General features: G+C 43.8%; 1 protein-coding gene across 1 annotated transcript; it reads right to left on the minus strand.

The window, feature by feature from the left end:
* Window positions 1-9,555: 9,555 nt before the first annotated feature.
* On the minus strand, window positions 9,556-111,910 carry HCN4 (hyperpolarization activated cyclic nucleotide gated potassium channel 4). Its single transcript, XM_086757268.1, has 8 exons — window positions 111,207-111,910; window positions 82,274-82,697; window positions 50,133-50,294; window positions 41,272-41,490; window positions 28,698-28,844; window positions 26,498-26,738; window positions 24,420-24,584; window positions 9,556-11,291 (listed from the first exon to the last, which is right to left on the minus strand). The coding sequence occupies exons 1-8, from the start codon at window positions 111,908-111,910 to the stop codon at window positions 9,718-9,720; spliced, it is 3,636 nt and encodes a 1,211-aa protein (XP_086613394.1). The 3' UTR covers window positions 9,556-9,717.
* Window positions 111,911-144,179: the final 32,269 nt, after the last annotated feature.

Below are 144,179 nucleotides of genomic sequence, written 5' to 3' on the forward strand. Positions count from 1 at the left end.
TGAGCTGCAAGAGGGGCCTGAGGCACAGGGAAAAGGTTAGTAATCCACCAGGGATGCTGTTCCTGCCTGGCAGTGCAGTCATAAGCTACAGATGTGGTTCAGGCCAGCAATGTCCGTTCCCCCAACAGACTGGCCAGGGGTCCCATGTTCCTGGCAATACATTCAGGCTGTTCCTGGGGAGGGAAGCAGGAACACTGAACAAAGGAGCAGCACTGAAGCCCTCTCCTCTGTCTTTCCTACCCCACTAAAAGCAAGAAGTCACTCCCAAGTCTGCTAGGCCCTTCTGACTCTGGTGCATGGCTCCAGCAGTGCCAGGATGTGCTGTACTCCCTAAAGCCCCATGCTGGGTAGTAGGGGTGAGCTCCCTTCTCCCAGGTGGCTGTTTCCAGGATGGTGAGGCAGCTGGGCCAACTGGAGCATCAACAATAGCAAAGAGCAGCTCCCGTATCCAGGTCCCTTGCTCTCTGGCGAGCCACTCCAGGGGCTGTGCTGGCCCACACAGTGCGGCTGAGCAGCATGTCAGCGCCAAGCCTCTGCAGAGGGGAGCTGACAGTGATGGGCATGCACAAGGCCAGAGCTGACAGCATCCTTTGGCCGCAGCAGGAGGCCAGCGCGGGTGGACGGGACACCTGAGAGCCAGCACTGGGTCTAGGGAGGGCAGCTGGCCATGCCCTCCCATGAGCCACCCACACTGGCCCTGCGTGCTGTCTCCAACAGAGCTGGAAGGAGACAGAGCTGGAGGGGGAGAGCACATGTGCTCCTCCAGAGAGGCTGCTGTGAGCTGTGTGTGGGCGAGCCCCAGCCGTTCCCATCACAGCTGAAGAAAGCAGGTGTATAAAAAATAAAATACAAGGGAAGAGGGGAAAAAATGACCCTGAAGAGCTGTCTAATTTGCAGCGCAGTCAGGGAGAGCAGCTTCCCAGAGAGGGGAAGGCGTTTAGGCAGGTGGCACTGGGAGATGCTGTTAACACCTTCCTGCCAAGCACTGTAGGACAGCTTCAGGCAGCTCCCACTCCCTGGCAGGCAGTGCAGGGCACACACAACATGGCTGCTGTGGTGGGGACATTTCTGGAGGAGGTGGCTGGCCCAACACACAGGGAGGAAAGCTGCGTCATGCACTGCCCATGCCAACAAGAGGTCACTCAGTAGAAAGACCCCCTACAAAGGGTCTGGCATTTGCTGGGCTAAAGCTCCCTTTTTAACCTATCAAGCTGTTGTTTCTCCTCTGTTAAAATAAAAGAGCATCTACTTCTTCTGAGAGACTTCAGTCAATGTCTTTTCTAATCAGGTGCCTGCTAAAAGGTGGACTTGAGCAGAGCAGTCACTGCTGGTGATAAGGGTGAACTAGTAGCTGGAGGCTGAAAGGCAGCTGTTTTTAAAAAGAAAAATCAATCTACTTTCCTGTAACTGTAAGTGGCAGAACAAAGTTAGGATTTTCTTCCCTTAATTTGCCAATAGTAGATGGCACTATATTCAGCTCCACTGAAATCTGAGCCTAAAGTCAAAGTGAAGCTTAGGCACAGGCTTAGTGTGCTGGAATTAGTGAGACAAAATGTCTGAGGTCTCTGCAAATGACTTAAGTGACAAAAACCAAAGTGCATATACTCATGTGTGAAAATTCACCCCCTTTTTATGAACAGGTAGAAAGCAGGCAGTGAAGGGACTTGTTTGAAGATGCCTTGCCAATCCAGATAGCAGTCCCCTGGAATTGCTGGGAGCAGAGATAGGCAGGGACAGGGACAGTGCCTGGCAGGGACAGGGCAGGGGACATTGGAAAGGCCCCAGCACTGCACTGGCTCTGATGACAGCACAGTCAGACCCCCAGCTCCCCCATAGCTTCACTGAGGTGCTGCTCACAGGGTCATCAGGGAGAGTGGCACTGATAGCAGACAGCGCACACACAGGGTCATTGTGCATGTCCAGTGAGGCCTCCCAGCCCAACAGGGAAAACACTTCGGACCAGCATGGATGGTCCGTGATGAAAGTAGGCAGTGGTCAGCTGTGAGTTGGGGACAGGACCTTGGGCTGTCCCAGCTTCTTAACTTTGTTCCCTCCTGCCAGAAAAACAGTGTTCAGCTAATCCTCTGCAAGGTTGGGGGGGGGGTGTGTGGGGGGGTAGCATTGCTCACAATCTGCCTAAATGGTTTGATTTAACTTCTGCAGATTTCTGAGTGTAGGCTTGAGCTTAGAAACCAAACTCACTGCGGGTCACACCCTCACTCAGGGGCCACATGCACACACAAAACCTGGCTGCACAAACTGAGCCTTTCCCTGTCTGGGGAAAGCGAGAAAGAAATGTGACCAAGGAACTGTATGGCTGATGAAAAGCAGCTGCAAAACCACCTCTGACTCCTGAGAGTAAACCCAGACTGCATCTTTCCCTGCTCTAATTCTCTTCCCATTGAGCCCAGCTTTAATTCAGCAGTGGGAAAGGGCCACCCACATCCCTACTCACAGGCCACCCCAGACAGGGATGGAGGGGGTGGGATACTGTCTGCAAGGGTGTAATGGTGGTTGGGGAGCACGCTAAAGTGTTACCAGCAAAAATTGACTCATTGTTTATGCTAGTACATCCCAGTTTCTGGGATCCTGCAGCCATCACCCTGGTCAGGCTCTTTTGCACCAGAGTCACCACTGGAGCAGAGTTCTCAGGGCCCTGGCACGGGCTGGCCTCTTTCCTCCCTTCTCCTGGGACTCATGTGGTACTGATGCCACAGCTGAACCTCTCAGGGGCTTGGAGAGGTGGCTGCCACCCACCAGTTCTGGGCAGGGAGCATTACCTTCAAGGGGTGACCTCATCAGGTGCTGAGCCTATGCTGGTGCCAGCAGCTGCTGACTCTGGTTCTCTAGCGGTGAAGCTGCAACGCTGCCCTTGCCTATGGGAAGCAGAAACTCTCGGTCAATCTTTCAGTCCAAGCATGATCCACAGCACCTCAGTGCCAGGGCTGTCGAGAAGCCAACCCTGGCCCCCATCCCTTCCCTCCCTGGGCTCCAGCTCCCTCAGCTACAGGACTTTGCTCATACCCTGGTGCCTCCTCTGGGGTCAGTATTCCTGTTCTGTACCCTTGTCCCAGCGAGGTATATGGCCTGCTGGCAAAGATGGGCTGGGCTGGAAAGGTTTCTGTCCACCCCATCACCTGAGGATGTGAACATCTTGTCTGTGCCCTCACTTTCCTCCCCCCTCACTATGTCTCCAGTCCCACAGGGCAGGTTTGGGGCTTCTTCAGTCACTCATGTTCTCTGCAGTGACCTATGGTGTGATGAGCAGTCTGGCCTGAGGTGGCTGCAGAGCAGCTCACATGGGTGACCTGCTCCAGCTCTGGCAGCAGAATATCTGCAAGGGGTTGGAAAAATCCTCTGCCATCCTACTGGGGTGTAAGCAGTGAGATATCACCTCTTTGCTGGGCCATTGTTTCCTCCTGAAGGTGGAGGAGCAGCAGTGGGTGACCCTGCACAAGCAGTGCCAGGCCTTGAGCAACTCTCTCATTCGCTTTTTACGTGTTGTGGTTTGCACAAAAACAGGAGCATTGCCTTGTGCACATCTTCCCTTCCGCATTGCAAAGTGCTCCTCTTCCACAAAATAACAGGGACATGGAATCTGGCTCACGTGGTTTGCAGCTCATGTCCCACTGCCACATCAGTCCCTCAGGCTGGCAGGTACAAGCTTGGCCCCTGAGGCTGAGTGGAGTGAATGAGTGAAAGCTGTCATCAGTGTCTGGTTTTCTTTATTTTAATAAAATATACACTACGACGTCTTCATTTCTTTAAAGTCATGGTTCCTACCTTACTAACGTCTCCCCTAGCAAGGAGGAGAAAGGCCTAAATCCCTTTTCCTTCTGGGCATTCACTGGACTAGTCTGTAGGGTATCTGTTGCCTCCTCTGAGCTCACTAGTCCTGTGTCCAGTGCTATGAGATCTCTGAATTTGCAGAGGAGATAAAAAAGGGACTCAGCCAGGGCACGCACAACCCCATCCCCAGTGCCAGGCTTCCTGGAGACACATCAGAGATGTTGCAGGGTCGTTCTTATAGTGGTGTGGGTACAATTGGAGAACAATGATGAGCGAAGAGATCAGCTGAGAGTCCTGCCAGGCCGGTGTCCACACCGTGCTCCACCATTTTGTGCTCATGACCTTGCTGGTCCAAACAGCTGAATGAATTTGCAAAGAGGAACAAAAACCTCATTTACAAGAGCAAAGCCTCACTGCAGCTCTGGCATCACTTTCCTTCCTGTCTAAGGCTGGCTAGTACAGGGGTTCAGACAATCCCAGTGCCTACAGGAAAGCATTGCCAGGAATAGATCTGTTGTTGTCTCCAACACCCCAAAATCACTCACAGGGTCCAACAGATATGAGTTTTGGTGTCCCTGCCTGTCTCCCATAACCAGAGACTGTTCGCTCTTCTCCAGAGGGGAGGGTGAGTGGGGTGGGCAGCCACTCTGGGACAGTTTCCTAAGACAAGGCTGGAATTCTCATGGACAGCCCTGGGCAAACTGCGACTGGGGAAAGGGAGAAATCACAAGAATTGGTGATCCTGCTTTTTTCCCACTCTGAGCCCTGACACCAGTGGCCTAGGTCTTCACAAGGCACTGCAAGGCGGGTCGTCATCAGGAGATGGAGAAACCACCCTCTTGATAGGAAGGTGACTTGGCTCTGGTATCTGACCAGTTTGTTCCTGACAGCCAATGTGCAAGCATCATGAAATCCCAGTGTGGTCTTAAGTCCTTTCAGTAAGATAAGGAGGCATCAACACATATACTAAACCAGTCAAGCCATTCTAAGTGTGCTTTTCCTCAACTGATGGGGCTTCTTCTGGCTTCACCAGACAGGGGATCCAGGGCTTTTTTTTCACCAGGGAAAAGCTGTCTGTGCCATCCTGATCCACAATGGCCTAGAGAAGAAATATGGCTAGTAGCTGTGTTGAAATGCTTTGGGTGAGATAAAGACCAGACTCCATCAGCTAAGTCTTGTCTCCTCTGGTATCATACTTGTCATGAGGGCCTCACGACACATTGTGTTACTGTGATCTGCTCTGCCCTCAGGAAGGGCCTGAGATCCTCCTGATGTAGTCCTGCCCATCCTTCTGCAACTTGGGGCAGTGAGATTGTTTTGAATATCTGCTAGATGTTGGTGGAGAATAGAAGGCAGGTTTCACAGGGAAGTTTAAAAGACTTGGATTTTGTTCTATTCCAGCATGAAAATCTTGAAAGTTTACCAATCTTCTGTGAAACATAATCTTAAAATAAATTTTTTATTAGGCAGGACTGACTCACAATCCCAGTTTCCTCTGTAATAGTAATGGCATGTAAAATAAAAAAGCCTGGCATAGACATTTATTTTGAAAGGCAAACCAAACATTTTACTGCCTGAACTTCCCTCACTAAAACTCCAGGACAACTGACCTACCAAGGCAGAGCCATGTCCTTTCAAGGGAATGGCATTTTCTGATGAAAATGTTCACTTTACCCTTTCCTCACCAGCTCTACTTATTTACATCTGGGCAAGGTCAGAGGATTGATGGAGGGAGACCCATTTTCCTGTACCATCAGAAGCAGGAGGAAAGAGAAAAGGATTGTCCTGCTTAGACTGTGCCTGTGCTGTGTCAGTGGGAGTGTGTCTGTGTCTGTGCATCCTTCTCTGCAAAATATTGATTTCTTTCACGGCCCTTAGGCTCCTTTTTTTTCTCCATCCATGCCATCTCTGGCATTGGGAGTTCTGGTAAAGAAGGTCCTGGACTTTGTTCTCAGCAGGAAAGACACACTGTTGAGGTGTCAGAAAATCCAAGGCTTTCACAGGCTGGCCAAGATGTCAGAGCGCTAAATGTAACCATTGGATGAGAAGATACCAAGAAAATGAGACTTCACAGAAGGAAAAATGAATGTGAGACTGTCAGCAAGGCAGAGGTGAGGCACTGTGCAGAGGGGAGGCTCTTGCTATCAACTGGTTGGAGGAGGAGGAAAGGGAGCAGCGAGGATGCTATCTAGCTACATCTTGCTGCCACAGGCCATAGCACATACTCCAACAGCTGGGCTGCTTTGCTCTACATTTTCTTTACTATGAAGAAAGGGCACAAGGCCATAGAGCTCCTGTGTGAGCTACTGACCCAAATCCTCAATTTTGTGCATACTTCCTAGAGTGGGTTTTGACAAAGACTCAAAGGGGATCTCATAGGAGTGAAATGAAAGATCAGAGTTGAGGGTACTTTTACCTTCCTAACATACATCAGGTCCTGACCTTGGCATCATCATCCAGCTTAGTCTGACACCTCGAAATGGCTGCTTCCTTGCTTCTGTTTTTTGTCCACTTTCTGTGATAGTCCCTATTCCGAGTTGTTAAGGTCTGTGTCCTGTGGTAGGGCTCCTTAGGTTCTCCTCTGAGGATCACAAAGTCAGCCAGAGTTTCCATATCTGCCATTAATGTGAAGGATTTTCATACACTCATTTGCAAAACAACTAGCAAATTTATCCTTTGTACTGTTAAAAATTCAAGTGTAGGCAAAAGTTTTAAACTTCTACTGTCAATGGCTTAATACACACTTCCTACAAAGAACGTGTGAGGTGGAGATATGGCACACACTATGAAAGCTCCAAAGACATCAGGAAAGTACAAACAGAAAGTGAGACAAAACCCTGTATCTTCTCTGTTCAACAGGAAAGAGAGGACTGAAATGCCACCCAAATTTATTTTCTTCTTGAAACCTCATCTCATGTTGCCTGAAGTTCAACGCTTAAAGCAGACAGCAAGTCAGAGGGACAGGTTTTTCAGGTTTTTATTTACTAAGGTTTTTATTGTGTGTTTTATATTGCAAACCCCACCCCTAGAACTCTTCCCTCCCTTCCCCCCCAAATAAAACAAAAAATAACAATAATAATTAATATAGTTCCACCTACTGAGACAAGCCTAGTGTTGACTGGGGTCCAGTCGGAATAACTCAATATTGGCTAGTGCACTGCTAAGAACTGGAAAATCAAACAATATCCCCGTGAAAAAAACAAAACAAAGGAACCCAACCGAAGAAGGATGTTCACCAGACTGCTGGACGGAACGCACGTCTACCAGAGACAGCCCTCAGGGTGTTTCTGTGTACCTCCATTTGTCTGAGTGTCCACAGGGGTTGTTGAGATTCAAGTACCAATGCAGCAGTCACAGGACAGTCATCCATGAGGGCTTGGCATTGCCGGGCTGAAGACCTTTCCCATCTGCTTATACAGATACCCCAGACCCAAATAGCTTAGCGCCCAACCTCTTGAGATGCTCATTCTAAAGGAAAAGATGCTCACTCTAGCAAACGGGGAAAAAAGATTGCTAAAACAAATGTAAAACTTAAAAGGATACTGTGAGTCTTCCTTCTAGGAACTGCCTCATACCTTTGAAAATATGAGAGGGTCTGTGAGTCTGTTTCAATTCCGCGAACTGATTCTGTTTCAAGATGAACCTGTACATATTTGGAAAAGCAGGATCTATATATTATAATTATCACCTGCCAATCAGTCCTACAGGAGGGTCAGAATTGACATGTATTTTAAAACTAGGAGAGAGATATATATAAATATATGTGTGTGTGTGTGCGCGTGCTTACACGTGTGCATAAATAGACTACATATGTGTATAACTGTATACTATATATATAAAAGCATGTGTGTATATATAGAGATATATGTATAAAATCTATACACACACACACACACACATCACATGCACCCCTCCCACCACACACACTCACACATATATAGTTGTATGTAGCTAGTAGAAAAAAACATTTCCAGAGTTCTCCTGACCCTTTAAGGAAGACCAAAGCTGATTACATCTGAATTCTGAGCCACCAAAGCACGTTGAAGCAGGAGTGCCCAGTAATGCTTGCAGCAACATTCAAGATACAGGCACATGTCAAGGTTTGCAAACAATTCAGTATAAAAAACAACTGTCAGCCAGTGTTCTGGGAGAGATTTGGGGGTGGGAGGAGGTAAGAGAGGGAGTTATATGGACCTGTATCATTACTGTGATAATAGTAAGGTTTTTGGCACTGCTGCATGAAGTCCTGCTTTCCCTTTGAGGGCTGGAGGGACCCCATGATAGCTGGAAACAGAGGGAGGCTGGACACGTGTTTCTAAAACACGTTAGAAAGATTGAGCACCTGACGCTTTACAGTGAGGTGGCTGGAGACACCTCTTGGTCTAAGGAAAAACAAAAGAGAAAGAAAGGATGAAAAAAAAAAAAAGAAAAGGAGACATTTGCTCTAGAGGTAAAGGCTGTAGCTTCTCAGTGCTCTGTGCACTCAATGGCCCCTTACTGTCTTCATGCCACTTTGACTGCCTTAAATCAGGGGAGCCCAAAAAATACAGCTCAGGGTGCCTGCCAGGCCCCAGATGTGTCCAGTGATGCTGCAACTGCAGGGCAACACCAAAGCCAATCAGGTGCAGGCTGTTATTGCTGGTGAAATCAAGCAAACTATTTCAATTTCCCCATCAGAGGAAAAGCATGGACCATGGCTGGCCAAATTTCTGGTCTAATCTGGTTTAATAGTATAAACACAATTGCAAATCTGGAGAATTCTTGGCTTGGCACCAGAACTACCCTCGTGCCTCAAAGCTCAAACTCGCCCAGGCTAAGGAGGAAGAGGGCTGGGAGGCTGCACCCCACTTTTCAATCTTATTCTACCCAGTTCTCTTCAAAGCAGTCAGCCCATGGACACTGAGACATTAAAACTGAGAGAGGGAAGGTTAAAATGCTGTTTCTTTCTTCATCCCTCCCCTTGCTTTGCACACCTCAACCTGGAAGGCAGCACGCATGTTTTCCAAACCATGGAGAGGCTGAGGCTTGGGCTCTTCTGCTGGCTGAGGCCAGCTGCCTGGCATGCTGGTAGAGACACAAGTCTTCTTCCACAACCCACATCCACAACGTCTACAAAAATACAGAGGGGATATTTACTGCCTTCCCTGTGACTTACAAGGGATTGCTTCTTGTTCCCACTACAGCATCAGTGGAATAAGAAAGAGACAAGCATCTGTAGTCAGGCCTGTCCATCTCCTGGTCACCTTTATCTTCTTCAGATGGAGTCCAAATGAAAACTCAGCCCTTTGGAACTCCCTAGAGGGGACTGCATTAATGAAACTCAGCCCTCTTCTTGCTTCCTCTGCAACCTGCTGATCGCAGGAGAAAACCTGGGACAAAGTGAAACTTCCCAGTGAGCGCAGCGAGCCATCCAAATCCCGCCATACCTAGGTGCTGTGGGCCAGGTTCACAGCTGGTGCAAAGCGATGCAAAGTTGAGGCCAGCTGTTCCAAAACCACCAGCTACAGGCCTGACCTGATGTTCCCTTTTACGGCCCATGTCAACCTTCTATCTTTGTCTCAACAGGAAAACCCTTTTTGGTGGCTTCTATGGCTGATCATTCATATGTTCCAGCTCAGGCACATGCCTTGTCTGTGCGTTACCTCATTGGATTAAATTTGCTCATATCCTTTTGTTCCATGTATTAAAATATTCTATAAAATCAAGTGACCAAAAATCTATAGCTCTAAGAATACCTGGTTATCTTATTTTTTTGTTGTTTTTTTCATGTGGTTTTTGTTTGTTTCTAATCACAGTTAAACCTAAACAAAAGAAATGGAGAAAAAAGGAGGGGGGGGGGGCGGGGGCAGAAAAGGAAAAAATGATTCATGAAAGTCTAATCAGGAACCGAATTGCACAGCTGACATAACCAGCTCTCAGAAGGAGTCCTCACAAATTGGAGGGCAGTTTGGATCTGACAGGTTCGAGATCGCCTGTGAACACTATGGATTCTTTCCGTCCACCAGCAGTCAGAGAAGCAGCACCAGCAGCGCTGGCCCCAAACACCAGTGGATGTGGTAAAGAACCTGAGGACATCTGACGTGGCAAAGTCACACGTCCAGGAATTGAGCTACAAGGCTTCCCAAGAAGTCCAGTCCCTCCACCAGGAAAAGGAGAGAAGCTGGAAACAGATTCTCTGGAGGAATGAGGAGAATTTTGGCTCAGTGTCTGAGCTAGCTCTTGGGGCAAAGATGGTTGGGAAGCAGAAATCAACTTGATGTCCTGGTTCAGACGTCCCGGTGGCACAGGTGGCGTGCTCTTCGACTGCAGGATCTGCGGAGGTGGGCTGGCGGTCTGAGGCAGGAGCAGAGATCCGTGAGAGCCTGAGGCCCCAGAAGGGCCACACTGAAAAGTTCTTGTTGCCACTGGGCTCTGACTAGGAGGACTAAGGCCAGAAGGGGTATAACAGGGAGAAGCAACACCAGACTGCTGTAGTGGAGACATGGAGGCAAAAGGTGGCCGTTCTTGGTGGAGCTGGGCTATTGTTCCAGTTAAAGATCCTAATGCACTTGGATGTGTTTGGCACAGGCCTGAGGACGGCCCACCAGAGGCCTGTGCCAGCTGGCTTAGGCTGGAGGATGGAGAGTTGGAAGAAGGAGGGTGTTGGAAGTGACTCATTCCCCCCAAAGTCCCACTGCTCGAGAGCTGCTGTAACTGTCCCCCCTGCGGTGGTCTTGTGGGCTGAAACTGGTTGAGAAGACTGGGAGGTGAGTTTGATGAGAGCTGGGTCAGTGATGTTGATGGGGAGCTAGTTGTGGCTTGCTGGAAGTGCCCAAATCCACTGCTGGAAAGGGCTGGCTGCTGCTGCTGCTGCTGCTGCTGCTGCTGCATGGGCTGAGCTGTTCCTAGAGGTGATCCAGAAGGTGCTTGTTGGAACTGGCTCAGTCCCACTGAGGACGTGCCGCTCAAGCCTGGCTGGCTTGAGCCACCTGGAGGGGATCCCACCTGGAACTGGCCTAAGCCGGCAGCAGCTGAGAATCCTGCGAGCTGCTGAATGTGGAAGGAAGAGGACGAAGGGGTTTCTGCTCCTGGCGTATGCAGCTGGGACGGAGTACTGGAAGGAGAGCCAACAGCAGAAGGTCCAGTTGACGGGATTAAAGACTGAAGCCTTTTCAGCTGTCTTGGAGTCTGGTTGGATTGCTGTCCCAAGGAACCCAAGACGGACACCGGAGGACGGAAGATGGCTGTCGGGAGGCGTGGATGGTGGGTCAGAGCTATAGCAACAGAAGTGGTGGCTGCTGCAGCTTGCAGGGGCGCCTGGATCAGTGGAGTCCAGATGACAGGGGTGGGCGTGGATGCGGCAGCAGCAGCAGCGGCGGCAGCAGCCTGGACATTGTGAGCACAGTGTGCCATCTCTCTGTCATGCTGCACAATCTGCTGGATGATCTCATTCTCTTGGTAGTTGAAAACACCCGAATTGAGGTCATGCTGGACTTTATGCAACAGAATGGAATTTTTCTTGCCTGTAGAGAAAGTGAAGAGAGAAAGTGTCATTCCGAGACGTCAAAGCATGGGAGGCTTCCTCAAAGCCAGACTTTCCTCAAACTATTGGTACTGTGTCCCAGTGTCATTATGGGATCTGTGTACAGCCTCTGTGCTCCAGCAACAAGATAACAAACATCACATCTTCTGCTTTTGTGGTATGGTCAACAAACCTCAAGATCCCATTAAAATGTGCCCAACAGGACACACATTCTTAGTTAGACAGACTTTTGCTAGCTGTGGTAGATTGGTAGCAAAGCTTATGAATCTGGAAGAGTCCCATTTTGCACCTCATAACCTGAACTTCCATAGACAAAGAGAATAAATCCAAAGGCTGTATTTTTTGTGTGTTTGCAAAGGAAAACCTCAAAAATACAAGTTCGGTGAAGTCTCCTGAGCCTTCAGCTACTCTCCTTTGGTTACATCTTTTTCGTCATCTGTCTCACGCAACATGTTCACTCTGGAGTCAAATATCTGTTGAAAACAAACTTCTCTGTGAATAAGAGACAGAAGGACTTTACTTGCTGGAAAAGCTCGGTTGGCCCAAGTAAGAGCCCTCAGACATGCTGCAGCTACCATCTTACTTGGCCATGCCCTTCTATCCCAAACTTCAAGAAAACTGCAGGCTAGCAAACGTCATGTTCCAGCTGGACTTCCTAGCCTGCAGTAAAATATTAGCTCAGCGTTTTGCCTTTTCAATGGGCTGGAAAATGTGGCATAATGAGTTTGTCTGGCCTGAAAGTGCACCTGGCACTGAAGGGATGCATTCTGCTGGACTGAAGGACAGAATCTTTCAGTGCAGGGGGATGAGATGCTGCCAGTGATGCCCTTTCACCAGAGCTTCTCAAAGAAGAGGATTTCTGATGTGGACAAGCTTTCTGCATAACAGCTTTCATATCTCTGTTCTCGTAACAGTGTGCAAATTGGTTTCTGTGCCAGCATTGATTTATAAAGAGCTGGTATATCCTGGCTTGAATGATTTTCTTAGAAAATTAGCGTGGATTAGATCCCCTGTTCTTGCCTTTTCAAGGGTCCTCTATCCTGACAACATATGCCAGTTTGACTTGATGACAGCACCTGCCTATGGGCTTCATTTTCACCTCTGTTTATTGAAACTGGTTGGATTTGAAGGGTTCAGCCTAGTTAAGTTCTGTGTGTGAGTGTCTGTGTGCGTGCCTGTGCATACCTGGCCCCCTGGTTGCATGTCTGCACACAGCTCATTTTGTAGCCGAAGCTCAGGGTCTGAGTGTAGAAGGGTCACCTCTAGATGAGGCACTAGCCAGTTTGGATCAGATCAAAAGCTGTATTAACCCTCCTCCTGAACCAAATGTCTCCTCAGGCCCTGCCCCCATTAGCAAACCTCTGCTCTGATTCAAATGTCATTTCTGCTGGTTCCTGTCTGATCACTTCTAGTTCCTGTACAGGACCAGGGCAAACAGGCAGCACCTTACCAACTGCTGCACATTTAGAGGGAATGAGATAGCGGTAGGTACGGAATGGAGGCCTGGATGTAGAAGGGCCTCTTTTTCTGTATTTTAACCCCCAAATCAGGTCATGCTTTAAGAAGTGAAGGCTGGCAACACAGCTCATGTCAATGAAGTTTCCTGCAAACAACGGCTTGTCTATTAAACTTGTTGCCACACTTTCATGAAATCACAACTTTCAAGATAAGTCAACCGTTGACATTACCAACTAAGAACCACAATTTGATATTTTATTTGTCCCATACAGCGTTCTAATTTAAACTGGTCAGCTGATAGTCTCCTAGAATGAATGGTTAAGAGTGGACTGCCATGTTGGGCAGTAGTTCCCAGTGTGATTCCAGAGGAATTTCATTTCAATCCTATACCAGTCAGATCTCAGATCTTTATGTACAGACGTCGGTACATCTCTATGCATAGATGACATCCAGATAATTTTTGGGGGGTTTTTATTGTATGATGTATCTTTTATATCTGTAACAGATAAAAGAGTCAGAGTTTAATGATATGCCTCTTACTCTAGCCAAATGTAAAATCAAACATCTGGCAGCAAAGAACTTGAATGACACTCTGAAGAAGCTAGCTGGTATGCTGGTGTCCTAAAAAGTAACTCTGAAATAGCAGAGTCTTGAATATAACTAGTTGACTTCCAATTCTACCATTAGAAAAAGGTGAAAAAAATTATTGCACAAATAAGGAGGAAATTGTAAAGTATAAGGGAGACACTAGTCACTACCATATATAATGCTAGGAAGTCACACAGTATGATTTAGTTCTAGTGTTTAGCTGCAAAGCATGAAAGGGTGCAGAAAATATCCACAAGAATCAGGCTTGAAAAACATCAGTGAGTAAGTACAACATATTTATCTTCTCTCAGAGAAGAGGTGATTTGATACTGATTTATAGAGAACTTCACAGATGAAGGAAGCTGCTAAGAACCATTCCCTTTGGTTCCAGAAGAACCCACGAGTTACTGCGCTACATACTGTGAGAAAAGTCTGTGAAAAAAAAAAAGACAGAGCAATCCAACTATAACTGTAGTTATACACTGGAAGAACACACTAAGGGTTTTTCCTTTGCTGCACTTTTAAAAATCAAGCATTTATCTCTTTATAAAGGACGAGGTGTGGCTCTAACAGCAGAGTGCTATGCAATAGTGCTATGCAAACAGCTTGCAATCTACAGGCCCCTGGTCAACGTTCCCAGTGGGCTGAACTGCACCATAAAACCAAACCACTAAAACGCTGACAGAGTTTTGATTCTGGGTCTGCAACTGCTGCGTTTGGGACACGCCTGTTGTGGGTAGTGCTATGAGCTGCCTACTGCTTTTGTGTTTTACCTACTGCTAATCACTCCCTCAAAAAAAGCAGTGAGGCATATGGACCGGTCTTTCTTTTCTCACCTTGGAGAAAGACACCAGCCCTGGAAGGACACTGCTGAAGGCAAACTGTTCTGAGTTACTAACATCATTACAAGGGCTGGAGAGCTTGTCTGCACTGGAAGTGCTTGTGTAGGATATGTATATAAAGCCCATTTCATTGTATACTGGACTGGAATAGATAGCACTGGATATCCCCTACACAGACAGATCCTGGTTCTACCTGCCATTCCTGCAGCCAGGCACACCAGAGGGAGTGTGGATGTCACCTTTAAACTTAAGAGCAGTTTTGCAGTGAACATACAGTGATAGGGAGTGAATGGCGCAGAGGGTCACACTGCACACACACAGCAATTTCCACGTGGTATCTACTAGAATTACAGATACACTCACAAACAAATTAGATCACAAAGAGTTGCTTAAGCAGAAACAGAAAGACTAACTGCCATAAGTCTGGAGAGAAGGAACAACCTGTCTTAAATAAAATTGACAGGTAAGAGAGCATCTGGCCAGCACACTTGAGTTAAAGAGGAATTCAAACTGCAGGTTTGTAATCATTCTCTTTCTGGAGTTGAAGGTACAAATCCCAGCATGGGGAATCTGTAGCTATCTCGCACAACTGCAAGGTCAGGATGTGGATGGGAGACAGCACGCTGAGTTCAAAACAGAGAGGCAAAAAAACCACCTTACCACATTTGTTTCTTGAAAACAGACTGTAGCAAAACCAGGCTGAGGAGGAATGGCTAAGGGTAGAAGAAGGAGAAACAGCAGATGTTGCTAGTGCAGCTTTCTGAAAAGCTCAATACCAGCAACTGCTCTGTGTTTCTATCACTACATCTCATCTCACTCTTTTAATTCCATGTCACCTGTCTTTGGCTTCTGATTTGCTTGTCTGTGCTTGAATAGCCTGCAATTTCCAACGCTGCCCTCAATTCAAATGAGAACCCATAGCGATGTTAATCAGAGCTGCACGGATGAATTGAAGGGACTGATGTTTTCATAACCAGAGCTCTTGATGACACAGAAAGAGCTGAACAGCAGACTCTGGTTTCCTTGGCAGAGCACTGAATAGAGAATATACTAACATTTTCCAAATGTGTATTATTCACTGGAAATAGTTTGATCAAAGATCCTTAAATTTGTGTCAAATTGATAAAATAATTCCAGCAACAACCTTGAAATGATTATTTTTGTTAGTTTTTAAAACACAACATTTGAGTTTTAATTTGAAACTACATTACATGTTACTGGTTTCCTGCACCCCGCTTGAATCTATCAACTGTTTAATTAGATCAAATTTTTCTTTTCTGTTTTGCCAAGAAAGTCTCAAATTTCTGCTCCAGGACATTTTGAAAAAATACTGAAAACATTTTTTCAATTATTGAAGGGGAGAGGAATTTTTAAAAATAATTTTTCAAAATTGTAATTGGTTATCAAACTGAAAAATTAATTGGTTCCACCATCTAATTAATTGTATAATTTACATGAAGTTTCCACACACCACTGTGAGTCTTATTAGTTGCTTCTGGAGAAAATTCTCCTTCCAGCCAGCACCAGATGAGAACAAGCACAGAGCTGAGTCCTGATGGGACAAAGACATTTTCCTGGCAGGTCTGACTAAGGGCCTCCACGAAACAGTGGAATAAGGCAGTAGGAGCAAGTTTGCTTGGGCCTGTGGTTCTGAGATTATTTCTCCCCCTCATCTTATTTATGAAATTGCTGGAGTTTCAAAATCATTCTTTCTGTTCTGGATTTATTGTCACAGCATCTGACTCAAAAGGAGAGCAAAAAGATAGCAATCAAAGAACTGAAAGGCTGATTAGTTTGGCTCTGTGTAACCCTAATTGAAATGATGTTCTGCAGCTCACAACTACATTTGGTGAACCACAACAGAGTCCTATGTTCTTGCTAAGCCAGTGAGAAGTTTCATTAGGAGAGAGGAAAAGGGACTCCTGTTTCCCCTTCAATCTAATCACTCGAGCACAGGAGGCTGTATGTTACAGAGTTTCTCCTTCTATGTTGTTTAACTTACATAAATTAAAGTGCTGAGGCAAGTCTAAGGGTATTAAGATAAACAAGCCACCCAAGCATTTCTCCTAAACCCAAAATGCAAATTTATTGAGATGCTACGGAGCTGGCATAGGAGCCATCTGCAACCACCTCATGCACCAACTCCCTGCCCTTGCTTACTTTGAGGTAGCTCAAGGCGCTTTACCTTTCTACAAAGGAGAGAAAAGCTGCCTTGGGTTTCTGCAGGGCAAGTGGTGCGTGACAATCTGATGAAGGGAGCACTGGGTGGCTCCCAAGCAGCCACTTGGGCCGGATGTGCCCATGAACAGGGCTGAGGGCCAGCAGCAGAGTCAGTTAAATGGCTTAGACTAGCGGGTCTCCGTGGCACAACAGACTTTTTTCTTCTCTTTGTACAGCTCCTAGCACATAGTCAGACAAAAATAAATAACATCAATGGATTACTCTGGATTCTAAAAACTCCCTAGTTTCCCCACTGCAACTAACAGGCTAAATATAGGGGAAAAAAGGAAGATATTTAGAGCCTAGAAGATGTTCATAGCAAAACTACTGGTGCTTTGAAGTGGAGTGGGGTATGTAAAATTACGAAAACCAAGCAAATAGATGTTGCTCCCTTAACAAAGAATTGCAAAGTCAGATTTTTCTCAACTGTATATAGCACACAAAAGAACAGGGAGAAAGGCTCACGTGATTTCATAAAAGGAGCGAGCACTCAACAATAATTCTTCTATCAAATAATCAAAATTAGCCTGCTGTTGTTAAAATTCTGCACAGACACAGGGGAAATTAGCTGTGACTTTCTGTTCATTTCTCTTTTCAGTTCTGTCTAAGCCCACTGGCTGCAGTTTAAGAATTCAGGTCACTAAATTGCTTTCTGAATTTGCATGTATTTGAAATAATCTCACTTTATTAGGCTGGCTTATGCCCTGGCCTGCTGTTAAAGTGGCTGCCCCCTGCCACATGGTTATTTCTTTCAGGTCTTCACTTCTTATTATTCATACAGCTGGGTACTAAACACCCTGCTTGGATCACTGGCTGCAGCAAAAGGCTCACGGCACATTGCAGCTTTGAAGGTGGTCTTTGCCCTCTCTTGCCTCTGGGTTACCTGTGTCCTGAGCTGGTCTCTGTGGTAATTCACCTTGCTGCCATCATCCCCAGAGGGGCAATACAGCAACTGGCAACTGCAGGCAAAGAAACCCTGGACATAATAACTGGCAGTTTGTCACAGCTGCCTCTGTGCCCCAGGGGAACTCTGCTGCACTGGGACTGTATTGGTTGGAAGGCCTCACTGCACCAGCTCTTGCCACTGTCTTAAGAGTTCATGTATACAGGGAAATGAGCTGGAACAGAGATTTCAAAATAATTCTTAACTCCCAGTATATGTGCACTTTTCCTGTTAAAGCCTGACTTTCTCTCAAATGTAAGTTAACCCACACTGAACTGTATTAACTGTCATGGAAAGATTTTGCTCAGAATTGAAGTAGCTCTTGGAAGCAAAGCAAAGCAAAGCCAGTTGGATCACCTCTTAAGAGAATCCACAGAGGAGTTCAGCACACTTAACAAATCTGCTCTAGAAACTAATTCAGATTAACTTTCCTGAGAGCTTCGCTGTGTGAATACATTACAAACTGGATGCACAGTTCTCGATGAAGTGCTCTGCAGCAGTTGCCATTTGTGTGCTCCTATGCCATAATACGTACAAGGCAGCACACATCTGCATCCTGCAGTTTCATTTCTCTTGCTAAAGCTGTATCATTTGAACTCTGGTGGTACACTTAAAGTACAATATCCCGTTCTACCCTGCTTGGTCCTCTGCAAGCCTATGTGGAATCATGCCTGTACACAGGGGTTTTATTGCAGGAAACCCAAATGCCATATTGTGAGGGAAATAAATTCTGTCAATGTAGAGCCCATTGTACTGGGGAGGTTAGCTGAATCTGCTGTCTTATTACCATCTTAACAACAATAAATTAAAAAATTTAAAATGGATGATTCCCTGTCTTTCCAAGTGGAGGTCTTCTCTCCCGGTACAGCTCAGGCCTGCCACTGAATGCCTCTCCTCTCCTATAAACCGAATAGGTATCTTCCAAAATATGAGGCATCTCTTTTAACAGATAGAATATAACCTTTATCTGGGCCAAACCGCTGTAGGTCAAATGGTACATGGTGAATAATGTTACCTGATGAACTCATGACAGTTAAACAAAATTTAAAATAAATTAAGCGCTTCCCTCCCACTCTTCACATTTATGCCCATCATGCAGAGCATTGCAGAAAAAAAAAAAGATTTGAATATATAGGACTATCTAGAGCAAACTGTTTGCGAATATCCATGAACAGATGTAAGAACTGTGTAATTCTGGAGTGGCTGTGATGCCCTGTGCTGCCTGAAGCATGGTGTCCTGGCTGTTACTTATTGCTTGAGACTAAGGCCAAAGAGCTGCCTTCTCCTCAAGTGGCAGAAGTGCTTGTGTCTGGAGCCAAAGCTCCTGCACTTAATTCTCAGTGCCCTGCTGGAGTCGACAGCTGTGACAGGGACAGATTCTGGAAGACTCTGGACATTCTGGCACTGTTTTTCAGTCAGTTGTGTGCTTTGCAGCGTGGTCTGGTTGCAAATAGCTACTGGACTGCCTTCAAGGCAGGAAAAGTCCCCCGAGTCTAGAGGTGTGGTTGATAAGCAGGTCCTACTTCATGTAATTAAAGAGAGGGTTGAAAATTATTTTCAAAGGTGTTGGAATGGTAAAATGTTATCAGAATGGGTGTTTCATTTTGATGCAGGTAGCAAAGACCTGTGGATGTGGCTCTCTAAATATAAAAAGAATGTGGTAATCTGGAGGACCCAGGGAGATGGGGCACAAGTGTATTGTATCTCTTACAACTCCCCCAGTTTCCTCACTTCTGCTTACTGTTTCCCAGCTAGCCAGCTATCCGTTTGTAGTACTAGTGACTCCTGCCTAGAACACCAAACTTCCCAGAGAACTTGCACCCTGCAAGGTTGTCATGGGATAAACTGCTGTGACCAAGGTCATTTACAAAGTCAAAGACAAGTCTTTTGAGATCTCATCACACCCTCCGCTGTCCCTTCTACTGGGGTGTCTTAGGGTTTATTTTTCTTCTAGAGTTGCATGAGAAATGGCACTACATATTCAGGTGAACAGGGGTGCCAGTTCACCTTAATTAAACTGCAGTCATTTGCATTTACTCATGTCTGGTAAGTTGCTGGTATCTTTCCCTAGGCTACACAGAAAATACTCTGAGGCTGGGCCTTCACTTCTAAATAAAAATAAATTCAAATATTCAATTCCTGCTTAAGTCCAAGCTCCTACCTTGCATGTCTTCCAGGGTGTGATTCACCTAAGCCATTTTAGATAGCCACCTCAGGAGAAGATGAATCACATTCTAAATGCCTTTTTCTCTCAGGTGACTATAAAAGTCAGATTCAGATCTCCACACTGTAGTGTTGGAAATGAAGGGAGAGGATTTCAAGTCAGAGGAATACACACAGTGGTATTTTAACTTTGATTCCTCATGAACAGTTATGTTGGTGGGTTATTCAAGTGATGAGAGAGGACACAGCACAGGAGTACCTGTGTTACCTCTCGTCAGCCACCGATATCCTCACCTGCTCAGTACTTGGATAGCAAGATTCCACCTCCTTAAAGGGCTGGGCAGAGTTCAATGTGATTTTGAAATAAAGCTTCCTCTCAAAGTACACACACTCTAGCATTGTATACCTGAGCAACAGGAACTTTTATCCTTACATCACCTGTGTCTGCACCAGCAGCCTCAAAGAAGCACATATATATATATATGTATAGCCTTAGGACAAAATTTGCTTGCTCATCTCACATGTGCAGCTCTTTGGGGCTTACTCACCTGCGTACGGTAAACAAATTTGGGACTACAATGTGGATACAGTGAAAAATATATGCTGAGTACAAACTATTTTATTTATACACATATCAGTCCATTTCTTTTATTCATATGATCTTGCACAGCACCTGCCACAAGACAGTAGGCAGCTTAGAAGCATTCAAAGGCTGAGCTCCACTTTTGTTAGCATTATTTTCCCTGTAGAAAAGATAAGGAACGGCGGCACAGAGCAAAGGCATGACAAGGACAAACAGGAATCTGTGGCAGAGCTTGGCACAGATCCCAGATCTTCTCATTCACAGTTCACCTAGCCTAACACAGGCCAGCCCTTCCTCTGAGGCAGCAGATCCCAGAGTCATGACCTAGACAAGCAGGGTTGCAAACCCAATAGGATTTAAATTGCAGAAGCATGATCACGAGCTGAAAAATAGGGTGCCCAGTCAAAAAGTTTGGGAACAGCTATTTTTGTGGCTTGTTTATATGACAAAGCTTTTAAAAATTCTACCACTATAAGATCTTGAACAGACACTCTTGTACCGCAAAAATATTATATAATTAAATCCAGAGACCGGTATTATGTTGTCTTAGCTTTTCTTTGTTTTTTTTTTTTTTAGCATCTGCAATGCCTGGAGGAAATGCAAGGCACTTTTAATCCTGGGTTAGCTAGGATCCTTCTATCAAAACGTATGCAATTGGCATTCAAAATATATGCATTTCAAACTACGTGGTGAAAAATTCCTGATGAAAATGAAAAAATAGCTTCCTCTGGCTTTAAGTATGCTTTCAGCTGTCACCAGTGACCTTGATATGGATGGTAAGCAACCTTATGATAGACATTTATGGTATTTATTATAGCACAACAAACAATGGAAAATAATTGCCCCTCAATATTTTTGAATGCATCAATGAATTTTGATTTGACAATATTCACAACCTGTATTGTATTTATTTTCAAAGAACATTTGAGTGATTGTGATTCACAAGTGCAAATACTTGTGAAAACCTAATTTTAAGCTTCAATGGTCACTGAAAGCCAGTTTCAAAGCCAATCAGGAACAGAATGATGCAACTTATGTAACTAACTGACACATCCCAAACTAAGCCAATTCACAAGTGCTTGTCAGACAAAGAATTACTCACTGGAGAAATGAACAAATCATTTCAACACACAAATACTAAGAATTTTATAGCTTGGTCAAGAACAAGAGGAAGATTTAATCAGTGATAAAATTATCATTAATCAGTGATCAGCTTGATTTCCTTGAGTTTCAATCTTCAGGCCCTGAACCTCTGGGGAGTTATGCGTGTAATATTCTACAGCTCGAGGAGTTCTTTAGAGTCTGAAGTTACTCAGAGCAGAGTTAAGCAGGGACACAAATCTTTGTAGAATCCCATCCTTAGTCAATTCATGGAGACTAGTCCCTTCTAGTCTTTAAAGAGTTCTGCAAGTGCAAAACACCTGGGAAACTTCTTCGCACCATGCATGGCACAGGCAGGATGCCAATATCAATTCCCATTAACAACAGAGGTTACAGGGATACAACAACATACTCTTTGCCGAGCGATCAATGTAGCTGACAGCTCCCCAGGGAGCTGTGCCCTTCATGCTGCTGCACTGCCCATCTACCAGCAGGAAGCAATGGGGGCACACAGATCCGGGTGCATCTGCCCCTCTCCTTCCCCTCTGCCTAGCCACAGGCTTTCAAACTGCATTTGCTCTGCAAAGTGAATGCCTCATCGCACCTCCAGTCAACCAGTACTGCTCCTGTTGCTTCAAGGGATGCTATCTTACGTTCTCATCCAGTCTCCCTGCTACCTAGACAAGCTTAGACCATGCTTTCCAAATCCTCAGTATAGCAGGTAATCCTGTAAACATCTCTGCAGTCACTGTGGCTGGATGGACTGAGATTTTTCTCCCTGCTCTCTTGATTCCTCACTGCATGGGGGGAATACTGGATAGATCTTATCCTGGTATCAGAATTGTGATAGAGCCCTCTGAATCATTTCATGTACTCGGTGAGGCATGGCTTTCTCAAGGACATGTTGTCATCTGCATAGAAAGGAGTTAGTGAATGCACCACTGACTTGGACAGAGGCTCCCATTTGCTTCTGTCTTGTGTACAGATCCTTCACTTCCCTAAAAAGCCACATGCTGTTACACAGCTACTGCACTGCTTTTTCTGGATGGTTCACGTTTCAGGGGAAGGTGAAGAAATGCCTTATTGATAAAGACAGGGATTTTCCCTAGGATCTGCCAATTTCACTAGGGTACCCCTAACTCCCTTAGGTTATTTAGGGAATAACCAAGCCAGCCAAAAAGTGTTGGGCACAACAGGGTGGGAACGTGTTATGAAGATGCTATTTTGCAATAGTAGAGGATGTAAAGTTGAGAGAATAGGCAGCTTTCAAGTCTGATTGCTATGGAAATGGAGACTTTTACTGTACGACTCTGAAGGTCTCTGCATTTTATATGGCATAGGGACTGATGTTTCAGGTCAGCTGAATGGCAAAAGGCAGGGAGGACAAAGCCAGAGCTCTGCATCAAAGGGCCTGTTATTCTAATAGCTCTGTGTCACCTTCTAACCTTATGCTGACATTTTGCAGCTGCATGTGGAAGGGAATTTCACCTAGGGGAAGAAGCATGTGAGGTTCTTTATGCTGATTCAGAACTTTCCATGAATTTTAGTTACATGTGCAATGGCACAAAAAGCAAGAGATAAGTACAGGATGCCCTGCCTACCCAGTCACAGAGAACGTCAGGCTAGGAAGCCAAACAGCATTGACCATCTAAAGCTGAGGAATTTGAGATAAAGTCAAGCTGGCCCATCTCTGGTTGTGCCTAACGTTAACATTTTCTTAGTGGTTTGTACAACCTAATTTAAATAACCCAAGTGATGGGACTATTGCTACTTACTCTAGGGCCTCATTAGCATGGGCTTTGCCAAACTCTACATATTTAGCTCATAACCTTTTCCTCAGAGGTCACACTTTCTGATTTGCAGCAGGTAATGAGATGCACAGAATACAATGTTCCTGGCATGAAAAGCCCCAGAGGCACTGCACCCCTTGCTGGGATGCCAGCTTATTCCCTACCCCCCTCACCCCATTATCCTCCTCACTTCCTGCACTGTATTCAGACCTGCACTGACCTTTACGATTCTGAAAAGCAATGAAAATGCATGCAGTTTTAAGAAATGTATAATAAGGAGTTGAAGAAGCAGCTGAGATTCTGAAATGCTCACTCCTCAGCTCTGCAAAGACTTCTTGCATGACCTTGTATAAGTCACTTAATCTGTGTTAAACATCTCTGGCTGTGACCAAGGAATGTTATCCTGGTCTTCTCTAGTTAGACAAGGATGTTTGCAGCACGGGTTATGTCTCCCACAGGACAGGAGAGCATCCTGGGATGGATCACTGTGAGCTATAGCAACTCAATTATACTCTTTAGTTAATTGTGTTTAATTTGGGTTGTGGGAGGTTAGATTTATATCAATTGTTCCATGTCTTTGTTCAATCAGGTGCATATTTCTACTGAATGCATTTATAGTTGGACTCTAATGGAGAGTGAGGCAGGTGTTTTGTGGCTGTGTTTAGCTGATGGCTTTGCACAAGAGCCTTTTCAGGATCAGAAATCACCCAAAGCTTTCCCTTCCCTACAGCACTTCCTGCTTCTCCAGTTGCTTGTCAACTATGATGAGAAAAATCTGTCCCAAAAAGAAGCATATGGTCTGTATTTCATTATGCATTGATATACCATAGAACAATATTCTTCCTCATCAGTGTGGTTGCTAGTTTTTGTCTTAAAAAACACTAATACCAATAACCCAGGGAGTCATACCCTAGCCAGCATCCCTGCAAAACCAGGTCACACTCTAACAAACACCCAAGTCCCCATGCTGAGAGATTATTTCTGCCACAGAACATTTCACAAAAATACTGGAGTTTGCTTGCAGGACTTTGGGCTCACAGGCTGGTCTGTTTTCTCTTGAATCTGGAAGGCTGTGGGTATTTACACATTCTGAGCTAAAATTAAAAATCTAGTGAATTCACAAGCATGGCCTTGATGGCCTCAGATTGCAGATCTCAGTTCTAAAAGAACTCTTGGAAAGGGAAACAAATGAAAGCAGGAGCTGGCAGAAATGTGTACGTGTGAGAGAGAAAGAGAAAGAAGGATGTGGATTTAACTGATTGTGAATGGGGCTCCCTGTAGGAGCTGAAGTCAGGCAAGGAGAGGCAGGCTGGGATCTCCTTCGGGTCACAACTCCAGCACAGGAACTAAGGACCAAGTCTGGAGATAGGGTGCCAGGGCAGCAGGTACTGGGAAAGAGACCCTCACACCTTCTACTTACCAATTCTGTCCAGCCTGTCAAGAGCCACAGTTTCAAAAGCTCGCCGCATCATGGGATACTCTTCCAGCACCTCATTGAAGTTGTCCACTGAGAGGGAGTAGAGCCGGCAGTAGGTATCAGCTCTCACGCTGGCTGTGCGCCGGCCACGGGTCAGCAGGCAAATTTCTGGAACGAAAGCCTCAGCCTTAGAACACTGGGACAGACACCATCACCCGTGTGACACTGTCACTCAGGGGCAGTCCTGCCTGCCACCCCGTCTCTCGCTGGCTGGACTCTACCTGCATTCCCACTGAAAACATGAACAGTCGTAATATTCTGCAAATGCAGTAACATTTAAAAATACCAGGGGCTCAGTTGTGGCAGCTGCTACACACAATTGCACCTCAGGGATTCTGCTGATCTAATTAGCCAGTCAAGTTTTGTTATGGTGGATTATCAGAGATATCATTTGTGCATTCAGAGTGGAGAAGCTGTCTTTCTCAGCTCCTCACAGGCACCTGGGGGCAGAAGGTCAAGCTGTGCTCTCATTGAAGCTAATTCTCTCTCTAGATTTGTAGTAAAGGCTCTGTGCTGACCTGTGGCCTTTGTGCCTGGTAGTAATTTTGATCCCCACACCTAGAACATTTGTTTTTCAAAGTTCTCAAGGTTTTTTTTTGTAGATGTGCAACAAGCTTACAGATTGCCAGGGAAAGCCAAGTTAGTGGCACCTACTAACTCTTGGTGTATTTACACCGCAGTCAGCTACTCTTAGGAGGATGCTCAGCTGGTTACAGAACAGAAAGCCGTTGACTCTACCATAAATCCCTGACTTGGGCACAGATGCTCCTTGAACACTCAGCGGAGAGCTCCTGAATCCTGCTTGTCCACTGATAACACAGAGTACGAGCAGCTAAGACAGGCGCTTAAAGACAGACGGTGTGACCTAAAGGCTGACAGCACTCTTCTCTCTGCCGTGTTGGGCATCAGTTCACCAGCACCACTCTCAGCATTCATTCTGGGTCTACCCCAAAGCACTGATACAGCAGCACTACAAGGTTGTAAGTGCGTTATTAGGCTGCTTTCCTAAGGAAATCATGCTTATGAGACCCTGCTGGCTTTCAATGTGTGTGGTATCTAAAACATGTTGAACGTCATGGGCAATTGTAACCAAATCTGTTAGAGTCAGGGTATCCTGACTCCAACCCTGTAACTCCAAATCCCAGCAAACTGACTCAACTTACTAGGGACATGCAGAATCCTTGTATTCCAGGTAGGTGCAGACAAATTGTTTCATAGGAACTAAGAGTCTAAGAAGAGTGTAGGAAGTGTATTATAGGGATTTTTTAACAGAGAAAAGGCCTCACAGAAGGAAGGTTTCATGCTGCCCCCTCTCCGTAGGCCATTAATTGTGGTGCATTTGGTGCTTGTACTGAAACATGGATCTACCAGAGAACTGTCTGTCTTGGGCTCTCAGTGACGTCTCTATGGGGCTCTGATAGGAGGGGTGTCTCTGTGTTACTCATAAAAGCAATATCCTAAATCTTCTTTTATAGTCTTTTCTGACCTCATGCTAGTTTCACTGTTTCAGAGCTCTGCTGCTGATACCATTACGCCTGCCTGTTGACCTTCACGACATTTTGCTGAGCCACAGGCTGGGGAGATGACAGACCATGTTTTTTCCTCTGTGTTTATACAGTACCTTGTATGATAGATGCCAGACAGAAGGACTAGGCAACACTATAAATATGCTGGGAGAATTGAGAATGTTCCATTTTTTTTCCTTTAGGTTCTCAGTTTCACAGATCTGTCAGTTTGCTTGGGGCAAAAATAAATGAATCTACAAGAACTAAGTTTCCCTTTTCTGTTTTGTTATTATTTATTATCTAGACTCCTGCATTGCCTGTGAATCCCAGTCACCTCCCATTGCACAATTCACTACAGGGGAAGCTGCAAGACAGGTGAGATGAACAGAGGCAGAGGGTGGAGGAGGAGGCACCTGGGGTATCAGTGCCACTCGCTGCCATCTCTGTGCGTCCAGGACTTACCTTGTCCTGGACGCAGTGGGTATCACTATGTAAGGGTGACTCACTAACACACACCTCCAAAGTAGGAGCCATCTGCCAGCTTAGTCTCCTTGTTGCCTTTGGTGAGGACGCTCACCACTCCGTGCTGGATGAAGTACATCTTCTTGCCAATGGTGCCCTCCCGGATGATGTAATCCCCTGGCTGAAACACCTCGAACCGCAACTTGGTCAACATGGATGTCACAAAGTTGGGATCTGCGTTGGCAAAGAGGGGCATGGATGCAACCAGCTTCCGGCAGTTGAAGTTTATAATTTCCTGACCACAATGTGATGTAAAAGAGAGAAAGAAAAAGAGAGAGAAGGAAGGGGGAGAAAAGATGGGACAGGGAGCAGAAAAGACACACACATATGTTTAGTCAACATATAATAATCTATGAAGATCCCCCACCTGACCTGTGCATTACAAAGTGGGAAAAAAATGCTGTTCCTTTAGTCTGGCTGCCCCAGTGCAGGCTGGAATGGGCTCTGGATGCTCAGAGCACGTAGCAGCACGAGCTGAAGCAGACAGCTTGATACCATGCTTCGCTGCTTTCATTCATATCCTTTCTCTCTGAGCAGGAACAATACCCCCAAACCTCCCAAATGCACACAATATACCTCTTTCTACAGGAAACCTTGGACTGTGAGACATGCATAGCACTGGTGAAACGCTGTATGAAAAAGCCCAGGGCTCCTCTCTGGGAAAATGTTGTAACTCACCTTGGCAGCCCTACGTTCTCTGTTGCCCTTACCTGTCAATGAGATATTAAACAGCACAAACGTGCCAAAGTGCTCAGAGAAAGAATTATGCTGGGCAGATGGGGACAGCGTCAAGAGAGGGGAAGGAGAGGTGCACACCAGTCACTAGGGCATGGGCTGGATCATCAACCTCAGATGAAGAAAACCCAATTCAGCTGTTCAGCTGTCATACAGCAGACAGGGACTGTGCCTCCTCCTGTGGCCTGGTGTCACTCAGAGGGTATGACAGCAGTTTCCACTGCACAGGACCTGCTCTGTGCCATGTCAGCTCAGACTCCGAAAGTGATATCGAGTAAATCACCTCAGCACAACATTCCCCCGCCAAGTAGGGAAGGAGCATCTGGATGACTGGAGCAGGAAGAAAGAAGGCTGGGGAAGCACCTGTCTCCTCCTCACTGGGGTTCTTTTCAGGGTTGCCCTTTGAGACTTTGGCAGAACTAGTTTTAAAATATGGCTGGTAGATCCTCAGCTCTTCTCTCTCCTATGGAGGTAGATTACTGGGGGGAGGAAGTCAGAAGGAAGATTGCTTCTAGTGCTTTCAGTTAACATATTGGAGGCATATACTAGGGAGAACTTGCATTGCTAGGCTTCAGCTAGGGAAGGGAGTTTTCTGTAAAGAATCCTTTGAAGTGTGGGCCCTACTAGAAGGCTCCTCCTTCCTTTGACACTATGTGTGGCTACAGCTGATGGATGGGGCACAGATGAGGCTAGCACACTGCATAGTTGTTTATATAAATACACAGCTTAATATTAGGAAGCATGATGTGGGAGCTTACTGAGACGCCATATCAGGCAGCAGTGCATGTCTGTGCGGGGAGGGAAGGGGGCTTGCAGAAGTATCAAGTAATAGCAAGGCACTTTCCAGAGTGCTCTCCTGCAGGGGATGACATTGCCAGACACTGCCATGGCCTCAGGAAGTGCCAAGAAGTACCTGTTCACATGCTGAGTGGGTGGCAGGGCCTGCATATTGCAGCCCCCATTGCCTTTCTGTCAGACATCACTTGTGCTGCAGCAGTTAACAGACTCAGGCAGGAGTCCTGCAAATGCCAAAGGCCTGGGTTTCTCTCTCCGTAGTAGTGACTTCTGCTGTGACCAAGGCAAGGGAATACCAGACATACACCAATGGCGAGGACAGTCACTCCCTCTGAATGAAACTGTCTCCAGTAGAGACATAGTCAAGCTGTGGACCATGTTCTTCTTGGCCTTGCTCTCACAAAAAAAAATAGGCACAGCACAGAACAGGTACAGCCCCAAGCAAAATGGGGCCTTTATGGCTGCTCAGACACATGGACCTCTGCTGGGCATGGCATTAGAGCATACACAGAACCAATGCTACTGGGAAAGCTGGCCTCCCACCACTCCCATCAACTGATGGTGTCCTCTGTGAAATGCTGGGACAGGATACTGCACACCAGGAACTCCACAGCTGCCAAAGATGACAGGAACATGCATTGCCCCTTCACTGACCCCTTCTTACCTCTCGGAGGGGCTCGCTCAGCTCTCCCAGGATGCTCTCCTCATCAAACATCTTCCCCTGGTAGCGGTGCTCATAGTAATCATGGATACGCTGACGCATGTCTGCAGGCAGCTTGTGGAAGGACATATACTGCTCCACTTGTTTGTACTGTGCGGTGGAGAGAGGAAGAGAAGGAGTTACCAGGACATGCAACAAATAGCACGTGCTCATGGACAAGCACATACTAGACCGTACCCATACCTGCTTCCTTCATGCCAAGCCAGGCCCAGGCGGATAAATCTGATGTAGGACAGAACAATTGTCTGAACACACGGGGAGTCTGCAGACACCTTTGTTAGATTCCCCAGATGGTTGCCCCAAGTTTTAACCTTTAAATTTACATTTAGTCAGTTACATTCTGGAGAAAACTCCTCATTCCCTGGGTGCTGGGCAGCCCAGGCGCCTGTTCTGTCCTACACACACACAGCAAAAGCTGGGAGCAGAGATGAGTAAAAAGTGGTCAGCCGGGAATCTCCTCTCAGCAAATAATGCTGAGCAAAGACTGTCCAAACCCTGTGCAGAATGAGAGCAAAAGGTACAATGTGCCCACAACAGAAGGTTTTCCCATGACACACAGCAGAATGGCAGCCAGGGTGTATGACCAGTAAGTGATGTGCAGCACCTTAAGGCCTCAGCCAAGCACAGGAACCCACTGTACCAAGGGCTGTACAAAGCAGCAGAACACAGTTGTGCCTTGGATGTTCACCGCCACAGACAAACTGAAGGACACACACAGACTGAAAGAACAGTTACTGGGCTGAAGATGCAGTACTTGTGGCCTGCTTTTCCTCTCCTCTGTGTTCTTGTCTGTGCCAGCTATGATAGCACCTTTGCTCTCTCACTTAGGGCTGCACAGGTCCAGAATTTCTTCACCTTTTGCTGGGTCCCTATTGCCCCATGCACTTTGCTAACCTGTCCATATTTTTACCTAATGATTTGCACTTCCATCATGTCATTTAGAGGGGAATACAAGGGCACACTGACTGATGCCAGAGTGGTATTTGGGGATGAATGGTGCTTTTGTGACCAAATGACACTTCCTCAAGGGCACAGGACTGTAAATGGGTCCACTTGCCTTAAAGGTGCGGCAGGAACAAGGTGTGCGCATTGGAATGGTCATGCTCCCTCCCGCTGGTATGCACTACAGAATATGATCCTGAGCATGTACCATACTAAATAATGCTGACAAAAGGACTATGCTCCCCCTTTGCCACCCCTCTTTCCCTGCTTCTCCCTGATAAATCTGTCCCTGAATGTCCCTGAATGTCTTAAGCTTGTGCTTAAGAGCCTAATTACCAAACTTCTGCTCATTACAGACCTCCCCTGCACACACTAGTGTCACTCTGCTCTCAGTACAGTCTGTGCTGGCACTGCCTTGCATGCTAACAACTTGATCTGCACCAGAGAGGAGAAGGAATTACTCTAAGAAGCCAAGGTGGCAGAGGGGACACTCGGGGTTTCCTGGCATTTCCAGAGCTTTTTGTCTGTAGCTAGCAGCAGAGGAGCTGGCTGTAAATATTCATGATCACTACAGCATGATCAAAGTCAAGCGAGTCACTACCTCCCCACAGGGAACCAGGCAGGGAACTGGCAATGAACGCTGCACTTTATTACTTGGATTGCTGAAGTTCTGTAGAGACCGGCAGGACACCGTGTCAGGTGGCGCTATGCTTGGTGCTGCACAGAGTCTGCAGCTCATGAATGAGGGAGATAAAGGGAGCAGAAACCAACACCTCACATGTGGATAACTGACTGGTCTGAGCCCATTGAGCTTGTCACAAGATGCCTCTCATCACCTGCTGCCAGCCACCTGCCCGCTACCCCTCTTCTTTCCACCATAAAGACCTGTGATCAATCTTCAGCTGACCTTTGCTTCTTGAGAAAAAATATCCGCAGCTTCTCAGATTCACAAGCACAGGTTGGATGGGGTGGCTCAGACTCTTTGCTTATTCACTACTGTACATGGATTTATTGCTTTGTAACAAAGAGCAATGAATTACTGCTCTGCAAAGTCCCTAGGGCTTGTCAGATTCTCCGACATCACTGTCCCTAGATAAGGCTCAGAGTAAAAACAGCACAAATTTACTTCACTAGAAAAAAAAATTCTGCTTCCGATTACAAATTAAAAAGATGGTTATAAAAGTAAATTGTAAAATAAGAAACCACAATTCTCTGTCATAGTTAACAAGAGGTATACATCTTGGCTCTCCTGTCTTTGCTCTCATCTCACCCATGCCTGCTAGAGAGTTCTGTGGGCTCTTAACTCTCCCTTGTGCAGAGATGAAGTCCTGCAGAAGTGCCCAGAAATGAAAGCATCAGCCCCTTCTCTCTATGTTTGATAAGTTCAAGATTCATGTGGAATTTTCCCCCTTTCCTTGGAGCTACTGAGCCAGGCTGAAGGCCACCACTCTTGCAGTGTCAAGCATCAATAGAGACTAACCAAAAGGCCACTAAAAAGCTGCATGAGGGGGGGCCTCTCAAAGGGTAGTGGGATGCACATGTCTCTTTTCAGCTCTAAAATGTAAATGAGATCACTCCTGAGGTCACCAGCAACACTCAATGATGGGACAAAGCAAAGCAGTAAGGGTAATCGTGTGGTGAACATCAACAGCAGAGTGCATGGGGATTAAAGACTTTGCCTGATAACCCTGAATTTTCAGGTCTTCCGTTTTAAACTGAGGCCCTGATACTGTGCAGATCTGGCACCCTCTAAAGCCACTTCATGCCCCCTTGAGCTGGCACCCCTTTAAGTGCCTTTCAGATGTGGCCAGGCCTAACCTGACAGCCCCTTTTTGCCTCCTTTCTCCCTTGTCTGAACTTGTCTGTTCAGTCTTCCTACTTGTCTCCATGTCCCCAGTGTGACCTGTCCTCAGAGGAACATGCAGAGATTAGTGGCCTCTCTGAGGTTTTCAACTAGAAAGATTCATTTAGGAATTATTTAAAACTCTCTGAAGACAATCGAGTCCATTTAAATCCTAACTCATTTTCTTAAGTCTGTTTTTCCTCAAATAAGCCCTTGAAGGAGGTATTAATATATCAAAAGGGAACCATTTAGATGACTATTTTCCTTCTATAACTGGCCACTTTCCCTAGTTGTCTCACCACTCCCCTCCCCTTCTACCAAAGCTCATCTCATTCACAGTCCAAAGAGAAATAACTATTTTAACGCCTTCCATGCTCTCAATCTCTGTCATGAATCCTCCTCTCTCTGACAGCAATAAATCACTGGCTGAAAAGGCTGGATTATTTCTTTGCCCTACTTCTGCATATAAAAAAGATCCTGCATCTGAGAATAGCTGCTCCCATCCCAGTCCTAGCACTGACATCTCTTTGAGTCCTCTTTCAGTCCACATACATCACTCTTCAGAGCTTCAGAGAAACATTGATTTCCATTTTGCATCTCAGTTAATTCAAACACTTTCACAGTATGCCTACCAACACGGGCATGAAGACACAACCCACTGTAGTGAAGGCACTTGGGATGCTTGTCTCCATTTATCCAAAGATAAATATACATAGTACTTGCATCCTTCCAAAAACAGGCTGAAATCACTGTGGGACAGAGCTTAATCTCAGTCACAGTCTCCACATCTGGACTCCATGGAAGTCAATAGACATGCACTTGTGTAAGAAAAAGGAGAATCAAACAGAGTAATACACTTTCAATTAAATGAAAAATTATGATGCTCTGACAGTATTTTGAATGCTAGTAGTATATATTCTGTGAGACTGGATTAACATACACATGAGCAGCCACGACATACAATGTTGTGACTCTCTCAAGTGGATTAGTGCTTCAGAGGTGTAAAGATCAAGCAGTGAGAATCACCAGATCGAGTGTCTTGGTGGGACACGGTTGCATCTTTTTTTAATTTTCTCTGACCTAGGATTAGCAGCTCCCCAGTATTTAGTAATCATCAAACAAAATAAATTATGAGTTCCATTTCTTTTGTCTTTTAAGTCATTCATATTCCCATCCTCAGGATTTGTTCTAAGACCAGATATACGTCTTACTCAAAATGATCAAGACACACATTCACATGGAGTCAACATATTCAGGATCAGTCCTAGCTTATATAATTTTGCCCCTTTCTCTTCCTGAAATTTTGCTGAGAACTGTAACTGGTGCAGGCTATCAGTTTGTCCTGAGTCTGCCAACACTTAGGAATGCAGTTTGCTCTACATACATACTCATGCTCATGAGCACTGTCCTGCTGTTTTCCAACAAGAATATAGACATTCATAAATTTTAATGTGCACAGGGCTGTCTGCTCCATAGGAATAGTAAAGTGATTGAGAGGAGCTGTATTCAGGCTGTCCTTTCCACACCCTCCAGCCCCCAGGCAGCAAGAGCATGGGCTTACAGATGAGGCTGAAGCAGGAGCTGGATTCCTTCACAGGAGGAATCAGAGGAAACTCTAAGTGAACTAGTCAGTGGAAAGAGAGCTGGGGTGCCTGCATGAGGGGAGTGGTAGTGAGGGGGGATCAGTGTGTGCTACAGGTAAATTGTAGCAGGTTGTATAGGAATTGGTGGTTATTTCAATACAAACGCAACAAGAACAACTCAGACCACATCTAGCACAGCACCAAACATTATCAGTGCTACCTTTGTTTTCTGATTAATGAACTAAATTTAAATTCACGTCCATCTACTCTTCAGCTTGGGAAGCTATGCAATAGCTACGTCCATTCTGCAAAAACTTTATGCAATGTCCTGGTTCTGAGTTCTTCCAAAGACTGGCTTAATTTTTGTACCACCGCACTAGTTCAATTTGCTGCAGGAAGATTACTTTTAAGTGTTACATGTTACATGTTGAAAAACATGGAACGCTTTTACCCCCACTGCAGTGATACTTTCAGAAATTACCTTACCCAGAATCTTTATCTCTTGCTATGTTACAAAGACCACAGACACTAGCAGAATATTCTTGGAGCCTTTTTTCCACTTTCTAGACAACATTCATTACAGTGAGGATGGCTGTAATGATCAGCTGCCATAGCTGCCTCCCCTTGCTGTTAATCAGTACCTATTCAGGCAAGGATTATGCTTCAGGCAATCCCATTTCTGGGCTATGAGATGTCAACAGACCGAGTAGGGTCAATTATGAGCCTGATGAAACAGTTGTTTACGTCCTCCCGTTGGCTGCATTGCTGCAGTGGCCGCAGCGCAAGCCAGGGAACCCCACCATGGGGGATGGTGCTGTGCACGTATAGTGCTGAGCTTGCAATCACACACCCAGAGGACATTGCCTGGCTTTGGATCTGAAAGCAGATCCAAGGACCTTGGGAAAAATCTCTTTGCATTAAATGTGAGCAATGCCCTGTTTGTCTGCTCTTACCGGTGCTCAGCCTTAAGGTTTAATCCTGTGCATCACACCAGGGTAGCACAATGATGAATGTGTTATGTACAAACCTGTACGCCATGGCTACAGAAACAGACTAGCTCCAGCCTGGGAAAGGCACCTGAGGAGAATGCCTTGCTAGGTTTCAGAGGTGACATCCTAACATAAGTCAACAGTCCAGCACAGGGGGAACTTTTGGACCCAGTCAATGAATTTTTTATTATTCACTGAGCACTGTGAAACTCATATCACAGGATATTTTGGAGATGTCAGGTTGTGTCACTGGATCCACATATCTGGATGTGCGATGGGGAAAAAAAAAAGATCAACATTACTTTCATCAGAAGAGTAGAACGAAGGAGATGAGGTAAAATCTGCAACCAGACAAAGGTTGGAGATAAGAAAGAGGGAACAGCAAGTCTGTGCACTTTGAAATCAGTATTGCTGGGAGCAGCCTTTTGCCAGGAGAGACGGCTCAGCAGGAAGGCTTAGCGCTTCGCATTATGATGTATTTATTTATTTATTTACAGTTCAAGTGCCAAAATGAATTTCAAAACTGATAATGAAGTTTGAAATCCCACACTGGGATATGAAAAACTGCTGAGGCAAGAGCTCTTTCCTTTCCGTGACAACACATGCAGTGCTTGCGCATGCACAAACATACTGCTCAGAGCAGGCTGTCACTGATGTTGCTGAAAGAACAGAACTATCTGTCTGGCTTCCACTCTCAGAAATAAGATGTCAAAATCCTAGCTACAATCACAGTATCTCTGTTAGAGCAAACCAAGATGAATCCCCAACGTAAACCTGCTGATAGAAGGCAATCTACATGGCAGTTTTGTTTTTCCTTCTGTAAAGATGTGCTACTAAGACACTGCAATGTCACTGACTCCTTCTTTCCCTTGTCCGCATGAGCATGGAGAGGGTACTGCATGTACCCCTGCACTTCATCGCAGTCATATGCTCCATATAGGCACTGTCCTTCTAAAATGGACACACTCACAAACCTGGGCACTGAACTCTCTGCTTTAAGTGCTGACTGATCACCACTGCATAGATACTGAGAAGACATGTTTTACAGCTTCAAAATGGGGATTCTCTTAGGAAGACATGGGTAAACAGTTTCAAGGAATAGTAAGTTAAGTTCACCAATGAAATATTCTTCTGCAAGAACAAAAACTACTCAACTCATGTTTAGCTAAGGCCATAAAGGGAAGGCAATTTGCACTGCAAGATGTTTTTAGAAGAAACCATTAGGTTTTAATTCAGAAAAGATTTCCATTTTATAACCAAGTCAGGATTCTTTCATTAAAAGGATTAAATAACCTTAAAACAATTGACATAAATTTCTAATATTTTGGTGAGCTGAACTGGACAAATCATTATTTATGCCATTTCATTACCTATTTCTTACAAATATTCTTCTAAAATCGAGATGTATGTGGTATGTGTAAAAGAACAGCTGCCTTGTAGCACTGGATGTACAGTTCTGAGCTAGCCATTCTCACTGGATCTTGACTGCTCACTGCCTGAAAGTAGTTAGGGACTTTGAATCACAGAGTCAAAGGATGATGTAAGTAGGAAGGGACCAAAGGAGGGCCAGCTTACATCAGGTTGTAATTTTCTTGCAACATCCTTGGACCTACTATCACATGTGGGTGGGTGTGCACAGAAGGTGGGAATGGGGGACCCTTTTTGCTATTCCAGCCATTAACATGTCAGGGGAGAAGCTGGACCCCTCCTGTTAACCTGAACTGCATCTAACCTTGCTCCTTTCACTTGCCGACTCTGGACTACAAACCAGCCAGAAAACCCAGCCCCGATAACAGAAGAAACTACCTAGAGGCACTGCTGAGACACCCAGCTCAGTGCACATCAGAGCCCTTGCATCTAGACACAATCAACAAAGCACATCATTTATAAGCCTTGTTATCAACCTCAAATGCTTTGATTGACACTAACATGGGACATCATAGTTCTCAGGCCACCTCTTAAGAGACTGAGCTAATATAGAACTACTGCAGTCATAACAGGATGAAGTAAGACTCTCCAAACTTTTTTCCAATTAGTAAATTTGATTAAATTTTGCATTTGATTAAATTTTCCAGACACCTTTAATTTCTGGAGTGCCGCACACTCCCTACCCTCTCCTTCACACACATTACCAGAAGAGTAAGGGAGCTTTGCAGCTTTCCTGACATCCAGAACTGAGATGTTAGCTCAGGAGGGGAACTTCCACATAACAGCTTTGGACTCTACGAATCTGGGAATGCCACCTGAGAACATACAGACAGTGGTGAGAAATCTTCTTGGGAATGGCACTTGAAATCCTATCCAGAGTGCTAGCGAACATGAAGTCTCCCAACTGACAGGTTTGTGGCAGAGTAGACGTAGAAATAATAGCAATCTTTGCCCAGCTCCATTCTAACAGAGCAGCTGACTCTGGTTATCTTAATGTATCTGCGCTGTGTCGTCCCCAAGGTAGCACTGGCGAAGCCAACCCTGGAGCCACAAGAATTAATATAGCTTTGGTACAGTGCTGTGCTTGGGTTAATTAGCTGTGCTTAAAGGAAGGGTGGAGGGGGGGGTAATCAGCAAGGGCATGTTGCCAGACTAATGTGATTATACTGTATCCAGGAGCCCAGCTAGGATCTCTGCACCGAATTCCCTGCACGCATTCATTTGGAGGCAGTTCAGAACACTGAACTGCATAGTAAAACAGCCTAAAACCACAGGAGTAGCCATGAAGTGTCAGGCTGAGGGCTCCTCTCAGCTGTTGGTGTGTTTCCGACAGTTTCAGGTGATTTGAGGACGAGGAGAAAGAATAAAAGACGTACACAGCAATCCAGCTGCTGGTCATACTCTCCTAACTTTTCCGACAAAAGCAGTTTAGGATACTCACTGCCAGGGGTTGTATCTCCATCTTAGCATTCAATAACACTTGAAAGATTTTCCTTATGTGAATTTGTGTTAATATTCTGAGGCTGATCAAACTTTGCACCTCTACAGCACCTTCTAGCAGTGAGTTCCACAGTTTAATTACATACCATTAAAAAAATCACTCCTTAAACCTGCTGCCTAATAAGCCTCTATACTGCTGGTCTCCAAGAAAGGGCAAGGATTGATCAAGCCCAGAAGACTGATTCTCAGCTCTCACTGTAGTAGGCACACACAATGGTGATGTCGCATTTCCCCTCTAACAAATATTGGTCTAACATCTGCTTTGTCTCCAACAGAGATGGAACATTTCAGTTGTTATGCTTCAGCTTTTACAGTTACTAGATTTTCCACAATTACTCTTTGTTGAATTCAGGCTGGTGGCAGAAGGGCTGAAATGTTGATACTTGGACAGTAAAGTGCTTTTTTTGCTTGGATAGCCAGACCATGGGATAAAACTGTGGCAAGAAGGACTGTGCTGATGGTTAAGCAGGGCTGTTTCAGGAACTGAGAGGTCATGTCATTAGTGCTTCTGAAGGATCTATAAAGTGTTTCTCTCTTTAGTGTTACCTGCTTGCCCCCTTGCAACTGTGCTGCAGCAGGTGCTTCTTCATAATAATGACAAGCGAATATGCAAGTATCTATCCAGTTTTAATATATATTTTAAGAACAAGAGGCATTGGATAGTTCAGAGTTCATTGGATAGTTCCGATACTGATAGTTCAGGAAGGAGGAGAAGCAGGGGATTGAATGTTGAGAACAGAGAACTTTAGGAAACACAAGTGTAGCAGACAGATCTTGAAGAGAGATGAGGGCCTGGAAGGAGAGATTGCGGCTTTGCTGGGCTCTGCAATGCTGACAGCAGCAATTCCTACTTCTCATCAGTCATTCTTCCATATGTACCTGAGAAGATAACATGGGAGAGCCGTGCCTCTCTGCAGGATGCCCATCACTGCTTGCATCCTGCTGGGATGGGAGAGTGAAGCCCAGAGTCTCTCTCTGCTTTGTTCCAAGGAGCATAGCTGCAGTAAGCAGCATAATCACTGCTACCAAAAGCCTCAAGGTTACAGAGTCTGCTGGGGAGGATGAGCGTGTGTGTGTGGTGACTTGACATAAATATTAATACAGTTGAGTTTTAGGACTGGAGAAATAAATTAATAGGGAAACCTGCAAAAAGCATGAAAATAACTTGCATATCAGTCTGGTTTATTAATCTCCTGGGCAGGAAATACTCTTCCTCTCTTGTAAGCCACAGTTACTGCAGGTTGTGGGGTAATTTCACAGTCAATGATGAACTTACACTTTAAGGCTTGAGCTGATCCACAAATAGCTGAACAGGCCTTGAGCCTTTGCTCTTGCTTATGGACCCCCTCCACCAGCACCAACTCTGGCACTCACTGGACTTTACAGTAAGCTAATTCAGTCCACTAATCTGGCAGAAAACTAACTCAAAAGGCAGAAATCAGCTTAGTAAAGGTCTGAGAAGTACAAAAGATGCTGCACAAGAGTGAAATAGTACAGTGAGAGTAGTGGCAGGGAGAAGTGGGTGAGAAAGGGTATGTGAGGCTTCCCCTCTTTGATCAAAGCTGTCAGATCAATTAAGTTATAATATAAAACTGCACAACATGACTTTGGGAAATTTTTTCTATCAGAATTGTTCCAGAGGGACTTGTAGTAATATTCCCTCACATGCAGAAAATAGACACCAATCTTGAGTGCAAAGATATCTTGGAGTTAGACACCAGACTGAGGTTAAGAGATAAGAGCCAGCTCCTGATCCTGCCGCCAACTCTCTCTGTGACCATGGGCAACTAATTTAGGGCATAACACACTCTGCAATGCAAGATGGGACAGGTCCTTTTAACTTTGCCTCTGAGACTGGAAATAAAACAGCCACTTCAGAGTGCCAGATCTAAAGAGCTATTCTGATTCAGAGCTTTTTAAGGGAGGCACAGAGCCAGACTTACACAATGGCTGCGCCACTTCCAGTGCCTGAGCTGGTGTGAGTGCTCTGTGCCACACGGGACTCCCCACTTGTACTCAGAAACCTCAGCACTACACTGTCTTGGAGGGTGCAATTTTCCTCTCCAAATCTTCCATGCTTCCTACCACTCCATCGATCCTATACAGCTTCCCTGCATTGCAGAAACCAGCATAGCATGAAGTCAGATGCTACAGGAGGAGATTTAGACAGGACAGGGATCGGATGTCCAAATCCTCAATTAATCCTACCCAGAGTGAGACAAGCCTGCTACTGAAGCCAATAGAAAGCATATCATGGCTTTTATTCCTCTTCCCAAAAGCCTTGTTTGTACAAGGGAAGAATAAGTTGGTTTGGCAGAGATCTAGACAATCTGAAACTTCACCACAAACTCAGTTCTGAACCTTGTCCTGACGGTTACACAAAGCAAAGCCCATCAATACAGTTCTTAGCTATAGCCTTCTGTCCTGTTACTACATTATTTCTGTTATTCCTCTCCCTCCCCACTGTCTCCCCTTTCTTTGGCTACTCCCAGAACAGCTAAAATCTCTGTAGTCTGAGCTTCTGCTGAGGTGAGGGGCAGAGCCCTGTTTGCAGCCCAAAGGTGTACTAGGAGAGGTCTCTAAACTGTCTACTTCTACCAATTGACCTGCAAACTTGTTGAGATTCTTTGCTTATAATATGCTTCAACAGACACATTGTCCCATGAGGACTGAACTAAATTGAGTTGCAGGGCTGCAAATCACGAAGCAGTCTCATTTTAATCATGGCTATTTGAGTGCTAAGGAATGCAGAAAGTAAATACATATTTGGTTTTAGGCCATCATTTGTCCCATTTGCAGGAAGAAAATTAACGTACTCAATCCCTGAGGCTTTATTCCTAGGAGAATACCTTGGGAAATAAACCTGCTATAACCACTACACATGAAATATACCCTTTGTTAAATCCTCTACTCACTGCTTTTGTCACAAAGCTTTTCTCCTGGATCTATTAACCCTCTCATTCACATCTCCAATTCTAATCAGGCTTTAACATCTCACATTCTTCCATGCCAGTCACAGTCCCCGGTGGCTTACTGGTGATGGATTTCCCTTAGCTCTGACTGGAATCCAACTTCCAGGGTCAAGTTCTGTCCTTGTCTTCAAATGCGGCTTGGGAAAAAAAAGCACAGTGCCCAGTCCTGCAGGTGTAAACTTGGCTGCGGCTAGGCTGACCAGGTGGTTGGATTTGCAAATCAGTCCTTGACTTCTATGTTACTTCAAATACATTTGAATAAATAATCTGCATTCACAGACTCGATCAGCTTGCATTCCTAGTGCTGCCTTGTCCTTCTCTTTGGTACGCCTTACTCTCAATTAGAATTAAGACAGTGGTAAAACTCTATACAAAGCCCAGTGCTCTAGTTGTAACCCAGTCCTCCACACTTCTCTTGAACTTTTTACCTCTTTTAGCTTTAGCAGTGGTTTGGGATCTTCCCTATCCTCAAAGCACGATTCAGACTCTGGTCTTCTTTGCTTTCACTGTTGGCCCTACTCTCTTTCTGCAGCCCAGCGTTGTAATCCCCACATACTGAAGGCATGGAAAGGGGGAAGGAATTGATGCAGTTCCATGAGTTATCCTTCATCAGCTGAATCACAGCGACTGACCTTGTTTGCCCCTTACCATCTTACAAATTCACAGCATCACCTTAAACCCACCACCACCAGTTACTGCCGCTGCAGTGGTAACCTGATCAGTCGTGGCATTTCTGTCTGTGCCCTGTATTATGCAATTCAACAACTGTGCAATTAATTCGATAGCTACCTGGGGAAGCTGTTTGGTGCTCCTGAGCTTTGAGCTGTGCTTTGGGATTTGTTATGAAGTTTCACTCCTGAGCACTGAAGTGAATAATCTGGATACTTTTAAAGAAAGTGCTTTCTAAACAAAAGCTGCACATTCTAGAACATTCACTTGGGATTTGAAACAAGATCTCGGAAAGGAAAAGTGACTTACAATTTTAGGTACCAGTGACATTGATAATGTTGATCTAAAAAGACAGTCAGAGACAACATGAATCACCCACTTGCCCTACTATTATTCATCTGATCTTGGATCTATTTCCTCATGAGGGTCTGTTTGAGTGAACAGATGGATCTGAATTACCAATAAACTGCTGTGGTGACAAAGACACTGCACCTTTGCCCTCTCACATGGGTCACTGACAGCCCTGGCTTCCTTCAGACAGTGCGTAAACCACCCCTGGGTCACACAAGGGTTGCAAAGCCCAGTCCTTACCTTCTCCTGGTACTGACGCCGTGAGGAGTCCAGAGACTGGATTAGGGCTGTGGCATGGCCGATGAACATGGCATAGCAGGTGGCACCGACAATCATGCTCAGCATAGTGAGCCACACATCTGACATGCCAACGGGTGCCTGCTGCCCATACCCAATGCAGAGCATGTGACTCATTGCCTTGAACAGCGCATAGGAATACTGCTTCCCCCAGGAGTCATTCTAAAGAGACAGATAGACAGACAAAGCTTTAGCAGTGGGACAAGACATTCTCTGAGATGAACACATTTCAGAAAAGGATACCTAACATTAGAACCAAAACTCCATGTTTAAAGCACCTCTATATGTTAAACAAGCAATTTAATTCTTTGATAGCTTGGAAGTGCTGGGCACACTCAATTTTTTTTTTTTAAAAAAAAGTCATCCAAATTCAGTCATCTGACATTAACTGACTTTGGCCAGGGTTTTTATAGATTCCATGTACTCTTTCCAGCGAAACTTTCCAGAAAGGATGCCAGACAGTCTGACATACTGGTAACCTGGGATAAACTGAGATGATGTATTGGGATTTTTTCAAAATGACCCATGTGTGGGAGAAGGAACTGAAGCAAATGATTACTCCACTGGGAAATGGACTTTAACAGAGAACTGGTAAAAGAGAGCCTGAGCAAGGTTGCCAGCAGCAAGAGTGGGGAAAATCACTCTCCATCAATTTACAAAATGGTCAGGATCTCTGATCATTACCTGAAGAGATGGGAAGGGCAGAAAATTAAGATTATAATGTCCAGACAGTAAGGTCTTCTCAGTGTAAAACAAGGCTTTTTTTTTTTTTCAGGGAGTTGAGAAAACTACAAATGGTCTCATTTGAGAGATGGAATAAACCACTGTGAGAAGCCAGCTGAAGTCAACAGCTTCTTTCAGACACCCTGTGCTCTCCCACTGTGACTAACACAAGAAGCACCTCAGCAATTACATCATGGGCTAGGGAGAAAAATCTGCATAACTATCATGATTATTCTGATTAGCTTGAGTTCATGGAACAGCTCTGATGTACATTTACTATCCTGTGGGTATTATATGCTAGCAAGTCTTTGCCACAAAATCTTGTAAAGTAAATGCACTGTCATCACACATTGCTATTACAAGGTACGTGAAAAAATACCTCTGCTACGGTGACATTCATCGCAGCACATAATCTGTACATTCATCAGTCTTCTTTCTGGTGTTACCAATATGGATTTAGTTGTGCAGATACATATACCATGGCAACTTAGAAGGTAATTGTACAGAAGGCCTGATTTGTGGCTTGTCAAACAGACAACTAATACTTTGGTGAACTCCATTCAGAGAGGTGCAGCAGCCTCAGCACCAGTGACCAGTAATACTAGGAGTCCTGGAGTTTACTGGACTCCTCCTTGGAGGTACCTAATGCCACTCAGGTTGACAGCTGATGACCTCTCTGCAAACAGCTCTCTGAGCGTCACTAATGTTGATGGAAATTTTTCAGTAACCTTACAAGTAGTAAGCAGAAGCAAAGCATACTATTGCTGTTCGTGAGCTGTGGCAAAGAGCTGGAACCTCTGGAGAGTGTTAATGCTTGGTTAGGAGATAAGCACATGGAAAAAGACAGGTGATAGCGTTACCCTGGCCATATTCAGTTACATTATGCAAGACAGGCCTGATTCACACTGCAACAAGAAGGGCAAAGCAACAGAAGTGACAGCGAGGCAGACACAGAAGCAGCAGCACATTCACAGCCCCAGAAGAGACCGCTCCCCGCTGGCGCCAGCCTGTCTGGGCTCACCTGCCTAACAAAGCAGGAACCTGCTCACTTCCTGCACTGGAAAAAACTACCCTTCAGCCAACAGAGAGAGACAAGAGACAATGTGGGCATTGGTGTCTCTATTCCTGGCTATGCAGCCAGTGTGTGAGGAGCTGCAGGCCAAATGGAAACCAGCTATAGATGAAGGCAAAGAGCATTTGCACTTTGCTGCCTGCACAGGGCAGTAGGAAGGATCCGACCATGGGGGCTGCCTGAGGTGTAAGCACCAAAGGAGTGAATCTGCTTTCTCCTTTGCCTCACCCATGTCTATCCTGTTGCTCCTAGAGTCTCAGTCAAAGAAGGATGAGGGGCCCATTTTTCCACCAGCCAGGTTTTGTGTTGTTTTGCAGACCTACTTCTGACCTATGAAGGCATCAAGCATCTCACACACCTTATACAGGCATCCCTGCATATTCACTGTTGACATTCCCAGGGGCCACAGTCCCTTTCCCTCAGCCCTGTAGTACTAGCAGTCATAAAGCCATGGCCCCTGCACTTACAGAATGGCAAATGCTGTAAACTCTATGTCTTTAGTCCATCTATTGTCCATGCCTCAGTAAAGAAGTCGTCATCCTGAGATAACAGGCAGGAGCAGTCACATCTGACCAACCCTTCCTTAAACTAGTGCATCACCTGTAAAGATGAGCAGCACATTCACAACTTTACTGGGACAGAGGCAGTAGTGCAGGCATCCTGTCCCATCCCTTCCTTGTTAAATGACTTCCTTTCCCATGCACACATTTCTCACTGGACATTGCAGAAATGCTGCTGCCTTCTGAGTTCAGTGTGGCAGTAGTTTAACAGGGCAGCACACCTCCACAACAGAATCAAGAGCAGGGAGAAAAGAAATGCCGAGCTGAAATTCCAAAGGGAAATTAGGGAGACAGAGGAAGAATTGCTGAGCTGGAATTTGATATATCAGGAAACTGGTTGCCAGGGTTTTTAATGGCCACAAATGATCAGAACCTAAGAGGAACATCTGGGTATCAGGCAGGTTCAAGTTTTAAAAGCTATTCTTCCAGCAACTTGCTGCTCAAGAGTGCTGTTTACGAGGAAGCTTGCCAGTGTTTTGTAGGAATTAGTCATCCAAAACGACAACATCCAACATCACTGAGCCCCCGTAGCCTACAGAAACACTTCTGGCTCCCTGGGAACTCTACACTTACGAGTCACAACCCCAATTCCTATCAGCAGCACGGCTTCCTGTGAGGACAGCCTGCTTTGCGGCAGACTGAGGAGATCGCTGAGTAATGACAGACTGAGGGGTGAGAGCAGAAGGAAAACAAAGAGTGTTTTAAAAAAAATCCTGAGCAGTGTAGTCTGCTGGGAGAAGAGATCAAGGACTGCTGAAAGAGAGGCACTTCCATGAAGGGGAAACCTTTCAGAGCAATTACCTTTAGGAGACAACCTCTGAGCTCTCTGAGCATCTATAAAGAGCACTGGATCCTCATGGCACAGTCTATGTGATGATTCTTTGCTTACAGGTCTCAGTATATCTTTAGTTTTTAGGCCTGCTCTACACTCTTTTGTTCTCCACAGAATAAGCAGGCAGGTCAAGAATGCAGTACTTTAAGCCAGACTAGTAGTGGTTCCCAACGTACTGTGGACACAAGCCTACTAGCATCACGGTGCCTTATACTGATACAGCTTGTTTCCCTAAGAGCCATACCCCTGTACACCACTCTGCCAGTCCCCACGGTGGGAGGGTTGTACTACTTCAAATATACTGGAGTGGCTAAAATGGCCCATTGGGGTAGGTAAATGAGGCATTAAACTGCAGAAAGAAAATGACTCCTTGTTAACCAAATCTCAAAGCAAGCTAAAATGGAGCTACAGATCTGTGCTTGAACATAGTCAAGAGGGATGTTATCTCAGACACATGCCAGGCACTAAGAGCATTTGGAAAAGGGAGTTAAAATTACTTTGAAGTGGTTTTTCAGACTAGCTTGTTTTTAACAACCACACTGGCAGTGTTACAAGGGTTTCTCTAGGTTTAGTGTCTGGACTGCAATGCCTCTGCTCAGATCCACCCTTGAATACTTGGAGACATGTTTCTGGAACTCTTCAAAGGCAGTGTTGAGTTCTGCAGTACCTTACAGAAGCACCTAAAGAAACAGTATGGTGTCTTACAGGATGTTCCAGGATGTTCTGGGCCTGATGTACACGTGAGTGTACCTGGCTGAACCCTCAGAGGAGAAGACTGGAGAGAGAGAAGTAAAGACACAGAGAAGTACTGGCAAATTCTTAGGGTAGGAGCATAGTTTATGGGCACAATGTTATGCCTGACTTACACCACTAACATTTCACAGTATGAAGTAGCAGTCTGTAGTGAAAGGGCATATTTCAGTCTTGTGAACTCCCACATTTGTCTCAGCAGTGATCTCGTCTGGCCACAGAGTTGTTACTCGGGGTTTGTTACTGTGCCTTACTTACGTCAAGCTGTGAAACAAGGCCTCTGAACATCACTGCCCTCCCCTGGACAACACTGTAACTGCTGGGCCGCGAAAACAGACCTTCAGATCCAGTTTAAAGGAAGAGAATAGTGGGACAAGAAATGGAGAAGATAGGACAAACTTCACATCGGACAGAACCTGCCTTTTCTGGGCTTATTTCCAAGGAGAGCTTCACATGGCCTTGACCTAACAGAAGATATTTTCTCAGGACTCTGAGTGCTCCAGTCTTAATTGCCCCAGTCAGCCTTGCCTGGGACCCAACCCATGCACCCGTGGTTTCTGGAGCTCCATTTCAGTGCAGACCTGGGCACCCAGACGTTGCCAGAGCTAGCTGTACCTGTGCCCAGCCCTGGTACAGCTTCAACCTTGTTTCCAGCCTTGCCTCTGACCCCACCTCTTGCTGCTCCTAACCGGACTCCCTGCGTAGACTCTGGATGTGATTGTCACCCTGCCCTCACTGGAATGGTCAACGGACCCTGTTATCATCACTTCTGCTCTGCCCACCCTGTTTTGGACTGGGAGGACTGTGCCCTAGTTGGCGAGGACACTCCATGTGCAGGGGTCACCCTTGGCTGCTGGTTCATATCCCATCGTGGAGCAGCCCTATCCTTGCTGCTCCCTGACAGATTTTATAAAACAAACAGATGATAATCTGCTATACAGCTTCATATGCCTGCTGAGTGAGGGGAGGAGGGATCTGCTGGACCAGAGGCTTGGGGGGACTTAGGGATCACACAGGAGGTCTACGCAGGATTGCTCTGTCTTCCACAATACATGCTGCATCTGTTTCTCTTCCTCCTTTCTATCAGCAACACTACAAGTATGTGTTGGAGGGCAGGGAGGAGGGTTTAAGCTCAAAGGGAAAGTTACTCTCCTTCTTTTGGTAGAAAGGAAGATAATTAGTATTTCCTATGCAAGGTCACTGCATTTGACATGGGGATATTTGCCTTCCCTGCAGGGTTTATCAGTTCAGTGCAATACCCAAGGGAGCGAGCCACGTGTTTCCAGCAGCTTTCAGGTCTCGGCAGAGCTCGGATTTCTCTGATGAGGAGCTGCCAGGCAAGGGTCTTGGGGAGATGCTGCTGCCCGCACACACGCCACTCTGCAGCTGACTCACCAGCATTTCTCTTTTTAATAAAGTGCCCTGTAGGGAAGCTAATGCTGAAGCCCCTGAGATTGGAGCTGAGCAATTAATACTGAAAACATCCTTCCCTGCCATTTCAGAGCCATTTCAGAAGGGAGTCATACAGAGACTCACTCCTTTGACAATTGTGAAAGATGAAACATGGTGCAGTAGAAAACACCGAGATGAATTGGACCTAGGGATTTATCAAGCCCCTGATATGATTTTGGCAACACCAGACCCTTCACAGATCCCCTGGAAGAGGATCAAACCTTTAGGAAGCAGATGGGAGGTGATGAATCTTCTTTCCCTACTGTACTGGAATTAGAGCTGTTTTTATGGACTGCCAAGTGGCTAGGTGAGAAACTCCGGACCGGTGGAAGAGCAGCACCAGCACACTCAAGGAGAAAACCTCCAAAGCATTTGGCACTTCACTTTCAGCTCCCGTTAGCTGTACCAGCTTCAGAAGATTCTTTTTCTCCCTGCAATGGTTCCATCCCTGCTTTTTGGCTCCTGTGTGTAATCGGGGCAGTTGTGCACCAAGTATATTTATCACCTGAAAGCTGTGACCAGGCCAGTATGGAATGTCCCCAAATTCAACCTACTGACTCTCTGTCACAGATAGATGCCATCTGGGCTTCCCACCTCCCAGTCCTGTCCGTCGTAGCTCTCAAACAGAGCTGTTCTGGAAACTACCATCAAGATCTTGGCACCAAAGTCTAAGAACAGCGCAAACCACTGGTGCCTTTTTGTTTCCTGACTCAGTGGCCTCTCCTATTACTCCACTATAGACTGTATGTAAATTGTTGCACTAATGCCATCCACATCCATCATTGGTCCCAATGACATATCTGGAAATCTATTCAGGAGACTAGAGGACAGAACCTTGTTGTGAGAAGAAACTATTGGATTCTGGAAGAACTAATTGTTTTCTTTGTTTTAAAACCAAGCTATTTGGGGACTGGCATATTCCTGTACAACTTCTGGAATGGAAGCCACCTGAACTACATAGAGATGGGCATACAACCATCTCTCCAGTTCTCCATCCCAGCTTCCTGAGGCTCCATTTCTGAGACAGTCACTGAGATTTTTTTTTCCACTTTTTTTAAGTGAAAGAATTGAAGGTGATTTGGCTGCAGAGAAGAAACAGAAAAAATCACACAAGACAAGTTTAATTCCCAGTTTCACAGGCTCTCAAGGTTGGAGAGACAAGTACAGTAGCATGAGTCCTCTCTTGGTAAAGCTCCGCTATGGAGAGAAACTTTCTACCCTGCTCCTCCTGGAGACTCTGCTGAGCACTCCTGCCTGTGGGATGCATCCTTTCACCTCTCCTCAGTCTTGCTGCTAAGAAAGTTACCTAGGCTAAATCTTTTCTTCCTCTGTCCTGTCTCCTGCCACCTTTCAAGACCCTATCCCTTCACTACACAGTTACCTTGATGGTCATTCACAGGCTCTGATCATAGACTGGCCCAGATAATTCTTTTTCTAGATTACATAAATTTAGCTTTGTTTCTCTCCTTATCAGGCTCTGATCCCAGTATGTGTGCAGCTCTTCGTTCCACTGGGTTACACAAGTGGTTTTCTGACTTTACAGCCTCTGAGTGAAAAGTGTCTAAGAGCCAATTTGCATTAGCTTGTGCCATGCATTTGTGCAACCTACTCAGTACAAACCCAGGTCTCTCAGACTGTTTTAGATACCCAGCATTACAGCATTTACTTATCCTCAGAAGCATCTGGGGACGGAGAACTCTCTGAGCCTCCCATCTGAATTGCCTGGGATCACACAGAACAGAGTTGGAAACTGAACCCAGGTGTCCCACTTACAGTTGGTGCTCCAGCCACTGGATTATTCTTCCTCTCACCATATGTGTCTGCCATTGCTAGCTACTGCCTTCTGTGAAGGTTTTCCATGCACCCGTTACCAGTAGACCTGGTTGTTCTGACTCTTCAAGCCACTTTGCAGCTTGTGTTGTAGCTCTCATCCGCTGGCCTTTGAGCCAAGTGTGCTACTCACACTTGTAACTCTGCAACCCCAGCTTCTATCACTTCCCCCAGGGTTGGATGGGAAAAGCAAATAGCAGTTGTTGCCAGCAGCCTCCACCCAAAAGTTGGGATAAAAGAAACTTGGTTCGAATCTGCTGCTCTGAAGTTGTCCTGCAAGGGCACCACGGCCAAGTTACTTCATTGGATGGGGATGATTTCCCTCTGCACCTCTGAGCTCTCCAGGATGTGGAGCTGTATGTCCTTTTGAACCTGAATAGCACAAGCACAATGGGGCTCTGACCTTTCATCGCTCCTGCCATATAAATAATAAAAAGGCAGCATGGGGGAATATAAGTCAGATGCTACATGAGTTGTTCTTCTGCTGCAGATAAATAAAGGGTTCTAGCTTCCAGAACTGTCAGTCTGGCACCTTTCAACAGGAGGAAGTGAATGATTACTGCAAAGGGAAGAAATTAATAAATAAACACCAAACAGATGACTTTTTCATGGATGCTCACCTCTTCTCAGGCATGGGCTGCATGTGCCCACGGCTCTGCATGTGGGAGGCACAGGAAGTTGGCAGTTCTTTTATACATTTTACATTTGTTCTGTTCTGCCCGAGTGCCTGATTACTTTTTTTTAAAAGAAGAAATTGGCTGGGGGAATCTGGAGGTTAAGAGCTGCAATAAGAGGCAATTTTTTAAGCTTTGTTAGTTTTTGCTGCTTAATCAACTGGACATTGTCCTTTTGAATAAAAGATCCTGAATTCTCAGCGAGATGGTTGAAAGGTACCATGAACTCCTAGTGCACTTACCATATGGTATAAATCTCCCTCACAGCAAAAAGCAGAGTGAGCAGTACAGCCTGGGACATTATTGGGAAGTCTGGCTACTGATCCCATGACAGGGGGCCAAACTGTGCCTTGGCAGAGTCTGTTTCAGCCCACTCCAATAGGATATTTTGCAGCTCTCCAGGGAGAAGAGTTGGTGATCACACTGACCCTTCAAGTGGATATGGAGCAGAAGACTCAACAGTTTCCTTGAGATCAGTAATGGGAATTATGAATCAGACCCAGCTATGGCTCTACAACCCCCTCGGTCTCCTGCCTTTGGCTCAGTATGCCCAGATCCCAGCAGAAAACCGTTTCCATCCTTGCTCTTTGCTGTTTCCTGCCAGGAGGGGGAGCCTGGCTCCTGCCTTCTGCTGCAGGCAGCCCGCAGCAGGCTCTGCTGGGGCTGGTTCCTGCTCTGCAGCCCTGAGACTGTCTCGTTGCAGAGACGGTCTCCAAGGATCCTCCAGGCCCACAGTGCCATTGCTTCACAAGTGTCTGCTGGACAGTGGAGAAGGTCCTAAAAGGACATGGGGTTAAATGGGAAGCTGGGGGATGCCATGTTAGTGCTCGGAGGTCGATGCTGAAATTGTGATGCTGTGAACAAGGGCCTGGGTTTAGGGCTGTGAGGGAGCAAGCGGGGCAAGCACTTACCACCATGCGGTTGAGGGACACCCAGCAATCGTCAGGAAAGTCCTGCAGCATAGGCACGAGGAACTGGAGGCAGCCATCCCAGTGACACAGCAGCAGCATCATCCCAATCAGGTTCACAATCCGCACCACTGCACTGGCCAGATCGTAGGTCATGTGGAAGATCTGCAGGGGCCAACAGGGAGCAGATTAAATGGCAGCTCCCCAGACAACCAACCCATTATAATTAGATGCAGTATCAGGGTCAAAAACCTTCCTAAAGTAACAGAAAAGGCTGCATCAGCTCAGGTCAGTCACAGTATGCAAGCAGAACCAGTTGAAAAACAGATTAAAAACCAAAACAAAATAATAATCATTCATCCCTCTTGCCCTTTGATTTTGCCTTCTAATTTATATTAAAAGCTCCATAACTCATTTTATAAAATAAGTTGGTTGCAAATATTTCTGGCACATCTGCCACTCCTCAGAGATAAACTCTGTCATTACATCTTTTTAACTGCAATGCCCTTCTTTGATTTCTGCTCTTGCTGAATATATGCTACACACTAACCCATGGTGGACGTTGTCTTTCTACTGGATGTCAAATGCAGTCTCTACAAGTATCAAATGGAAGAAAGAACGGCCTCAAACTCAGCAGAGACTTCTAGAAGAGGATCTGATTCAACTGTTTTCTTGTATTTCTTGTATTCTGTTGCTGTACCACTTCCAGCCTTACATGAAGGTGTGCAAGATAAAGAGAAATACAGCAGAGCTGTATAGCGGTTTTTAGCAAGGAAGCTCAGAAATTTGAAAACTGGCAACTGCAATCACATCTCTGCAGTCAGTTGTCTAATGCAAAGGGAGTCTAGGGCCATGTTGTCTGCAGCACTAGCCATAAGCAGGACACACTGAGAAATTCAGGTGCCCTATTATCAAAAGCCTTGTATGCAGTCAAGACTTACTTGATGGACACTATTTTTTTCCTGCAAGTGGTGTGTTATGGAGACCTTACGGGTGCTTGGCTCTTTTATATCCAGCTTTGTGATGACAGCTAGATACACAGAGCACGCCAGCGACTGCTATCCTGAACTACGAATCTGCCCAGGTTTGGTTTTTCCTACCTTAAAAGATGCCACAGTGAGGAGAGATGGGCTCTGGAGAGAGTGGCTGGCCCTGCGTGGCTCAGCACGGAGTCCACCTTCTGGCCTCTTTTGCCATTAACAAAGTTGATAAAACTGGCACAGGGTGCCAGCTTCTGGCTAAAGAAGCCTCCTGAATCATAGGGATCTGGATGATTATATAGATATATAATCCCAACAACATCCAGAGCAGAGGAAGATAATACTCTTGGGTCACACTGCTGAACACAGTAGTGAACTCAATACAGCTTCCCTTATGTTCTCCTCTGAGCTGCAGGATCTGATGGATAAATACATGGTGCTGCAGGCAAGAACAGCCTCTCCAATGATACTGGCTTGGTGGGATGGAAAGAGGAGACAGCTTGTGCTCCTACCATGAGGGACATACTCTCACTCCAACATCACCCTAAAAACAGAGACCCAGATCACATCTGATATCCTCTCCTACATGCTGTGTTGCTGCCACAGCAATTTGTGGGATGGATGGAGGCCATGCCCCAGCCCTGTCAACATGTCCTGCCCAAGAGCCTCATCTGGAGAAACGCTAATCACTGCTCCCCACACATGGTCTTGCTGTTTCTGGTAGAGGAGGAGTGAAATAATGGGACAGCTGTGTGTGAATGAAGCGGAGAGACTCACTGCTGTCAGCTGCTGCAGCTGGGCCTTCTCAGGAGGCCTCCCCATGGTTTGAAGGCACATGCAGCCTGGCTGTTTTGCAGCCCAGCCTGCAATTTGGTGACACAATGTCCTAGTTCGATTTAATGGAAGGGAACAAAAAGCAGAGGAATGTGAGGAACAAAGACTACTGTGAAACAGATGAGGCCGCATGTCCCAGCTCTGTTCCTGCGTTTCCACTCTGATCTGTAGGATGGCAGCCCTTTCCAGGGTATATTTCAACCAGCTCTGTCTTACTCCAGCTACACCAACTTGAAGCTTCCCACAGAGCATGTTTACCCCACCCTGCAGCCCTTCCTGCTCTCTCAGTCTGGACTCCTGCCATAGCCCCTCCACTCTGGCCCACAGCCTCTCGGCTATGTCACCTACAAAGTCCCTCTCCGCATCTCTGCTCTTGTACCTCAGCCCTGCCCTGCTGCTCCAGCCCTGCGTGGTTTCTGTCTGGCAAGTCAGCAAACACTTTCTGTTTTCTGACTTGCCACCCCACATCTCATTACAGTGTGACTCCCAGTGCTGTTGTAAAACTGACCTCCAAGTGAGCCATGTAGAGCACACAGGGACACCTATCCAAGCTCATAATTTCCTTAGGAATGTAGCAGGATTTACTGTCATTTCTTTGGATGTAAAATAAACCTGTAAACACCACTTTCTTATGGGGCACCAGGCAGTGGGCCAAAAGGCACTGAGACACTGATACAGGCTTATATAAGATAGCAAAGTAATTTTCAGTTTGTCATTTTATTAATAAAAATTGATAGTGTGGTGACTGAAACTGCAGGGAGAAGCACACCTAGTGCTTCCTGAGTGCCAAACACCTCCAGAGCACTGCCTGGGCTCCACTGAGCCTCAGTGCAGGTAGATGCGCTCGTGCAGTGGGTGACCCAGCACCTGAGAATCACCTCCAGAGGGGCAGGAAGTTACTGAGGGAGATGACTGTCAGGGAAGTCTCTGAGGCAGGGGATATGGCCACAGGTATGTTACGTGACTGTATGGCTACGTCCACATAACTCCTTGCTGCTCTGAAAGGGTCCTGCTCTTTCCAGCCACTCATGGTAGTAAGTACCTGCCATCTTTGCCTATACCAGGGACTGGCCTCCACTGATCCCATAGTGAGTCAGTTCAAGTAGTTAAAAAGACAGAAAACTTCTGTTATAAAAGAAAGGAATCATGGTTTGTCACTTTAGCTACCTAAATTGGCTTATTGCTCTGTTGTCAGTGCTAGCCGTTCAATCTGAATGCCTGTTTCCACACCAGATATTACCACTTCCTCACCTAATCAGGATGCCGTGAGGTCACATGCATTGAGAGATGCGACATGCTCAGTCCAGACCGAGAGGGAGCCAGAGAAGAATGCTGGAAACCATAAGGATGAATGATTTGGATAAATACTTCTAAACCCCATTATTTCCACTGCACCCAAGATGCATCTGGAGTCTACAGTATCACTTAGTGTGAGAAAGGCCATTCTAGTGATATTTCTGGGCTGAAAAGAAGAAAATATCCAAAATTCAGCATGAAAGGCTGTTCTAGGAAATCCGACTCTCAATGCTGACTCAATAGGTCAGTATGAAAGCTGAGCACATAATGCATAAAGAATAATTCCTATTGGTTTCATCTTTTTTTTTTTCATTGCAGAAATGATCATTCTCATTTAGATAACTCAAAGCGAACCCAGCCTATTTGAGCGACAGCCACGGGATGTGCTTTTAATGAAGCCAGAGCAGCAGTTTGCAGAAGGATCACTGAATGGATCTTCTGTATCACAAGGGTTTTACTGTGCTAATGACTTTTCCTCTCCCACCTAAGTGTGTTTTTCAAAGAGCTCCAGCCCTCCTGTAACCCTGGCACTCCAGCCACGGAGAAACCCTGTCAGATTTAGGAAGTGCCTTTCTTCCTTTAATATATTAAAAGCAGAGAGTGAAGAGCCTGAGGGAATGGATGGTTTAGAGGAAAAGTGAATGGATACAGAGCTTCTTGTATGATCAGAATCAATTCTGGCTAGGCTATGGCAGAAAGCCTTTATTCTTTGGTGCACCTCCAAAAAACAGGAATAAATAAGTGTGTGTGCTTCTGCTGTTAGGCCCTGCTGCCTCCTCCCATGCACTAATACACTTTGCTGGTGGCTGAGAAATGGCAGCTCTGTGCAGCGTGTATGTCTTGGCTCACAGGTCTTCCTTCACCACTGGGTTACCACTCGCCACTTGTAACCCACTTGTAAGCATAGGATCTAGTGTTGAAGTACAAAGGGGAGGGAGAGTCCTGCCTCTGTATTAACACCAGGGTGCATCTGTCCTTGTAGTGCACGGATGTTCCCAGCACAGAGCTCAGAGAGGCCAGGAACTCAGTAGCCATTCAAGATTGCTCTCTAAGGCCCAGCACTGACTAGAGGGAAGGATCACAACTGAGCCGACACAAACTTCCCACAGAGTTAGAGACAATATCTGTTTTATGCAAGGGTGGATTCAGATCACCTACTTTGGACCTTGAGATCATTAGTCATTGGATGGAAACACACATCCAGAGGGTGACACATCTGGTTTGTGGCACTTGTTTACTTGAGAAGGAGATGCACTGCGTCTCAGGAATTCCTGTTTCTCTCTGCTGCCCACAAAGGAAGCCCAGATAATGAACTCCAACTGTAAATGTCTGAACTGTAGGTGAGATGAATCCAATTTCAAATGTCAGACTCAGGAATTACCAGCTCATGCCCAATCCTTGGAACACATTTGCATTCATATGCAAGAGAAAAATAAGAAACACTCACTGTGCGGCACACAGAAATAACTGTGAAGGGGTGTGAACAATCACCTTTCACTGAGAAGAAGCTCCTACTGCAAATAGGTGCCTGTGTTGCAGGGAATACTAACTCCAGGAGTGTGCTGGGGAGTGTCTAAACCAGTACTGCAGTCCCTAAAGCAGTCTATAACTCAACAGGGAGAGGTAGGGAAGAAACATTCTAGAATAACTGGTCCATGAGCAGAGGAACATGAGTGGTAACTGGAACTTCTCTGGTTTTCATCATTAACACTCAGGGCTTTCTTGTCCTGTTGTAACACAACCCAGGCTGGGTCCCAGAGCATCACACCTCCTTCTGCCCCTGGAATTGCTTTTGCTTTCTGGCTTTCTGCTGCCTGTGATTTGGAAAAAGGGAGTGAAGAGGAGGAGAAGGATAGAACATGGATTCACACCTAAAAGCACCTCTTTCCAAGGGTATTCTCTGTTAGGGCTAATATCCCTGTTTCTTGATTGTCCAAAATAAGCTGTGGCTTCAGAATCCCTGCTACAAAGTCAGCTCTGTCATTCTAGCCAAAGGACACCTTGCAATGCTTTCTGAAAGGACAGCTTTGGAAAGTGGGAGGACCAAAAACTTTCCTCAACAAAGTCATCTCTAGTTATATAAGAGCTCCATCTTGGAAATCTCACTCACACAGAACAAGCTATCAGGATCCTATCAGTATGAATCTGAAATCTTGTCAGCCCCAAATAACTCTGTACAGTACTCCTCAATTGGCTCTGTACTGCAGCAGGATTCCTCTAACCTGATCACTTGAGTTGGAAGAAATCAAGGACACCTTGGAGATGCGGGGGCCTCGCTCTGGCAGTGAAACAAGGGCTTTGACTGAAGTCAAAGTTGTATGTTTAATTAGGCGTGTTGTTCTATGCTGGCACACAGTTCGGTGTGGCTATCCAAACCAACAAGTCACCAGAATTTCTTGGAATCTTGAGAGCGATGTTGCCTTAGTGCACCTGTCTGTCTAGGGCCGTGGACGCTGGACTGCTCCGGGAGACCAAGAGCCCACTGAGAGGACACTGTGGGGAGTGCTGTGCAGGGAGGCAGCTTGGTCCAGGCACCCTCTGCACCAGCCCTGCCAGGCCCCTGCCAGGCCCCTCCCAGGCCAGCTCCTGCTACACTCTGCTACCCAGCGTGTCAAGCTCTGCAGGCTGCGGTGCAACTGCACATCCCTGCTGGCTCTGCATGTACCAGAGGTGGTATGCTTAGAACAAATGGGTTTTCCTGAGGGTCTGGGGACTGTAACGCAGAGGCATACTAATGATTCTGTTTGGAGCCAGCATGGCTGAGCTGGAGCTGAACACCCTGCCAGAGAGAGCTAACAGCATCCACATTCGCTCAGCTGAACGCTGGCTCTACACAGAACTGACTTTCATCCACAGGGTTGATGAACAGATTCTGCACCACAGGAAAGCGGTGAAACTGCTTGTTGCCCTTCACTACCTCTACTAGCAACATAGCAGTATTCCTGTATCACTACATCCAAACTAAGAGAGCCTGCTGGTCCTGAGCCAGTGCTGGTGTCTGTATCCACACTAAGGTTAATACACAACTATGATAAATCCCCTGTGGATAATCAAGTAGCTGTGACACTGCTTCAGCTTAATAGAAAGCAAAGAATTTACTCTTAATTTATAGCTTAAAAATACCAAAGACCTTTAAAGCAAATACAAATCTCAAAAGAGAATCAAAACAGTATCATATGTCATTCTGAATGCTCTAGGGTCAGAGTTAAGGTTGTTCTGCAGTGAGGAAATACATATCTACGTACATTTATGAAGAGTACTTGTGGACTACGGGGAAGAAAGTTGACATATCTTTCACTCTTCTTTTCTTTACTTGGCTTTTATAGATAACGGAGGTAAAGATACATTTTCCTCATAGAGGCATTTAGCTGCCTTTTCAAACCTACGTGTTAATCTCTCAATACACTGAGGATAGGTGGTTGCTGTGAAGGGCTTTTCTGAGCCTAAAATACTGTTAGATTATTGTAGGGTGGTTGTACTAAGTCCCTACATCGTCAGCTACAATGTCTCTATGTATCACCTATCTAATCACTGACTGGGCCTCATCCCGTTTAGTTACAAAACCTGACTGGACAACAGTTTAAGCTCTTACTCATTCTGGCCAATGTGCAAACTAAAGGCAGCTCATTGAAAAAAAACAGTGTTTTTTCTCATTTGGGGATCACTATCACAAATCAGTGCCAATTCTTGTAGCAATGGGCAAAATGTCACCTTATCCACACTGAGCAGGAGTTTTGATTGATACAATCCATGTAAGAGGGGAAGGGCTTGGGAGCCTTGATGTGCAGATCCATCCTGAGAGGCTGAAGCAAGGGGAGAGACAAACAACAGGCAGAACTCACAGGATGGGCTTCCCCCAGGAGGAAAAATCCTCTCCAGGCACACACATTATGCACATTAGAGCACTGAAGCATGGAAGCCATGAGCATACACAAGGCGCATACAGAGCCAAAACCCCTGAGCAACTCAGACACTATAAGGATGCACAAGGAATCAGAGTTGAGAGAGACCGGGTAGCTCCCCAAAAAATTCAGCCTGTTGAGTAAACCCACACCATTGGGAAACACAATGTTTCAGCAAAGCAACACGCAAGATCTCAGCTGCTGTTTTCCCTCTCCTGACGCTGCTATGGAAAATGCTTCATAAATCCCTTTACTTGCTCCTTCCTCACCCTTCTCAACTTTCAATTGATTCTCCCAGTGATGTCACATTTAACCTGTGTCAAAATATAAACTAATTTTACTCTGAAAGGTTTGCTGTCTCGAGTAACTCACCAGCCCATACATTGGGTTCTTTTGGAAGAATGGACAAAATGCTGTTCTTTCCACTAAAATATACAAACTCCAAATTTCTGAGGAAACTGTTGCTCAGGCTGGTCTGCTGAAAAAGGGCTTAGTTTAGGAATAAAAAAAAAATATGTAAAGGAACACATTTGGGCTTATTTACAACTTCATAGTGTACTGGGAAGCAGGAGTCCCTTATGAAGGATCAGCTTTGGGTCAGACAGCGTTGGGCTGTGCTGCTCACAATGTGTTTGGCAGAATGGTGCAATGGTATGAGAGGGAGGGAGCTTTGGGATCCAGATTGTATTGGGACAACGCTGAAAGCACCAGCCAGCACAGAGCAGATGGACTGGAGATGGGAAATCATCTGTGGTGCACAGATACATCTGCAAGCAGCATGCAGATTCAGGGATGTGCTCGACGGTTTGAGATAGTGTGGGATTGGGTTTTGCCCGCTTTTTGCTGTGCCAGCAAGGAAAACTATAGCCAGAATATCAAGTTTTAGATGAAGGCAAGAGTTTGGGGTTGATTCTCTTTTTATGCTTGCTTTGCACCAAGTGACATAACCAATGTCAGCGGAGTTGCTGATGCTGCCTTGAGTCAGTGCGAGAGGAGAATCAGGTCCATGATTCATTAGGTTTAATACTCACGGGGGAAGATATGGTGGAGTGTGCTTGTCTCAGGGCTGCCTGGAACAGCGAGTTTGAGGGAAGTGCACTGAGTACCAGGTGTTAAGAGAGATATCCAAGTAGATTTTACACTTAAAATATAATAATCCTTTGTGCTGCTGTGGCAGTTTTCATTTGAAGGTCTCAAGGGGCTCGGCTGACATTAATCTGGTATGCTTCAATATTGCCAGTGAATGTGTGATCTCCGTTATTCCAGATGAGCAAAATGGGGCACATAAAAGGGAAAAGCCACTTGCCAGAGGTTGCACAGGAAGCTGAGAACAAAGTTTTGAGCCAAATCTAGGGATACCAGCTTTATCTCCTGCTCTAAGCAATACTCATGTATTGTGGCTACTAACTAGAGACTTCAGTATCAAGAAAAGCCATAGTGTGTATGTGCATGCAGGGCAGGGAGAAGTGATCTTGCAGCAGCCTGGTGCTGTTAAAGCTCTGTGAGAATGTGATGCAAGCCTGCAAGCCTCTACCTCCTCCCAGGCAGCTTGCTTCTGGGTAACTGAAGTTCTTCTCCAGGCAGGAGCTGAGAGGCCATAGACAGAGAACAGCAGAAAGCCCATGCAAAAATGAAAGGTAAAAAAAAAAAGCATTTTCTTGCCTTCTTCCTTAGAGACTTGTGTCTGCTGGAAAATATTTACAGCAGAGAAAGGTGAAATAGCAGGACTAATTAGCACTGAGAAAGCTGGCATTAATGGCAGATGTTTATAGATATATATAAACCCCACAGATCCTGCCACCACTGTGTGTTTTGCCTCTTGCACTCTCAGAGTTGAGGTTGTCATGACAACAGCCCCTCTTCCCCTCCCCATGCCACCATTCCCAGCCTAGACTTTAATCTTCATCATTTTAAGAACTTTTGTCACCACGGCAACGTGACACAGCCTTTTAAAAATATTTTCTAGCACAACTCAAACGACTGCCTTTCCTGCATGGTTTTCTTTAAATCTCTAGGAAGAACACTTAGGGTTGGATTCTGCCCCCACTGAACTGAGCTGTAAGCCTCCCATGGGCGCTAGCTAGCAGGGACAGGCTGGTGCCTCCAGTGCAGAGGGACAATGGCATTTTCACCTCCCAGGGAATGTGTCCCAGAGTAACAACACAAGGACTGGGCCCAGGGCTTCTTCAAGAACCTCTATGACTTTGGAGAAAGTGCCCCTTTGCTTTTCAATGAGGCTTATGTTTTCATATGCCTACAGCTCAGGTTTTCAACAGTATCTCTTGATATAATTAAATGCCTTTGGAAAAAGAAAAAAAAAAAATCAAGACCCCAGAGCTGTAAGTAGGTTAGGTGTCTCGCTCTCAGCAGGAATTAGATATCTTACCTGCCTAGGCATTTTTTTAAATCTCTCATGCCTCTTATCTGCATCTTTGGGAATTGTAGTTCTTCTGAGAGGCTGGCAATGAATCACTTCTGGAAATAGGTCACGGGCTTTTTTGGAACTTTAAGAATGACCACAGTCATCAGGCAAAAGGTCTGTCTAGCTCAGTAGCTATACTTAGATCTGCCTAGGGAAAGAAATATCTGGGAGGCTGAGAAGAAAGGAAGCATAAATACCTAGGAGACAAGAAACATAACTGGTTTGAAACTGGGGCTTGATTAGTGTTAGGAAAACATGGCTACCATGGGACAAGAGGTGAAGCCCGCCAAAGTCTGGAAGTGGCATCAAGAAGGAGCACTGTGTGGTCTGAGGGGCTGGTCCACGAGGCTCTGCACTGGACTGGCACTCAGTGAAGGCATTCATCACTGGAAAAGGCAGCTGAGCAGCAAGATGAGGTAATCGATGGATGACTCAGCTGATGTAGGTGAGTCCAGGCTACAGACTGTGTCAAACGGACCTCATTTGTGGTCTGATCAAAAATTCACTGAACTAAGTGGGAAAACACCCCCTGACTACATTGAACTACAAGGCACAAAGTCAATTAAAGGAGTTAGCATGGGCAAGTAATGAGACAAAAGACTAATGGCAATATTGATCAGGTTATGCTATTACCTAGGTCAATGACACCCTTTCCCTTGGAGCATGGATCTTTTTTCAGTAAGGAAGTTAAAAAAATATATAAATAGGTCTCCTGAGGAAAAGGGTCCCAATCTTCTTTCCTCCCAGCAGCAACATCAAGGCCCAAAGCTGGGCCATGTCAGATACTGTTGTTGTCACATACTGAAGTTGTTTGCCTTCCACTAAGTGATAGCTTTACCATAGCTCAAAGATCCCTGATTAACAGGTAGGAGTTGAAAACTATTAATGATAGAACATCTTATGGGACAGTTTGGTCCAGGGAGGAAATGGTGACAGGCAGGTAAGACAGAAGTATCCCAGAGAGACATCAGTATCATGGGAAAGGCTTAGTGCCCTTAAATATCCTTTCTTACCCAAAGACAAGAGGACTTTTTACCAAAGTGAAGGATCAGTTGGTGAGAGGAAATGCTCTTTTTTCCAGTGTGCAGTTTAGCCTGTGGAATACATTGCTGCAGGAATCCTTAGGCCAGGAACTTGGCAGGATATTAAATACATGCCTAAGTAAATAAATGGCTGACTAATAATAACTTTTAAAAATTGGTTTATATTCTTCCTTTTCAGTGCTTTAAAAATCCCTGAGGAATAAATCTACCTATGAGCAGATTATTTTAGAGCTGTTGTTTGGGAATTCATCACATGCTCCCTCTGAAGATCACTCTTAAGAGCAGGAGAGGGGACTAAATGAACGTCTGATCTGTCACAGTGCCTCCCCATCTCCATTTACACACATGAAAGAGCCTGACCCAGAGAACTAGGAACTGCCAGCTGTATTTGTATCCATAAACACACAACCAGAACACGGGAGAAAGACAATCAGATCAAGAGAACAGACCTTTCAAATGAGGAAGAAAATTGTCTTCTCAAAATTCAGATTGCCCTAGTTCACATTCTAGAGAAAGCTGTCACAAAATAAATGAGCAGTAACCTTTGTCTTCGTATTTCTTTCAGTCACACTTGATTTTTTTTAGTTTAAAATTCAGAACAGATTTTTTAAAATCCACATTTGTCACTTAATGTACTTAAAGATTCATATGATTACCACCTGGGATATAATACAAACTCATCAGGTCCTACCCAGTAAGTGTAAACTGGCTGAAGAACCACAGAACTCATACAGTTTACTATTGATCTAAATTAGTATTTCTTTAATGCACCTTGCGTTTCAATCAAGAGATAAAAGCACACGCATATTAACCCTCTGTTGATCCCTATTCAAATATTTGTAAGACAGTGCACTGAAAGAAGCTGGTCCGAAAAATGTACACCCCAAAACTGAATGAGCATCTGTCTATTTGTCTTCAAAATACTTCTCTCAGCATAAGCAAGGCAACATTTGCACACACAGCTGTGGCTCTCACCTCATCCTAGAATAGGCTCCAGCGGTTGGAAGCAGAAGAGTTTATATACAGGCTCTTTCCCTACAGAAATCTGGCCTATGGCTCCACACCTAAACCTCCATATGGGGGACCCTATAGAAGCAGCACACGGAGATCAGGGCAGCAGCCAAAATGAGTCCTACAGACTCTTTAAAATAACTGCAGCTACACATATTTTCACACTGATCTCTTCTCCGCTCTGCAGCTAGCATTTGTTTAAAGGATCAGGCATTCTGTCCACTGAAGTCATGGCAAGTTTTTTCCTCCTGTTTTTAAACAGAGTCAATAATGTAAATTTCTATATGCTGCATCTGCCCACTGAAGTTGGTAGTGTTTTTTGTTGGATTATATTTCTGTACAAAAACATAACCTATTGCTGCTTATAGCATAGCTCAGCCTGCCAGGATGGTTCATGTTCTGCAGGGAGATTGAGTACTTTCCACCTAACTCAATCCTCTAGTTTAATTCGATTACAAACACGGCAACCAAGCACAACTTCCACCCTTGACTTTTTTTATGCTGTTAGTGATTGCAATATCCATGAAAGGAACCGGCCTGGCAGGCCTGGAGACTTGAATGGTTTCATGAGCCACGAGGCAGAGAGTGTGAGCAAAGATAATGAAAGCTCCTCCGGCTGCAAACTCGGTGACACTGTATTTTAAGAGAGTCCACAGAGTGAGGATGCTCAGCACAACGGCCTCATTTTCAGATAGGCTGAGCATCTGAGTCTCCGTTGATCCACTTAGGGCATTCTTTCTTTTTCTTGCTAGTGATATTTCACAAACAGCAGATGAAACAACCGGTGCACTTCACACCACAGTGATAAAAATTTTTGACTGCAGCACTGGAAAAATTCAGGAGAGAGGTGTGCCAAGCTGCTGGGTAGGCTGCTGCTTGGTCCCCAGTAGCACAAACTTAAACTGTTTTGTTAGTGTTTTTTTTTTTTTTTTCCTAAATTGCTTTGATGGAAACCCATCTGAATAGTTCCAACAAGGATATGAATCATCTTTTCGGGGACCTCAGCAGTTTGCTGGCAGTGTTCCAAAAGATTTCATTGCACAGACTGATGCACATTTATTTGCATACAGTGTGTCACACATGTCACATCCGTCCCAAGACAAGTAACAGGGAGACAAACGCCCTCCTACTCTTTTAGAGTAATAATAGCAATATAACCTTTTCGGTATTGCAATGTGCACCTTAGAGAAGACAACTCTTAAAAGAACAGTGCAGTAAAAATAACTCCCTGAGTACTACACCTCAGAAAACCTGTACCCTCCTGTAACCTTCACAGAGCAGAAGCTGAAGATGCACAGAGAAATCTGAGGAAGAGGAGCTGCGGGAAGAAATACAGCCATTACCCTCATATGCACGCAGGCTGCACTGATCCCGGGAGGCGAGCAAAGGGGGAGGTGAAGTAGCTGGGTGCATTTTTTATTTGCCTTAAGAATCTGGGGCAGAGAAAGCTGATTTTTAACCAACAAGCAGTATATATTATATTTATGAAAGTACGACAAGTTAATTCCTGCTGTGGTTGTATATATATACTTTGGTTGATTATAGAAGAATTAACTAAGTCAGAACAAACATGTTTAAAAGTAGTATTTAAACTCTGCCTAAAACGTTCTTAAACTTCCATATTAATGGAAGTGCAGGGCAGGAACAAAGTCCCTGAAGGCTGCCATTTTAATCAGAAATCCAACAGGAAATGCTGCCTGATGACAAGTATCAAGGCAAAAATCCCTGGAGCTGCAGCCAGGGAAAAGGAGGAGATTTCCACAGCTCTTTTAGGGGTATAACATAACAATAAAATAATAATAATAGTAATAGCAATAGTTTGACAGGGATGTTGTATGTTCAGGCAAAATACCAGGGTGTTATAAGTGCTGCTGTCCTCAGCTGTGTCTCAGAGGTTGAAATCTGGAGGCATGTCATCAAGCAGATAATGTAAAGGGGAGTGCCTCTTCATATTCACAGTATGGGGCTTTTCTGGTCTTGAAATGAATCTTCAAACTTTGACACCTTGTCTTTGCAGCAGACTCATACCAACCAACCATCCAAAAGGCAAAAGATACTACCAATTCCTTTTAAAAGGCCACACCTCTTCACAGGCAGGTTTTTACCCTTTCCCCCTGAAAAGAAAGAGGCATTTGATAGTAGGTACTTGTCTGTCAGCTCTGGAATGGACTCAGACACCACCATGGCATTGCAAGATGCTCACACAAATGCTAACGAGGTCCTAATGAAACTTTTTCTTCCTGTTGTATTACGTGATTAGAAAGCACTTTACTGGTATTTTTCTCCAAAAAGCACGTTGCATGATAGAATTAGTTAAACAAGGCTACCTGCTTTGGTCCAATTTTTGCTATTTTCCTTCTGAAATGGCCTTGCTGCTACATCTATTAAACTTTTCCTATTAATCCTGATGGTAATGGGACCCACCACTCTCTCCTGATTCACTCCACTCCTTGCCTGTGAGCCTGGCTTCCTCTAACTAGCATACATAAAGAACAATTTCACCCACATCAGTTGAAACCGCAACTGAACAAGGTCAAACCACATCAGATGTGGAGCCCAACTGCTTCAGAAAGCTCTCTTTGGCAGCAACCAGGATCAGTTAATTCAGAACAAGGCATAAGAAACCTCACATCAAGCAGAGGGACAATAACCCACCTCCTTGGAAGACTTCACCTGAATGTGTAATAGTGAGAGATTGATTTAAACTTGGAAGCAGGAGTGTTTTTTAACCTTCCAAAGCTCTTGTCTACCTTGTAACTCTGGAAATACTTATAGCTTACATAAACATCCAAACTGCCCTTGAATTGTGTTGTCTGTGGAAGAAGCTCCTACATCTGAATACACGTTGTCTGAAAGAGTATTTTCTTGAATGCATTTGGAATTTGCTGCCTTTTCAATTTCATTGACTGCTGCATATCTTTGCTGAATATGGCAGGAAAAATATACATGGACCTCATCTTTTTCTAGCTCACTTATTACTTTACAGGCTTTTTCTTTTAATCTCTTTCCCTTAAAGGAAAAAATTTCAAACTTTTCATTTATTCCAGATTGTTCTCAACCATTCTCATCAGTTTTCTCTGAATTCACTTTACTCCTACAGTATAGAAGTACCAAGTAACTAAAATTGGGATATTTTTATCCTCAGTTATCCTATGATGGCCATTTATATTATTTTTCAATGCTTGTCTCCAACCTGTGCTCCCTCAATCCCAGTTCTGCTTTTTTATCCCCTGCAGCAGAGAACCAGATAGTAAGACGCTATATAGAAGAAGGTTCTATAAAGAAGCTATACTATGAAACAGAAATGGAGCTGCTTTAAGCGTTCTGCTTGGTTTCTTGTTCGGTTTTAAAAGAAACTGAGTCCTTTGGGAATTTACTTCATAACCTGCTCGTTTGACCTCTCCTGCCTTGCCCTCTACAGTCTGGATCATTCTTCAACTTCTCCTGCCTTGTCTGATTTAATGACACCTCATTGCCATGAAAGCCCCCGGTCCAGCAGTAGGAAAACTTGCCCCCATCACTGTAAGAAGAAACAGGCAGAAGAAATGATGGTAGCAGTACTGAAAAATTACCAGGGGAAATGAAGTACATAAAAATGACAGCATTGATCATTCTTTACAATCCCCTGGCAGCTCACTGCACGCTGCCGCAGCAGAGCCTCCCTTGTCAATACCTCTGAATATTTATTCAGAGCAATTAAGTCCAGGGTAGAATCTGCTGTACCTCTGTGACTGGCTGGGCTTTACAAGGGCTATGTCTACACTGGCTATGTCTACAAAGCCACAGATTGTGTACATAGAGGCTATATCTACACCGGAAAGTAAGAATGGACTCCAAGCAAGTGATAGGTATGCGGAGCCAGCCTTGTGGCACGCACTTCTCCATCCCTGGCAGTGGCTGTAGCACCAATTCAAAGTATCAAGAGTGGAATTTAGGAGGGCTGAGTATCTTCTCAGGATATTTGCTCCTGGATGGTGTTCAGCCTCAGTCACACTTGATCTGTCCAAATTACATGAATGAGAGCTATGCAAAAAGGACAGAAAACTCAGGCCCTCCACCTCAGAAGAAGTAAGGCTGTGGTGTAGTCCATGGATGTGTGCTTGTACAGATGCAGTGCAGATACAAGACAAGTTGGGACTCAAGAAGTGGTTCAGACTCACGCTGAAGTGAAAGCAGGAACCGAGAAAGAATGCCATTGCTTTTTCTCCCCACAAAAAGAGTTCTAATAGAGAGGTAAAACTATAATATAGGACTAGATTTCTGCCCTAGAGAGCAAGCCACACTGTAAGAAAGGATGGAGAAGGGACCAGTGCAGTGCTTCAGCAGTTTGCATTTACTATAATGAGTGTCTTTTCCACAAGCACTTCTAACCTAAGGCAGAATTCTTATTAAGTGTCAGCGATGATTATAAATGAAGCCAGATCCCTGAGCCCATAAAGCTTTGGCAGAGCAAGAAATGTGAATAAGGACACAAGCATGTCAGGCAGAGGATGGAGATACCAGGAGCGGCTGCAACATATGGGATCTGGCAAGGAGAACCAGCAGGGCAGTAGAGACATTCTTCCTAGACAATGTTAAGTACTCGTTTCAGAAAGCTTTAGTACTAGGACTAAATTATTCTGTTTTAAATAAATACTATTAGTTTCTTTCTTAGTGTTTACGGCACTTTCCACTCCACAAAGCAAACAGTGATTTAAGTTGCAGACAAGGAGTTCTGCTACAGTAACACAGGATAAGAAATGCTGTTTTGAAACCCAAATTCAGGCAAACTTGACCCCTTCTCAGACTGTTGTCATCACAGCAGTCTGAGAAACGGTGATGGGATGCCTCAAAAAGACAACATTAAACTGAGCATGGGATGAAGAAAATGCAGGATGCCAAACTTGACCTCTTCAGATTTCAAAGCCTGAATGGGAGAATCCCAGATACAAGCCTGATCCACTAGTTTAGGGCTTAGCATGAATTCAAAACCACGGGATCTGATTTCCCAGTTCCGTGTCCAATACAGTTGAAATCTCACAAGACGGAAGATTTTGCCTCCTTTCATTAAACTTAAAAGAATATCTTTTGGATTCACAGCACTGTCATATTTTAGAATTTTATACACATGGTAGGCAGCTAGCGAGACACAGGAACTGCAGTGAAGCTTCTCTTCATGACCACCTACGAACTAGCAACTTCCTCAAGAGAATTTGCTCTGAAGCACACAGATGGGTGTGGGCACTCCGAAGAGCAGTAAACAAAATAATCTGAGGGATCAAACATTTCACAGCCTGCAGTGGGAAGACTGAAAATGGAAGGCAGCCAGGAATAGATGTCTGATATCCCAGTTATTAGTTTGGATCTCCCTAAAACCTCCGGCACCTCAGTCTCTGGAAGGATTACTGGTGTCTGAATTTTTAACAAGTGATTGGTATTTTAATCTGAGCTATATAACTCCTCCTAGCACAGAGACAAGAAATGATCTGAACATCAGGATTTCATTACAGATTCCATCTCTCATCTGTAGACTAAATATCATGGAGGATGCAAACACTTTTGACAAGACTAATGAGAAAGCATTTGGCATTTGTCTCTTCTTCAGGTCTGCTGGATGTCAAGACGAAGGTGAAGAGGAAAGTGTTGAGGATCACTAGGGATGGGATTAGGGGCATGGAGCCAAATGTACTGGGATGCAAGTAGAGAAAACCCTAACTTGAACATCAGGGAAAAATCCTGATTGTAAGGCTCTTCCAGCACCATTACCTTGCTAAAGGAAAGGTAGGAAGCCACATCACTTAGGGTATCGGAAATCAGGGCTGATATGGAGTACAGGAGGCTTCTGTGAAAAGCTGCGATTGCACCTGTATCTGCCCAACCCAGCATATCTTTGCTGTGATTCAGTACACCCAAGGTGACCTCGCAAATCCTTATCATCACAAAAGACATAAAGGGAAGACCAGCAGTGACAGCCATGGACAGGCCAGGCCGGACACAAAGACAAGTGTCTGGCCAGTATGTCCCGTCACCCTCCAGCAAGCCAGCTGGGCTTTGCTAAGTTGTCAGCCCCATACACACAAATATACACATGTAGGCAAGATGAAAGGATGTCTCCGCTATAACTGATGACCACAGATGACCTCCAGCTGCCATCGCTCCAGGAATCAAGAAGATCTCTCCCTGGTCAGCCTGTGAACTGGCTGACAGGGCTCTCCTGTAATTAACAACTGCAGGGAGCTTAGCCCTTCGCACCTGGCTTCAAGTCTTTCTAGCAGTAAGCAGAAAAGTGCACAGCTTGCTGTCCTGCTCCCAGGAGGCTCCAGACCAAGGACTCGGAGCACTCCGCTGCCCTCTCAGTCAAGCCTTCCAGCCAGCCACCTGGTCTGCCACATTTCCCAGGCTTTCAACACAGAGTTATGCACTAACCCCTCTCACATTATTATGTCCCAGGCTCCTTTCCTCACCGCCACTCTGGCTTGCTCCTGGCCCTTTCTCCTGCCACTTTTCTGAGGCCAGTGCTGGCATTGGGATTTGGCAGCTGCCTCCCATCCATCAGCACATCCTCTTCCCTGTGCCAGCTGTCAATTAAGCTTGTGCATCGGTGCAACCTTCACACTTTCCCAGCTCCAAAAAGCAACCCACAGTGCTCTGAACTGCTAGCCTCAAAGGCAAGGAGCTGGTTGTTAGCTGTCAGACAGGGTAAGCTCTGGACCATCTGCAAACAAGTGATGGGAGCGAGAAGCCACTGTGTGGGGTGCTGATGCCCAGCCCTCACACTGAGGAAATGCCTTATCTGGAACAAAATATGCTCCATCCCTTTTAGCTTAGTCTTTCCACTTCAATCACTGGAATTATTCTCTACTCCCTCTCCTGTTTGAAAGATCTCTCCACAGAATAGTTTATCCCCCCTTCCAAAACAGTACAGGAAGTTTTGGGGTGGTGTCCTACAGCTCATGTCTCTCCCAGGAAGGAGGGAACACATGCAGGCAACTTTTCCTCCAAATGACCAGAAAAAATGCTAGCTTATCAAAGAAGGCACTGCTTCACTCAAATGACTGATTGTAGGACTGGCTCTTCTCCCTTCCCTCATCCCCATTAGTTGATCAGGGTCAAATGCTGGGCTCTGAGGCTGCTTCCCCTCTGTCTGCTGCTGCTAGCCAGAGGATGCAGACCTAGGAAGGAAAGGCTGAAATGAGCAGCACATCCTGCAGCCAGCAATCATTCAGGATAGGGCAGCATTTATCAGGCAAGGAAATGGCAGGGCAGTCCAACGCTTTCACCCTCGGGAGCTTGCCGCACTGCACTTGTAGCCGACAGTAGCAGGTTTGCTTAATATAAGGAGTAGGGAAGATGAAGCAGCACAAGCCTCCTCAGGGGCTACGCAAATCTTGCCAAGGTCCATATGTATTCAGTGGAGATCCTGCTCTGACATGTAAGGTCCCCACTCCATGGTGCTACCGATACCCGGACTAGAGCAAAGTCGTCAGAGGTATGTACGCATTGTTCCGCAATACTGGTGAATCTTTAAAAGAAGGAGGGATGCCTCTCCCATGACCATGCATGGCTGGTTTAGCGGATGCACTGCTGCAGACAGTCTGGGAGGGAGGTCCAGAGAGCTCCCTCTTTTCAGCAGCAGATGGAAAGCTGCTGCCAGCTGCTGCAGGTCCCCAGTCAGCACTCTGTGCAGCACGTCCACATCTGAAAGCTGTAGATAAGGGGAGAGTGGTTTGCGATAAGGTTCCTTTTAAAGGAACCATCTCCTGTAGGAGCTTGTGGCATGCTGTGCCTCGGGAAGGGGGGAGGAAGGAGAGGGTAAAGGCCACAGGAACATGTTCCAGCCTGGCTCCAGACCTCATCATCTACATTCCGAGTACTCACAGCAAGCCAGGATGGAAACTGAAAGGTTTTTTCCATCTTCCTAAATTGTGATGCATTCTTCCTTCCCTGCTAGCTGCTAAAATGACCTTGAAGAGAGCAAGGAGAGGGGCAAAAATCTGTATATTAGAAGCAGCAGTATCACATGCTTGCATCTCATCTTCAGCAACATTAATGCCATTGGTCATGAGAGAAGCTCCAGGAAGGATTCCTAAAGTTTCCCTGAAGTATAGCTGCACTCTATCCACATGCACTCATGGGATGCATTGTCTGAAGCAGCAAAGCAGAATGGAGCTGCAATCTGCTACGCTGACTGCTACGTGCTCACCCCTCTGCCTCACATAGGAGAGACATCTCTCCTTTTGCTTTCCATACTGGAGAAACCAATCTCTTTTCCCCGACAACAGCAAAGACCAGCTCTCCACTGTCTGGCTCACTTGCTCTCTGTGGGCCAAAGTACAGTCAGACCCTGGCTAAGCACAGCCAATCTACTGCATTGGAAAGTAAGTAATTCCACAGACAGTATACAAGACAATACTGCAAGACAGACATCTGAGAAAAAATAACAAAGTATTGCTACTTGACACATTTAAAACTTATCTGACAACAGCCCTTGAAGATCAAACTGAAAATTCTGTGCCAGGACAGACTAGGTGATGCAGCAGGCCTTCCCCATCCCTCATTTCAACTGTCTCATTTCACAGAAGCCCTCTTCATTCTGCTTTCCTCCTGCTCTGCTGGCCCACCTCCATATCTTTCACATTCCAGAGCTGGACTGGGTCTGCCTTATGCTTGAGACAATATACAAACATGTATTTTGGGTCTGGAGGGAAAAGAGCTAAAGGGAGAAGTTCCTGTCCTTCCTCATACCTACAAGCTTGAGGTGACTTATCAGCTGAAAAAGGCAGTTGGTAAGATGCCTGCACATCCTGGCAGGGAATAGACTTTGGTGGAAGTGCTTGGAGTGCAGAGGAGCAAGGCCAGGCCTGTGGGGAGAGGGAAGAGCCTGCTGGAGAAGGCACAATCAACCTGAATCACACATATTTTTTCCTCTCTGCACCTGTATGCAAATGACAGCCCTTTTTATCCTTTCTATGCACGAAGAGTAATATGGAAATAGAGAGGAAAGCGATCACGGCACAAGCTCCTGATGACTCATTAGTGGCTCCGCTTTGCATCTCCCATGGATGCTCTAGCACAAGGCAGGGACAGAGATACAGGGAGAGTGAAGAAGTGCTGGGCTTATTTGATACTCAAAGCTCATCAGTGCATTACAACACATTTACACAAATTCACCAGAAGAATATTACCCTCCAGCTGCAGGGGATATTGCCAGCCTGAGGGAAGCCCCTGGGAAGTATATATTTGGCTAGGCTTTCTCTGCATGGTCTCTTTAGATATCCCTGTGGTATGTAAGGGCAGGTCAGGGCCATGGTAAGGCTCTGCCAGCCAAGCCATTTGTCAGGGCTGCTAGCAAGCTTTTCTGATCTCCGTGATGTGCTATAGCAACTTTCCACTGTAGTGAAGACACAATTCCCCTGATGACATCTCTCATCTCCCCTAGGTACAGCCTACTATTTGCAGAAATCAGTTAGAGCTGGGCCCAGTGGATGGGACCCGTTTGGGGTGGTGGTGATAAGAGGACAACTGGAAATTATTTCTCTGCTGAGGACTTTCATTGGTGATCACTGCTAGGCCCTGACAGAGGGCCTGTACTTTGGCAACATCAAGTTTGTATAATTAACTACACAATTTCATCTTAATTCTTTGTAGCATCAGAAAAGCCAGTCACACCGTTGGGACAAAGTGGAATTAGTGGATGTTTGGGTGATGTGTACTGGAGAGGAGTCTAATCAACCCTATTCCAGGGACAGCCTCTCCACACCGGGCTGCACTGAGACACAGCAAATCAAGAGGAATTAACACCCAGCAGTTTGCTGGGTGAAAAAAAAAATATATAAATGAAAAGAAAAAAAACAAACACAGCTGCTGCGTCTTAACTGCTCTCCACCCCCTCCAGGGACTTGAGGAAGAGCAGGCCTGTCAGCTGCTTTAAGGGACATTATCCTCACAGTTTCTTCCTAGTGTTTACAAGGAAGCACTGCTGCTGCTTGTTTGATTGCTTGTCACTGCCAGCGCAGAGAGAGGTTCTCTCAAAGTTCACCCTCCACAGGCTGTACCACCCAAGAGTGGAGCCAGACCTAAAATTATGCTACGTGAGGGCAGGCTCCCAGCTGCTCCCTGCTTCCCGAGGTACTGGGTCTGTGCACACCCCAGCACTGGGCAGCATTTTGCTGCTCTCTCCTCCACTAGCATTGCACGAAGTAATTTCTTTTTTAATTTGCCTCTAGCCATCTTCAGCTCCTGGCTCACACCTGACTCACTCCTTAACTCAAGACTTCCCCTCCAACCCATCTCCTTCTACTTCAAATCCACTTACACACTGCGTAGACCATCATTCCTTCCTGATGATCTATCCTGGCTGGATTCCAAACTTGAGAAACACATTCCTTAGTCTTCTCCTAACCCCCAGGGATCAAAGATACAGAGTAACCATGATGCCATCCACTTCTGTGCACATCTACTTTGATGATCCCAAGTCACCAGGTCAAGGAAGAGGATATTAGATACATCACAGAATAATGAAAAGCCACATGAGACAGTATTGTATGTGCTACGATAAAGGTACTCTGTTTCTAGAAAAGAGTAGGAACAGTGTCCCCCCAGACTGGGGGGCAGGACGTGCCAAAGAGTACTTAGCAGAGAAGTGTATGTTTATGTCGTAACTCAATGGGGATTCCTCAAGGTCTAGGTCAGAGTAGATCCCAAACCTACTAGCACCTCAGAAACATCAATGAAATGCAGCTGTTTAAGATCTGTGAGGTGACTACATTATTATCTTCATTTTATGGAAAGGAACATTGCAGGACTACAGGCACGTGGCTTATCCTAAGCCCAGAAGGAAGCTAGAAGAGGAATTCTGTTGTTTCTGTTTTCAGATCACATCTCTCGCTTTCTTTTTCCACCTGTCATGAAATGCAGAATGTTTCTTGTGATCAGGCCCTCCCTGATTTCTGGTTTCTCCCTCATAAATACTGGATGAGCAAATGGCAAAGACACAATCACCACCAGTTCAGTGGGGAACTGCCTGCTACATGGCTCTGCCAAGGTAGATAGAGCCACCATTGCCATTTTACACTGTCAGGAAAAATAGCTTTTTCTTTAGATTAAAAAGCCAAAGTCCGCAGTCTTCATTCCCCTTTCCTTCTGTATATGCAAACACATACCCTTGCATTCTGCCCTTGACCAACCAGGCCGTTGGTCAGAGTGCTGCATGGTCCAGGCTCCTCTGCAGCTGACCCAGCTCAGCACGGCACAGTGTGTGGCCGGCTGCCACCGTCTGTCCCTCCAATGCTCCAGTCCATCCAACGGCAGCACTGCTGACTCACGCTCTGAGTTGCTCAAGGAGCCTTGGGGCGGGCTTGGGCTGCTCTGCTCTTTGGGAGTGTTTTGCCATTGAAAAGCTTGGAACAAGGGACCCCAATGAAATGTTTGTGTCAACTTCTATAATAAAAAAAACAGTCATGGGGCACTGATCGGGGGGGAGGAAGAGAGTAACAACTCACGTTCACCCAAAAGAATCAAAAAACTAAAGCACTTTTACTTTCTTGAACATAGGAGAATCATGATGGGTAAGGTGGGAGCACAGTAAGCCTCGGATGAAGATTTTTATTGTAAAGTTTTATCTTTAGTCTGCAAGGATTTTGCATGTGTCACCAGACTAAAACACCGTACGTGTGGTGCAACCCACTTCAGGAAGTGACAGGGGTAGGAGAGGAGGCGTATTAATGAAAAGCAGGACAATTACCCTACTCTCTTCATTTTATGGCACACTCTTGTTGAGAAACTTCCGTACAGGCATTATCCAGTTCACAGCTGTGGCAGCTGCTATTCTGCAGGACTTCTTGCTGAGGAAGGGGAGAAGACACAAGGGAGGAATAGTTACCAAAATATCCCTGACCATGCGGGAGTAGAGAAGGTGACAGACGTTGGAAGAGCAGAGAACAGGGTATGCGTGTTCCTTGGAACAAAAAACTGAAGTGAAGATCAGCAGCGTCAACAACACATTAGAATTCTTCCTTGGTGAAGTGGTGCTTGAATGAAATGAATAAAGGTTATAGACGTACCCCCAAGTCCTTTTCCAAAAAGGCCATAAGGAAAATTTTTGCCCATATTGCAAAGAGATTTCAGAAACATTTTCCATTCTAACGTGACTCTGGGAATGTGGAAATTGCCTCACCCTTTTCTCTAGCCCTTGGGGTACTCCTGCTTAATCAAAACTAGGAAAGGGAGGAGTTAAAGTAAAGAGGAAGCTTAAAAATGTGCATCTTTATGAGAAAAGCAAGAATAAAATGTCATCTCTCAGCTCTGAAAAAGTTACCACATTGATTTCTGCTTCATAAAAATGAGGTTAAGTTGAATGCATTAAGCTGGCAAACTGGATAATTGCATGTCCTGAAACTGTCTTCGAAACAGCTCTTTTCACAGCGGTGCTCAGAAAATAACTTCATCAATAAGGCTCTTGCCCATTAAACCTTCGCACCTCTCTGTGCCTTTCTCAGGAGTGAAGCTTGTCCTTCCCGAGAAAGACTTCTTCCTTTCACCTCAAACTAGTGGGGAAAGTAAGGCTGCTTTGCATTGTATTAACATATTTCTGGCAAGAAGAAAAGAGAGTAAAAACCAAACATGTTCTCAGGGCTGGGGCTTTCCAGTTCCCCACACATGGTGTGTTGCACAGAGTCTTGCACTATGACTGGCAACTTTTTCTCTAGAGTGGAAGTGAGAATTGCTCAGAGCCAAAGCTTGGTCTTCCGTTTTGCTGCCCTGTAGAAGAGCATTCCTTCTTTCCCCAGCCAGTGGGAGCGGAGTCAGGCCCTCCTGTGGCCCCGCTAGCAGGTTGGGTCCTGACCTTTCTGCACGGCTGACATTACCATATCCCCCTTCCTCAGCGCACAGCACTGTTGCAAGGCAAGAACTTGCCTTCAGCTACCTTGTTTGCATGGCAACACATATGAATTCTTCAACTCACAGTATTATCTAGCAATGGTAGCGGAGCCTGAGGTCTGAACACTGCACTCCATCCTAGTGAGCTTTGTCTGGGAGAGGGATTCAGGCTTCTGCTCTGCCTTGAGCTCCACAACATGACAGCACTTGCTACAGGGTGTTGTGTCTACAGACAATGAGGGGCACTGATAATCGGTTGCTCTCTCCCACCAGCCCTGAGAGAATAAAATGGACTAGGTAGGTACCCACTACTATGGATTCCTCTGGTGTTCAGTGGTGCCTCAGAGTGCCCACCAGCTTTGAGGGGGGGAGACAAGTAAAGCAAACCAGACAGAAGAAACCACACACATTTCTAAAGAGCTGTTCAGATACAGATCCTTTTCCAGAATCTAAACCCTCTCCCTGTCACTCCAGCTCCAGCAGGAGTAGCTGTTCAGGTCCCCCCCTTTGCCCAGTGACTGGCTCAGAGCGCATGAGGATGCTCTGTGGGGAGATGAAGTAACTGACTTCAGTCTCCCTCGGCAAAAAGCAACTCCACGCCGCCGTGCTCCTTCTTACACTCCAAAATCCCCTTTTCTTCCTCTCCCATTAACCAACTTGATTTTTTTTTTCCCCATGGTCCTATTTGGGCCAAGCTCCCACTTCATTCACACAAATTATGGATTCAGCACGTTCCTTTCCAACCCCGTCTTGCTAAATACAAAAAGTGAGGCAAGGAAATGCTGTTCTCTTCAGCTACCTCATTAAAGTTTTTCACTTGATATGAATGCAATCAATAGTGCCTTCCTGAGAGAAGCTTCGATGAGAGGCGCAATTAATTTCCTACCACTTGCCAAGGCTAATGTGCCTTAGACACACTGGCCTTAAAGTATAGGGTGAGTTTGGCAGAACATGATTCCCGTACTGCTAAAAGCCAAAACCAGATTTGGCATTGGATCAACAACCCAAACGGTAACAGGAATCTCCCTCTGAATGGCTTCAAAAGCTGTATCGGCTGTTCCTAACATCAGCACTATATATAACATCACATATAGACCATACGATATATTGGACACAAGGCTACGCAGAGCACTGTGCAGGCTGGTTAGGTCACACACACAACCTGAGGTGCTCAATTCCAGCTCCACAGAGAGTATAGCCCTTCAGGTTGGCCTTCACAGTGCTTTTTCTATGGGGTATAGCCCCACTGAGGTGTGAACCTCTGTTCCCACACATCTAAGAGAACTGGTCACTGCCCTTGCTGGTTCTTGAGTTCATAGGATTTTTCTGGCATTTAGAAGGCTCCCAGAAGTTTTCCTTAAGCTTTGTAGTCAGAGTATAGGGTTCTCCAGACCCCTCTTCCTGTTACAAATGTACTTGATGTAGGTCAACAACACCTTCTATGTCATCTAGATGACAGCAACATGGCAGGCTGTGTCAATATGCTGAGGACTCAGGGTCCCTACATTGCTGCAGCTGGAGCATGCCCTATCAATAGTGTGTAGTCTTCACGGTATTAAATCTTAAAAAATGACACTGATTGCAGGAGGAATTCTCATGCCAGACTCCAGAACTTCTTTGAGGATCCTCTGTTATTGTTACACAACAGCAACAATAAAGCCTGCCAGAAACCCCCCCTCCAAAAACAATGGCCTGAAGAAAAATGACAGGCAGCTGGCAAGATAGGGCATTGAGCTGCAGGCAGCTGGTGCTGGCACAGAAATCAGAGACGTGAGCTCCCCAAGAGAAAGGCAAACTTACCATAGTGTCCAGTGAGGGACACGTAAGGAGTAGGCTAGGAGAAGGCTGAAGGAAGAGGAAAATGAAAGGCTGGAGCAGTAACCAGCTATCACAGTGATTAGAAATCATTAGGCGATCAGCCTATCTCTTTTGAAAACCTTTATAATTCCACCCCAGCAAAAAAGCCCAGACTGACAGCCTTTGTGGCACAGAGAATCAGAGGCTGGGCACAGGAAAAACCCTTTTATTAACTCATCTTACACCCTGGTCAGTGGGCACTTCATTTCGGATGGGGGGAGGAATTTAACCCCATTGCTGCTGCTACAGGGAGCCTGAGGCGCCAGTCCCCAGGTGATTTTGTCTACTGTAGACCTGTCTACTAAGAACAGATCAGAGAAAAAACATCCATGAGACAGCAAATGACTTTCACTTGCTACAAGCTGGATCTGAACTACTGACCTAGAGATAAATGTCTCTGTGCCCTAATCCCAACACCTCAAGCCATCTATTCCCCTATCATACCACCCTGTTGACAGAAGATACATTAAGCACTGCCAGAAGGTGACTGTAAAAAAAATAAAAGGCTTTTTCCTTTTTATGGCAACCTCTGTAGCTGTGCAACTATTCAAATATTTGCCTGGCTCCTTGTAATTCATTATAACCCATTTTTTTTATGATATTCTCTTTGAAACTGTATTCCCATTGCCCAGGTGGGAAGCTTTATTTGTATTACAGCAGTAGAACTTCCTGCTAAAGACAAACTCCACCAAAAAACTTTTTTAGGTTTCTTTCTCCTGAAAGGTAACATGGCACAGGGCAGGGGGTGGATCAATAGCTGTCCATGGGCAAGTGAACAAAATCCAATTGTCTGTACAGGAACAGAGAACATCTGTTTCCTTCTGTGGTCTGTCCTCTTCTCTGCAAGGAGGTTGTGCTGCACAAGTGAAAACAGTTCCGTGTAAAAGGCTATGGTAAAATCGTGAACGACCTTCTAATATGTCAACAAGAGTTTTTTACCATTAATTTCAGTGCAGCCAAGATCTTCTCTAAAAGGAAAAGATGCTTGAGTTTTGGGTCACTTTGTGCAGTGAGAACGCAAATTACTGTAACTTGCATTATGGTTCTAATAAGCTCCTGTAATGACATTAAAGACAAATGCTTGATAATGTTGCCTTCAGAAATGAGGTAATGCAAATTTAGGAAGAAATCCAGCCTGTTCTCCCCCTCCCTGCCACATTACCAGTGTTTGTTGAGTCTGATTTTACTCAAGGGTGGCCAGAGGTTTTAATGAGTTACTCCCATAGGTCTGCCTTGTGATTTAACACGACAGAATTGCAAATCATATCAATAAAAAAATCTGCTAAGCTACTTTGAACTGCTTATGGAATGGGACCCTGCTGTGCTACTTGAGAACAATCATTTTGCCCAGCTCCTCCCCTCTCAGGATCCAGTTATGGATTTGGCCTAACATTACACCCCCCAGGCCACTAGCCACATTATTTTAATTTAATTTAAAGAAGGCTACAAATAGGTCAGAAGAAACTAAGGGAATTAGCTGTTCAAATCAAAATGAAAATCAGCGGGGAGTCATTCTCATAGTGTTTGGAAGCTCTCTCCCAGTCTTTCCACATAGGCCCTCTAGCCTTTGAATCAATTTTCTGAATATCTCTGAATCTTCTTAAAAATGATGTCATCTTTCAGATGATGTAATCTGTGCCCAGTAATAGACCTGACAAGATGCATTCCCTCCATTCTAAAACTTCTACATAATATGGAAACTGAATGGAAGAAAAGAACAGCAATCAGGGAAGTTTCCAAGTTTTAATTGACATAACAGCTTGAAATCACCAAATCATCCTTTTCTTCAGGTTTCAGCTGCAAGAATTAAAAACTTTTTTTTCCTGACAAAAATCTGAAAAAATCCTCTGACTTACAATAATCTTATCAATGTGATATATATCAAAAGCAGTTAGTTCCTTTCCTTCCCATCATAATTCTTCACATAGATTCTGGAATCACAATATTTTGGTTATCTTAGCCTATGTGCTATTTGGAAACCAATTTACAGGAGCGGGATTTTACTGTTGTCCCAATAAATGTTCCTTGTTCATAAGTCAAAATATTTTGATCTTACATATAGGTTACCGCATCCTGGCACCAAACATAGTGGTAGATGCTGTGCATAAAATAGGGAAAGCTCAGCAAATTGATCTTAGGGAAAAAAAAAATTAATCATTTTTGCCTATGAAAACCTAAAGAGTTTTTTTTTTTTCCCCTGACTCTCACAATCTGAACTTTATTGGTTCATTTTGATTGAGTATATGGATTACATGGTATTATTCTGCTTTTATTCTTTCTGCTGGGTGGCGTTGGGATAAGGTTTCTAGGATGTTAACATTCAGTCTCCTCTCTCTGAAGAGTTTCTCAGAGACAACTCCCTGACTTTGTGAGCGACAATGTGCCTCCATTTTCATGTGCTCAAGAACCACAGACCAACCCAGATACCCTGAAGAGCTGTTGCAGCAGTTCAAAGGCCGAGATGATGAGAGCTTCCCTGGGTATAACCAAGGCATGACTGGCAGTACAGCTTCAGACACAGACCATGCCAGCCCTCCTGGATCTCTGCTTATGGACTTGGTATCTACCAGACACTGAAATTTATAACACAATATTCAAGCAAGTTAGGCTCGAGCCAATGTGAGTATGCCTTCCTACATTGCAATCAAGCTTCCTACTGCAGGGTAGATACGGCAGACACTTCAAAAAGACGCTATTTATATTCTGCCCTACTGGTGAATGCATTCATTGGACCACTCATGCAAAATGGATAATGCAAATGAAACTGCTGCATTTGGAATTAAGCTTATTTTTGTACTCCAGTGAATATGAGTGCATTAGATTGTTTTTCTTTCTTTCTTTTTTTTTTTTTCTTTTTTCTTTAGGGTGTTTGCTCATCTGTAGTCCCCAAAAGCACCTGTTTCAGATCTGGGGGAGGATGTCAGAGTAGTCTGCTGCTGAGCCAAAATGGTGCAGGCACTTCAAACCACTGGTTCTCGAGCCCACAGACTCATGACTAGCATTGATCTGGAACTGATGAGTGGCTGGCTGTTTTACAGCACTGCAGCCTTAGTGAAGGCTGCTCTCTCCTCACTGCAGGGTGAGTGATAAATTCATGCAGAGCATGGACAATTGCAGGGGAAGAAACAGAAAGGCTCACTGTGAACTCAGGAAGTGACCACTTATCCCTGTACTCAGAGTTACACTAATGTACAGATGTAATGTTCAGCTAGTAGGCAGAGTAAATAGATTAATGTCTCCATGTATTCTGTATCCCCCTCTCCTCATACAGGACCCAGAGTCTCAGCACTAGTTATAAGCAAGAAGCTACGTTTCCCATGGCAGCAGCGGTTGCTCCATCAAACATCATTGCATGTGAGCAGGGATGCTGTGTCCAGACACAACGCAGCGCACGTCCTCTCTGACTAGTCCATTCACCTCTACTGTCCTCCACACATTCCTGTAGTTCCCACACATTCTTCTTCCACGGACCAGTGTGCCCTACTCACAAGCCTTTTTTAGCTTATCTGGTCATATGCAAAGAGCCTACGAGACGATACCACCTAGCAGACGAGACACAGAATGGGACAGTGTAGGGAAGCAAAGGAGAACAGAATTCTTCAGCAACCCCCTCTCCCAACAGTCCTCCTCTTTCTTTAACTCTGCACAGCAACCTGCCCCTTGCGTACACCCAGAGCAAATCTAGTCCAACACTGCTCCGTCCTACAGGAATTAACACTTCCAGGTTACCACTGCTGATCTGTGCAGTGAGAAAAGATTAATGTGAACTTTCAGAGATGTGCCAGCTGTAGGCACTTCAGAGTAAGAGGAAGAAAGAACTGTCAGTGTGGTTCCATGGAGCACAACCATTTACTCCCACGCATAGATGAAGAAGCATTCCTTTTCTCCATCTCCTTGTTGCTTTGTAGCATGCACTGCACCAATGACAAGGGATCACCTCTTCTCTCTGCTTCCCTCCCCCATTTGAGAAGGTGCAAAACCTCCTAGTATCATACGCTCTCCGGGAAATTGCTGCTTGGGTCAAGCCCTGTTTGAAAAAAAAGACTATCATGTTTGCTCTGCTGGGCTCTGCAATGCATAACAGAGTCTGCATTGCAGTCTCAAACTGCAATACAACACCATCTGTCCCTTACACTTGCAGCATTGCATCACTCCAGGGAGTCTGCTCTTCAGGGTGGGGCTCCAGAGAGCACCTGGCTATGCTGTCCCCAGTATCCACGACAGCCAGCAAAAGGGCAAAATCCCCCACTGATTTGTATTACGAGATTGTATCTAGAAATGGCTGCTCAGGGAAACTGCATGAGAAGCAAGACACGGAAAGGGTGCTGATTTGCTTTCATTTCATTATTTTTTAAAACAAATTCAGTACAATCAACAGCAAATATATTTAAATCCTCTTCAACCACCTCATGGAAAGGAAGTCAGGGAGCAGAGACAAGCAAGCACGGAGCTCTGCACTGCTGCAGCTACTCGTACGTCTGTATGAAGGAGCTACTTTAACAACAGCCCAACCCATCAACTCGCCTTTCATGAGCATTCTCAGATTAGAAGACAGGGAAGCAATGCAACCAAGGGACAAGTCAACAAACCTGGAGATATTTAATTGCTCTGCTGAGTCTCTGACTTACTGAGTCACACCAGGAAAGACACTTCTGCTTTATTTATCTCCATCACTCTATGCACTTCCTGCCTGTGTTAGGAAGCAAATTAACCTAGTAGTGAATTCTTTAGGGCTTTAGCCGTCTCTCCCTATACATCTGTACAGCACCTTGCACGCTGACATCCCAAACTTCAACAAGACATTACGCTCTGCAGTAAGCGAAGCATTCACAAATTATAACACCACAAAGAGGAAGCCTGAAATTTGTAAAGTATGCACCAGTGCTCTCCCTCTGAATCTGTGATGCTGGGAGGAGGAAACGGTTCAGCTCTATCATGAATTAGTGTTCTGACAGCTCAGTGCAATCTAGCCATGACTTGCATGGCTACTTTCCCTTCACATTCCCAGGAGCACACTCTGCATTAGATCATGCTCTGCATTAGGCTCTGCTCCAAAGCAGAGGAGAAAGTATGGGGAGGAAGATGAAATTGCCTTGACCAGCTTTCCTTGTCCTGAAAATATGCTCCTGACACGTGGAGATATCTGCAGGGAGTTTCCTCTGTGCTCTGGAGAGCACAAAGGCAGGAAAAAATAACTAATTTTCAAGTTAATTGTAAGGTTGTGGCTTCCCTCACACTAGGCCTGACAACTCACCCCATGTATTGGAACTCCCCTGGGAACAGGACAGGGTCTGGGGGTAGTGGGGCTCTTGCTTTTCACCAGACCTTTATGTCTTTAAACAGACCCTACTTGTCTGCAGATGGCTCTTCTTTCCTCTTCCCCTTAATAAAGTGCCAGAGAATTTAGAAAGCAAGAAGGTTATAAATATATCACCAAGCCATTTATTCAAGAGATAAGCATGTAAAAGAAGAAGATGCTTGGGTAAACAAATGCCAGAGGTTCTGCATAACAGCTGTCGCTAGACCTTTCCTCTGAGCTGTTCCTGGACCTTTGGGGCTCTGAGAGGGCAAGACCGCGCTATCTGGCCAACTGCTCCACTCACAGGCAGCTCTGTAACCACACACTTCCTGTGGGGGGGGGGGGTCCACCCATATTCACTCTCCTCAGAGCACATGCATCAGCTCCACAGATTATCATAGAATCATTATATACATTATGATCGTGAAGCAGATAGTACAGTCTCAAGTGACTAAGTAACAATATGCTGAAGGCCCTCTTGGGAACCCACTAAAAGCAAAGCATTAGACTCAAGACACAATTCTTTAGCATTCACATTGGCATAAAGCAGGAGAATGGGCATTCAAAGAAAGCACTTTTGTGTAATACCAGTGTAAGTGGAAAAAAGATTCAGGATGCAAGTGCATCACAGGCTCTGCTCACCTCCTCCCACTGATGAATATAGCGGATGAGCCGGGAGAGTCGCAACAGCCGCAGGAGGCTGAGGATCTTAGTGAAGCGCACAATGCGCAGTGCCCGGGCTGTCTTGTACACCTCAGAATCAATGCGAGTTTCAACAATCAGGAAGATATAGTCCACGGGGATGGAGGAGATAAAATCCACCACAAACCAGCTCTTCAGGTACTTCATCTTGATCCTCTGTGGGTCTAGGATGATCTCTGTGTTGTCCTCCACCACAATGCCTGTTCGGAAGTTGAGGACAAGGTCGATGAGGAAGAACGTGTCTGAAACCACATTGAAGACAATCCATGGGGTAGTGTTCTCATCCTTGAAGAAAGTGATGCCCACAGGGATGATGATCAAGTTCCCTACCATCAGGAGCAGCATGGTCAAATCCCAATAAAACCTGGATAGCAAGACAGAGACACGTGAGATCAGCTACAGAGTGGGAGATCAGGGAAGTCAACACAACTAATGTGCTTTAAACATCTCTACTGTTATTCATTCCCTATGCACTGCTAGTCTGCCTGATGTACTCACAGTGCACAAGCTGCTAATTAAGTACTTAATATCATAGGAACACTCATCTTCTGGCTTAGAGGGTTCAGAAAGGAATTGAGTACATGGCTGGACGTGTCCACTTGAAAACTTCAACTGGGACTTCAGAGCCACTCAAGAAGAGATCGACATACTTGCAGTTACTACAATGACTGTTATGTAAAGAGAGAACAAGTATTTGAAAGGCCTCAAGGTTCGTACACCAATGAAGCCATTTGGGATTAAAATCATCAGGGTTGCTCCTACTGTCTGGTCCTTCTTTAGAAGTAGTTAGCAGTAATAACACTGGGATCAGGATGGAACTGGAGACCGTGCTGTGATCTACAGTGTTCAGTTTAGACTTCTTGCTGAGCCAAGCTTATGCTGAGTCTAGACTTTAGGATTTTAGTCCACACTCTATAGACTTTTGTGTTGTACAGAAGTAATCAATAAAGCTTGGAGTCACGTGCCTGGAAATATCTATTTCATTTCTAAAGTAAGCAATGACAACATCTGGCTACTGTTCCATGAAGCACAGTCTCCAAGAAGCTTATCTTCACTTCAGTGGCATGTCAGTATTATGCAGTGGGCCTTACAACAACATTCATTTTTGGTTTTGAAGGCACACACAGCCTGAATACTCCTAATTTATTTGTTTAGGATTTTTAAAATATTTTCCCTAGGTATTAGTGTAAAAGATACACAATCACACTATGTTGCCACAACCCACCCAAACTACAAACTTTTCTGGGTCTCATACTTTGTTGAGGAGTCTCACAAAGGAGCCTCACTGCCCAACACAGTGGTGCTCCAGTCCCCTCCAAATGTTTCACGTGTATTGTGGTTTCACATAGCCAAGTTTTCATCAGCTCTACATTGTATACTACAGAGGGGCTACTATAATATTGTGAGGTATCATAAATAACTTGTATTAAGATGCACTTGTCACAGCAAAAGAGCAAAGTACACAGAGCAAACGGATTATCAAGTTTGGTTGCTTAAACCTGAAGATGCAACATTCAGAAAGCTGCAGTGGCTCTTCCAGTCAGTCACACAAATTAGCACAGTGTTTATGTTATTATTAATCTCTTAAGTACCAAATGAGTCTAACTTCCTAAACCATAAAAAAGGTGACAGCAAGTTAACACAAGAGAGAGAACTGAGCCTTCCTTTAAACCAAACATTTCAATAGCAGAGAAGTCAAGAGGGTGACTCTGGATTTACAATGATGTAACAAAGGAAACTGTTGGGTTTGCTGAAGGAGGACATGGATGTGCTACTTCTCTATGTATCTGACAGATCAGTCAAAATCACTGAAATGTTTTAGAAGAAATAGATTTGCCTTAAAGATCCTCAAAATCTAGCTTTGGTAAGAGTTGTTCAGATTAAGCCTGGGTCTTGGACCAGACTGAGCTGCTGCAGAACAGTATCACTACAGTGAAGCAACTACACCAATTTGTTAAACTCCGCAGGAAAACAAAAAGGGCAGAATATGCCTTAAAAGCCTTCTCTGTATAGGTTCTCTCTCCCTGTTAAGAACGTAAGACTTTAAAGCACCTAAAAGCATATTTAAGATTCCAGCTATTACACACGTACAGACAGGGTCACACACCAGCAGCACACCAGCAATTCTCAGGAACATTCAGCAGAGGCTGATGGGAACTGACTTCAGCAGGAGCAAAGTTATCCACTAACGAGATTTCTAAAAATGTCATCAACTATCTCTTTCTCACTCTCAAGGTGCCATGCTCCTGCAGGCAAGGTAGCATGCAATCCTCCCCTTAGTATAATGGTACAGTTGGTGCTCGTAGACACTCAGCAATGAGATTTGTCCGCACGCAAGGCCGTGTCACACAGTAATAAGCATTAATACTGTATAAATCCATGTTGCGGTCTTCCTTATTAAGGGCCTGAGATGATGCTGCAGCTTTCCTAGTCAATTAATCTAGATAATCACACAATAGCAGGAAGTCTGGAAGCAGTGTGTATATTATTAGTGAAAATAAATAATCTCCCAGCCATCTTTAATTTGCCACAGGGGATACAGAAGGAGAGATGTACAAAGAAAATTATTTTTCCCAAGTTTCAAATTAATGGCATGAGACAGACATGGCCAGACATGCAGAGATGTAACGGTAAGTGGCTTTCTTCAGAGATCTTTGGATTTTTGTGCCTCTTATTTTTATGTTGCCTGGTGATCTCAATACTTAGAGGAAACAGGAGACAATGACAACAGTGGCTAGGAGGGCTCACAGTTTAGGTAAGATGTTTTCCACACACACAACCCCAGTAAAATGCTTTCTGCCTGACTGTACGACTTCCTGCTACCCCAGTCTCTTATCATCAAGCCTGGTCATACCATGGTCAACTATCCTGCATCCTGATTTACAGCACTTCTTGATATTCCAGTTTTCAGATCTTCAAACTCACTTCACACATGCTCTTAGTTGCAGTCTGCTATTACTGCTGAACTGTCCACAGAGAATCATGGTTTGCAATGTGGACAAGCAAAGATGAAGTGCTAAAATTCATTGCCATGTGTTTCTCAAACCACAATTCTCCTCAAGGGTGTACTAGGGAATCAAGATTATTGTCACAGGCTCCCTTCAGTTTTGACCTTTAAAGCCACCACTTACAAAATACAGAAGGTAAACTTTTGTATCCAGTGCACCCCTGCTAATAAAAGGGTATCCAATGTGTCAGGGAGGAGAAAACCTTTGGACTCTATGAAGGATGCAGAAAAAGCTGAAAACCACCAAGAATTCGGTCTGCACTCCAATTCCAGCACAGAAGATTCACCTGCCTTTACAATGTAAACCGCCTAGAGGTTAAAATTTAACTATTAAGATTCCACAGCTCCTGCACATCTTAATTTTACCCACATACGAAGTATGATCTGCTCAGAGTGGCATCATTGGATTTAGACTGAATAGACTCTCAGGGACTCCAACACCTCAGAGGTCTAATATAATCCATGTGTCATTTTGTATTTACACTTAGGAACATCTTTCCACTCCCTGTAAATTATTGGCCAGAATGACTAACAGTGCATGTGATGTATGTAAGGGCAAGCACCAGCTATTAATAACCCATGTTTTCTATATTTCTGTTGTTCCTTTCACCCAGGGATTCCACAGAGCTGACAGTGATGAAATTGGCTCCGCTGCACCCATGAGAGGCAGATAGAGTTATTATCCCTGTCTTGCAGATAGAGAAGCCGCATGGCAAAATTAAGAGAATGGGATTTGTCCACGGAAGTCTGAGGCTAAATAAGGGCTAGGACCTGAATTTGATTCTTGAGTTTAACCAGATCTGAAGCTATTCACATTGCCTGAAAAAGAGTTTAACAGAGATCATAGACATCTTCCTCTGATATCCTGTTTTCTTCTCCCTTCTCTTCCTGTTTTCAAAAGCTTACATAAAAAATTAATAAATATGAATGTATTGTTTTATTATAGTTGACTCAGTGCAACTGAACAGCTCACAGCACAGGGAACAGCCAGCACTATATAAATCAGGTGTCTTGTTCAAACATACCAGGTTTTTATGCTACATTCTACTCTATGCATGCTTAGATCCGAAAATCACATTTTAACATGCACTGCTACCTCCAATCTTTTAATTCCTAATATATTATTTAGTTGTAACAGAATGCATCTGAGAATTAGTGTGGCAAATACACTTTAAGAATATACGCTCTTTAAGGATAGTTGGTGTCACTGAGTTGATTTGACGGCATGTACACTTCATAGGTATTAGTCTGCGGTTTTTCACCAGAAGGTTAGATGATCTCTCTCTTCTGTCTAGTAGATAATATAACAGCAAGCTAGTAATATTGCTTTCAGATGTCATTTTTTTAATTAAATAAACCTTGATTTTTCAAAACTATTCCATGGTGCAGTGTAACCAATTACAGTGCATGAGCTCAGGAAGGATAGTGACCAATTGGAAAGAAAGTTGGGAATGGCAGAGGTTAGCCCGGTCAGCATCACTGTGTCAGTACGGCATTCAAAGCCTGCCCCTGAGCGGGGCACATTTGTGGCCTTTACTTCTGTTCTTGCTCTGTAGTGTTTGCACTGTCAAAAGAAAATAGACTTGAGCAACCTCACCTCTAAATTAACAAAGCTTTTTGGATGTTTTGAGTTTCTGCTGAAAGGCAGCCAACTCTGGGTTGAATTGAGGCACTGCCTGAAAGTGCACAGAAAAGAAGCAAAAATAAAAATGCAGCTAACTGAAAATACTGGAGAGCCAGGATATTCTCACCAGCAACAGAATTTAGCTCAGACACCGTGGCTAACCTTCCTAACCTTACAAAAACAGATCTTTAATGAACATACCTTGCTAAAACCCAAGACAAATCCAATTGCTCTACCAAGCCCAAGCAGGAGTAGTGGCTGGGTGCTGACTCAAGAAACAGAGTGCCACCTACTGAGTCACAAATGACATCTCCATCCTCTGCTTTGCATGGGGAGGAATTGCTACATTATTCCTTTAAAGAGCTGATGAAAATCTGCCCTTTTCTCCAGAGTGGCAGCTCCCTTCCCCTCCCTCTGGATTGCATGTTGAATTAAGATACTGCTGTGCTCACCAGCAGCTATCCTGACCGGAAAGAGGTTGTGCTTTAATTCCCAGGACTGCTAGTCAGCCTAGAAATAGAAATCATTTTTTTTGTAAAGAGCATTAGTGGATGTCAGTGTGGCTGGAGCAGCAATGGTGGGAGGAAAGTTTACTCCAGAAAGCAGTCATTCACATAAGTATCTGAACACAGAGGAGAGAGAAAGATAAAGAAGCAGAAAGAGATCCTTCCTTGTCTTTGGAAGCATTACTTCTCCCAGATATAAGTAGGCGTATTTCTACTGGAGAGTTACAAACTTTGCATTATTCACAGAGATAATAGGAGGAACATGGTGATTCACTCCTCCTAAACACACTGAAAGACACTTAACCAGCTACCGAGTCCAAGAATTCACTTGCTAGAAGAATTTATTTATTTATAGTGAGTTATTCAAATACCTGTGCACTTGAAAACCTCTTTGAAATGAATATCCACCAAAAAAAGAGTCAAATTACTTACAGACCTACATAAAGAATAAGACAAACAGTTTTAATTCCTTCTGACCAGTCTATGCAAATAATATGTATCCTCTGTCATCCTGAATAAAACCCCTGAGAGCTGATAATTAGCCATGTATTATGACAGCACAAGGAAAAGAGCTCTGCTGTGTCCCAGCCTCGTCTTGAATTCCCTGGCTCCCTGCTGCACTGGCTGCTCCTCATTCAGCTGTGGATGTACTCGTCTGTTACAGAACATGGGCTGCACCAAATTCAGCTTCACTGCCAGCTGTTGCTCTGCAAATACATGGAAAATAAACAGTGGAGATACACCCAGGGCTGATACAATGGTTAAGGGTTACATCCAAATTACCTGCACCTATGGGTCTAAGGAAGATGTTCCAACTATCTCCTCACGGTGACAGTCAGGAGGCAGGACGGGGAGCCCTGTACAGCTGATAGTCTGAACTATTCATGTTTCTTTTGAACTTAGATGTTGTAGCCATCATAATGCCTCAGCTGGGTATCACAGAGTAAGTGGTATCAGTGACTTACTAAGATGGGATACAATTCTGCATGTGATTAACTTTCCTATCAGGAGCAAAAGGACTATTAGCCAGTGATGAATTTTAAGTACTCACATAAGCAGGTGTGTGATTAGGAATACCTCACATACAGGTGTTCGTAGCATCCGCTACAAACGAGGTGTATGCCTTGGGGCACTTTGCATCTAGGTTTCTTAAAACTCATGTGTTGTCTTTGACAAAATTTTCATTGACTTCAACTGTCAGTTTTACTTGAGGCAAGATATTTTCCAAGGTCTTCATTTAGCCTTTCACTTAGATTATCTCCAATCTACATAATTGCTCACCTAATCTCCTCTGAATAGTGCAGAATTCCATACCATGTTTCGAGTCTAACACATAGGCTTATATTATTACCTTAAAATAGAATTACATGGATTTTGGTGAGCGGAAAATTAAGAAAGCTATTGCTTATGTAATACTTTAAAATGGCATTTGCAGTCCAAGAAAGGTAGCATGCTAGCTTTTTATTGCTTCTCCATCATCCATTTTTAAATCTAACACTACATAATTAAACAAAAATCAACATCTTGCATTTTTCAACATAATGTCCATACATTAATTAAATCTCAACACACATAATTAAGAAAGGTATTATCATCCTATATTATAAATAAATAGACTTTGAGATACCAAGGATGTAACTAACTTATTCAGAGGTAGAACTACTATCCAGAAAATATGGTGGCCTAGTTTCCAGTCATGTTATAGACTGCAATTTGAACAGTAGCAGCAAAGGGGAAATTTGCTTTCTTTCCACTGTAAAAATATAAATATACACATTAGTGATATTTTTATTCCAGCTACAATACTTGACAATTTGCAAACAAGACGTTTGAGGCACTGATGCATTTAACCAATTGTAACACAGTACATTGTGAATTATGCCTTTTCTTTAACTTACAAAACACAACACATTATATCAATATGAGTAAGTTTAAATTATTAGTTCTTTGATAGCACCTACAATACACGCACTCTACTGCCAGGCTTCTTAAAGAGATTAAGATTTGCATGATGGAGATTTTCACAAGTGAATTCAAAAGAACTGAGGACTAGTAAAGCAGACCTTATGTCAAAGGTAATCTACCAAGGAACGTGTTTGCCTGAACTACGAAACAGCTCAACGCTCTGAATAAACATGGAGTTTGGTAGCTGTTGGCGCAATCTCTGCTGCCAGCGCGGTCAGAGCAGACCACAGACAGCACCGCACTGGGCAGCTCCCTCAGACAAGCCCTGGCTTTTATTGCTGTGACTATAAAAACCTTGGACCTCGCACTTCTCATCAGCTCTTGTCAAAAACTGCAAAACACAACATGAGCTCCTTACCAAAGGAGTTACCTTTTTCATCAAGCATTAGCTAAGGAGAAATGGCAAAGCCTGTGCCTCATGTGGGCTCTGGCCTCTTCAGGGAGTGGTAACATGCCGCATGCCAGGACCTCCAGAGAAATCTCCCTGCCTGGGCTCTTCTGGATAGCTGGGACACTCAGCATTGCCTAGAGGAGGTACTAGAAGAGCCACCAAGAAACTTGTGGTGACTGTCCTTCACAAAAACTAAATTTATCAAGATAGAGACAGTCCTATGGCCTCCTTCTAGTCAGATTTATCAAGACAGAGACATTCCTATGGCCTCCATCTAGTCAGTTTAAATCAGCCAAGACAGACAATCCTGACATTTTGCAACGCTGTTGGAACAACTTCATTGTGTTTCCTTGTCTCAGAAAACCCAAGAACTGTATATTATCTTCACACTGAAGTGCACCAGTCATGAACCAAAATCATGTTTAAAAAAGTGTTGTTCAAGCATGTAAAAAAAAAAATGGAACCTTATCCCAAAGAGCTGCTGACACCCCTTCTCATAAGTGTATTTAACTTTCACTCAGACAGGGAAACTGATGATAGAATTTAAGTGTCTTGGCTAGAACAACAGCACTCTAACTACTAGATAGTGCTATCTTTCACTCAAGTTCCTCCAAATGCCATACGGTGTACAGGAACTACACAGCAAGTGGTATGACTAAACTCAGTTTCATGGAGACTGAGCAGTGCTTGCAGGGTGTTGTTTCATTACAGTCTGAGGTGTGTCAGGACAGAGAAGTTCATGGAGGCTACAGTGCTGCTGCCTGGCTTGCATGTCTCCTGGGATAGTAAGAGTTCTGGACATCTAATCTGCAAAGTCAATGTCTCCCACCTAACCCTGCAGTGTGCTTAACAGAACTTGTATAAGTATTTTCAAGAGTTTTATGCGCAATCTGCCATTTGATAAATACGTACGTATTGGAACATGTAGATCTAGTCCTCAATCCGCAGATATACTGTAGCACACAGAAACAATATGCTCCTGCACTTCATTTCCAATAACGCTGAAACATAAACGTGTCACAAGAATAACAAAAGTCATGGTGGATTCTGCACAGGGTAGTCAATTGATCACTCTCCTCAACTCCCGCTGCTTTCCTGCTTGCAGATATCATCCTAACAAATGAAACTGTATCTTAAATCTATACTTAGAATGCAGTCTTCCCAGAAAGGTAAAAATAAACAAGATTTTATTTCCCCCTTTGGGGAATGCACACACAGAAACAGAGATAGCCACAAGATATTTTGTTTGTTCCAGCTCGGAATTTGGAGTATGGAGGACAATAAAGCACACATCCCATTTATGACTAAAAACAGCATTAGTAATACTTTCTCACTTACCTGGACACAGCTATTACTGTCTTGTGGATAATTCCCCTTTAACAAGCTGCAGAAGTAGTGAAATTTTTGTGGGTACTACCTGTAGGAAAGCTTATTCCCTCTCTTTTTGAAGGCCCAAAGGAAGAACATTTACACATTGAACCTAGACAATTTATTGTTGTTCTCATAGCGCCACTGAGGTGATCAAAGATACAAATTGTTCTGCAGTGGAAATTAATTGCAGCAGTGGCTGGAGACACCATTGGGAAGATAATATGGTACAGATTCAGTGGCACATTCACAAGTACAAGTTTCCTCTAGAAGGAAACCAAGTCAGCACAACCACTGGCAAACCAAGCTCTGAGCCGTCTGGACAGACTCCTCACTCTCCTGGTGGTACGTTAGATCATTTCAGGCTCCCTGCTGAGGGAAGGTTTAGACAGACTGCACACCAGCTGCTGGTAATCTGGGATTACCTCCTGCACAGCCACATCACTGCAGAAGATGTGTTGCACTCCATGGCTGTCTCATCAAACTTCACCCAGAGTTACAGAACTAAGTACAGTTTTCTATTTGTAGCATTTAACCAAAAGTGCACTCATGGCAGAAAGTCCAGGCCAGAGAGCTTAACCCTCTTTTCATATCCTACCCTACTGCATTCATAAATACGTCTTGATTCCCCTCTCCTCTGCACCCCCCATGCTGAATCCCAAAGATTTTCAAGGTGTTAGATGTGTATCGATTTTATAGAGCTTCCAGAATACATTATGTATGAGACTGACAGGCTAAGGGCCTGGCAATTCTGCATTGTTTGATCTTCTGAAATCTCTCACTTGTATGAATATGGAAAAGTTCCTCTTTGTTTGCTGTCCATTGATCCAGGCATTGACCCTTCTCTGTGTGCATTTATCTCTGATGATTTAATAATGAAAAGGACCAATAAAGTGAAGGAAGGAAGGAAGCCCCTTTAGGGGGACCTATTGCCATGGAAACATGCCATATGTTGTTGTTGTAGAGAATGGATAGATCGATAAGGGCTGCAGCTTCCCAGTCATCATGAATATGTTGTGGAATGTGAAGGACTAAAGCCTAAAGACATGCATAAGTTGTGACATTATGAAGTTCAGGCCCTGGCCCATATCCAACATCTAGCATGACTCAAATTCAAATGTTTGGGCAGTCTGTTAGAAAGGTGGATCTGCACTAGGGAGTTCTGAATGATCTCAAAAAGCAGCAATATTGGGCTAAGGGTTTGATTTGTACCCAAGTATATGAAGGAAAGGGACTGTATCTTATTTCAGAGTGCCTAGACTCCAGTTTCTCAGAGACATACAGGTAAGATTTCAAAGCTTCTCTGAATCTAATCTTTCACCCTTACTTGCTAGAGTATTAACAACAGCTCACACTTACAGGATTCAGTGCTGCAGGTATAGATTTTACATCTATATAGATGATACAGATATATATGTATGTATGTGTATTAGTTCAGAGTAAATGCTACTGCAAGAGTGGCAGAGGACATGACACCAACGGACAGAACAGGTATCTTCCACCAACTTCTCAGTAAGTTACAAGGATGACAGGCTGGATTCTTAACTATTTTGTATTGACATGGCTCTCTTGACATAGTATGAGTTTATATGAGATGAGGATGTCAGCCTCACCACAAGGAACCCAAATTTACTAAAATTAAACACTAAAATAGGGCAGAGAGATGGCATGTGTCACATAACTAGATAAGAATCACAGTTTAGAAAGTGGAGGACAATGGAGGGGACATTGCTCTGCTTTCTGCTAGCTGTTGTTTTGCTTTGGATTGACCAATTTATGCCTTCGTGCTCTGCAGTAGGACACAAAGAGGTGACAAACGCATGCACCAGATAGCTAAGTCATCCGCCAGGCTGAGAAAAAGATTTTTAGCCATTGAAGATTCTAAAAATGTTCCTCCTAGGTATTGCTATGCTACAGCTTGGTGTTGATTAGGAATCACAACTCCAGTCTCCTCAAATGGAAAGCGAGGTGAAACAGAAGGTCTCTTATTACAACAAAGGCTCTCATAGAGGCTCCTAGAGACTCAGGCTTGGGGTACCCACCATAACCCTCGAACCATGCACCACCAGGACCGCCATCTCTGCAGCAGGTCACCAGTGGGCTTAAGCAGCCTTAGAAACAGCTGTGTATGTCTTTTAGCTGAGTAGGCAACGAAAGACCAAAAAACAGAGGGAAAGCTTCCCGTGCCTGAGGACGGATCAAACCTGAGCCTGATCCAGCTGTCGTTCAGCTATATGAAGCAATTTACTCAATGAGATATATCTCTGCTTTCAGTATAAGACACACGTGCTCGCTCATATTCCCTCTTCAACTTTTAGAGTTACCAGAATTTATGTCTGAGATAAGCAACAGCATCTGCCAGACTTCAGCACCCATGCATGTTTATTCCTGTCCCTCTGCGTGAGCCTTGGATATGCCAGATGGGGCAGGGAAGAAAGTTTAACTCCTTTCGTGCTTAATGGCGAGATAGGAATCCAAAAAGCTGCCAGAAAGAGATAAAGTAATTTGGGGCTTTTCAGTGGTCTGCTGCAATTACCATATTCAAAGTTGTGTTACTCTAAAAGCTCAAAACTTCCTAAAACACATGCTCACTGAGGAAAGAGAAAGCTGGAGTGACAGAACATGTTCCTTGCATGCAGCTTTCATTCCTGACATTCACTTCACCACAGACCTAGTGGTTACGCAGCACAGGGGTAAGAAGACTTGGAAGAGAGAGTTCACTCCCAACTTACACTCCCCAAGTCAAATGCCTTCTTTAACAGGTATTGCTTCTGGATTAAAAATGCCAACTCTAGTGCGAGTTTTCTGTCTACTCTGTGAACAGAAGTATGACTTCAAGTGTTAGAGGCTGAGGAAATGCCAAAGGAGCAACGTGTGAACCATGGACTGGGAGGGATGGAGTAAATATTTTGCACTATTTACAAACTTCAGCTACTACCAATCAGTATTACTCCAGGAGAATCAACAGAAGAACACTGATTCAGATCATAACTTTCAGCCCTGGTGGGAAATGTTAATACTGGCATCATTGTTTCAGACAAGCTTCAGCATGAAGTGCCAGCCATAAGTCTCTTTCCATGAAGAAGAAAAGATGGGGTGGAGGGGAATAAGACATCTAAAATGATAACAAGGTAGTGACTATGTGTATTTCAGTTTCAAAAGTAGGAAATATTTTTCCTCCCCAACTCTCCTGCTGCTAACATCAGACTCTTGTTTGCAATGAGTTAGTCAGGCTGGACTGGAGAACAATGAATCCTCAAAAAGAATAATGCTGCTGGGATCTTGGGGCTATTCAGGTGTCCAAGACCCCAGACAAGAGATGAATCACTTTCTAAAAATGCAGCAGTTAAGAAAAAAAAAAAAAGTCCAATTGTCTCTGATTATTTTAAGTCTCAGAAGAAACATACTGCACTAAGGCTATGCTTATCTAAGGCATCCACATGAATCCACTATCCCCTCCAAACAACGGATGCTGAATTAATTACTGCATCTACTGAAGCAGTCTGTAGCTCACAAGAGATTTTTTTCCTTTTGACCTCAAAGCACTTTATGCCAGGTGGGCAAATCTCACCATCAGCATCTGCCAGCTGGGGAAACTGAGGCATGGAGAGGCAGCACCTCACTCACATGCAGGAGAATGGAGAAGAGGCCAGGAATCCTGACATCCACTCCAGTGTCTTAAGGGCACTCAACCCAGCTCAAGACTTAGCACTTCAGCTCCACAGAAAGGCAGGTCCTTATGCAAGGAGCCGCCGGGCTCCAAAGCCCTTTTCAGTTTCTGAGAAACTACTATTTGTTGTCCCTGTAAACACTTCTGTACTGAACTGGCTGAAATGAGGAAACTCAGCAGAAGCTTAAGGGCAGCAGGAGAACTGGGGAAAAAATGAGGAGGACTTGGTGAATGCTCTGAGAAGGGAGAATGGAACACTCAGAAATTGAACATTTAAAATATATTCTTCCCTAGAAATGATACAGTCAGACACACTCTTCACCTAAAAATGATCTTTGAATGACCAGTTATACAGAATATCAAAAATTCAATGGCCAGATTTGGGGCATGTAAGGCCTCTCCCTTCATGTCAGATTGCTAGGAGCTCTTTAGGCTTTTCATCTTCCTGTGTGGCACAGAGCATGCTACCTAACACTCCTGTAAAGGAAGCATACGCTATGGGATCTGGGCATTTTCACTTGACACATATCTGGCTTTTGCCAAGATACAGCATGTTGATGGATCTCTCCTGCTCTTTCCAGGACACGCTGCAAATTTCTGACTTTTGATCTTTTGAGGAAGGACACATCTTTGTTGTGTGGTGGGGACTCTTAGGGGATTCTCCTTTATCAAAGCTCTAATCCATGCTGGAGGGTCTCAGTGATTCGCACGGTCATCTCCAGCAGTTTGTTCCAGTCAAGAAACCTTACGGAGCAAGTTGTAACTGCAGCCCTTTCTTTCCTCACCATTCCGAATCCTCATTGCAATCAATGGAAGTTTGCATAATACTCCTCTTTAAAAAATATACAAACCAGGAAAACACTGGTTGCAAAACACAGCAGCTTGCTGTAACTCTACTGTAACATCTAGTGCTGCTCCTCCAATATATACAGTATTTTTCTGCCAGAGACATCCAGACAAATAGTGATGGGCACCATTAAAAAATGCTTAGAGAAATCTTTTCCAGTATGGGTTAGGCTAGATCTGCTCTATTTAAGTCAATGGAACACAGCCACCGAGCCCTAGGGGAGCAAGTGCCAGCCCTAAATCATTTCTTTGATTAATTGTTCTTGGGAAGGAAGAATTCATTAAGCATTCCGCTCAGCAATTAGAAATAAATATATTCTTAGAATGAACAACCTGCCAGAAAGAAGTTGTTTCAGAAATATATTCAGATTGATGCAGCCCATTTTCCATCAATACATAACAAGGAGGCTCCAGCCTGCCAGTTTCCATCCTACCTAGCGGAGCACTGCAGAAAAAGGCAGGACAGTCCTGTCACTGAGGAACTACTTGTGCTGTCTACACAACTCTAGTTCAGATTCTGTGAGCAACTCACTATAAAATGATGTCGTTTCTCTGTATATTAGGTTTCCAGGCATAAAATGGGAATATATATCCCTGCTACTTCACAGAAATATTACAAAGCTATTTCTACAAACAGCTGGGACAGTGCAGATATGATAGACATGAAAATCCAATAAATAATTAAAAAGAACCCTTTGCACTTCAGCATCAGGGCTCAGACATGCTACAAAGTGAATGTGAAATAACAACCTCTTTAAAAATGTTTGGACATACAACCAATATAATTACTACAGACTTCAGGTATAACTGAAACGTTCAACTAGTTTTGTTGATACAGTAAACAATTACGAAAAGGATAGCAGGACAGGTACCTATCCAAAGGCAGTGATATTCAAGGACTTTCCTGCCTGTTTAAGGTGCAGATTGCCCTGACAAATGAGATTTAAGTGAGTATTTTAAATCTACCTGTTTTCAATTTTAAATCCCCTTACTTCAAGGCAGGAATTGATCACAGAGGTGTTTCTATTTTCTTTTCCTCTTTTGGCCAGGACAGGGTCTATTCATGCCTGAATAGAGCCCTTGCCCAGAGAAGCACATGCAGCTGCAAGATGGGCAACGGCACTTTGTGGATGCCACAGCCCTCTTCACCAGTCTAGAAAGATGTACTTCTTGTCCTGAGTCTGGAAGAAGAAATCCTGAAAGAACCTAAACATGCTCTCGGTACTGAAAAGTTACAGCAACAAAAGACTATTCTAGACTTTTAAAGGCATGTATCTTAAAATAAAATACATGCCTTATCCTTTGCTTGTTGTGCCTAGAGGCAATTTTGTTCCTTGCCCTGTTTTGGGGAGCTAGGATGGCAACATCGTCTCAATGAATTCCAGCTTTTCCAAGAAACAACACAAGAATGCACTCTCAAAGGCCCTCTTCTCTAAGACATGAAATATACTTGTAGTTTTTTACTTCTACACATACAGGACCCAATTTCAAGGCCACTGTAGCAGGCACTGACTTAACCTTTGATTTCAGCAGAAGCAGGGATGTGCTAGCATTTATGTAAATTAGCTGGCAACTTGTGCACTTCAGTAATGCTTGATTACATCCTCTCTATGGTTTTCTTCTCTTTAGTTAATCTGGTCCTTCTGTTTAAGTAAGCTTAATAGTAAGGCAAAAGCTAGGGTTTTCCTCTGTGTTCTTTCAAATTCATCCCACCAGAAATATATGTGATATGACTCAGCTCAACTGGCTGGTGCTCAACAGATCACAGGAAGGCTGAGAAAGAGAATTCTAAAGACGGTTCAGTGATGAGGGTACCTGGGAGAGAGCTCTGCAAGTCACTCGAACCAACATCCTCAGCACTTTATGGTTTCAGTAGGGAACAGTGGAAGGTCTTTCACTGGAGTCCAGGAAAAGCAGACAGCAGATTATCTCTGCTCTCAAGTATATCCAAAAACATTTTAGCTCATTAGATATTCAGATAATAAATTAAGGATCTCCTTTATGAAAGCCATCATTGAATCAGAAATAGCTATTTTGTGGGCAAAGAGCAGAAAATTCAGTGCTCTAAAATACTTCCACCAAAGCAACACAGAGCTAGCCTCACTAAATCCTGCTTTGAAGATCCATTCCACAAACACCAGAATGTGAATGTAATCTGGTATTTCTCACTCTAGTGCAATACTAGCAGGTCTCAGACAGTGCCAGACACAGTGCCTATATGTGCCTCAGAGGTATGTATACAGGAGACACAGGCCAGAAGGAACTCCAAGGACTAAAACATTCCCAGTGTCACTAGCTGCAATGGATTCTCACCAAGGAATATGGTTCCATACATCTACTGATGCAAACTAATTTCAAAGAAACTATGATCTACCCTTCTGCATCCACAAGAGCCCCAGTGTGTGAAGAAATAATTTTACCCAGCTCTGCAGCAAGGCTACTGCTGAGGTGAAATGCAGCAGTTAGGCAGTACACAGCACAACAACATGCAACTACTGCTTCAGGGCAGGGTATGAATAAAGCTGAAGCACACCATTTAAACTGTACTAAAATTACTCGCAGTGTTATCTGGCTGCCTATAAAGGCTAGTAGCCTGCTCTGTCAACAGCCATGGATTTTGAATGCTCAGGGTAGTCTGTAGGAAAGCTATGCTCCACTTTGAACCATTACAACTGGAGGTACAGCCAACCATACAGCTTTTTCCCTAACTGGACTGCAGATCTTAGTATCCAAGTTTGGGGCAGGCACAAGTTTCCACTTACCAGACCTTACCTGAAAGAGGTGCTCCTTCCCTGAAAAAAACTCAGCCACAAACATGTGTTCAGAAAGCAAGGCCTAAAGCCTATTCATGGGCCACACGGAGGAAATGTGAATGACTAACGTCAAAGCATCTTGTTCAGCTCTTTCACAGCTTGTCTCTGTACATCTTATCTCAGAAGACTAGAAAGAACTGCTGATGGCCTGCCATTACTGAGAAAATGTGTGTGTGATGATTACACTAGAGGAAGTGTTTAAGAACAGCTCAGACTTGTGAAAATAATACCCTAGAACAGCTGCCAAGTCCCAGAGGGGTTACATCTCCCGGCTCCCCAAGTCATGCATGACTTCTATACATCAGTGTCTCCAATAGCTATGCTCATGGATAGGCATCATCCTTCATCTCTACAGACAAGCCAACACCTCTGTCATTTCCTATTCACCATGGTGTGTTCTGCCCTACAAAGAGGGTTGTGCTGAATGGGGTACTGAGCTTTTGAGAAATCCCATTGTTTTTTTTCCCCTGCTTTTAAATTTCAGCTATGGGAAACAGAGGACTGGAAAGACATCTGAGGTGTTTCAGGGTGGGAGGAAGAGCAAAAAAGAGGTGGTGGTGGTCTGGATGTGGAAATAACCATCCTGTGGTACACGGAAGAGTGATCTTTGCACAGATGCTTGACACACGCAGCACTGTTTTATGCTTCTCACATCCACATCACTCACAAGGCATCGTATTATTAGATGCACCCCCAATGTTATGTATTAATTTCCAAAGCAGACTCATTCACACACACATAACACATCCACCCACGTGCAGTAATGCTTAGACAGACACAAAGCCATCCAGCAGCCAATTATTTGGGGTGGGAACAGCTTGCATTAGCTCATGATGAAGCTTAGCCTTAATTCTACTGGGCTAGAGAGGCTGGGAGCTCTGCATTGCTCTCCTGACTGACTGTGGATCTCAGAGCAGGGCAGATGATGTCAAGGCAAATCTTTTCTTGTCTGCAGTGCAGGTTTTGCTGTGTGAATTTACTTACAGATGAGGCTTCCAGATCCCCAGTTCAAAAGCAGGAGCCCTAGGCCATACCCACATCTGCACCATTAGCCTAAATGCTTGTTTGTGCTGCGAAAGGAGCACATAACCAGCAGAGCTGCCCTTGTTTGGAAGTCTACGCTTTCGCCCAACTTTCAATCAATGTAAGCAGACAACAAGAAGCCAGACGAATTCACCCATTTGGGTGATGAATCAGGAGAAGATGAGAGAGGAGTGTCTGTGGTGCAAAGAGACAGCAGAGGAGACCAATCATAATGGGAATACACTGAGGGAAGCTCTAAATAACATAACTTTACATGAGGTTTTGCAAAACTGAGGACCAGAAATTTTCCAAATGCAGTCAGGGTTGAGCCAACAGTCGTTGCCAAATCTGAAGTTTAATTAAAGTGTGTTTTCCACCCAGGCATTTGTTCAAATTCCCAACTGTGGAACAAGCCTAGCTGCTCTCTAACCATAGCACACACAGTGTATCACCTTAACCATGGCTGGCGTGATCTGAAGCACACCTGTATTTGCACTAAAAGCCATGGGTCACAACAGATTATCTGAAAGATTCAACAGTCGAAGAGCTTAGAGAATATTTTCTAAAGCGGCCACACCACAGAAAAGGACAGACATCTTGCCAGCTTCTGTGCCAGACCTTTTATTCAGGACTGTTTACTGAAGTCAAGAAGTCGCATATTCGTGAAGAAAAGGGTAGCACACCTTGCAATATACATGACCAGTGACGAAAAGATGGAACATTTTCTTTTTAGAGCATCTCCAGACCTCATGCAGGGGCTGCACAATTCTCATTTACAGACACAAAAAGTAAAATTCATCTTGCCTCCCTCCCTGTGCAGGCTTTTTTTCTATTTTTTTTTTCCAGCCCAGTTCTGTGTACCACACAATATAGCACCACACATGGAACTGTACAGCTGTCGGTAACCAGTTTCCTTATTAAGATGAAGGAACCAATTATTCAGAAATCACCTAACAGTACATGGATCTACTCACTTTTGTGGTCCTATCAAAAGATGGACAAGAAATGTAACCAAATCTACAGCAATACACAGAAAAGGATAATAATTAAGAAATTCTCATGAAATTGCCCTGTAGATATTAACCACACCCTTGCTGACATCTACTCTGGCATCTTCTGTTATGTTAAAATATTTTAGAGTTCTATAGCATCTTTCATGGCCCCCAGCAGTACCATCACCCATTTTTCATCATTGGAGAAATCAAGGCACAGAGTATTCCAGTCACGATGCCTTGTAGGGTCAAAACCAGATGTCTGACCTGCCTTCTAGTTTGTCCTTCTATCCATTATACATTGCTTATGATTGAAAATGTATCTGCAGCTAAATGAGCACAGGAGAATGATACTGATGGTTTGGATAGGTATCAAAGAGAACAGACCATGATCTGTAGTCTAGACTGGTCCTTTCTCCTGCCCTTCCCACAATTCACAGAAAACCAGAGATGGAAAAAAAAAATATTCCTCTTGTTATTAATAGAAGTAGAACCTGTGCACGCATTAGTGCTTTAAAGCAAAAGGGGAAAGATCAAGCATTTGTGCTTAATGAAAGCAGGTTCGCTATTGTTAAAAAAGTACATAGAATCAGTCATCATTATCATTTATTTTATCATTTTGACTGTTGGGAGAGCTAGTCCAAACCCTGACACTGCCAGAAAACGTCACCTTTGCACTGCTTCACTATGCCTAATGCAACTTCTGCTTCTCTGCAGAGAGCCAAGATGTCACTGCGCTTGCTCAGCCCACACCCCTGTGCTCTGCACCATCCCTCCAGCCTAGTCACAAAGGTGGACAGAGGTGAGAGAACATGCAGAGCAGGGCTCGGTAATTAGGGGCCTCCACGTCCTCCCGTCCCCCGGAGACACGCACATACACATGCACACACACAATTCCTTTTCAGATGAGACACTGCACTGGATAACAATGATGTTAGCACTGTGATGAGTTAGCACCTTGCCCTGAAATCACGTGTGAAGCAACGGCTGGGAGAAAAGGGCTTATTAATGTGGAGTCCCCTAGTCTTTGGAATGCAGCTGTTATCTCACTCACAAGCTTTGGAGCGCTGATAACTTTGCAAGACATTTCTTTCCCACACCCAGGCAAATCCAAATGCAGTTTGCTAGGTTTTCCATCCCCGAAACATGCAGGGGGTGGAATTGAGCATCAGAGTGTAACAGTGCTCAGCAGCTCTGACCAGGAAAACTGAATCTCGTCAGTGTTCTTCTGCATACAGTCTCTTTGGAGCTGTGTACAGGGATGAGGAGTTACTCGATGTACAACTACTGATTTCCTGGCAGTCACAAGAACCCTGAGCACAGCTATGAACAGGAAAAAAAAAAAGAGTTCTAGCTCCTACACTATAGTCAGCTGGCAACCTGCAGTACTTCTCCTGCCTCTAAGCTCTTTAACAATAAATGCATAAACACAGACAACCTCTTCATCCAAAGAGGCAGAGATTTAAATCCTTAATTAGCACATTTGGACAAGTCACCACAAATGAGATTAGCTTTTGCGCATCACTGGGGAAGCAGTTGTGCCCCTATAATGTCCAAGTAGTGGGCTCTCAAGCTGACCTTGGAATTCCCCTTTGGATGCTCATCTGCTTTGCTCTCACCGGCACTGTCTTCCCCTGCTGCAGGCAGCGTCTCTTCAGGAGTTAACAGCCTGGTTTTACTACAGTCTGGTGCTAATATTAGGCATGGAGTGACCATATTTGATGTCAGCCACTGTGAATATACTGCATAGAACGAATAATTTCAATTTGTAAAGGGACTTCCCAGGTAGCAAACCATTCAACAAGGAAGAGGGGCAGAAAACGGTCTCTATAATAACACCTTGTTAGCCCACCACACATCTGCTCTCTCTTCTGTGTCTCTGGAGTCCTGACTGCTTTGTCTGCTGACAAAACCCTGGTTTTAGTGCTGTCAGCACTGCAGAGCTGCACAAAGCCAAGCTGCGTTCTCATCTGCCTTGTGCCTCACTGAAAAAAACCTGCCCACTTAAGCAAGGATACTGCTTGTCATATATAAAGCAGCTTTGATTTGGAGACCCCAGGATGAACTTGCAGTGCCGCTTGGTCAAGAAACCTTGTCCTGACTTGGAGGCTGTTTTACAACCATCTCACTAAGAAATGCTCAGACAATGTAGGAATGAGCACTGTATTGCTGCTAGAGGAAGAGGTTATCTAAACATTTCAGAATAGAACTTAAATCAACCCTATTCACCATACTAACTCTGGCTTTTCTGTAACATAGAGCAAGTAAATCTCATGAAGTTATAGATCACTTGACACCAAAAAGGTAATGATGTCACCAGTCAGGTGCTGCCTGATTTGAAAGATGGTTGTGGATACTACACCTACATCAACAGTCTCAGGAACACATGCAGGACAGAGAACCAGTAAAGGAGTAGAAGAGGATGTAGGTCTCTCCACATGGAAATAAACCCATGCTCTGCTACAAACAAGGGAAGGGATGGATATAAGAGCATTTGTCAGAGTTGGTGATTTTCTTAATACTTGGCTTTGAGTTCTGGAAATAGTCTCACCCCTCCACACACAGGAACAGTCTGGACCTTGTTCAGCCATAGACCTTGTGGCATAAACATTTAGGGATGAAATCTTACGCTCTCACTAGCCACTTCCCTACAAACTGGCCTTTCCCTTACGCTCATCAATGGAAACAGGTTTTTTTGAAGTTCTCAAAGACAGAAAAGGAGTTGGCACCTTTCTTTTTGAGTGACATTCATCTGTAGGTAAATTGATTTAATAGCTTGTTAGAGTGCCAATTAGGACCAACAATAACTCAATTGACCTATAACTGCCTTGGCACCAACATAGCTTTCAAAAATAAGAGAAAGGAAGAAATCTATGCTCTGGCAGAGATGAGAGCTCAGATAGTTGGTTTCAAGAGCAAACCGAGGGATTCATGGGCTTGCTAATGAGATGCTCATAACACATCAGAAACAAAGACAAATTTCAATGGTTTCAAGCTAAAATGACACTATGTTATCTCCAGACAAAGATCACTCTTTTATCTGTATAATAAATGTATTTCAGTGCAGCAGCAGTGACTCTACAGCAGAAAAAAATGAGTGCAACAGAAAGCCTTAGCACAGTTACCTAACTAGAATAACACTGTTAAAAACTTAAGTTTACCTGCTTATCTAAAGTAGTAAAAAGTCCTACACTGATTCTGTGTGTGCCTACCAATAAAGACCTTCAGAAAACTCATTTTTCCCTCATATAAAATCTGCTTCACGCTAATGCAGTGGAGATAGCGCTTCTATGCAAATTCATCATTTTAAACGGCTAGCTCCAAGGATTAAGGTATTTCAACTTAAAAAAAATTAAAAATGGGTAGAGTTTGTCTAAACATTGCTGGGCTGGTAGTGTCCAAAGATGGAAAGAGGGATGATATGGAATGCTTTTAAATTACTAGGCAAAATGATCCATGATCCATTCTTAAATCAGTAAGGAAAGTAGGGACTGAGAAAACTGAGACTGTTTGAAGAGTCAGAAGGGTGAGAGCAACTACCAATATATAGAAGCAGAAGAAACTAATCTGAGGAGATCCACACAGAAAAACTTGTGAAGGATAAGGAGGGAGGGAACTAGACTGAGTAAAGTGCCAAGTGCAACATAACTGCAAGTAGAAAATGGGGCAGAGGTGAGAGAAGAAGCATTACTGAAAACTAAGGTAAGGTGGAAAACAGCGATCAGATAAGCTGGGTATTGGGACCTAGGACTGGCTGGACCAGAAACCTGCCACGAGAAGCCTAGGAAATTGAGATGGGACTGGTGGGATAAACTTGAAGAGAGGGATGGGGAAAACAACAGGTTGGAGAGAGTGGGGCAGAAAGCGTCATGCTTAGGTACTAGGGAGAAAACAAACAGGAGAGTTTGTACTAAGCAGAGAATGTTTCCCTTTGAAGCCTGGAGAGTTACCCAAGAATGTGGTGCATCACCATTCTTCTGCTGTAACTACCTGCTACGGACATTGCTTAATTCAGAACAGAGGGCAGTGCAGCATATCCTTTAAAAGATCCATACCTGCTAATAAACCCAGAAATGTTATTATGATGAGGATGGGGATTGATTTGTTTTTTAAAACCTTAACAGCTGTACTAAACCACTGTATTAAAAATTAGACTACTAAGTCAAAAGCTCAGGTTATGAAATAGCAGGACAGAGGTTGGCTGTACATATATATTATGTTACAGTCATGACATGATTCAAAACAGTTCTTCCCATAGAATTCATGCCTCATTCAAGAGGAGAGGAAGGGCTTGAGGCAGACATACAGGAAAGAGATTTTCTATAGGAGCTCATTTCTTGCACAGCCTGCAAGGTTTGCAGTAAAAGAGATAAGGAACTGCAGAATGAGATGTGATGGCTAGGGCAGATAAGCGGTACCCCAGAGATTCCGTTTCTGCCAAAAAGTTCCTGCAGAGGTGTTAGGCAAATCGCTCAATCCAAAACTGTAATTAGAATAATATTCTTAGGTGATGATTAATGAGAACACTATGTCATTGTTTACAGCTATGATTTTTTTTTTGCTGTAACAACAGATAAACTAAAAAATATCAGAGGCTTGGGAAGAGGGTGGGTAGAATCGGCATGCCCATTTCTCAGTCTGGCTGCTCACCAAGCTAGTCTAAGAAATAGTCCAGATCAGAATGTCCCAATCCTCTTGAAGCAACCATTACTCTTAAAACAGGTAGTCATTACCTCCGTGCTCTTGTCTTCTGGGTCACAGTGATGTCTGAGTCCTTACTAAGCACCCACAAAGGCAGAGCCCTGAACAAAAGATATACTGTGTAATGCTACACATACTCTGCAAAACAGGTTCTCAAATTGACTACACCAAGTTAATGAATGTTTTTGACCTTAATATCTATGAGTCTATGTCACCTCACTATGAAGTGGGGATGATAGTACCAGTTTCGTAGCCAAGGTGTCAAGAAGCGAAATGAACATTTATTGCTATTATAGTTGAATATTTTATAAGTGCCAAAGAAAAAGAAGGCCATGAGGAAATTAACCTGGTTTTTTTTCAGAATAGGATCTGAATAAGATAAAATAAATATGGTATGCTATCTTACAAGGAGAGATGGAGAAAATGTTAAATAGTTTTTCACAAAGGAACCATCCCTGTGTGAACTGAATAGGGCATGAGCTTCTGTGGAAGAGATAATGTGTTCATCCATTGGCAGAGATTTGTACGAAGGGCCTGAACTAAGTTTTATGCAGAAAATCTTAATCATAGCACTTCCTTAAATCTCAGTGCTTGCTTTAGTATTTATTTGTACACTTTCATCTCATTTTCTGCACGTGAACATACATTAAAATACCGTAATATTATATGATTATCGTCTTAAAACTGATTATGGTGATACACTGAGGTGTTTCACTTACTGAGGCCTTCCTGTTTTCTAACGCTGCTTTTTGTAGGATCTGAACACATCTCATACAAAAAACTATATCCCCACATTGATTGCCTAGCATGGGATTTTTTTATCCTCCGCCTCATGACATGGGAACTAGGGCATGAGGGATGTGATGACTCGCCTATGGACATGGGAGGTATGGCTGAACTAGTTTGGTCCCCTCAGCTGATGGTCACAAAACCATGTTTCTTCTCCTGTAGCCTGATTCACAGTCCACTGAAGACAACAGAAGTCCAACCCATGCTGTTCAGCAGAATTTGGATTATCCCTTGTATTATTCCTGTTTAGATCCCCTCATTCTGCTCCAGCAAAACTGCCCTGGGAATTGGCAAGAAAGTTGTCTGCAGTAAAGACAGCAAGATCTGACTTCAGGAAAGCATCTGCCCTTCCTCTGCTAGCAGTGTCCCCACACTATTTTCAGGCAACTGTCATCAGCACGAAGAAGAAAAGATGACAGCCAAGTCTATGAGCTGCCTACCAATAAATCTGTACCTGATTTGCACTTTGTGTTTGTTTCTAACGACAGACATGGTTTCTGCTACTAATGCAACTGTTTCCCTGACCTTTCCCTCTAAGCAGAGGTTTCACTGAACCAGAATTTCAATTTGCGGTACGTAAGGCTCACACAATGGCTAGCTTTCATCTTACTTTGCTATGAGCAGTGGGCAAGTCACAAGATCAGAGTTTGCCATTGTGGGCAGCCTGTGAATGTGGATAGGCATGAAGCGAGGTCAGCACAAGAAGCAGCATTCTGGGCAGCAGGTAAAGAAAAGGGCGTTATTGTCTGAGAGCAGGGAGAGCAACACTCACCCAAGTGAACTGCCAAAGTCAGTGAGCAGTGCCATATGCTTTACAAATTGTTTACCCTTCTAACAAAATAGTGAAAAGCTTACAACTGAAAACAATCTCCATAGACAGAGCAGCATTCTGTGAGGGACTCCGTAAATCAGTTCTACTCGGAAGAGTGGAAAAGCTGAAGATGCATCCTTCCCAATTTTGCCCAATTTCATCAGTGGTATTTGGTTCAGTAGTTAGTACTATAATTAGTAATCTCACTGATTCCCCATCAGAAAGCAGTCTGAATGACCCTGCTTAGAGGTCCGGACCAGCATGAAGTGGAGCATATGATTTTGTTCTTCAGGAATTCCCCTACCTTATACATCACACCTGAGCATTGGTTTATTTTAGTGCCACAGAAATCTCCTCCGGTTCTCAAGGAGATAAGGGAGTCTAGTAGAGGAAGAAAATGAAAAAAAAAAAAAAAAAAAAAAAAAGATCTGTTTGCAGACAAGAATTATAACTAAAATTATAACTACTGGAGAACAGTGAAAAGAAAAACTCTAAAATCTGCAGCTGGTACTGTTACTGTATAGAATATTTTCCATTGTTTTCAAGGAGGCAGCAGCTTCTCTTTTCTGTGAAGAAGCTAATAGATTACTGGGCAGTGAATAACATGCACTTCTATTTACATCCACTGTTTGGACTATTTTGGTCCTTCAGATAGTTTATCTGTTCTCAGGCCTTTCTAAAAGCAGTATGCTACACTTTTTTTGCAAGCAATTCTGGATAGCAGCTACAACCAATATGCTTCAGTCAGCTACAAACTAGATAGATCATTGTTTGTCTGGATTTTTTTTATTAAACCAATTGTACTGGATCAATGCTTCCTCTAAGCAATAAATTACAATTCTATCTACCCAGTGAAAAAGCTTTCAAAGTCACAGATAAATCTTGATCTAGGAAATATAGTTTGGCTCTGCACCGATGTGCGATCAACCACAGATGCAAATAAACTCATGCAGCTAGCACATACATCTGCTCCTCAGAATAGGAGCTAGCATTCTTATTTTCATGAGAAATTGCTAAGACACTTTTTAAGTGCTTCTAGAACTAGTCCACTGCATTACTCATGAGTACTCAGGGGCACTGTGTTTGGTTTTTATAAAGGTCATTTGGTGTCTTTTCCCCTCACAATGGACTAAAAGCACAAATCAACAGAGCCTTAATCTATATTAATTTGCTTTACTCTTGGAGGGTCATAGATTTGCCACTGGAATTAGCCATATTAGATGCTAGAATTATAATTTAATGAGACTATGATGAAAGCCTCTGTTCCATTCTAAAGCAGGAACTCCTCTCACATAGCACGACGAGAAGCAACTCCATGAAGGCAGAGGAATTACACCAATGTCATTTTACAGCAGAATCAAGCTCCAGTAAATAGGGCTGGAGTGTTCCATTCAAAACGTCACATCTCAAGCTGTACTGAGACAGGAATCATGAAGTCTGGAGCTCTACCAAAATGCCTGGAGATGCACCTCATTCTCAGAGGTGAAACTGGTTTCTCCAAAAAAGCATAAAAAGTATCTGGGTCTAAATATGTTAGTATTACCTTGAAACTTGTACACCAAATGCTGCTGCACAGCTTTGGTGACAGCAAAGTGCAGGATAATGGGGACTCATACCTCTTACAACATCCTAACGCTCCAGCATCTGCACCCATCTATAACAAGGTGCGATCACGCGTTGCACTGCGTAATTTGTAAAGCAGAAAAGAGAGTCCTTTGGGTCAACGATATGGCTCTTGCAAATATTTTTATAATATCTGTTCTTTGGTGCAATCTGCTGCATTTCAGAGGTCAAAAAATGTTATTCATATTCATGTGAGTTGTTTCCAAGACAGATACTTTAGTAGCATTCAGAGAAGGATGGAATACAAAACCCGAACAGAATACGGGAAAGCACCCACTCTTCTCCTTCAAGGCAGCCATTGTTCACAGCTTATTTTTCATGGAAGCCTACGCATTTTCTCTAAGTGGCATTCATATTCAAACAGATATGCTGCAAGTGACCTAGATACAGGAGTCAAAAAGTTCGCCAGAAAATATACATACTGACCATACAGCAGTGCATCCAGCTCCCCCGGTCTCTTCCGATGTCCCTCTGTACCATCAACACCACTGCCCCATCTGATGTTGATGTATAGTAGTAAGGAGAAAACACACACTTGTGTGCTAGGTTTCTAGCATCAATTTAGAAGAAACATAAAGCAGCAGGATATCAGCCTACCTGGAATCTGACCCCGAGCAGAGGGTGTCTTGCACCAGGATACAGATATCCAACTCGCTGTGCTTTCTCTGCACAAATGCAAAGCTATGTCAGGGGAGGATTTTATTATTAATACTAACGAGTCATACATGCATTCATATATATCAGCATACATATGAACATCTGATTGATTGCAGACTCAGTATGATCATCTGGCGTGGGAGAGTCTAGCTTGCCTGCGTATTTCATTCCTTTGTGTAAGGCTAGCACTGGCCCTGTAGCCTCAGAAATGAAAACTTCTCTCATAATTTATTATCCTGTTTTAAGGAATAAGCACTGGTTCGCTAAGAATCTTTAAAAAACAAACTCTTAGGACCATCTCACCTTGGGCAAGGTGGTTACCTCAGCTACTGCTACAATCCTTTTACTGAAGTTTGCCAGTCTAGTTCTATGCTGAAAACATAGTGATAGAGATGGAAGGGAATAAATCCCCTCACTATACAGATACATAGAAGATATGCAAACTGAATGCTACTTTTGAATAAATCCAAAATTCCTTGAGAGTGTGACACACAGAGAACACCTTGCTAGAATAACCCAAGAAAGCACTGTAGTTAGTGTTTAACTCCAGACTCATGGCATATAATGCAAAGATCTATAGCCAAGAGTATGAAATGGGTTTTGTTCTTTTTAAAGCTAATCACTCTCACATTTCACTGTGTTTGTGAAGTATTACTTGATCAGTCACAACTGGGAGGCGATTTTATACTCTTTCAAATCTCAGTTTGAATAAGATTGTACTTGTAAGGACTATGTATCATGATGTAGCTACTGGAAACCCTCATATGCTCAGTCAGCTGTGCGCTTGGGATACTTGAATGCACTGAATTTAAATGACAGTGCAGTCTTCCAATTCACGTAGCCTTCTAATAACATTTGTTAATCCAAGCAAATATCAAGGAATCCGTTCAGTGCCAGTACTGAATCTTCTAAGTGTGTGGACTGCTCACTAAATCCCTAAAAGGTAGCATCAAGAGGTTTCTGTCGTTCTGTCTTTGGGCACCCAAATCCACCCTGGAACTCCTTCCTGCAATTATCTTGATAACTGTATTTTAGGGAATAATGCAAGATTTCTTGAAGAGTCCAAGAATTCAATAAAATCATGTACTTTGACAGACATGTGTTTGAATAATGTTGTTCTTCTGTGTGCTTTTAAATGTGAGATGTAAGCCAGCTGTAATTAAAGTTGAAGCAATAAACCTTAACCATTGACTGCAATAAGTAATTAATTATTGATTGCAGTACTTTACATACATATTGCAGAGCACAATTCACCTGTGCAGTAGGCAATACTCAGAAATACCCAAACACAACCCTTCTGCTACACAGAACTATACAAAAATTGTCTGTAGGGTTTACAAGTTAATTTCCTTATTAACCTTCCTGGAAATGTTGCTGAGTGAAAGCAAGTCATTACTTTCATAAAGACAATATTAACTATTCCCTATCTAAATTAATTTTGCAAATAAGGACCTACAGATGCAAAAGAGAAAAATATTTCTCTGTAAGACTCTGAAGGTGTTAAGTTCCTTCTCAATGAATGCTGCTATCCCCTGCACAAACCAATTCCCAACAAGCGATGCTGCAGTAAGAAGCCATACAGAACAGCAACAGTAGCAACATCCTTCCCTAACTCTTGGGGAGGGAGAAGGGAGAGGACTTTGAGGTACGAAAATGGAAACCGAAACATTAATCAGGCAGCCCATATGTTCTGAACTGGAGAGGTAGGACTAGTTAAGCAGCGGACACCAACCGCACTTTTAGTCTAGAATTGTGCATCAGGTGGGAAAGTTTTTCCCCATTTACATCAAAATTATGGAGAGGCTTGCCCTTACAAAAAGCCAAAGCGAAAGACATTTGTTCGTTTAAAGACACAATTTAAAATTAATAATAGTGTAGGGACACTAAAATTAAGCTTAAATACAAATGAAACCTGCAGATTGTTTGACAGGAGCAGATCTCGGATGTGCCCTCCAGCTCCTCTGGCTAGGAAATTAGCAAGGAAAGTTACATCTGGGTGTGTGCACTGTGTGGAAAGGTGTGAGCTGGACATGGCACGGAAAGGGGCAGGCTAGCTAGTTTTGAGTGGGCCAGGAGGGGGATTGTACCTGAAGTCGCTGTAGGGATGGATGATCCAGAACCCGGCAGACTTAACCCTTTCCTGCTCCCTCTCCACGGCCTTCTGGCTGCCAAACATCCTCAAGGAGAATTTGTTGACCCCCGGCTGGAGCATGGCTCCGAACTGCCTCTGCATGAAACCGGCTTGGCCCAGCCTCTGCTCCTCATCTGGGGTGATCTGGTCGCACCCTCCACCTCCTTCCACTTTGATGGAGGTAGAAGAGCAAGCCCGGGGGGGCTGCTGCTGGGGCTCCGGTGGAGACGCTGGTGGTGCGGGCGCTGGCAGTCCCTGCTCCAGCTCCCCACTGCCGGAGGGGCTCTTGTCCTCACTGGGGGAGGCTGGCTCCCCTTCCCCGCCGATCAGCCTCTTCTCCTCGGCCGCGTCGTGGAGGTGCCTGCTGGTCAGCGAGGACAGGCTCCCTTTGAAGCGCCGGCAGTCCCCGTTGGTGCTGGTCTTGGCGCCCTTGCCGCCTGCCTCCGTCTCCAGGAGGCCGGGGTCTCCTCCTCTGCCAGGGTCTCCCCCGAGTGCCCGGGTGCTCCCAGCAGAGGGCGAAGGCAGGGGCTTCAGCCTGATGCTTTTCCTCCGGGTGTCCTTGTCGCTGTCTTCCTCCTCGTCCATGATCGACGCCTTCGGTCCAATCTGCTGGGGCAGGCTGTAGAGCCGCTTGCGCATGGAGGGGGGCAGCTTGTCCATGGCCGCTGCTGCTGCTTCTCAGTTAGAGGGAGAGACCCCCCCGGTCTTCCCAAGGAGGGGAACCGTCACTGCCCCCAGGCCCCTGCCCCCAGCTCAAGGGGCAGAAGGGACCAGAGACTGGCGTGTCATCTTCTTACCAGACTGTGGCATCCACAGGCTCTGCATCAAAACACAGGCTCTGCATCCAGAAGGGAAGGAAAAAAAAAAAGAGGGAAGGCAAAAAAGCCCCCCCTCCTCCTCCGTTGTCCCGATTTGGCTACTTGCTGCTTGTCTCCCCTTGGTGAGTGTTACTGCAATCCCTGTCTGCTCAGATCCAGAGCACTGGGCAAGAAGTCTAAAGGAGAGGCGCACACTTCTGGCTGGAAGGCGAGGGAGGGCGGCAGCAGCAGCAGCAGCCGCCTTGCCATGTTGGCTTCGAGATGCAAATGTGCTGTGTCTCCCGGCGGGCAGACATCATCCGGAAAGCGAAGCTCAAACCCGGGTGCCTCAAACTCCTCAACCTGCCGGCCAATAACACAATGAACTGCAACCTGCAGCAGCCACTGCTTGCTTACATCACTGTCATCACTTATTCCTCATGCAGCCCCTGCTCCTGGGAATATTCATGAAGCGATCCCTTTCTATTGGGTTGCCATAGGAGCGACTACTGCACACAGGCTCTGCCTACCTGAGCCAGCACCCGGGCTTCTTAAAAGGGCAACGCCTGGCTGCCAAGGGTGTGTGTGGCTGCGCGGGCACCGCAACGCTGCTGATGCTGCTGCCGCCGGGCTGCAAGGACCGCGCCGCCCCGCCGCTGCAGAACTCCCGCCGCTCGGCCAGAGTCACCCGCGGCTGGGCTTCAGCCGACGGTGCCAGGCTCAGTGCCATCCTCGGTGTAACGGCAGACAATTACCGGCTGGCCGTCAATTTAAAAATAGCAGCATCATAAACATAAAGAAAAAAAGCAAGGAGATTCCTTTTTCTCTTAGATGCTGAAGGTCCTTTTTTCCTTCTGGAGTTGTGGCTGCTTTGTTGCAGGTTTGCTTGTGAAGACACAGGGGGGTTTGTGGGACGGGGCAAAGCCAAATCTAAAGGAAATCTAAAGCTGTTCACCTTGAAAATCTCACTTGCATGCAAAGCAGGGGGTTGGGGAGTGCCTGTCTTTCCTAGCAGAAGTTTGCCTGCTGGGAAACAGGTTGTGTTTTGTACCTGTCTGCAAACCACAGAAGGTTTGGAAGGTTTCTTTTTCCTTTGCTGCCTTGCTTAGACATGCAAAACGTTACTATTTCTCCCCTTCGGGGTTGGATCTGTAAATGTCGTTAAAAAAAAAAAATAAAAAAAAAGCAAGCTGCATCTCAAAGAGCTCCCCTGCCGGACTGAGGGAGGCTGGACGGGGATGGCCAAGGAGGAGTGTGTGGGATGCGTGGGGTCTCCCTGCCACGCGGGGAAACCCACTTCCCGTGGGCACCTGAGTCAGCACTTTGTGCGGCTCACCCTCGGCTACCGTGTCTCCCAGGAGGCTGCTCCTGGGAGAATAACGGCTGCGGATGGGAATCCTCCTTCCTTTCACTGCTGATTACAAGGCACCTCCTATCATAGAGGCCAAAGCAGTGCTAAAAGGCTAAAATCAGGCTTTTCTCTACATTTTGTTCTTTGAGAGGTTTCTTTTTTTTTGGGAGAAAAAGACGAAAAGAGATGGCAATCAGTCCAGTCCGGCACTTCTTTGGGAATGGCTGTCTATTCTGTTATTCTAAGCTTTTAGACTGATAAAGTATTTCAAATTATTTACTAGTGCAAAGCCTTTGAAACCAGTGGAGTTAAATTAAGAATCTGCTTAGCCATATGAGAGACTGTTTGCGTATATTTTCACATAGATTCAATATCTCAGGCTTTCTAGAATGTTTGTTGTTTTATACATTTAAAATCATACCTCCTAGGAAGAGGAAACCACGTGAACTGTGGAGACAGGCAGGGAGGCTAAACACAAGCAACGAATGCCCACTGCAAGCAGTGAGGAAATCCTCACCCAATCTCTGCGCTTTTGCTTTCAAAAGCAAATATTCACCTTTTACCTTCCAGGAGTCACCTGTCACTGGCCTAAGGTAACTCTGCCATTTAAAGCAGCAGGATGTTCTGAAGCTCTTACTTCAAGGAAACACAGCCAACACCAGTGACTTCACCATACACACAGACAGCACACGCTTCCTCATCTTTGCTTGCTTGCTCTCTCGCTCTCCCTCTTGAATCCTTTCTCTGAAGCATTCACCTGCTCCTCTTCTCCTCCCACCTCCTGGCACAACCTAGACTGACTGTGACTCATTTGAAAGACTTTACAGTGAAGCTAGCTACCCAGTGCAAATATTATTTAATATTATTATTTTCATCACAATTTCTGGTAGAATAAGCTTTTTGGGGGAAATAAATCTCGATTTTCCAATGTTCCTGTGGATTAGATAATGTGAACTAAGCCAGTGATAGCATTAAAGGTCTTTTTCCTCTTCTTCCCTCCTCTAGGCACTAGGGATGCTGAGGTGTAAGCACTTCTGTGCCTAAGCTGCAATCAACTCCCTTCCAAAAGGATGTGTTTTGATTAATGAGGTGCATAACATCTGAAACTGATGCAGCTTCCTAAACACAGTCCCTAATGTTCCCAGAGAATGACAGAGCAATAAAGGACGTGCTCAAGGAATCAAGCTGCTCGTCCTCTTTCAGCTATAGGTATTGCACTCAGCTTACTGAAAATACTCACACACTTTTTTTTCCTGGCCTTTCTGGGATTATTCTCTGAGTGCTGCCTTATTTGATGACACAAATAAGATTCTCTTACAGCCCTGAAGTGGGGAAAGAACAAAACAGAGCATGCAAGAAGCAGAATGCTCCTTCTGTAGCTAGGAAAGAAAATTATCAGGTGCAAAGACTGAGTCAGGATGACTGGCACACTGCTGCACAATTACAGAAGCATGCAGATATCCCCATACCCACAATTCTGACTAGCACTTATCAGCTACCAGTGTCCAGTCTATATACGATGCACATGATTCCTCAGATAAAGAGAAGTTTTTTAAGGTTTTTTTTTGGGGACCATGTTTGTTAACCTTTACATCTATCTATAAAGCATTAAGCTTCACTTCAGTATCACATCTGCTTTGAAGCAATTTTTTCAAGCACATAATTTGAGCAAATACTATAGTCCAATTTTTACAAAAAGATGCTTAACCTGAAATAAGAGCCTAAGCGTGGTATCAAATCTAGGCCTTGTCTAGCAGATAGCCCAAAGCACGTAGCCCATAGTGCTGAAAACCAGAATGTGCATTCTTGTCTAGCTCTGTCTCCAACTGTGGGTTCCTAAACACTTCTAAAAACTTGGCTCCAAACTCAGAGGAAGTTTTAAAGTCCTTAAAATGTAATGACAATTTTGTGTCCAGAGAACTTCAAAGTAATGATATTTCATTTGAGAGCCTTCCAAGAACTAAGTGCAGGAGGCTGAGAATTATCCTTGTCTAATGGTATGAAACTACTATCATGGACATTATTTATTGTCGGCATTATGGCAGTGCTTTCCATGTCAGCAAATGGACCTTTATAGGCACATTTTTAGAACATTTCAGAAAAGCTAGCATTGTTGTAGGACTAAGTCTTGCCTATCATTGGTTGCACAACATTTGAAGAGGTTATAGAGAACACACCTGCCAGGAAAAGGGAGAAGTGTTTTTGAGGGAAATTATCTCCTTTTTAACAATAGTTGTCAGATACTGCTCCAAGACTTGGCATAGATACAAATGGAATGGATTAAGCAGGGAGAATGCAGGTGAAGCAGCCAGAAATTCATTTGTTTCTTAGGGGGTTTTGCCAGCTCATATATACATACATATATGTACCTATATATGTGGGTGCTAGTTTAATAAAAATTCAGTGCTGCAACGCAAATGTGAAAAATCACATTCCTAGTGAGCTCAGGACTATAGAAGAATAGACTGAGCATCATAAAAACTGATATCCTCTCACTCAGGGCACAGAAAGCAGCAGTGCAAGCTTTCTGCATGCTGGCCTGTCAGGACCACCTTTGCTTGGGTAAGGATTTCAGTCATCACCCTTGAACTCTTGGATTCTCAGATAAAAAGGAGCCAACAAACATGTGGTATAGATTGGAAGAATGGGAGGAAGTCCTTTCAAAGCTGCATATTGTTCCTAGCAGGCAGCAAGTAACTCATAATTGGCATTTGAAATCCATGAAATATTCAACACTATAAAACTGGGAAATTCTACTGCAGAGCTTTAGTGGTAGAGTCTGCATTTGCTGCCTCTGCAGCTTATATCATACCTGGATGGTAATAAAGACATAATCACCATAAATACACAAATTCTATTTCCTCCTTGCCCCTATTAATTACCCAAGTGTGCTGTCACACTTGTACTCATTGAAATTCAGCCAGCGCTTTCTCTATCGTGTTTCTTATAGAAACTGTAAAGTGGGGGATTGAACTGCTGGAAGATATGTTGAAACCCATTTAAAGCACAGAGGAGAGGGCACCTGAGCATCTGGCCAGGATAAAGGAAACAGCTGAGCAACGGGAAATGAGATCCATGCCAGCATGCTGGACTCTAGGGAGTCAGCCCAGAGGGCAGAAGGGAGAGGAAGAGTTCCACTGGGCTGGATGTCAGGATGAAAGGAAGGAGTCCTGTGCAAGAATTGGGTTAGGTTGGGAGAAAGAACAGCTCAAAGTTCATCTAAGCAGATCCCTAACAACAATAAACCGTGGAGCCTAGCAAAACAGGCAGCATCAGGAGATGAGATACAGAATAGTACAGAAAAGATGGAATCAGGAAGTACTTGGAAAGCTACATTCATTCCAGCTACCAATGGTAAACAAATCTGGAGCAATCCCACTCTTTTCACCCTTATAAAAAAGATCAAAATATGAGCACTTGTCTAGGAAATACAGGGTTGCTGGGAATGTGCTTATAACTAACAGCTTTGCCACTAGACTGCAAACAAGGGAATTTTTATCCAAAGATAAAAATGTTGATATCTATGGAAAAAAGTTATAGACTATGCAGAAAATAAACCTCAGGACGTTTAGACATTTTGCAAAAGCTAGTAATTCTCACTGGAGCAAGTAGCTAAGAATCATAGCTAGAAACAGATTGATTAGCATGAGCCTCTTGCCACCTGACCTTTAATACTCCCCTTGGAGAACAGAAAACTTAATAGAAACAGAAAAATAGAGACAGGTAACCAGGTATGAAGCTATGAGGAAGAGAAATTACATAGAATTTGAGAAGCTGCTGAGATTAGAGCAACTGTATGATTTAGTCACCAATTATTTTTAGTTTACAAAGTGCCTACATTTTTACATTATGATCTAAACTCTACCAACTAATTTTCCAATATTCACATTGAAATGCTCATATTAAGCTTGTTTCTTGGACTTCAATAAAATTTGCCTTTCAAATGTATATTCCATCAAATTTCTATTTAAAGACTTGGAACTAGCTTATTTTTCTCATATTCAGGAGAGAGTTGAGACAGCATGGGGAGGTTTGCACAAACTGGATCAGCTCAGTGACTATCAAACGACTCTTTCTCAAAATAGCGCCTTTCACCAGCATTTAATGAGCTGTAGCTTCACAAAGAAGAATGGATCCCTTTTCATGAGTCTGTCCCCATCATTCTATCTTCTGTCTATATGAACTGTACTATTTTTTATTATCATGCAGTGCTGGATTTGATGGCAAATGTGCTATTGTCTCCAACAACAGTAATGGCAGCCCCCAACTTTGGGAAGTCCAGACTCTGCTCCCAGTGATCCGAATTTTGTCAAGCTGACTTTAACCCTTTCTCTTCCTCAGTATGCGATTCAAACAAGCTCAACATCACATTGTTGATGCAAACCAAAGTTTCACACCCATACCACCTGTCAGACATTTATACAGCTCTGATTTAAGAACTCATACTCCTAATGGATGTATCTTAATGCCTCCCTGCAGCAAATTGCTCAAGACAGGCAGAGGATTTAAAAATTTGAAATAAGAGACTAATTAGAAACAAGATGCTCTGTGAGCAAAATGGCTATGAAAGAAATGTCCCACAGATTTATGCTCTGTGACTGGAGTCTTCTGTGTCTAATGGACAGGATTCAACACAAACCTTTCCTTCATAATTCATAATTGTACTGTCATATATGGATTCCCTGATGTGTAGTAATTTATTGGTACTGGTGCCGTAGGCTGCAGCAGCTTTGAGCAGAAGACCCTCAGAGGTCCCTTCCAACCTAAATTATTCTTTAATTCTATAACTCTATGACTCAACAGGAATTCTCTCTTTACTCCAGCTACCTACTTTCACAAACATGTAGGAAGATACTACCTTTGAGACCAAATCCCTCTATCAAATTTGTTTTTAACCATCAAACAGGTTGAAATATTAATAGGAGGGAATTGGCACAGTGATGGATACAAAGCATGACTGTGTAAGTTTCATTTCCTCAAGTAAGCAGTTAAAAGTAATTTCATTATTTTGGAGAACAAACACAGACATTTTCATGCTTATTCATGATTTCAGAACTCTTGAAGATAGCAAAATTGCAAAAACAAGCTTAGCCAGCATGGCTAAATAATACGGCAGTAGAAGAGCTTCAAGCAGAAGATCCTAGTTTATCATTTCCCCTTACAGATACCCCAGTCATGCTGCTACCCACAGAGGGATGTTTCAGGTAGTTACGCCTCCCACTCTGCAACTTCAATGCAGTAGAATTTCACTGCCAATTAAAACAAGACCAAAGGCAAGGGAGATACAGTATTTCTGCCTACATTCTTCTACACACAAGCAGCCAGGTTAGGCCAGTCTGAGTCCTTGAGACGTTCCCATTATCTTGCAAGAGAAAAGAGCGATTTGTGCCACCACCATGTCTGTTGCTCAGCAGCAGTGTCTGCAATTGTCAGCAATGCGGAGTGCCCCAACGAGCCAGTAGATAAGTAGAGGAAAGAGGCTTCAGTTGATAAGGCTGCAAATAATTCTATGAGATTAAAATAAAGGCCTCCTTGCTCTCAGCTTTGCTTTTAGAAACCAGCCCTTCGATGGTACTGCATATAACCCACTCAACACCAGAAAGATCTTGTAGTTACCCTAAATCTGCAGATTATTTCCTGCCTATGTCTGCACACACACATTTGTGTTTCTGCTAATCAAGCTTTTACCTCAGTTCTGGATCAAAAAAGTGCTCCAGGTCCAGTATGGGGCTCTGTCATTTGTTACTTCTGTTTAATTATAAGTGTTACTGAAGTGTCCTGAAAACTCTGTTGATACGAAAGCCGCAGCAGAGGAAGGTAGTCCAGTCCCAGTCTAAACAGCAGTGGAACAGAATATAGCAGCAGGGTAAACAATCTCATGGTCTTCAAATGCCAGCTCAGTGCTGTGTGCTTCCTTTTTGCTTGTTTAGGTTTAGAGGAGGCTTTGTTGAGAGGAGCTAGAGCAGGGAAAAAAGACAAAAAAGAGTGGATCCAAAGCAGAAGAGAAGAAACTAGGAACATGAAAAGAGGCTAGGGAGAGAATTGTCTCCATCGCATTTGCCTTTCTGTATGATAAAGTTGTGCTGCAATGCTACCAGTAAAGGGGGGTATGAACTTCCATTATAAGCTTCTTTATGGTAATTCTTGTTCTCAGTCAACTAAGCTGACATTCTAAAAAACCTTATCTTTACAAAAAAATTAATTTCCTTTTTTTGAAAGTTAAAGCAAAACCTGCTGGTTTGGGGAACAAGAAGGTTCCATGTGTGGAACAGGAAAAAAAAAGAAAATGCAATTTTCCCATTCTCTTTTTTAATGGTATTTTAGGAACCAATGTATTACCAAGTAGCTAATAATAAAATGAGATTTTTTACTTCCTAATAAAAAGATATGCAAGTGCTGTACACTTGACAAATATTAAATACCCAGTAAACCCAGAAGGGTGGAGGAAGAAGGTCCGTTCAGTGTTTTCTTATCTGTGCCTCTCCTGCCCTGGATGCTCCTTGCCAGCCACACCTATTCAGACTGTATGCCCTTGTACTAATTAGTATCTATCATGCAGGCATCTCTCTAGTTCTCAGGCATACAGACTAAGGACTAAGATTTTTCTCTTCCACAGTATCACACAAGCTGGCCTTGATTAAACAATGTCAGATGCTCCTGGAGCTGAGCTGCAAGGTTGTGTTCGGATCTCTGCAGGCAGGGAGTGACCAGCCCTGCCCCATCTTGTGGCAGTTACAGAAGTCCACCCAGGGACTCCCCATTGATTAATTTTCGCAGCCTGTGCCTTCATTTGTTTTCAACACTCCACTGACCTTTGTGTAAGAGTTTAAACAAAGCTCTACAGACACTTGAGGCCATTTCCTTGGTAGTATCAGTTCATCATTGTATAAATTTGTCTCAAGGGATGGTAGTCTTGTGTTTGTGTGTGTGTGTTTTGGGGGGGAGAGGGGATCTTGCTCACCTGGCTCTTCTGTGAACGCTGAAGCTTTTTGCAGTTAAATCAATGAGAACACTTCACACTGCATCTAATGTTACTGCTCTGTGCTGCCTAATGCAGGGGCACAACAATACACAGCAGTTCTAGATGCTGCTTCCTGGACTCTGTCTTCTTTTTAGACAAAGCTCTTTCCCATATGATTTGCAGAAACCTTCCTAGGAGCAGGACCAGAAGTCAGGCCTTCCTGTTCTTCCCCTAAACCATTAGCTGACAGAATCGTATTCCCTCCTGTGCTCTCCTACCGACTGATGGAATCTTAAATCTTCTATTCAATGGAGTAACTTCATAAAGATGCTTCCTGTGGGACACTAAGGGAACAGGAAAGTGGCATTTGCTTCAGCAGCTTCAATTTAGGAGGAAAGACTAAGAATTGTTCAATTATTTTTTTTTAAAGAAAAAGCTTAAATCTTTATGACAGGGTTCTAGATGATGTGAAGGTAAATGCAGGCCCACACATGGCTGAACTGTGGTAAGATGATGGGGAGAAGCAATTTGTAGTCACTTGATTTTGTCAGCATTTCCCTCGTGGCTAGGTTGCTTCCTGCTCAGCACATGGGCTGGCCTGTAGGTCCCTGGAGAGCCACCAGGGCACAGGACAGAAAGGTTCAGTGTCCCACTCTGGGCTTGCTTGGGCCCCCAGGCACCTTTGAGCACCTATATCCTTCACTGGGTCTGGCATAAAAATCTTGCCTGAGGTGACACAGGACATCTGTCCATTTAGCTTCCCAGGTTACACATGTTCCTACAGTGTTTAGCATAAAGTTACTAGCAAAACTATTTACTTCTGCTTGCTGCTTCTGTTTGCTACTGCTGTAAAAAAGAACCTGTATACATACATATATATGTGTGTGTATATATATAAAGTAGCTTAGTAAAGCAGACCTAGACACTACAATCATTCTTTCCTGCCACTCTCATAGAGTGATGTCAGGCTAAACAGCACTGTGAAGCCGGCGACATCTCAGTGTATACTCTACCCCAGAGGAAGCACTTAGAGGTTAAAGAACAACAACAACAAATACCATTTTCCCTCTTCTGGGCAACTTCATGTCACAGTGGATGCTCGACAGACTGCTGTTCAAAGACTGCTTGAAGAAAAACTGTATACATTATTAGCTACTTCTGTGCTTGTTAATTCTTTGTTTTCCACCATTCTCCAAAACCCTTCACAAACCCCTGTTTCAGCGGAGCAACAGACTTCTACTTCCTCGAATTTGCAGGTTTCACTTAACAGGATTAGGTGACAGGATTTATTTAGAAATGTGTGGTGATAAAAATACCCAATTCATGAGTAATGGGGGGAAAAGCTCACAATTTTGTTGTTGCTTTTTTAAATTCAAACTTCTCAGCAGGGGAAAAGGTTCAGATCAGGTGTTTGCCACCCACACTTTTCAGTACTGGAGAACGCTTAACTTTTTCTAGCAACTAGAAGTCTGGAGTGAAATAATTCAGAAGACTGAATCTTGCTGAGAGACCTAAAGAATGTGAGATTCAAAATTACTTGACTTGATCTTCCCATCAAGCCTAGGGCTGACACAGAATTTGTTAAAACATCTCCCTGTGACTTTAAGTAATTTGAAGATTTTGCTAGCTTACTTTGGCTTTTCACAAGAGACAGATCTATTAGTCTAAGCCAGCTAGAACATGTAAGCCCTCAACCATGCACTTACTCCCTACTTTATAGGAGGGTGGTATCAGGGCTGCTTTGGTGATTCTGCCCTTTTGCTTTTCTTGAAAGGCCTCCCCAGTGCAGAAGACTCTCAAACGGTGGTTAAACTGTACTCAGGACTGCCTTTGCTGCTTGTGGTAGAAGACATTACCACCAAATCTAGGCTGAAGATCCTGCTCAGAGAAAAAGAACTGGAAGGCATACTTTAACAGGAAGGATCCTGGGAGCTTAATCTTTTTTTTTTTTTGCTTAAGCAAAAGGAAGTATAAGTAATTATTTGATAATCATCTGTAAGTACCCACATGGAGAGGTGGGGACCTGAACACAGAGGAATGCTCACACCAGCAGACACAGTTGCAAAAGCAATGCTGCCTGGAAGCTACACACATTCAGACCAGAATTAAGTTAATAATTTTTAATGTTGAGGGCAACTAACCTCTAGATTAACATGATGAAGTTTTTCATAGATTCTCTGTCACAGGAAATTTTAGAAACAAGATTAGATTTTTTTTTTTTTTTAAAAGATCTGCTTTAGCTCAATCCCAGACACGAGACTTGAGTCTGCAATTCATTTGGGTCAGTCCTAGATCATGTCACACGGGAGGCTAGAGTAAATGTTAATACTGTTCCTCTCTACATAAATATCTGGAAAACTGGAAAAGCGAATGACCAGTAATAGTGGCTAGAATGTTCACACACTTTTCTGGGTCATTTATGAATTTGGTGTACTGCCTACATGCCAGCACAAATCCCTAAAGAGCTCTGTTGTCACTCTCATACTGTGAGGCTTGATCATTTACTTTTACCATCTGTTTCTATTGTCTACCCAACTACTTTCTCATGCTAGCACCTTCCTTTATCCTCTTGACTGCTTAGTTTCCTCAAAAACTTACCTGCTAAAGCCTTTTGAAAATTCAAATGGACAGCATAAATCAGATCGCCCTTACTCCATTTATCGATGACTCTGAAAAGATGTCCAAGAGGTTTGTAAACTATTAGGATTCCCTTTTACAGAAGCCACTTTGACACTTCCCAAGTAGACGGAACTAGATGATATTTATCCATGTTCATGTCTTGTAGGAGGTTTCTGGTCCTCAGAAGTTCAGGATTCTGGTTTTGGTTATAGTTATCTATTTGACTATTAAAGATTTCCTTCTAAGCCAGGAAAAATAGCTAGCCTTTCACAGATTTTGATGTGCTGAATTTTTAATAGGATTGCAGCCCAGTGCTGCACGTGTCCTTTATAAAACCGGTATTATAAAACAGAAATGGACTGATCTTTCTTCCTTTCTAAGAGCAGCGAATACTATTGCCACAACACTCACCTGACAACGCACCTGACTTGCAGTATCCCCATTCTATCCCTGCCAACATCTTCTGTAAATATCAACCAGCCCTCATACACATACTGCTCCATTACTTGGAGAGGAAAATCTCTCTCCAGAGCAGAACTGCAGTAAGGTCTGAACATTCAGTTGTGTAAATCCTAGTCTACACAGAAGGTGTGTATCTTGTGGTTACTGTACTCAAAGGACTAGAATACTGAATTGTGCTTATTTGATCCAGTATACAGCAGAATGCTTAATATCAAGTCTTACCCCACTGCATAGCTTTGCAAGTCAGCCAAGATCTTTCCACACTCTTCTTGTTGAAATCATACAATCCTCCTTATTCAGCTCTGTGTTTTGCTTACACTTCTGATACCTTTCAGTACCAGCTCTGGCATTCTGATTAAAATTAGCCTGGAGGGAACTGTTAGTCACATGTGCCTGAAGTGGACAGAATACCTTTCCTTCCTATTCCTTAGCTTCTCTCATACTCTTGATGGAACTCTATGCCTACATGCAAAACGACAGTGTCATACAGGCTTTGGGTCATTATCCCCTGAGGGTTCACATACACTTGTCAGATGCTTGTGCCCATATTAAATAGGAGTACATACAGACTCTCCTTTTTTTTTTTTTTAACGGGCTGAGTATTGAGAGCTTCTACCAGGCTGGACCATCACAATTCCAGTTTCAATATGGACCTGCTTCAAAGAAAGACTCACAATGGATTCTCAGGGGTTGTCTCTTTGCTTCTTGCAGGTATCTTGCTGGGAGTGTGGCAGTGTGGCCTAGTGGTGAATGCAAATTAAAACCCACAAATGGCACACTTTTCTGGTGCATAATGTTCATTTTTCCTGTAGAAAATGAATGCAAAATAACAAGATTTCCCAGTCTGTGTAACTATACGGCATGAATTTCCAAGTGCAATGAAGTCAGCTTTAGCCTTTCATGTTTTATTAATGCCTTATAGCTAAGTAAAATGACTAATAAACTGGCACTTTAAAGAACTGGATGGAGCCATTCTGAAGACTGAATAATAACTAACCATTCATTTACTAAGTTCCCTCTAGCAGTTTTTCAGTATACATAGAATAAAAATCATGGAGCTACTGAAATAATTTCACTGTACTTTGCACCAAGGATGCTACTTACAGTAGGTGCACAAATTCACTTCAGCACCTTTTGTCTAGTTTCTGTGTTTCATTGCTACATGAAATGAAATAAGTAAGATGCTTGCTACAGAGAATCAAAAAGATTTCACCAAGGCCTCTCAGCAAAGTACTGGCAGGCCAGGAACTAAAAGACATGATTTCCTAATTCTTCATCCCATTATCAGTGCATTGGAACAAGCTATTTCTCTTCACTTGTGCTTGTTCAACACTGCCTCTTAAAACCAAAATCCAGCTGTTGTCACTAAACTCAAAGCAGCTTTTGTTACGCATTTCCCTAAATACATTCCAAAATGTGTTTGTTTTCACTAAACCTGATCTACCAGCTGCCAGGACCATGGAAACTAGAATGACCTTCTTGAGTCTCCATCTGATACTAATGTTCTAAGTAGACATCTCTGACTGAAAAAGAAAACCCAGGCTGGAACTGTATGACTAGATAGTCTCACATTTTTTTCTTTCAATGTATGAGAAAAGAAATAATAATGCAGTATAGAAGAGATTGCACTGCATTATTCAGAGGGCTTTCTTCATCTTCAATTCCTGTGCTGCAGATATCGTACACTGGCAAGGAGGAACTGGAAGTTTTCGTAAGACAAACAGAGCAAGTGGAATTTTAAAAAAAAAGAGAGACAAGGCTTGTAGTCAGAAAAGGGAGAAGGCACTGCTGTTTCAAGGTTGTTTTGCATTTCAGATCAATAACAATGAACAATCTCCCAGGCAAAGTCAGCTAAGGTCTCTGAGCCTCCACCAACAGCCACCTGGTCTCTCTGCTCCTATCTCCAGCTGTATGCACCGTGGGCCACTGCTGCAGATGAACATCACAGACTATATTCTGTGCAAATTGATGTGAAAGCCGATGTGCAGACAGAAAATCTGAGAGCCTTCCTAAGATAATAAAATGGGGATCCTCAAAGCCTGTGTAGCCTCTGTTGAACTGAAACATGCCACAGTCAATGGGAATCACCATGTTAGGTGGCAGTTGTTATCTTTTTGCCCTTGACAGAGTCCAGTCTGGAAATGCTAGAGGGGAGCGTGTGTTTCCCAGAAGAAATGGCAGCACATGCATGACATGGATTTATGCTTGCAATTCCAATAATTCTGCTTTCTTGAATTCAACTCTAATTGTAGTGTGCCTCACTGATGATTTAGAGCATTTGATTTACTGATCTTATTTTACTCTTCCTGCAATTTCACCTCTTTGATCAGATCTTGCCAGCAGGTTTTCATTACCAAATAGGTGGGTTTTTTAAACAGCACAATTGCAAGTCATCATCATAAATATCAATCTTCATAACTCATCTGAGCACTCTATGTTCTTGTAATGTTGTGTGTCAGGATTCTGCCGTGGAGATATACCCCCATCTGTGTGGCTGCCAGCTTCTCATTCCTTTATTGATTCTGCCCTATTTGCTGTAATTGAGTTTTTATACTTACCTTGTTCTTCAGTATATAAATGCCTATCAGAGACAGGAAAAGAGAGACAGAGCAGGTATTTCCACTTCTCATCACCTCTCGGCAGAAGAGGGTGCTGTGCAACACTGATTAAAATAGATACTTTAGCAACTGAGGCAGTTAAGCTGAGGATTGCCTAGCCAGACATCAAACCATGTACTACTCACATATCAGCAGGTGAGTGTAGGAAAAAGCTTATTCCTTATTTTCCACTGGACACAGAAGGAGAAAGAAATAATCTGCAATTTTCCAGCAGACTCATCTGTTCTGAGTTGCCCGTGTTAAAGCAAGCCTTAAAGGGAACATTTTGTTTATTTTATTACATGGGACTGTAGAGAGGCTCCAGTACACATCACTGTTCTGAAATATTTGCATGTTTAAAATCCAGTTTCACCTTTTTTAGGTGAATGGACTCAACTATATTTATGCGTTTGCAGATCTGTGTCTAAGGACTGTGTCCTTAGCTGACAGGCAGCCAATGAGCCTGTAGCCTCCCTGCTATTACTACTTTTACTACATGACCCCAGTCTCAGGTGGAGTGGTAGTGACACAGATCACTCCATGCAGATCACGGTGGCTATGTTAGCATAAGGGATCACAGACAACAGGTAATACTGCTGATGTCCTTAGTGGACACTTGTGAGCCACAATTAAACAATGAGTTAGCCACCCCTAAGATGAAAGGCAGGGAGGTGGGTGAGGACTTTATTTCTAGGTTTGGCTTCAGTTTTACTGGCCGATCTCTTAGTTTTCCAGTCTCTGAAAAGACAGTACACATCTGTTTAAAGACCTTTACAATAAAACAGTTAGCTGTGACTAGATACAGCATCCCTGCTCTGCCAAGGAGGAAGCTGCAGCTCCCTGAATTTCCATGAACTGCCAGGAGCGGCCTTCGAGGTCCCTCTGGCAGACAATGCTGACGACCATCTTCTGCAGCAGGCTGCCACTTTCTTTCAGCATGCAGGACAGCCTCACATGCCACTTGTATTCCCTAATGAACAACGTCACAGGGCTTTTCAGCTCTGGCATGAAACAGACTGTTGCTTCACGAAGTGCTGCTCTGCTTATCCCTGCACAAAGTGGCAGCAAACTGGTGAGTGAGTCTGCTTCCTGCTGCTATCTACTGGCTGTAACCAAACGGAGTGACTCTGAGTCCTAGGCTGTCTACTGCTAATGGCAGTCAGAAATTTTCATTCTGCAAAATCATTCCTGCAGGGACTCCTAGAAAGGCAAAAAGTTCACTCTTTAAAAGCTTCTAGAATTCATCATGGTGATTGCTCTGACACTCTCAGGTAACACTATGCATATACATATATACTGGATTAAACTCTTTCGTGTTCCTTTTGGGGTAGTTCAGATACTTCAATTTTCAAAGTTATCAAATTGGAATTTGGCAGCCATTTTCAGGTCTGCACTGTAAGAACAAGGCATGCACGTATGAGTTTGTTCTGAAGAAGCAGAACATTTTTGGCTTTTGTGTGCTTCTACCACTAGAGAGCAGGAGAATGGATCTCACAGCTGACTGGCAGCTTGGGCAGGGAGAGCTGCTGTGAATCACTGAGGAACTTGTTATATAAGTGAATTTCTGAGGCTGACACTCGCAGTGGAGTTGGACAGTCTTTCAATTCATCTATCAAACTCTTGCAGTTGCCATTTCCAGACAGATGAAACCAGGCTAAGTATGAAGCAGAAGAGAACAGTCTGCATCCAGAATAACATGTTGAGGTTCTAACAGCAACACAGACATACAGACAGTCACCACCCTGTGTTTCACTGAGACAAGCTTTTTTTTTTTTTGTCTTTTAACATATGAGTCTAGCCTAGATTCCACTCAAGGACAACAATACTCACTATGAAGTGTAGAACTCTGCCAAAATATACCTAGAACTGGAATTACAAGGAAAACTACATTCATGTGCTTTGTGGTCTGTGACCACTACCCTCTATATATTTTTGCATAATTAGGAGAGATCTCCCTGAAGCATTAAATTTGGTTCTAGGTTTTCAGTTTTTCCTAATGTGTAAGAAAATAATAGGATGAAACTACAGCTGTGGTTTCACACACTGATCTACCAGCTGGCAGATGCTGAAAAAGGAGAGGCCTTGTTCATCCTCCAGTTCTGCTCTCCCTTCCCCTTTCCTTGCATTCATGGGACCTTCACAGACAAACATTTCTATTCTCTAATCCAGAAAAAGTGTTATTTTTTTTGTTTAGCTTCTTTTGTTATCTGACAGATTAGTAGACTACATCCGTTTATTAAAGCACCTGATGAGAGCCAGAGGCAGTAAAAGCAGCGGAGTGTGGGAGGTAGCTGGGGAAATAAAGCTTCCCCTTTCAGTAGCAGTAACCTTTTGATCAGGTTCACTCTGACACACAAACAGCAAGGTAAGGTAGAGACATCAGTAAGGGATTCCTTGCCAGGAAAGTGGCTGAGATGTTTTCAGAAAGAAGTGCTGGAAGCCCTGAAGAACATTCTGTACTGGGCTCTGGCTGGGCGGTATCAGATAGACCCTTTACAGGAGTTTCAGGACTCTAATTTCAGCAGCATACATAACTCCTTGTAAAAAAGGACAGAGCAACTGTGATTTGCCTTGCAGGACGAGCCATCATGTGAGAAAAGACAAAGCAATGAATCATAGACTTAAGGAAGACCTCAAACAGAAACAACTGATCCAGACTGTATTTCCCACTCCACATATTCTGTTAATTCTTCAAGTGGAGGGTCTATGTAAGATTGTCCTGCCTGCCAGTCAGCATTACTCTGCAAAATCTTCTGGAAGAAGATGCTGTAAACCCAGCTGTTAAAAAAAAAGTGTTGCCTGGGCCATGAGGTTATGATTGGCTCTGACTGGACTTCACATCCAGCAGTCCTGTCAGAGAAACGCCACTGGCCAAGAGTGACACTGATCCACTCAGGTAGAATTCACGCAGTTTTACAGTCCAAGAAGTATTAGGCTTGTTCTGCTGCTATATACTTTAGAGCAATTCCATTGTTAGGTGGGACAAAGGCAGGCAGATACCAAGTGGAGTTTCTCAGCTACTTTAAAGTAGATTCAAGTTCCTCCCTGCTTTGTTCCTCCACAAAAGTAGCTTTTTACACTGAAGTCATTTTCCCACCAGGTTGTATCAGTAGATTGTACTGAAACACAAGACACTGATTTTCTCACCTGCGATAACTAGCTAAGGTTCCACTTTACATATTGACTGACCTATTTAAGAAACAGGCAAGTCCTAGGGAGAATGCTGCATAAATCAAATGTGGCAGGCAGGGGAGCAGAGGCTCAATTCCCACTGATAGTGAAGAATGTGCATTTGCTTGTACACTTAAGTTGCAAACTTCCTTAAGTGGACTGATGCGATCAAGGGACAAATTATCTTCATTATGGCAAGGTGCTCCAGAAAAAGTCCTGTTAAAAGCTTTGACTGTGAAGCCACAGTTTCTCAGGTTTAGAATGGACAGGTCAAACTCTCTGATCTGAGCTTAGTTTATTTCACAAATTAGTTTTAGGTTCTTGTTCAAGTTAATTGAATGAAATTCATCATAGCAATTAAAGGCAGAAAAGAACAGAGAAGGAATGAAGATCTGACATAGCTTTGAGAAAGGAAGACGTAGAGTAGGATTCTGTCCCTAAACTTCACGACTTGCCCATGTTTTAATAAAGTATTATGCAAGCCCTATGTCCTGTTATTAATGAACTTTAAATAAGGCAGATGACCTTTGAAGATCCCTTCCAACCCTAACCATTCTATGATTCTATGATAAGGTATTTATAGTTATTACCAAAAGTTAGGTCTTTTGCCTCCAACTTCCTTAGTGGGAAACTCTTCTGGAACACCCCTGGCTTGATGCCTAGAAAGCTCTTTTCCTACTTTTCAGCTTAAATTTTACTTGTGGACAGCTTATAGCCATTTATTCTTGTCTCAGTGTATCTTAGCTGATACATGGTTTATATTACCTGCATTTCCTTTACTGCCAGTCTTGTCCTTAGCAAATTCGGTGGTATTTAGCCCCCTTGTAGTTCAAAGAGCTTAGTGAGGAGGTTGTCACTCTACTCTATTTCTGTAGTTTGTTCTATCGTGACGGGCTTCATTATGGTGATTTAGAGGAGAAACCTAACTGAAACCAGGCCTTGCTGTGTGAGGCACTGCATAAAACATACGTTGACAGACAACTGTTGTTTCAGAGGGCTGATGTTCCAGGTCAGAGAACAAACAGAGGATGATGGTGGGAAGGTGATCTAATCATGCTCACGTAGACATTCAATGCTGAAGGCAGCTGTAGGGCCAAGGTTTCCTGAGTACTGACCCAGTTCAATATACCAATGCTATTTCTCTGTTACGACACTTTGATACGTCAACTAATTTTCCAGCTGCACAGTTTCACCTTGTCACTATCTATGTAAGAGACAACACCTAAACCAGCTCTAGTCTAAACAGATCATTTCACACAGTGCAGCCTAGAATGTGTATAGCTGCTTTCACAAATACATTTTGTTTTCCCTCTGGGGACTTGCAGACAACCAGCTCTGGTGTGCTTGCACACTAGATAAACATAAACTTGGAATTGATTCTGTTTAGCTTGCCACAGGTAGTTAAAAGCAAGCCGTTTCATTTACGAGTCATTCCTCGGTTGGGAAGGTGCCTGTGTATCTGAGGTGTTAGGCTGATGCAGAAAATTAGTAACCAGAGTTCCTGTCTCCTGTTCTCAGCTCTGGCCATGACTCATTACCTGATTTTAGTTCTATTTAAACTGGTATGCCCTGAGGGATTCCTGCCACTAGCTCTGTCCACCCTGATAAATAAGACCACCATCCTTCCCACACACACAAAAAAAAAAATAAATCAAAAAAGTTGGATTGATCTTACAAATAACTTAAGGCCAGCAGCTTCCCCAACTCCCACGTACTATGTATGACCATGGACAAGACCCGAGGCCTTAGGAGAAACAGAAAATTGGAGGTAAGTTTTCACTAAAATATATCAGCAAAAAGGAAGAGAAACCAAATCAATTTTGATGGAGAATCTGCAGCAGCATTGTATTATGAAACAAGGAAACAGTAAACTGTCTTCTTTCCCACTGTGATGAAATTGCATCTGTAACATAGTGTGTTTGTGATGGGGTCCTTATAAAGACATTGACAGATTTTGTAGGGAGTTCAGAAAAGAGCAACACAAGCGATTAGGGAGCTGAAAGGATTGACTTGTGAAGAAAGATTACATTAACAAAATTAAATATGTATAGCTTGGCTCAGCAATGACTGAGAACCCATGATAGCCACCTACCAATATCTGAAGGGTTTGAATATAAGGGGGGAGAGAAATTTACTTTGTTATGAAGTGCTATAATGAGAAGAAAGGGAAAGGGAATGGCATAAAGGCAGCATAGGCTAAAGCCCAACAGTGAGATGTTGCTGCTACATGAACTGTGCACGTAGTAAGAGAGAAATGTTCAAAACTTGGGGAAATGAAGATCTTGAGCACATCCCTAAATAGATGTATTTTTATATATATTCTCTGATATACAGAACTGGCACACAGAAAGGGAAAGCACACTTGTCCTGGAAAACACTCTGAAGTCACTGTAGAAGTACACTTCACCTACTTCAAGTTCCTGGACAAGTACTGAGTCCTTAGTTGCAAACAGGCAACAATGGGTGATTCGAGAAAAAGGAAGCACCGGCCTCTGTGAACTTGGGCAGTGTAACATAACAAATGTGTTAGCATCAGCAGGAGACTTGTTCACGCACTGAGTGACAGCATCTGTTATGTAACAGAGACTCATGGTGACAGCGATGATAAGGTATCTGTATGAAAGGGCACTTGAATGAGTCCCACTATTCTTAGTTTCCATGCACCTGTCTTTGAATGCAGCTGAGAAGCACAGTCAAAAACAAGGGAGACAACAAGCGTAGCCTTCAACCTCACCTCGCAGTTTTCTTTTACCCACTTAAGTTAGGGCAAATTGAAACTGCTCCGACAGCTGCTAAGTGCTAGGGATCCCACAGAGCTCTCACAAAAGCAGAGACTAATTAGTGAACCTAGTAAGGGAGCACACGCGCACGCGTGTGTGTGTGTACGTGTGTGAAGCATAGCTACACCTGTTAAGTTCCTGCAGGTAGTCTTCACAACTCTGCTGTAAAGCGTAATATTGCCCTAATTCAGGAAAGAATTTCACCATATGTCTGTAAACCAAGGAGAATTACATTCCCCTACTTTCTCACAGTACTATGAACCTGTAAAAAAATTCAGAAGTCTCTGGATGAAAGTGCAAACAGTTCATGTTTGCAGAATTCAGAAACAGTTCTCTTTACATTAAAAGCTCTGCAGAAAGTTAGCATTATGTTATGGACAAAGGCTAAAAATTCTCACCTTTCTACAAATAATTCCACTGCCATTAACTAGTATCTCCCAAATCAAGAACAATCAACCTAGTTATTCCAAAATCCAGTTATTTGTTTATTCTTGGGTCGTAAAAGAGTATATCCAGTCATACTGTATAAGAGGCCTATAGACACTCCAAGAGGTACATTGGCTGAAATGTCAGGGGCAACTGTTTTTCCCAAAAATCTCTTTAGACAGTCCTTTTTAGCAGATGCTGATTTGCAAGGCTTCTGCTCTGGCCCTAAGGAGATCAGCTCGGGATATCTTTAGCAATTGCAAAGTATTGAGTGCACACCTCAGAGAAAAAGTAACACAGATAACATCAGGATATCGGTTTCAGCTAAAACATTGAGATTGTGCTTGAAAGAAATAAAATGCCTTCAAATTACCAAGCTTATCTCTTGGCCTTGTGTTTTTCCTGTGCCTTGAAGATGTCTGTGCTCAAAGCTTCTCCCTTTCTTTGGGCAATAAGGGCTGCAGAGGAGCCTTTTCAGTGTGTCAGGTCAATAGTCCAAAGACTGAGAAGGATTTATGCTATAGATAGTAACAGCATCAAAGAGGCCATTACATCTTCAGCACCAGTAATCCTCATTTTAAAAACTCCATTATCTGACTGGTTCTTCATTTGCTTGTCACGTAATCCTTGTTGTTGTGGTAACTCAGAAACCAATGTTGTGAGCTTAATAGAGACAGTGACAGAATTGCCTGTCCCTGGATTCAGTCAGAATGGTTACGGGCAAGACAGAAAGAAATTAGAGACTAGTAAGGAGTTCAAAGACGTTAACTGAACAACAGGAATAAAGTCTGTGAGGATGCTGCTGCATTTGCGATATACATATCAGACCTTCCTGAGGATCGACTATTTTCTGTTTTTTATTAATCATTTAAGATCAAATCCCTGACTCTCTAGTTTTTTAGAAAGCCTTTCAGTGTAGGTCATAAATAGTGAACAGATCTGTTCTCTGGGTCAGAGATTGCTGGATTTCTACAGAAATCAATGTCTGCTCCTGGGACGATGGAAAATGGGTTCCTTTCTTAACCAGAACTCCAATTATTTGTTACTAGTAATATCCTCTTCTATGAAATTAGATGTCTTGGTAGAACAAAAAGATACAGCACCTCTCTGCTTTTGGGCCACCAGTTGCTGTCTGGTTCAAACTGGTACAAGATTTAATATATTGACCTACACAGGAATGCTTGGTTTGTTTTGGAAGATGTGAGCTTAACTCAAGCAGCCAGCTTCTCTTTGATCAGTAAACTGAAAGTAGAAGTGGGGCTTATTTCTCATCAGACAGGAAAAGGGAGACCAATGGGCTTGTAAGTTGATCAAAGACTCTTCTTAGTAGCCAAAAATAAGAGTAAAAAATAAGAGGCTGAGATTCAAGGTGATCATTCCTGGGAAGACTCCATCAGGTGTAAGAAAGACCTTACTCCTGAGAGCATCTATATCCCAAATCTGACCTCTACAGATCACAGCCCTTAGCAGCCTAGTAAAAACCAGGTTTCTGCAGGATTAGGGAGAGATTATCACAAAGCTCTCTTACTAAGAATGGGCTAAAATAGGGAACACAAAGACCAGTTATGGCACTAAACGTCAGATTGCCTTTAACTCTCAGGAATCTGGTGCAAAGTATGTTTTAAAACAGCTTTTTTTTTTAGATACAATGCCTCAGGCAGGCCCAAGGCACAGGGCCCATGACTAAACACCTCATAACAATTACATCAAATGAGAAAACATAGCTTCTCCCTTAATAAGTAACTTCTGTAGTGCTTCTTCTGCATGGAACTAAAAACTCAATAGCTTTTCACTCAGCTGTAGCATCTGACTGAAATATGGACTTTCTCTCTAATATTTTAGTCTTTAATTGGAGCAAAGTATCCTGCAGAGCACAAGCCAAGATGCAATGTCTAAAAGGACAGCTCAGCAGCAGCCCATGGAAGAGCCTGTAAGATATGAAAACACTAGAGTGGTTAGGAAACAAGTCAACTATTTGGTTGCCTCAAAAATAAATACTTAGGAATTAAGGAAGAAAAGATAGCTCCACCTCAAGCTGCTGTATATATGAAGGAGGGTAGAAACAAGTTGTTTCCTTTAGAAAAGATTCCCAGTTCTTGGTTAGTAAATCACATGGGGTAGGGAAGGATGCAAATTCTCTACTGCTGCTTAATAAGTGTCAGCTGGCGTACATCACAGACTAAAGAGGTACAATAGCTGAATTTTCATGACTAGAGTTGAGGACGGGGGAAGGATCATCCTTCACTGACTTCACTGTCACCGTAACAATGATGTGACATCTCTTTCTGTCTGCAGTTTTGGACATCCAGCAGCCTCAACAAGAGTAATTTATTACTATGTACTCTTCATTTATTCTATCCTATGAAACAGCAATTAAAGAAATGGGAAGATAAACCTGGATTTCAAATTAGCTTGTGATGACACTTTGGAAAACAATAGAATTACTTTACCATAAATTGCTTGCAATGGTCAGGCTCCAACTGGCTTCAGTAGATTCATTTCATTCACATGACAGGAACAGCAACTCTGCTGCATTCACAATGCACTGAGGAGACAGGAAAGCAAGCACTCATCTTTTAAAGACAGATCCCTATTCAACTTGTAGTGTCAGAGTCCTCAGAGCACCAATAGGCCTTAATTGCCCCACCAGCCCTACCCAAACAACCTCTGCTCTTTGCTCCAGGAGCTCCATTCAGCCTCCGGTCTGAGTACCCAGTCCTGGCCTGAGCTATGTTGTCGGTGTATCTGTTTCCGTGCTCGCTCCTGAGTTGTGATTTGGCTTTCCTGGACTGACCTTGGACTTGACTTGTTCTTTGCCTGAGGACAGCTGGACTGTTGATGAAATCTGTTACCATCACCAACCCTGCCCTGCTTGCCCAGCTGAGGTTCTGCAGGACTGTGCACCATTGGTGAGGATGCTGCCCCTGCCTGTGCTGTAGTCTCCCTCAGCTGCTGGCTTTCCTTTCCTTGTGGAACAGCCCTGCTCTTGCTGCTCCCTGAAAACTAGTAATTTCAACTACAACCTCTTCGTGAGGGCAAAGTGTGTATGGATGAGAGGGACAGGGATGCTTGTGGGTGGAATTAAAGAAGCAATTCTTCCATCATTACTTTCTCATTCATAGTCCTCTCCTTTTGCATACATTCATCATGTAATTCATTGGCAGTAACAAAGTGAAATTATAGTCTCAGGACTAACTAGGACAGGGGATATGACACAGAGTGTCTTAAGAATTTGGGATAGGGTTAGAAAGAAGACAGAGCCACTGGAGAACGGCACTGGTAACCAGAGCGTCAAGAACAAGTGTAGCTCACATGCTCACACCAGTAGAGCCAGAATCAATACCTTCTCTTGATTACTGGATAGAGAGCATTAAATAAATTCGGTTCTGTTCCCAGACAAAAAGTGGCTCACCTATTGAGAACTGGATGAGCCATGGAAAGCAAACTTTCTCTCTAGAGCAGCACATGCAAGTATAGGACAAGTTTTTCTGCTGGAATCATTTGATATATATGTAAAACTCTGGAGTTCTTCAGGGCTGTTAAATATTTATGAATATGAAAACCACACATAGTCAATGGAAATCTTGTAATTTGAAACATGGGACAAGCTTGTAGGCAGGTGAATAATCTGAGGGATGTGCCTGCCTCAATTTCCCATATTAAGCTTTTCACAATGTAGGCATGAACTACTTCCAATTAACGTACCCCTGTCTACAGACATTAAAGGATTAGTATATGCACTGAAGTATTTTTCCATTCCATAAGTTTATTTGCCTTCATGTTATATTGATTTTAAAGTAATGAAATTATAAAATCTCAGCACAACAGAATGAAGAAAATATTGCTAATGCAGCAGAGCTCACAGCAAATTGTACTCATGTCTCACTCAAGCATGTGGATTGCAATGATGCTCACTTTCCCAGCAGTCTTCCTCCTAGGAAACTTAATATACTTTTCCTGCCCTTCTTCAAGAAGAGGATAAATATTCCAAACTTGCAAATAGGATCATACGCAATTTCATTATTTCCCCAAGGGTACGCTATCTTAGTTTCCTGTCTAAACACTAGACAGTTACTAAGCAAAGAAAATTTCAAGTGTAACTATCACATTGGGGAAGATCTCCAGAAACAAAACTGCCTTAAAGCCAGAGCAGATCTCACAGTAAAAATTATTTGTCACACATACTCATAAGCCATTTGCTTTCCTTGCTCTTAAAATTAACTAGATAAAATGAAGGTCAGGATTTATGCACTGAACTCCAGTGACTTCCAGCTTCTAGTAAACTCAGTCTTCATGCTGTTCAAACTCCCTCACACTCTGCCTCTGAAACATGAAGCTTTAAAATTGGCCAAAAGCCTTTAGCAGGTTTGTGTGGGGCAGGGCTTACACAGATTGGGGATTTTGGCCCTTACATTACTTGAATTCTTCACTGCAGTTAGAAATGACTGACATTTTTTCCCTGTAGTTAAAAAAATGCACTATGTGCATCTATGTTTTTCAACAGAGTTAATCTCCCTTCCTGCTGTCAGTGACAGCAATATACAGCAGAGGGACCCAAAGTCTTCTGCAGCTGTGCTTGAGCATTGTGTTACACGCAGCAGGGACATGGTGCGGACAGCCTCTCACAGCGGTGCAGGAACTGGGACAGAGACTGACAAGGAAAAAGTCTTTTGAGCTCAGTCACCCAACACACCAATTAAACAGGAGCAAGACACACGTATATTTCTAAAGGCTTTTTTTCCTGCCATTGTTACAGGTTTTTGAAAGGTGGATGGATGGATCAGACCAGTGAATAAGTGGGACAGTGGTAACACTTCTAAAATAGCATCCCTTACAACCAATAGATCCTTTTCTCTGTACCTGAAGGGTAAAATGTTGCTTTTCTTTGCCTTTCTTCTTCTTGTTGTTACTACATATAGCTCTGAAAATAGATTTTTACAGTAAACAGCTCTGGGAGGAAAAGGTATAATTGATGATGACGTCTTGGACAAAGAAGTACCCTGTTGATAATCAGACTGGGGAAAAAAAAAAGCCATTTTCTACATAATTTATTCATATACAGCATGGCCAGCAGGTCGAGGGAGGTGATTCTCCCCCTCTATTCCGCTCTTGTGAGACCCCACCCGGAGTACTGCATCCTATTCTGGAGCCCCCAACACAAGGACATGGACCTGTTGGAGCAAGTCCAGAGGAGGCCACAAAGATGACTAGAGGGCTGGAGCACCTCTCCTCTGAGGACAGGCCGAGAGAGTTGGGGCTGTTCAGCCTGGAGAAGAGGAGTCTCTGGGGAGACCTTACAGCAGCCTTCCAGTACCTAAAAGGGGCTTACAAGAAAGACAGGGAGAAACTCTTTAGCAAGGCCTGTTGCAAAAGGACAAGGGGTAATGGTTTTAAAATAGAAGGGAGCAGATTCAGACTGGACATAAGGAAAAAAATTTTTACACTGAGGGTGGTGGAACACTGGCCCAGGTTGCCCAGAGAGGTGGCTGATGCCCCATCCCTGGAAACATTCAAGGCCAGGTTGGATGAGGCTCTGAGCAACCTGATCTGGTTGGAGATATCCCTGCTCCTTGCAGAGGGGCTGGACTAGATGGCCTTTAAAGGTCCCTTCCAACTCAAACTATTCTATGATTCTACATTTTCACTTTTTTTCTCCTCGCTAAAGTGAAGCTTTTGGGGTTCTTCTGAGTTTGTTTGAGGTCTGTATTACCCTTGAAGTATGTGCAATAATACTGTCTAGCTTTGACAGTATTTTGTACACCCCACTGGTCTGAGTATGATACAAATTTCCTTTTGTGCTCCTTTACCAGCAACTATTCATTTTTCTAACTTTGTCTTTTAGCTCAAACTGAACTTAAGAGTGGTGTTTCAGTGTTTTATCTCAAGTCCAAGATGGGACTATGGAAGCAGCATTCTCAAAGAAGTCTAAAGTGTGATGTCTGTTAAACAGCAAACATATGAAGGACATGAAGCCTTCCCTTGCAGTTCAGGCACCTACTGACTTGGGATACAGTAAAGCAAGTCCCCTAACTGGAGTACCATGCAACAATAAGCAATCTCAGGCTGCTGAACAACACATCTCACCCCAGCTGCACTCTTAGACTGCCAGTGAGGCATAATCAAAGAAGCAATACTGAACTACAGAAATTGGAGCATTGAGAAAACAAAATGATCCCTCTCTGGCAGTAATCTGAAGCCTCAGCCACATTGTCTTCCAATCATATAGGCAGACTGGCAACCAAGACACAAGCTCAAAACTGAGGTTTCATTTCCATAGTCTATATATAGATATCCATGTATATGTGTACATTTATATAAATGTCTATGTATGTATATAAGCAACAAACAAAGAAATACACATAACTGGGAGAGTTTCTTAGCCAATATATGCCCAGTCTAAGTAGTGCACTTTTAAAAAAACCTTCACTTAGATATTCATACATCACATCCACTGCTATTCAGATAGAGAGACGTGCAACAAACCTGCATACAGCCTCTATGTACCCACTCCTTAGATCTAGAATACTAGGAATTTGCTTATATTTGGAATCTGTTATAATGATTTCGTCTTTCAACAGACTCTACAGCTATCATAAAAAATACTCCTTGCAGCTACAGAAAGAAATCTCCAAAAGTGAAACCAGGATTTTCACAACACAGCAGAAATCTACCTGCTCCTTCCCCCTACCCATGTAGATACAACTGGTGGCATTAGACAATGATGCTGAGTAACATGGACTAGAAATATGCTGGGAGACAGTACAAAATGAATTGTTTTGTTCCTTGACTGTCAATGGCATCTCCAAATCTTTAACTGTCCTACCTCGTTGTTCCAAAAGAAAGCAAGTTAATAGTATTAAAGAATATCTTTCCTTTCACCTGATCATCTTAGAATCTCTTCTCCTTCCATCACAGTTCTCTACCACCTGTACATGGGTGCCCTCACAGCTTTGCTCAGGTTCAGATGGGCTTTTGCACAATACTAAAGCTAAAGCTTCAGCATCTTTTCAGAAATAATTCCTACTTCAACACAACAACTTCAAGTGTTTTAAACCAGGCCTTCAAAACCAAGAGATCTATTTAAAAATAATGGCTAACAATTCACTTGATGTTTTGAGATCTTGAGATCTAACTATATTGTTGAAGAAACTGTATTTAAATTGCCACAGCTTACAAGCTCAGTCAAAAAGGCAAACTTAAAATAGATCAGATTTCTACCAGTGGGCTGTTCATTTACATGGAATAAATGATCCAACTGTCCTCTCCAAATGGCAGAGGCAATTTGAATTCCTTATGCCACCACAGAAGGTAGAACAACTAATTTTTAAAAATCTGATTTAATATAAGAAACACTAGATTAAGTCAACTGATGATATTGGGATAAATTCCTGTCCATTTACTCAGTGAGTCTGAGAGCAGAGTTGACATCCATATATTCAGACCAAAAGTTGACCATGCTTTGAAAAAGATTTATCACAAATAAGCAGCCATTCAGTCACTAATACCTTTTTCTTGAAGGCAGGTCAATGGCTTGAGTGAGGACTTGCCTTGCAGACATAGAGAAGTAAATATTTGAGGGTTAAATTCTTGCTTTTTAAAGAAGTTGTACCAGTGAGAAATGCTTATTTTGATATCAAGTTGATGAAAAAAAATCAGACTATCATTTATGCTTGCCATGACAAATATGTTTAAGTATCATTGAGGCCAATGCTTAAAGCTATACATTCCAAAATCATTATAACAGTAATTATGCTTCAGAGAATGTACAGGCTCTTTAGGCCTGGGGCATTTTCTTACACACACACAGGGCAAAACACAAATGCACAAATATTTCTCAGAGCAGGAAAAGAACTCTAACCAATTCCCAATCCCACAATGACAATAAAATAGCAAAACCCCTGATTAATTAGACTGTAAGGTTTCCACCTCCAGACCTCAGGATTAGAAGCAATGATATAACCAATTACTACACAAAAGCAGAAATAAGTAGATCAGGCAACCCATGAAATTCTAAAATAAGCACAATGCTGAAAATAACATTTAATTTTATTAGCTTTTAAATTACTTAAGGACTAAAGCCACTGATTTTAAAGGTCTGCTTACAGCTCCAATTATACTATTTTTTGTTCCTGCTATGCCTTACAACTATGCAGTGCTGTGTGACCAATACATATGTTTGCTTATTTATTTATTCTTTGCAACAAAGCTTGAAATTTAGTTTCTACTTGGAAAAAAATCTTACTTCATCAGTAAGATCTGTCCGAGTAAAAGGATGATTCTTGGATTTCACACTAACAGCAACATGAATAATAACATAATTTAGTTTATCTATGTATTTACAGGGTTTAATATAGTAGTTGCTACCAAAGAATTTGTGACGTGTATTTAGCACTTATGTATTCAAAATACTAGCTAGTACTTGAAGTTCAAAAACCCCATAACATAATTCTTGACTTCTGGAGGACAGAAAACATTCTGAAGTGGTTCCTTTCCCATTACTCTATGCACTGGGTTTTTGAACTTGTATGAACAGTGAAATTCAGTTAGAGAGAACACTGAGATAACAGTGAAGACAATAGCATTCTTCCACTAACCATGAGACTCCCAATAGCATCCAGTACCTTAAAGGATAATTTCCAAGGGGCTTGATGGTCCCAGAAAGCTGTGGCAGGGACTCAGAGACTTAATCAATAAATTCCAAAACCTACCATATGCCTAACACATCTTATGGCAAGAAAATGTACAAAATATCTTGATCCTGCACAGACTCCTCTTTATATTCTAGTTAGAAGGTGTTCAATATATGAATGAGATTACAGAAAGAATGAGATCACAGAAATATTTTTTTTTCTTATTTCTTCTCAGACTTTGTGCTCTGTCAAGCACTCTTTTGCATTATGACCATGATAAGCAGTAAACTCTCCAAGGTAATCTACATAATTAGACAGTAAAGAGGGCCCCTGCAATCACACCAATCCTGTTAACTGTTGTAATACTTTGTGCTGATGTATCTAGTCCTCTTGTGGCACCAGAAAAATGTAAAATAGTATTCACAGCTATCTATACCTTCCAGAAGGACACACTGCTCTGTCCACCACAATGGACCTGCCAGAAATGGTCTTAAAAAAAGAGAAGCCTTTATGAGTCATGGGCAGAGCTTTTCAACAGTTGCTAAAGGAGGATTTTAGAACTTCATAGGGAGGTAACAGTTACCTCTCTGTGACTTTTAATAGCTGTAAGTCTTTCCACTGACTTTAGTGATCTTAATGGAGCAACAGACAGGCGACTGCTGTCTAAGGGGAGCTTACCTTAGTCAGTGCAGCACTCAAGCAGTTCTAATGCACACTTAAATCTTAGTGAATTCAATAGGAATTCTACACATCTATACTACATCCATTACCTTACACCAAAATATCTTTCAACAGTGCTTAGAGCACCATGGGTAGTATCTATCACTCACTTGTTCTTACATCCTCTCAGCAGGGGGAAAAGCATATGCAGGTCATGTTACCCACCTACACGTGCACAGATTTCTTGTCAAATGTCAAGATGATGTGCACCTTGCATTTGAAGCAAGAAGTGATCAGATTTGTCAAGGTCCTTTAGTTTCTTTCTAGAGGATAATAGTGATTGAATGCATCACTCAGATGTATGATTTGTTTGACCAAACATGGATGTCTGCAGTGTAGATCTAAGCCACTTACTCATCTTTCTTCGTAACCAATGGAGGCACAGTTCCTCACTCTAAATGTGTATATCTGTATCTATAATAGGCTGGACACTTTGGTAGTGTCTCCTTCTCTCCAGTGGCTATAAAGTTAGCTATGTTGTGACCAGCCTTGATGCAAACATCTGACATGCAAAAATTTTACACTAGGGGAAATAAATCCTACTCTTCTTTCCAGGAAAGGTTCTGCCAATCTCCTGATTCACTAAGCTGCCAAGTCTAGGTACGTGTCTTCAAATAGCAGAGGCTACACGCACTGAGAAAGACATCTCTCTACCTAACAGCATCATGGCTGCCTCATTCAGCTTTAACTGCTGCCACCTATTCTTCCCTTATGGGCTGACCTCACTCCAGATGGTACTGAAGTTGTGTCTGGAGAAGGATGGACAAAACCAGTGACCTGTTAAGCTGCTTAAAATGTGGACTGTGATTGTATACTGCCTTGAGTGGGAACCAGAGTCTCCGGACACACAGGAGTATGAACCAACATCTCAGAGTTTTAGAGACTAATGGATGGTTGCTATTGAAAACAGAGAGAGAGAGAGAGACTGCTAGAGAGACTGCTAGAGAGACTGAGGAGACACAGGGAGGCTGCAGAGCTAACCTTTTTCTTCAGTAAAATGAGTCTTCTCCATATTGTTTTGTAACTACATAACACTACAAAATGCAAAAGTTTGTAGATGCTTCTCTGTAACTTTTAATTGTGCACACCCTGAACTGTTTTTATGTGACCCTGGTGTGGGTTTTCAGAATACAATGGGAATATGTTTGACATCTCTGTAATGGTTTTCTGCTGGGAATAGATTTGCCTATTCACAAGGAAATTCTATTCAATAACCTTCTTGTGTCAACACAGTCAGAATTAATCATGTCCTCCATTACACAGGGGAGAAGTTTCTATATCCCACAGGATTATGCTGCAGCGTTGGTAGATACCCTCTCCCTGAGTTACTGATTGTTTTGACAAGTAGGGTCAAAGTGTGTACCACAGTTACCCTGGGCTTCTGAACAGCTACAGCATTTGGTGAGTTGAGGTACAGTAGCAGCGTCTGACTGACCAGAACCATTTGCTGTACTATCCAGAAACAGAGATTCTAGTGGGAATGAAGCAATATATAGTTGGCAGATTCCTGACTTTTCCTGCAATCACAATAAGCAATGCCATTGGAGCTGGATTCCTTTGTATTCAATAGGGATGTAATAAAATAGTTTAGCGTTACTTAGTTGTAATAAAATAGTTTAGTGTTACTTAGTGTGCTGGTTTTGTGTAGCAGTGGGGGCTACAGTGGCAGCTTCTGTGAGAAGTTGCTAGAAGTTTCCCCTTTGTCTATTGGTCGCAGCCAGACCTAGGGCAGACCTGCTGCTGGCCAGGGCAAAGCTCATTGGCGACAGTGATAAAGCTTCTGTGATAACATATTTAAGAAGGGGGGGGAGAAGAAAAGGAGTGAAGAAGGAGAAGCAGGGACAGAGAGAGGGAGGCGTGAGCCTTGCAGCCCTCATGCTCTGGCCTCCCACTGGGCGGCCGCCTGGGCCCGACTTGGCCCGGCCCGGCTGCAAGAAGTGGAGGTGTGAAGAGAACCTGAGAGGAGTCTGCCTCAGCCAGTTGTAAAGAATTTCTTTTGAAAGGAACAACTGTGGACACCAAGGTCAGTGAAGAAGGAGGGAGAGGAGTAATGTTGCTCCTGACAAGATTCCCCTGCAGCCCCTGGTGAAGACGATGGTGAGGCAGGCTGTCCCCCTGCAGCCCATGGAGGCCACGAAGGAGCAGAGATCCACCTGCAGCCCGTGGAGGACCCCACACTGGAGCAGGTGGATGCCTGACGGAGGCTGTGGCCCGCGGAAGATAGCTGGTTCCTGAAGGACTGCACCCTATGGAAAAGGACTCCATGCCAGAGCAGTTCATGAAGGACTGTAGCCCATGGGAGGGAACCCACACTGGTGAGGGGAGGAATGTGAGGAGTTCTTCCCCTGAGGAGGAAGGAGCGGTGGAAAACGACATGTGATGAACTGACCATAACCCCCATTCCCTCTTCCACCC

This window comes from Chlamydotis macqueenii, chromosome 12 (genome assembly GCF_036417535.1).
Source record: "Chlamydotis macqueenii isolate bChlMac1 chromosome 12, bChlMac1.mat, whole genome shotgun sequence".
In the NCBI taxonomy this organism is placed as follows: domain Eukaryota; kingdom Metazoa; phylum Chordata; class Aves; order Otidiformes; family Otididae; genus Chlamydotis; species Chlamydotis macqueenii.

Bases quoted from the DNA above. Each gene is read 5' to 3' on its own strand.
- HCN4 (XM_086757268.1), bottom strand. From the start codon at position 111,910: ATGGACAAGCTGCCCCCCTCCATGCGCAAGCGGCTCTACAGCCTGCCC. The intron at 26,739-28,697 runs GTAAGAAGGGGT...CATTGTGGTCAG, and splicing joins TGAGCGAGCCCCTCCGAGAG to GAAATTATAAACTTCAACTG. The intron at 11,292-24,419 runs GTAAGTAGAAGG...CTTTCTCTACAG, and splicing joins TGACAGGCTGGACAGAATTG to GCAAGAAAAATTCCATTCTG.